This window comes from Adiantum capillus-veneris, chromosome 29 (assembly GCF_014529385.1).
Source record: "Adiantum capillus-veneris isolate H3 chromosome 29, ASM1452938v2, whole genome shotgun sequence".
In the NCBI taxonomy this organism is placed as follows: Eukaryota; Viridiplantae; Streptophyta; class Polypodiopsida; order Polypodiales; family Pteridaceae; genus Adiantum; species Adiantum capillus-veneris.
Genome location: NC_140959.1, coordinates 18228320 through 18372498, shown reverse-complemented (window position 1 = coordinate 18372498; position 144179 = coordinate 18228320). Strand labels below are relative to the sequence as shown.

General features: G+C 42.9%; 1 protein-coding gene across 1 annotated transcript; it reads left to right on the top strand.

The window, feature by feature from the left end:
* The first annotated feature begins 72057 nt into the window (after window positions 1–72057).
* MC1 (metacaspase 1) lies at window positions 72058–125387 on the top strand. Its single transcript, XM_086505375.1, has 5 exons — window positions 72058–72717; window positions 122734–123064; window positions 124192–124312; window positions 124798–125004; window positions 125123–125387. The coding sequence occupies exons 1-5, from the start codon at window positions 72345–72347 to the stop codon at window positions 125177–125179; spliced, it is 1089 nt and encodes a 362-aa protein (XP_086361501.1). The 5' UTR covers window positions 72058–72344; the 3' UTR covers window positions 125180–125387.
* Window positions 125388–144179: the final 18792 nt, after the last annotated feature.

Below are 144179 nucleotides of genomic sequence, written 5' to 3'. Positions count from 1 at the left end.
CTATCAAAAATAGATTTCTCGTATTGCACATAGAAGCTCTGTTTGATAAGTTACAAGGCTCTACCTACTTCAGTAGGATCGACCTTAAAAGTGGCTATCATCAAATAATGATAGTGGATGAAGATATCATAAAGACCGCGTTCCGTACAACGTTTGGTCTTTATGAATATCTAGTCATGCCTTTTAGCTTGACTAATGCATCGGCCACATTTAATCGTCTAATGGAGAAAATCTTTAGAACCTACCGCAAATTCATTGGAGTGTTCTTTGATGATATAATTATCTACTCCAAGTCCTTGGAGGAACACAAGCAACACAAGCATTGAGGGAAATCAAGCTTTTTATCAATTAAAAGAAAAGTGAATTTTTCCTTCAAGAGATTCAAAACTTAGGTCATATTATCTCTCAAGATGGTATCCGTATGGATCCGTCAAAGTTGGAGGTAATAAAAGCATGGCCTAACCCAAGGAATCTACATGAGCTGTGAAGCTTTATTGGTATGTGTATATATTATAGATGCTTCATAGCAAAATTCTCTCAAATAGCAAGACCATTACATGACTTAACAAAGAAGAACGTTAAGTACTCATGGACTGCTAAAGAGAAAAATGCTTTTGACAAGCTCAAAGAGAAGCTTACCTTCTAACTCGTCCTTATGCTTCCGGATCTCTCGAAGCCATTTGAGGTCCAATGTGATGCTTGTGGTGACTACCTTAGAGCAGTCTTGCTTCAAGAAGGGCATGCCATAGCATATGAGAGACAAAGCCTTAATGTCGATGAAGGAGTCTTGGGCATATATGAAAAAGAGCTTTTAGTTGTTCTACATGCCCTAGACACATGGAAGCACTATCTATTGGGGACTCCATTTATTTTCAGAACAGACCACCAAAGTCTCAAGTACTTCATGACACAAACCAAGATTTCATACAAACAAATGATGTGGGTAAATTTTCTTTCGCAATATTATTTTCATATTGCTCACTTTGTTGGTAAGCACAATCAAGTGACCGATACACTTTCACGATGACCAAAAGTTAATGCGGTGTCTATAGCAACTCACAATAATCTATCTTCTATGATAGATGAGTATGCTACTGACCCTGACTTAATAGACATAATGTCAGCCCTTGCTTTGGGAAAGAAAGAGGAACCATTCACCTTGCACGATGGTTGTAACATTTAATGGTCTAAAAACTTATGTGTAGTGGAAATTAGCATGAACATAGTGGGCATTTCATTAGAATAGATTCCTAATGAGAATTACAAGAGTGCTAGGGTGGAGAGAGCAACAAAAAGCATAACACCTAGTTAGATAGCATCAACAATACTTTCAAAAGAGAGAGAAATTAAGCTATTGACAACAGCTGAGGACCGGATTTGCATGGAGCCGGTCCCCACTCCAAAGGGCTTTGTATTATGGTTTCTCCCATCAAGAGAGACATTGTACAATACAATTCTTTGTGTTCCTTCAAGACTAGCTAGTGCAATGAAGATGAAAGCTTCATGCACTAAGCAAAACACTTAGTAAACACAACTTTAATTATACCCGTTCTCAGACCCAAGACCTCACACACCTTCGAAGATGGTGAGAGCTAGCAGCGTATGAGAATAGATTGAGAGGAAGGAGTATCTTATGAGAAAGATGTGCATCTCCTCACATAATCACTCATATTTGCATAGCTTAAGCTTAGTAATTAGCTTGGTAGAGGAGATGAGCATGCATTGAAGCTTGGCTCTTGGTTGGATTTGCATCCACAAGCCAAGAGTGTGTCGATGTAGGCTTCTATCTCACAAGCTTGGAGTAGGTGATGAGCTCTCCATTAAAGCTTGGGGAGAGATAGTCTTCTCTTTCTTCACACATGAGATTGTGTGTGTGTGTGTGTGTGTGTGTGATAATGCCTTGCAAAAATCAGCCCCCTCTCTCTCTTGTACGAGCACTCTTGCTATTTGCTCATGCAGGCTCCCCATTGGACCTCCCCAAGTCAAGCCAATGGCTATTAAGCAGCATAAGTGATAGCCTTCTGACATGTGTCCCCCTTTCCCCTTTTGTGAGAGCTTTAGGTAATTTAATAATTAAACTAAACTCTCATTGAACCCCTTTGCCTCCTGGCCAATAGGAATCAGGCAAGCCATTGGGCTCCTGAATGCTCATTGGACCCCTTGGGAGACTGTTCAACAGTCTTCTAGGAGACTTAATTCTCATTGGTTCTTTTATTAAGTTTTTTTAAATTAATTAAACTAGATTTACTCTAGCCTAATTCTCATTGGTCCACCTCCAAGGCCATCCAATAGGAATTGGGCACACCTTGTGGACATCTGGGCTAGGGAGCTAACATGTGTCCCTAATTCCCTTTGTGCAAAGGGAGCCTGTGTGTGTGTGTGTGTGACTTTATCTCTCATCCCCTAGAAGAAGGGCTCTCCCCCTCCCATGTAGGGATATGTAAAGACTTTTTAGCTACACACAAAGCATCCAATTTCCCCTAGGGTTGACCTTTGGACACAACCTTTGAATTTTGGAACCTTAGCATTTTGGAAGTCTTAATGGGCTGAACCTTAGGGTCTTTTTAGCCCATTGTTGCACATGGCTCTTTTGCAGATGGCCCCCCATTTGGATCCCTATTTTCCCTCCTTTGAATCCCTATTGTGGCCGGTCTGCTAGCTTAACCAATATTCTAGCTTTTTCTCCCCTGGCACTTCCCCACATTAAATGATCAGTTTAATATGAGAAAATCATTTAGGAGAATTAGATATTGATTATTATGACATTACCTCTCTCTTGAAATCATAGTCGGCATATTCATGAGTCCTTTTCTTAGCGGGTAGAGGATCCCTATGTTACCCTACGACATCATTCCACAATGGATGACTAGTCCATTTGGCACTTGAGAGCCTGAGGCTGCCGCAAGCATGTCTGCACATTAGTCCTATCAGTCTTCCATAGTAGAGTGACAAGCTCTACTTGGTGTTTGGGAGACGTCGTCTCCGCAAACTTGATCTAAGCATGCATACTACTTCATTTTGTGCACAATAAAGAAAAAGAGAGTCTTATAAGACAAAAAAAACTTTGTTCATTTTCAACATTTTGTACATTTGCTTACTCTTGGTCCTCGATCTTCGGTGGGTCTTCAATAGTTGGTTCTTGAGGTGGATCTCCTTTGTAAGGCTTTAATAGGCTCACATGGAAATCATTGTGTATGAGCCAATGATTGGGAAATTTGAGTTGATAGGCCATCTCATTGATTGGCCTAAGAATCTGGAAGGGACCATAGTACCTTTTTGCTAGTTTAGAATAGTACTTTTGGTGGCCCGTAGGATTCTTGCCCGTCGTGTGCCTTAATCGAGCCTTGGGAAACTTTAACAAGACCCAATCATTTTCTTTAAAGGCTTGGGCTCTTCTGTGCTTTTCAGCAATAGCCTTCTGCCTTTGTTGTGAGATAGAGATAGCATCCTTAATCTTTTGAAAAGATTCTTGTAGGTCTCGGGCGCTATACTCATCTGCAGCGAAGATCTTCCCATGTACCTTAAGTAGCAAAGGACTTTTTGATCTTCCCTCAATTACCTCAAAAGGTGCTTTACCCGTGGAAGTATGTACAGTGTTATTGTAAGCATACTCCACTAAGGTTAAGTACTTCTCCCATTGGGATCTTTGATCTACTTCCGTTACATAGCCTTTTAGTAGATCGAGAATTGTTAGGTTAGCTATTTCACTTTGGCCATCCGTTTGTGGATGATAGGCCGAAGAGAAGTTTAGCCTTATTCCTAAATTCTCAAAGAGACTCTTCCAGAAATTACTGGTCATTCTAGGATCTCTATCCGACACTATAGACATTGGCAAGCCATGGTACTTGAAAATTTGTGAAATGAAGAGGGTTGCCATTTGATGGGCTTTGATAGTATTTTTGACAGGTATAAAATGAGCTTGTTTACTGAACCTGTCTACTATCGTCCATATTCCCGTATTCCCATGGATAGACTTAGGCAATCCAAAGAGAAAATACATGGATATGCTCTCCCATGGGGAATTGGCAAGGGTTGAAGCAATCCAAGTTGCTTCCCTCTATCAAACTTTGTCTTTTGGCAAACCACACATTTAGAAACATACTCTTGTATGTTCACTTTCATGGTAGGCCAATAGAAATATGTTTCAATTCCCTTTAAGGTAGACTGAATCCCTCTTTGCCCCGCATACGGTGGAGCATGAGATTCATACATTACTTTCTCACGTAGTGAGTTATTAACGCATAATCTATTGCCATAGAGAAGATAACCATCTTGTAAAGTAAATGGTTCTTCTTTCTTCCCTAATGCAAGGGCTGAAATCACATCTCTAAAATCGGGATCAATAGCGTACTCATCTATCATTGAAGATAGATCATTGTGAGTTGCTATGGAAACCGCCTTCACTCTCGGCCGTCTTGAGAGTGCATCAGCTACTTGATTATGCTTGCCAGCAATGTGAGCAATATGAATACGAAATTGCGAAAGGAAATTTTCCCACCTCATTTGTTTGTCGGAGAGCTATTTATTGACTTGTTGAAAGCTGGTGTATGTACAATGGCAATAGTGTTACCCATTTCCTTAGCATCTATATACATGTCTTTTTCCCTGAACTTAAAGGAGATTCTCCTTTCAAGAAATTTAACATCGGCAGCCAGGCGGTCAAACCATGGTGCCCCTAGGATTACATCCTCATGCTTGAGAGGAGAGATAAAGAAGTCCTCTTTGTCCACATAGCCTTGGACATGAAGCCTTAATTTCCCGATTAAGGGAGTGACTGAAGCTTCTTGCCCCTTGAAGGCACTGTCTGCAGGTAGGACATCTCCCATCTCATAGGATTGTATGCCTAGCTTGGTGGCCAACTCTATAGATATAAAATTGTGAGTAGAACCAGGGTCAAAGAGAATAAAAGCATCATGTTCTCTTACCTTTCCCCAAGCATGGCATAGAGGAGATCCTTTGTGATGAGTTTGGTGAGTCTCCTCCTCTTGGATTTCAACCAAGGAAGCTCTAGGAGGATCTTGGCGGTTGTTCTTTTGGGGACAAGCGCGGTACGCATGCCCTTGTTCGCCGCACTTGAAACACCGGTTATCCTTGCGATAACGCTCAAGCTCTTCAAGAGAGAGTTTGTTCTTACCTTTGTAAACTCCCTTCTCTTTAGCTTTGTTGGAGTTGCCCTTAGGAGACTTTTGGACATTGTCCTTCCCCTTAGGCTCATTGGAACCCTTGTTTTTCGGGGGCTTATTATTTCTTTTAGCCCCCGTTTGGAAATTGATTCGTGAGGCCACCATAGTATGGTGTATTACCACCAATATGGTACGTGGCCTTTGGGAGTTGACATACTCCGCCATTTCTTCAGTTAAGCCCGCACAAATTTGTTGCTTTTGCTCTCCAAAATCCAACTTTTTAAAGACAGTGGCTTTGAGTTGTAGGTCCCAAAACTTGTCTACATATTTGTGGATGGATTCATTGGGAGAGAGCTTTAAGCTTCGCCATTCGGTGAGTACTTTGTCTTTGGCATCGGTGGCCAAAAACTGCTTCATAATGGAAGCTCTTAAAGCTTTCCATGTTCGTGGAGCTTCACCGTTGGCTTGTAGGCTAGACCACCATTGCCTGGTGGACTTTTGAAAGTGCATAGCTACATGGCGTAGCTTAGAGGACTCCGTGAAGCCCTCATCTCCAAACGCCGCATCAAATTGCTGGATAAAGGCCAAGACTTTGTCCGTAGCACCAAAGGTGCCATCATAGGTAAGGAAAGAGATGCTCTTCCCTCCCTCTTTGAACTTCTTCAGCTTGGATGACCTCTTCCATGCGGCATAGGATTTCCTATGGCCTCTTCTTTTTGATGGTTCAAAGGTTGCACCATCACTTTCTTCAAAAGGTGAAGAATTTGAAGAAGGTGGAGAAGAGGGTGACCTCTTTCTCGCCTTTTTCTTGTCTTGATCTTCGCCATCTTTACCATCACTTTCATAAGAGGAAGAGGATGAAGAAGATGGAGAAGAGGGTGTCCTCTTTCTCGCCTTTTTCTTCTCTTGCTTTTTATCATCCCTCTTTGAATTATGGCGTGGAGAAGAGTATGATGGTCTTCTCCGCTTTGGTAGTGATGGAGAGCGTTTAGCCCGCCGTCTTCGTGGAGCCATCTCCGCCGAGGTGGCGGGAGACACTTCTTTCTCGTTCCTTATGTGGAGGCTCTTGAGTTCTCCTTTGGGAAGGAGATGCATCATCAAGAAGTAAATTCCTGAGCCCTTCGTATGGATTTTCTTCTTCTTTCCGAATCAGAGAGAGACCTCTTTTGGGAGTCTCACAAGGAGGCTTCCTAGGTGTTCTCTCGTCATGGTGATGAGCTTGGAGAATCCCGTGAGCACGGAGCTGCCGTTGCACTTCACTTTGGAGAGATGGATTGCCCATGGCTTGTTGAAGCCTAGAAACAAGATAGTTAACAAGCATTGAAGCATCATTAGTAGCTTGCTCAAGAGCAAAATCAAAGTTATCAACATTAATTTCACTCTCTTTACTATTGTCAGCCATTCTAACAACTTTTAGGTGTAAACTTTTTAGGTGTACTTTGGCACTTCAAGCCCTAGTTGCTACTCCTCTTTACCCCTTTAGAAAAAGCACTCAAGCTATTGTACCCGCGGCTCGAATACCATTAATTGCAAGGAATAGAAGAGAGGGTCTTTCGACACCAAAATAGCACCGGCTCCTGTCAAGCTTCTAATAGCTCAATAGTGGTTAAGCCATAGGCAAGCCCCGTAGGACTCCACTATTAAGACCATAGCTCTCGACGGTGATGCCCCGTTAACTGCACAAAGGCAGGCGCACTGCAAGGCTGAAAAATCCCTACTCTACTTACTCACAGGCAATTAATAATACCAACCATTTATAGCTAGCTTGAGGACCTCCCTTCTTGAGCAAGAAAAGAGAAACCTTGTGCTCTGATACCAATGTAACATTTAATGGTCTAAAAACTTATGTGTAGCGGAAATTAGCATGAACATAGTGGGCATTTCATTAGAATAGATTCCTAATGAGAATTACAAGAGTGCTTGGGTGGAGAGAGCAACAAAAAGCATAACACCTAGTTAGATAGCATCAACAATACTTTCAAAAGAGAGAGAAATTAAGCTATTGACAACAGCTGAGGACCGGATTTGCATGGAGCCGGTCCCCACTCCAAAAGGCTTTGTATTATGGTTTCTCCCATCAAAAGAGACATTGTACAATACAATTCTTTGTGTTCCTTCAAGACTACTAGTGCAATGAAGATGAAAGCTTCATGCACTAAGCAAAACACTTAGTAAACACAACTTTAATTATCCCCGTTCTCAGACCCAAGACCTCACACACCTTCGAAGATGGTGAGAGCTAGCAGGGTATGAGAGTAGATTGAGAGGAAGAAGGAGTATCTTACGAGAAAGATGTACATCTCCTCACATAATCACTCATATTAGCATAGCTTTAGCTTAGTAATTAGCTTGGTAGAGGAGATGAGCATGCATTGAAGCTTGGCTCTTGGTTGGATTTGCATCCACAAGCCAAGAGTGTGTCGATGTAGGCTTCTATCTCACAAGCTTGGAGTAGGTGATGAGCTCTCCATTAAAGCTTGGGAAGAGATAGTCTTCTCTTTCTTCACACATGAGATTGTGTGTGTGTGTGTGTGTGATAATTCCTTGCAAAAGTCGGCCCCCTCTCTCTCTTGGGCAAGCCCTCTTGCTATTTGCTCATGCAGGCTCCCCATTGGACCTCCCCAAGTCAAGCCAATGGCTATTAAGCAGAATAAGTGATAGCCTTCTGACATGTGTCCCCCTTTCCCCTTTTGTGAGAGCTTTAGGTAATTTAATAATTAAACTAAACTCTCATTGGACCCCTTTGCCTCTTGGCCAATAGGAATCAGGCAAGCCATTGGGCTCCTGAATGCTCATTGGACCCCTTGGGAGACTGTCCAATAGTCTTCTAGGAGACTTAATTCTCATTGGTTCTTTTATTAAGTGTTTTTAAATTAATTAAACTAGATTTACTCTAGCCTAATTCTCATTGGTGCACCTCCAAGGCCATCCAATAGGAATTGGGCACACCTTGTGGGCATCTGAGCTAGGGAGCTGACATGTGTCCCTAATTCCCTTTGTGTAAAGGGAGCCTGTGTCTGTGTGTGTGTGTGTGTGTGTGTGTGTGTGTGTGTGTGTGTGTGTGTGTGTGTGTGTGTGTGTGTGTGTGTGTGTGACTTTCTCTCTCATCCCCTAGAAGAAGGGCTCGCCCCCTCCCATGTAGGGATATGCAAAGACTTTTTAGTTACACACAAAGCATCCAATTTCCCCTAGGGTTGACCTTTGGACACAACCTTTGAATTTTGGAACCTTAGCATTTTGGAAGTCATAATGGGCTGAACCTTAGGGTCTTTTTAGCCCATTGTTGCACATGGCTCTTTTGCAAATGGCCCCCCCTTTGGATCCCTATTTTCCCTCCTTTGGATCCCTATTGTGGCCGGTCTGCTAGCTTAACCAATATTCTAGATTTTTTTCCCATGGAACTTCCCCACATTAAATGATCAGTTTAATATGATAAAATCATTTAGGAGAATTAGATATTGATTATTATGACAATGGTTATCTCCTCCATGGAAATAGGCTATGTGCTATCCACTTCCTTCGTGAGAAAGTTATGTATGAATCCCATGCTCCTTCCTATGTGGGGCATAGAGGTATTCAACCTACTCTTTGAGGAGTAGGGACATACTTCTATTGGCCTACCATGAAAGTGGACATACAAGCACTACAAGAGGCTCTTCACATTAGCGACGCTCACACAGCGACGCTCCAAAAAAAAATTCCCGGCGTCGCTATGAGCGTCGCTATAAGCGTCGCTATGAGCGTCGCAAATTTCTTTGTAAATTTGCGACGCTCATAGCGACGCTCATAGCGACGCCAGCTGGGGTAAAAAAAATAACCGAGCGCGCCCAAAAACTCAGATCTCAGATCTGAGTTTTTCGGCGCCCTCAAGCAAAGAGCAGGTAACGCTCTCCCTCACTCTCTCTCTCTCTCTCTCTCTTTTTCTTTTACACACACACACACACACGCACGAGGAGAGGAAGGAGAGACAGGTATGCTCCTTCCCTCTCCTCATTCTCATGTTCCCTTCCTTTCTTTCTCTCTCCCTCGCTCTCTCTCTCACACACACACACATACACACACACATATAGTGTTTTTGAGAGAGAGAGAGAGAGAGAGAGAGAGAGAGAGAGAGAGAGTGCAAAAACGCACACACATACATAAACAAAGAATGCACACACACATTGAGAGAGAAAAAGAGAGAGAGAGCATGCATAAACAAAAAACGCACGCATTGAGAGAGGAAAAGAGAGAGAGAACATGCATAAACAAAAAACGCACACATTGAGAGAGGAAAAGAGAAAGAAAACATGCATACGATCCAAAAAAACGCACACACATTGAAAGAGAAAGAAAGAGAAACTAAGGGAGCGTCGTAGGAAACTAATTAAAATTAAAAGACCTAAAGATCTAGCCGACGAGGAGTTGAACTGAAGACCTATTATTCAAGAGAGAAATGGCATAATCAATCTATCATACTTGGCATGGGTGATAGAAAGGTTATACCATTTATCTCTTTTTATTGGCACACACATCCACACACGCGCACACACACAGGAAGAAGAGAGTTATAACGTCGTAGGAAACTATTTTAAAAGACGTTAAAGATTAGGTTATATGTAGACTTACATTAAATTAGATTTAGGTTTATTTTTAACTAGATTTACATTTATTTAAGCTAGATTTAGATTTATGTTATATTAGATTAGATGCGGGTCTCCATAGACTGCGATGCCTGCATGAAGCGGGTGAAGAAAGCCCTCAATGGAATATAGGGTATTGCTGCCTTCTCTCATAGTGGGCTCCGTCGATCCAAAAGTACTGGTGAAATGTCTTCAGAAGATAGGGAAGAAGGTGGATCTTCAGGGCGGCAAGAGTCACTACATCCCCGACACAATGACCATCTAGACAACCTCTAGTCATTAGACTTACGTTAAATTAGATTTAGCTTTATTTTTAGTTAGATTTACGTTTATTTAGATTTACGCTTATTTACGTTAGATCGAGTCCACGCAAAAATTACTTACGGTTTAGGGTTTAGAGTTAGACGAACAGTGAAAAGATCTACTGTGAAAAGATGTTAAGATGAAGTGAAGTGCTACAGCTAGAGAAGAGGCAAAGGGATTTTGTCCACTACATGCAGTATCATGTAGACGTGGGTGTCTAGATTTCTTGTACCCACAAATATAGGTATTGACCAATAAAGACGAGATTATAACCCGGTGGTTCTGATCTCCGTGCACCTCTAGACCGAGGTGTGCGGGGATTGGACATGACTAGAGAATGTGAGGTAAAGAGAGAGAGAGAGAGAGAGAGAGAGAGAGAGAGAGAGATAAGACGAAGAATGCCAATAGAATATTAAATTTGTTGTCTAGGTTATAAGTTTTTTATCCTCATTATGAGTAGCGACGAGATGTGGGACCGTCCAACCGAAACACCTATCTCTCAACGAGGGTCTTATGTCCTTGTAATCAATGCAAGCATGCTGTGCGACGGACAAGACGTGTTTCTTTGCAGCACGTTCGTGAATTTGGCGAGTTCGATCCATCTATTATAGATCGAGTTGTTGCCAATTATAACTCGTCGGACTCTGACGCTGGCCAACAAGCAGCAATCTTGCAACCCAATAGACGTATTCGCAGGCGCTTTGGTCAAGCAGCATATGTGAGGCCACAAGATGTAGCCTCTGACAGCTCGGGGGATGATCATGCAGAGCACATTCCCAACGAGGCAATGTTTGAGCCCGAGATTGATGAAATGATCGAGACGATCATGGATTCAGAAAGGCTTATCTATGATGATATGAAAAGTGAAGCCGATACATCATTGTATAATGGAGCACGTATGTCTAGATTGAAAGCACTCCTGGTTCTTCTCAACATGCAGGCAAAGTTTGGATGGAGTGACACTAGCGTCACAGCGCTTTTCAGGTGATCTATTACAATTAGTTTACTTTAATAGAACTCATGGTGTATAATGATCTGATAGATTTTTACACGACTGTATCATATTTTTATGTTGTGTAGATTGCTGAAAGAGCACATTCTACCAGCTGACAATGTGATGCCAGATTCCCGAGATGAAGCAAGAAAGATTTTGCGAAACTTGGGGATGGATTACAATTCTATCCACGCTTGTCCTAATGACTGCATTCTTTTCAGAGGGGAATACACAGACATGGAGAAGTGTCCGAAATGTGATTCCGAAAGATATCGAGTAGATCTCCACGGGACAAAAATTCCACAAAAGGTTTTGCGACATTTTCCTTTGCTTCCTCGCATCAAGCATTTCTTCGAATGTAAGTCCATGGCCGCCCTAGCATCATGGCATGAGGAGAATAAATCTTCGGATGGTGTGCTACGAATTCCTGCAGATTGCGCAGCCTGGAAACATATAGATGGAACATGGTCGGATTTTGCCAGGGAAGCTCGAAATTTGCGCTTAGGCCTGGCTATGGATGGCGTAAATCCATTTGGTCAAAGATCAACATCTTACAGTGTATGGCCCGTTGTCATCGTCAACTACAACATTCCCCCGTGGTTGACTACGAAGAAGGGGCACCTATGGCTAAGCTTGATTGTGCCAGGGCGATATAAAGTGGGGAATATGGATGTGTATCTTCGTCCACTATTGGAAGAGCTACAACAATTGTGGATTGGCATAGAGGTGGTGGATATGAGCCGACACACAGGACGACGGAATGCTTTGATCAGAGGTATTCTAATGTGGACCATGCATGACTATCCCGGGCTAACAGAATGCTCAGGTGATCTATTGACACTCCTCTCTCAGACACTGTAAATCTGGTTTTTCCCCATAGTTGATCTATTATCATGTGTATACATGCAGGGCTTCAAACAAGCGGATACAGAGCATGTGTCACATGTGGACCTAGACTGAATGCACGTAGGGCACCCTCACTGAAGAAGCAAATCTACGAAGGTCATCAAGCGTATCTTCCGGAGAATCATGTGTTACGCGACGGCTTTTTGGGAAGAGAGCCACCAAGGATGTCTGCACAAGCATGGTTAGAGCAGAAGGAGATGTGCGATGACGGATTGCCTCCAGGGATGAAGAGACTATCTCTATGGTACGAGTTACCATACTGGCCTCGACTCGTGATCAATCACTTGCTCGATCCAATGCACATATTCAAGAATGTGGGTAATCTACTATGGGACCATTTGACCGGCAAGAAAGATACTTTGGGAGCCAGAGTTGACCTTAGAAATGTGGATCGTATGGAGCAATATTGGCCGCAAACAGCGTCTGATGGATCGATAAAACTTCCTAAAGCACCATGGATTTTCACAGGAGCCCAAGAACGCAAAGTAAAAGAGGCCATTCGATCTTTGCGGACCCCCACTGGCGTAATGCACTCGCTCCGAACGTGTTTTACTAAAGAAGGAAAGCTTACCGGTTTGAAGTCACACGATTGGCATAAAATGTGTCAGGTACGTTCATAGTGGACTTTAATATCATTGCATAAAATGTGGACTTTAATATCATTGCTGCACATACTTTACAGTTTATTTTACCGGTTGCCATTGAGGGATGTTTGTCTCTCGACATCCGTAACACAATCTACAAACTTGCAAAGCTGGTGCAATGGATCTCACAAAAGGAGATCGACGTAGACTCCATACCATTCGCCAAACTAAATGCTGCGGAGCTTGTGTGCATGTTTGAGAAACATTTTCCTACTACAATGCTAACCATTCAGGTGCATCTTCTTATTCACATAGTTGATGAGGTGGAAATAGCTGGCACAGTTCATTCCAGATGGATGTTCTTCTTAGAGCGTTTCATGAAAACGCTTAAGGGATATGTGCGTCAAAAGGCACGTCCGGAGGGTAGCATGGCAGAAGGTTGGTTGGTATCAGAGTCCCTAGTGTACATTGGAGAGTGGCTAGACGGATTTGATAAACCCCGGGACACGCTATGGCGAACCATAGATGATGAGCGCATATCTGGGATTGTCATGTGCAATCTCGGTGTTGAGAAGAAGATGACGGAAGATCTAGAGGCTAAAATCAACCGATTTTGCATGCTTCACAATCCAGTGATGCAAAAGTGGATTTCACAATATGAGGATGCAAAGCAAGAGCGACAAAGGGCACGAATCGAGTGGAGACGGGGAAGACGACCACCGATGCACTATCCAGCGGTTCTGGAGAGCCTACCAACCTTCATGAGCTTAAGATGGTTGCACAACCAATTGAAAAGCGCACAACAATGCGGTGACGAAGTGACTGAAGAAGAGTGGGAGTACTCTCGGGGTTGCGCGACCAAGGTAAGTTTGCAATGTACGACTAGCAAGTGACTTTATTTATAAACGTTTGAACGGCCACTCATAATCTTTGTTCGTTGTAGTATAAGTCATACACAGCAGCATGGTGTAAAGGTCGACATTTTAGGGTGGAACGAATCGACAAAAAGCGTTTTACTCAAGATTGTGGAATCATGGCAAAATTTGAACAGTCTAGTCGACGACGTTCCTCTGATGCAGATCCCGTGGTGGCGGAACTCACTTACTTCGGCACGCTGCAAGAGATTTTGAGGATCGATTACAGAGGATTTTTTGTCGACTTGTTCGACGTGCAATGGTTCAAGATAATCATGGAGGGTCGAAACGCTACTGTGCGTAGAGGAGAGTCTGGTTTTCTTGAGGTGGATTCTACTAAGAAATGGACTGACCTAAGAGACACTTTCGTACTACCTGAGCATTGTGAACAAGTAAGTATATATAAATAGTTAACATCCCCCTTTTACAAGTTATGTGCTTGAAAGCTCTCATGTAAGTTATGTGGCATCAAACTGGCAGGTAGTATTTCATCCTACAAAGTCATAGAGTTAGCCCCTCGTAGTGCAAGGACGTATGAAGGCTACCATGTGCCAATCACAACGACATCAATGGAGGAGATCAGAGAAGATGCTCAATCAGAAGCCGCTGCGGTGGTGCCAGACGAGCATCAAGATGCTACTGCTCTATATGGGGTGCATGCAGAGGAGCTACAAAATGAAACAGAGGATATGTGTTTAAACGGAGAGCTCTATATAGATATAGGAAGTTATGCTGAGTTATGCGAGGATGAGAGAGAGATCTCTTAAAGCCACAAATATTGTATTTGAACAATTTTGCTCCGTGCTGTAAAAGCTCTAGCTCTCTAAGTAGCTTCCATGGTGTGTAACGCTCTTTTCTACTCGCGCTCACATCTTTTGATTGAAAATTCTGAGTTTTCGACTTGCCTCTTCTACCACTCGATTCATTGCGTCATTGTATTTATATGCGTCATTACGTCATTGTATTTAATGGTCTTTGCGTCATTGTCTACTCTATTCATTCAATATTAAGTTTAAATATTCGTGTGTTTAATGCAGGTATGGATGATGAGGAGTTTCTTTCTTCTTTGTCACCGCAGCAGAGACAGTGGTACGTGGAGCGTCATCGCTCTGGCGCATCATCGCGCGTTCCTACACCATCCGTATCTCCCTCTCTTTCGGAGCATTCGGCGCGCTCCGAAGCTTTGGCGTCGACGAGACGAGCGTCACACTCTTCTAGACACCGGCGCTCTAGTGGTGGCGGTGGCGGTTGTTGTGGGGATTCCGCCACCGATGCCTCCACACCGCCTCGTGTTCGACGAGGCTCTTTACCCTCCCCTTCTTTGCCCGCCCCCACACCAGCCACAGCATCGCCGTCTACGCCAGGTTTTGCACGGCTGACTGTTCCTAGAAGCTACACACCTCTACCTACTCCGCCAGGAGCCACCCCACTCGACACTCCTCGCTTCGGGGCCCAGACGCCGGTGGAGACACCTGACGTCCGTACCCCCATCGACACGCCGCTAGAGACCCCTGCCGGGACACCCAGGTTCACGCGTCACCGGCCAGAGGGCTTGCCTTACTCCGTCGACATCAGCGGCGGCATCATCATGGATGATGACGGCAAGAAGGTGATCTCGCGCATGCGTGGTCTTTGCTCTCAGCTGTTTAGACACTATATACTAAACAAATGGAGTGAAGTACCAAGTGATTTAAAAAACAGAGTCATCAGCATACTTCATGATGAGTTTCCCGTTCCAACACGGGATCAGCGCTTCAATGAAGACCTGATGAAGATTCGAATGCGCGAATACTGCAAACACAAGCGTTCCGAAGTGCAAAAAGCAATCAAGAATGGGTGGAATAGGCCAGATTGGCTGGCCAAAGAAGATTGGAAGAATGCGAAGAAAGCAGCGCGCGAGAATCCCGACAAGTGGAAGCAACAAAAGGATGCAGCCAGAGCGCGAGTAGAGGCAGGGAGCTCGCACCACTTGGGGAGCGGTGGATGGGCATCATTTGAGGCCGATTTTGTAAGTCTTTTCACATTGCTCTTTATGCATGTTCGATAGTTTAGGGTTTATGAGTTTTTTAGTTCTAACATAATGAAATCTTTGTATGTTTTGACAGTGGTCGATGACAGGACGTGATCCCACACCGTACGAGCGCGAGTACGCAGGCAGGAAGGGCTTAAACGCCCTGATGGACATTCTCAGTTCTCGCAGCGGCATGGTTAGTATTAGGGTTTACTCTTTTTTATTTTTTGTATTGTTTTATAAATGTCGTTATATGTTTATACTTACTGAAAACTGTCTTATTGTCTTTTTTTGCAGAATCCGACAGATACGCCGCTTGGACGCGATGAGACGTCTGATTAGACGACGTCAGTTTAGCCGTATCTAGATAGCATTAGTTTAGGGTTTCTCATAGCTTATGTATCATGAGACGGATTTTATACGTCTTTTTGAACCATGTATATTATTACATTTGTCACCGCAATTCCTTTTGCCAATCAATTCTTTATGCCTATGATGTTGTACAATTGTCATTATTACATTTGCCAATCAATTCAGTTTGTCTATGATGTGTACAATTGTCAATTTTGCAAACAATGCGTCTTGTGGGTGACTATTTTGGGTCTATTATTTACCTTTGCACTTTTTTTAAAAAGTGAATCAAGTACAATATGGTTGATGGGTGGCAGGCATTCAATGTCCTGCCACCAAAAAAATATTCTCTCAGGCGTCGCTATATGCGTCGCTATTTATGGCTCTGTAGCGTCGCTATATGCGTCGCTATACTCTTCTGTGAGAGCGTCGCTATAGGCGTCGCTATAGGCGTCGCTATGAGCGTCGCTATATAGCGACGTCTATAGCGACGCCTATAGCGACGCCTATAGCGACGCATATAGCGACGCTCTCGTAGCGACGCTTTTAGCGACGCTTATAGCGACGCCGGGGGTTATAAAAACCCAGTGTATTTCCGTCGCTAAGAGCGTCACAAGAACACATAACCTCTTGTAGTGAAGAGTATGTTTCAAAATGTGTGGTATGCCAAAACACCAAGTATGATAGAGGGAAGCAACTTTGATTACTCCAGCCATTTCCAATCCCAAATTCATCATGGGAAAGTATATTGATGGATTTTATCTTTGGATTACCCAAGTCTATCCATGGGAGTACGTGAATATGGACAATAGCTGACAGGTTTAGCAAACAAGCACACTTTATTCCTGTCGAAAAGACTATTAAGGCACACCAATGGCAACCCTCTTCATATCCCAGATTTTCAAGCACCATGGATTTCCAACATCCATCGTGTCAAATAGAGATCCTAGAATGACCATTAATTTTTGGAAAGGTCTCTTTCAAAATCTAGGTACAAGATTGAATTTTTCTTCGGCCTATCACCCACAAACGGATGGCCAAAGTGAGATAGCCAATCTTATGATTCTTGATCTACTAAAGACTTATGTTACAGAAGTAGATCAATGCTCACAATGGGAAAAGTACCTACCCCTTGTAGAGTATGCGTACAATAATAGTGTCCATACTTCTATGGGAAAAGCACCTTTTGAAATCATTGAGGGAAGACCTAAAAGTCCCTTGCTACTTAAAGTGCATGGAAAGGTCTTCGCTGCCGATGAGTATAGCCGTGACCTACAAGAATCTTTTCAAAAGATTAAGGAGGCTATATCCATTTCTCAACAAAGGCAAAAAAGGTTGCTGTTGACAAGCACAGAAGGGACTTAATGTTCAAAGAAAATGATTGGGTCTTACTTAAGTTTCCCAAGGCTCGATTGAGGCAAATGACGGGCAAAAATCCTATAAGCCATCAAAAGTATTATGCTAAAGTAGCAAAACGATACTATGGTCCTTTTCAAATCTTGAAGCCAATTAATGAGATGGCTTATCAACTCAAGTTGCCCAACCATTGGCTCATACACAATGCTTTTCATGTGAGCCTACTTAAGCCCTACAAAGGAGAGCCACCAAGTGAGCCAATTATTGAAGACCCTCCCCAAATCGAAGACCAAGAAGAGGTGCTACAACTTGAAGCTATCTTTCTGCATGAAGACAAGGTACTACGACATGATAATATTATCCGACAGTATCTTATTAAGTTCAAAAATTACCCTTTTGAAGATGCTAGATGGATGCAAGGAATACAGCTTAAGGATAGAATGAACCTTGTCAATGCTTACAATGCTACATTAGAGTAAGCAAATGTATATGTTTCTTTTAAATTATCAATGTTTTTATCTTATAAGACTAGTTCTCTTTTTATTGTGCACATATTTAAGTAGTATGCATACTTAGAATGATGTATGTGATGACGACGTCTCTCAAACACCAAGTAGAATTTGTCACTCTACTTGGGAGAATGAAATGGACTAAATAACAGACATGCACTCTCCCAAGCATCAAATGGATTAGTCATCCATCTTGGAATCATGTCATAGGATAGAAATGGATCCTCTACCCGCTAAGAAACATTGACTAATGACTAAGGCTTTATCTCTTCTACCTCATAGTCGAGGACAGGTATGATTTCAAGAGAGAGGTAATGTCATAAAATCTAATATCTAACCAGCCCAAATGATTTTCTCATTTGGGTTATTAAATTGATCATTTAATGTGGGAGAATAAACGGGAACAAGGGTTAGAGTATAGACATGTGCTTATAGGTCTATCTTAACACGGGGCCAATGGTAAAGGGGTCCAAATGAGAGATGGTCTGTCAAAGAGCAAGGCTAGCTACTGGAGCTTAAAGAAATTAGGGTTAGCTTCATTAAATACCTCCAAAGGTTAGTGTGAAAATTCCTTTGACCTTAGGTAAGCTAGGGCTATGCTTGAGGTGGGAACCTGGCCCAAGCTTGAGGTGTTTGTTGTGCTTGCTGACTAAGGTGCTTGAGGTTCTTGTTGTGCTTGCTGACTAAGGTGCTAAGGTGTTCAAAAAGTCAAAGCATATCCCTACTCATGAGGGGGCGAGCCCTCTTTGTAGGAGCTAGAGAGAGAACACACACACCCTCACACAAGGCAAGCTTGGTATAAAGAAAGCAATCAAGATGCTTGTCAAGCTCCTCTTCGTGCTGCCCTCATAGTGTGCCTAAATCCTATTGGTTGGCCTCCCAAGGAGTCCAATGATAATTTAATTAATTGTTTATATATTTATCAAGTCCTCTCTCTCAAAGGGGAAAGGGAGACACTTGTCCCAAGGCTACCCTTGTTGCTTGATATGCACTAAGTATGTGATTGGTCAAGCTTGAGGAGGTCCAATCAAGTGCAAGATAGTGCTAGAAGAGTGGGTCGACCAAAGCAAGGAGGGGGCTAGCTTGGGGGCTATACTCCCCCCCCCCCCCCCCCCCAAACACACACACACTCTCATTGTGTGAGTTGCAAAGTGAAAGAGCTCCATCTCCTTCTCCAAGCTTGTAGAGAAGTTGAGAGCCTACACCAACACTCTTGGCTATAGAATGCAAATCCAACCAAGAGCCATGCTCCAATGCTTAAGCTTGCCATCTTATTCCATCTTCATTACTATGCTATTATGTATGCTAAACAAGAAGAGTGATGATAAGTGAGAAACTATTTCTTTCTCCTATGAATATTTCTTCTTCCTCTTCCCTATCCTCATTCCCCGCTAGCTCTCTCCGCCTTTGAAGGTGTTTGAGGCCTTGGGACTGAGGCCGGGGATGGTTAATGCTTTTTACAAAGTCTATGTTATGCTCATGATGCATGAAGCTTTCCATCTTCATTGCATCACCTAGGTCACAAGGAACACAAAGATTGTATTGTACCAAGTCTCTCTTGAAGGGAGAATCTATAATACAAAAGCCTATTGGAGGGGGAACATGCTCCACATAAATCCGATCCTCAACTGTTTTCAAGTTCTCTAAACTCTCTCTCTCTTGCAAAAGTATTGTTCATGCCAAGTTAATTAAGTACTATGGTTATGTTGCTACCGCTAGTTAAGTTCACCCTCTATGTTCTCAAAGTAGTCTCACAAAAATGCTCACTCTAGTTCTCCTAATTCCGCTATTCTCAAAGTTCATACGCCAGTTCCATTACATGCCTTCAAGATGCAAGCGTAATTGATTGCATGTGGAGAGATGCCCTTGGTTTGCATCTGCTAAAAACACCCCAGAGCTTCGTGGCCTTCAAGATGCAAGCGCAAGTGATTGCATGTGGAGAGATCATTCCCTCACTTTGCATTCACTGAAAATAGCCCAGAGCTTCTTGGCCTTGCCCCCCATTGTTCAACATATCCTACAAGCATATCCTGCAATCAATGAATTCCAAGAGAACATCTGGGAAAGGTAGCTCCTCAAGCACTTTTTGTGCTTTTTGAAGTGCACTTGATTAATTGGCATACATGTCAAGCAAGGATTGTCAAGCATGATGTCTTCTAATTTCAACTACCCCTAACTAACAATATCACCATGAATTATTTTGTCCATATCGGTGTCTTGCATAGTGCCACATGCCTTCATAATGCAAGCATAGGTAATTGCATCCTGAGAGATGCCCTCACTTTGCATCCTTTGAAAACAACCCAAGGCATCCTAGCTGGCTCCTGTTGGGCATATCCCTCAGTCAGAATCTCCAAGAGAGGGCAATCCTTCAAGCACCTTTTACGCTTTCTAAATTAAGTAGATGACCCATGGCATACATCTCAACCAAGGCAGCATGATGTTTTCTTTTAACACCCCCTGACTAACAATATGATCGTGAATTCTTTTGCCGATATCAATGTTTTGTGTAGTGCCACATGCCTTTAAGACAAAAGCAAAGGTGATTTCGTTTATGTTTTCTTTTAACACCCCCTGACTAACAATATCATCGTGAATTCTTTTTCTCGGATCAACATCTTGAGTGGTGCCACACACCTTCAAGATGCAAACACAAGTTATTGCATTTGGAGAGATGGCCTCGTTTTGCATCTGCTTAAAGCAACCCAAAAATTCATGGCCTTGCCCCTATTTGAAATATCCTGCAAGCAATGAATTCCATAAGACAACATCTGGGACAAGTAGCTCTTCAAGCATTGTTTGTGCTTTATAAAGCGCACCACATTTGACATACATATCAACGAAGGCTTTGCCAAGCGTGACATTTTCTTTCAAACACCCCTAACTAACAATATCATCGTGAATTGTTTTCTCAATATCAGTATCTTGCATAGTGACACATGCCTTCAAAACGCAAGCGTAGGTAATTTCATATGGAGAGATGGTCTCACTTCGTATCCTTGAAATAGCCCCGAGCTTCCTAACACTGCCCCTTTTTGGCATATCCCACAATCAGAACACTCCAAGAGAGGGCATACGGGGCAGGTGACTCCTCAAGCACTTTTTGTGATTTTTAAAGTAGACGACATTCGACATATGCTTGGACTAGGGCATTGTCCAACACAAATTTTCCTTTCAAATAACTCTCACTAACAATATAATCGTGAGTTCTTTTGTGTCTCATGCTGTGGAATTGGAATGGTGATTATCTAGAATTTACACTTCCACAAATCTCTATTTCTTTCCTTGCATTGATGATTGCTACTTAGCATGAGGATGGATCCTTTTATTTCCCTGAAGAGAGGAAATGAGAGAGAGAGAGAGAGAGAGAGAGAGAGAGAGAGAGAGAGGGAAGGAGAATGACACCTGATGGGATCCCAACCCACCCTCTCAAGGGCCTCCACAGAGTTGCCGACGTGATATTTTCTTTTGATTGCATAAATGGAATGTACGCACATGCAATAGCTCAAGCGCAGACTCTATTGACTCAAATGGGGAATGTTTCCGCGATAACTCTTCAAAATGAAGCACCTCCGTGCTGATTTAATGCACTTTTGGATCCATATCAATGAGGGGTTGTTGATGGCCACCAAGGGGTATATGTGGGGCTAATTTTTGCTCCCAATGTGAGAGGAAAGAAGGGTATAATCTAATTGCAAAAACGTAGATCTAGCTACAAAAATGCAACCAATCTGTCGCATAAAGTAGGGCTAAAAACACAGATCTTGGTAAAGCAAATGATGGGCAGCAATAGGAGTACTCCTCGATGCAGTGATGAGTAAATGGCCGAGGAGAGGCTCAATGGGCTGCTGAAGGTTTGAGCTACAGCGGAAACATAGCGGTGACAGATCCGAGCCGATTTTCAGTGACGGAAAGGGTTGAAATCTGAAAATGTAGGGCTGAATTTTTTATCCGAGTTTTTGCTCATGGTGGAGTGCCAAAATTCCAGGCAATTGCTCCTCGAGCACATTCTGTGCTTTCAGAAGTACACCACATTTGGCATACATGTCAATGAAGGCATTGGCAAGCACGAGGTTTTCTCTCAAGAGCTTGAGGGTGACAATATTATTGTGAATATTTTTTCCCAAATTAGCATCTTGAGTGGTGCGACATGCCTTCAAGATGCAAGCGTAAGCGGTTGCATGTGGAGCGATGCCATCGCTTTGCATCTGCTAAAAACAACCATGGCCTTGGCCCCAATCGGCATATCCTGCAATGAATGAATTCCAAGAGACACTATTCTGGACAAGTAGCTCTTGAAGCACTTCTTGGGCTTGCCAAGCATGATGTTTTCTTTCAACAACCTCTAACTAAATATATCATCGTAAATTATATTGCCCATATCAGTGTCTTTCATAGTGCATCATGCCTTCAAAATGCAAGCATAGGTAATTGCATATGGAGAGATGGCCTCACTTTGCATCCTGTAAAAACAGCCCGACCAAGGCATTGCCAAGCACGATGTTCTCTTTTAACAGCCCCTAACTAAAAATATGATCGTGAATTCTTTTGTGCAACATGCCTTTAAGATGAAAGCGTAGTTGATTTCATGTATGTTTTCTTTTTGCAGCCCCTAACTAACAATATCATCGTGAATTCTTTTGCCTGGATCAGCATCTAGAGTGGTGTCACACACCTTCAAGATGCAAGCGTAAGTGATTGCATCTAAAGAGATGCCCTCACTTTGCATCCGCCAAAGATAGCCCAAAGCTTCCTGGTCTTACCCCCGTTGGGCATATCTTGCAATCAATGAATTCCAAGAGAGAACATCCCAAACAGGTAGCTCCTCAAGCACTGTCTTTGCTTTTTGAAGTACACCCCATTTGGCATACATATCGACCAAGGCATTGCCAAGCACGACGTTTTCATTCAATAGCCCCAAGCTAACAATATCATCGTCAATTATTCTCCCGATATCAGTGTCTTGCATACTACCACATGCCTTCAAAATGTAAGTGTAGGTAATGCCATCTGGAGAGATAGCATCACTTTGCATCCTTTGAAAACAGTCCAGATCTTCCTGACATTGCCCCTATTGGGCATATCCCACAATTAGAACACTCCAAGAGAGGGCATACGGGATAGGCAGCTCCTCAAGCACCTTTTGTGTAAAATACTTAATTTCCAAAGCTGAAAAAGAAAATTCTTCTTATTTGTAGGACCATTTGAATTTATGGATGAAATTTTGGGATAGTTGCTTCTCAAGTAGCCCGCCAACTTTCATTTTGAGCTTTATGTTGTATTGTGATGGGATTTATTGGCAATAAATAGAGCACTCGAAAACATCAAAAAGTATATATTATTGTCACTTTTTGGTGGGATTATGAATGGATGGAGTGAAAACTAAGCAACAAGTTCTATCGTCGTTGGTATGTGTAATGATTCGGACTTTTTTACAAGATTGTGAAAACATGAAGTTAATCTACTAAGAAATCAATGTCATTTTTGTAATGTGCACCTCATTTTTTATTTATTTTTGCAAGTCTCACAATATGTGATAGGTTATATTAATAGGAGAAAAACATTACATCAGCATCATGCTCTATACGAGCCATGGCCACTTACATTCAAAAAGGAGCCTCATCCCCACAAACATCACATTGACAAAGACTTGGCAATAAGAGCTACTCATTTCCACTTGTTAGAAGTCTTGATTTTTCCAATCCCAATAATAGTTTCCCTGATATCATGGATAATCTCTACATAGTTAGCTAGCAAGAGCTCCTAGTAGATGAACACTCAAGGATGGATTACTACTTAGAAGTTTTCTCTTGGCATGCCTCAAAATAATAATGTGGTATTATGGTTGTTGATTTTAAAACCCCCTATCTAGCCTCTTATTGGACAATGCTTAAAATATAGGATGCAAATGTATGATTTTTTATCAAGTTTGAACTTTTATAAACGCACATTAAAAAACAAACCCTTAACAACTTAAGGCATGCCATGTGGTAGAGTAAAACATTAAAAACGAGTGATAAAATCAAGAGGCCTACCAATACAAGATATATCCGAGCAAAAAGGCCAAGTGTTAAAGCCACAAAACATATATCTTGAAGTTGTAATGAGCATTAACCAATACAAGATTTCATTATAAGTAAGACTATGTATAATACAATCCTAATGAGGATTGAGATATTATGCGAAAGACTTTGTGGCACATACCAAAGGATTCACAGGTTTAGGGGTGGATATAAGCCGTGGCATGTATCTATAGTGATATAAGATCTAAAAGCTAGTGGATTGTCTTCTCCAATCTAGCTACCCCTCATGCCATGTGGGTGGTTGCTAACTTCCCCCTCCCCCTTGTTGTGTGGTCTTAGTGTTATTTTGTGTCCTACTTGCTACTGGACCGCGAGTCAAGCGTAAGAATACAACCAACAATACCATGGCTAGGGGTATACACTATTTAGACATATTTCTAAAGCCTGGTTGTCAGTAACTTCTTCCCCAAACATATGAAAGTAATCTTCAAGAGGACGGTGTATTTTCATTCGATGGCTCTGAAATCCGCACCTCATAGTGATATACTATTAACAACAAGGAACCACGTTGAGCCTCAAAAAGCATTACCTACATGTGTAACCTTCAAAAAATATATAATACAATATATAATCCATAAAACTGTCTATTTTTTGTCTATGCTCCTTAGAAATAAAGTTATTGCAAGTTATCGACTATGCTAGGCCAAGATAATCCTTCAACAATATTACACACGTGTGCAAAAATTAAGGTGTATTACATAATCAAGCAGTAGATGAGATCATTTAATTTTTACAATTGTTCCATTAAAATATATCAAAGGTATTGAGCATTTGAGCATCTTGTATAGCTCAAAGGTATTAGTTCCAGTAGCTCGCACATGTGAAGGGTTTTAAGTGGAGCAACTTGCATAGTTTAAAGGTTTAATATTTAAACAATTTATGACTAAGTGAAAGTTTTTAACCATTCATTAACTACTCGCTCAAGCTTGACGAGCCACCCTCCATCCCTAGCCTTTCTCCATTATGGTTGCCCAAGTTGTTGTTGCAAGGATCTTCTTTGCTATGGAATAGCTCCACTTTAAAGATATGCATTGCTCTGTCAGATGTGCTACTGCAAGAATCTATCAGGCGTGTTGGTGTTTTGTTTCGCTTGTAGCGACCAGAGCTGTGTGATCTTCTACTACTGGAGGTGCCAAGACATCCTACCTTGGGAGGTCTGATTGTGCTATTGGCGGTACTGTCAAAGCTTTGTCGAATTTGTGAAGGTGTCGATAGTGCCGAAATTGTGTCTACAGCCTTGCCACAGGTGCTGTCACCCCATGATTTCCAACATCGGAGGGTGGTCGGCAAGCAAAAGGTAGCCACTGAAGGGGTGGTGTCGATCGTGCCAAAACTCTGTCCACAGATTTTCCACAAATGTTGTTGCTGCTAGACAATCCCCAACGTAAGAAGGTGAATCGCAAGCAAAAGGTAGCAACCATTGAAGGCGTGGCATAGATCTCTTGTGCGCGGTGGGACAGTAGAACGAGAGATTTCCAATGCTCTCCTTTTTTCCATTGGTTGCTAAAATAGTCTTTGGAGAACATTGATGATAGATTTCGAGTAGGATAGGTGTCTTTAATTTTGAATTTGATGTTTATTGAAGGCAAGGGAAAATTACCAAAATACCCTTCTAATTTGTGGAGATTCCCAATATACCCCTAGAATTTCAAAACTTCCCAAAATACCCTTGTATATATTTTGGTTGGATTCTTCAACATTTTCTAGTTTTTATTCTTGTTTGGCAATTGAGATCCGTTTTTAAGTGCTTAGCAAGTAATCTGTCACAAAATATCTTGGAAAAAAATACAATTATGTCTAAAAATAATGATGCAATTCATCTCCAAAGCCTACATAACCAACTCAAATTTTAGTTTTAACATCTTGTATGTTTTGTATGTTAGACAAATCACTCTTCTTATGAAAAGCTACAAAACTTTTTATTTTTGGAGAAATTTACTCTCATAACCATGTATATATATCCATCACTTTAAAGCTAACTGGGAATTTTGGAAAATTTGAAGGGAATTTTGGGAATTTATGACAAAATATGGGTGGATTGGAAATTTCCACAAATTAGAGGGGTATTGTGGTAATTTTCCCTAGCTTTGTAAGAGAGAGCGAAAGAGAGAGGTCTTGGTTTCCATGTGTCAAGGCGAGGAGAGAGAGAGAGAGAGAGAGAGAGAGAGAGAGAGAGAGAACCTTTTTGTCGTGCTCCCACAATGCCATCGCCAAGCTGGATGAAACCAAGTGAAAGCATTGCCAAGAAATTAGAGAGAGAGAGAGAGAGAGAGAGAGAGAGAGGGGGGGGGGGGGAAGACAGACCTCTCTCTGGGTGCTACAACTTGGCATGGAGTGAGCTCGAGGGTCGCGAGGCAGTCTCTCTTGCGAGTCTCTTGCTCTCGCTCTCTCCCTCTCTCTCTTTCTGCCTACTACCCTATGTGATAGCGCCCTATTGGTGCATCAGCTATAGGATGCCATAGTTCTTTCAAAATTTAAGAAATAAATAATTGTTGATCAGATTCTATTAAAAAATGAACATATACAAAATAATTACAAAAGGGAATTACCTTTTAGGATTCGTTGTACAAATATTTCTCAAGGCTTGTAAGTAAATGTCACGAAACATGTTCTCAGACTTAAAGTCTGGTAAGCCCCTTTAGTTTAAACCTAGTGATTTGAAAATTAAATTTTAAACTTAGAACCAATGCACCCAATGCACGGTGACCTTGTGACCTTTACCGTGCCACATGGCCAAACATGAGCTATTGGGATTTTTTGAAGAATTGTATGCTATAAAAAGTCCCAACTTGGTAAAGATCATATTCTCGATGACAGGTCACATAAAGGGGTTTTAGTTCATGCCAGGTTATCAGATTATAGAATGGAAATGTGTTATATATGTTTAATCTAATGTAAACTTCTGTAAATTGGAACTAGCAAAGTTATACTCTACCACATGGAAAGCCTTATAATTCACTCACAATTGTGAGTTTTGCTATAAAAAAAAAACTTGTTAAGGGTTTTTTTTTTGGCCTGCTCCAAAGGGGTGAGGCAGGCCTTAATGATGCCTCACCTTTTTGCTAATGAAAATAGAGGGTTTTTTAAAATGCATAGTTTTATTTTTAAAATGCAGAGATTTTAATTGGTTGGAAGGTCGAAGGAGACAACAATAATCATTACCAATACAAGCAGAAAGTCATGATAAGAATGAGTATTTACTAAATCTAGTTGGGATGATGAGTGCAAATTCAAAAATTTGATCTCCTTCCGCATTGAAGTGAGAAGGTTTGCCTAGAAACACCCACCAAAGCTCATTAATTTTAGAGAGAAAAACCCTGCGGCGGTGCCATCACGCCCAACCTCTGCATCCCTCCCCCTCGCCTACGTTGACCTCCAACTCAGTACTCTACCACACCTTCTACGTTGCACCCACACTCAAGATTAGCTTCGCCATCCCCATTTTCTCACTGCCCATTGTGAATTGTCTCCTTAAACTTCTCATCATTCAAGAACTGTAGAATGAGGAAGACAAGCTTGCGACTTAATGAAGACATGGTTGCTGCAGAGTTGGTTGGCCATCACCTCCACAATCAGAAGAAAATGACGAGGACAAATGTTCTTCACATGCAAACAGAGCAATTATGTCATCCACTGGCAATGGGCAGCCAGTATTTGCAAAACACAATTTTGGGGACTATCGACCGAAAAACGATGACGGCTTCTATCTAGCAAAAAGAGAGTAACTCCTTCGTGCTCTACACAGAAATAACGCACAAGCAGGGTCTGGCAGCTATGGCCTATATACAAGGGAAAAGGCGGGGAAAACAAACATGAGACAGGAGAACAAAGGACTGTCTAAGGTAGGGAATTCAGAGGCTAAAAGCAAATGGGAAAGGCAAGGCTAGCTATGCAGACGATAGGTTGCTACAGAGATAGTGGAAGAGGTGGTTATTTTGGCTCCGTAGTCATTCCTCGGGACGTCTTGCCTTCATCTCCACACACATGTTGCCCTCCCCTCTCTTCTGCCTTACACTCCTCCCATCCACAAGTGTGCGTCCTTGCCCCCCTCTTCTCCTCGAGATCCCTCCACAACCCATGCGTGCCCAATGCGAACATCATCCTCCTTGCACCAGGCTAGAGAGAGAGAGAGAGAGAGAGATTTTATTTGAAAATACAGTACTCAATTGTGGTCACATGTCCAACTGCCAAGTTTAAGCCTCGAGAGATAGAGATAAGCAATTTTCCATTATGACCTGAAGTATAGGATCTCAGTCAATTCCCATAGATAAACCCTTTCCAAAAATTATATAGACGCTCGACATCTGTCGTTGCTGCCTACATGCAAACATACCTGCGTTTTTCTCTCTGCATGCCATCTCCTTCCCCATTACTGGGTGCTATATCCTTCTGCCCTATCGCACTCAAAATTCTCCTCAAATCTCTCACTATGCAAGGCAACTCTACCTGGCCCAACCTCGCCCTGCTTTCTTCAAGGGAAGCTAAGGAACTAGAGCGATACACTCCCTCACTCTCTCCCTTTTTCTCTCGCCATTGTGCTCCCCCCCTCCCCCCCCGCTATCCGCATATCTCTATAAGCATCTTTGCTCCTCTGCATGAAATACTTGAGTTATGACTATACTTATGTTGATTGAGATATACTTGACATATGGATTACTACCTAGAAATTTTCTATTGGCAAGCTGAAAAGCTAGCTAGAAATGCACTCCCTCTTTGTTTCTCTTGCTTGTTGTTGTTCTCACGCCTTCGCTCACTCGTATCATGATGACCCCCTCCCCCACCCCAAAAAAAAAAATCGTTCGAAGAACGGGTCCCACACTTTTTATCATAACTGACGATAGGAAATACAAAACTTGTATTTCACCTTTGCAAAGAAGTGTGCCATTGGTTGTGTTGGTCGTCTCATGGAGCCTAGATAAGTATACAAAGACTAGCCTACGTTTGAGGAAACAAGTGAAAGGGTCACGGTGGCTTTCTAAAACACTAAGAAGATGATAAAATCATTAGGTTGAGTTTAACTAGAATTATATGAGGTAAACCATTGTTTACGACTATCTCTTTTATTAAGGGATTGAGTTTCCTCCTTTCAAAGAAGCAAACCGGAAATAATAGTCAAATTTTTGAATTTGCAAGATTTTTGAACCAAGTTCTCACATATTTCACCATTTTTTCTTCCCTTTACCATGGTTTGCTCATATATGTGTGTGTGTGTGTGTGTGTGTGTGTGTGTGTGTGTGTGTGTGTGTGTGTGTGTGTGTGTGTGTGTGTGTGTGTGTGTGTGTATGTGTATGTGTAGAATAAATAAATATATGTATGTGTGCATGTATGCATCCATACTCTATACTACTCTATATTAGTATAAAGGTGGGAGGGATCCCCCCGCCCCCTTTGCCACATGGCAGCACTTGCTTGCTTTGGGCAACTTCAGGCTATCATAAAATCTAATATCTAACCAACCCAAATGATTTTCTCATATTAAATTGATCACTTAATGTGGGAGAATAAATGGGAACAAGTGTTAAGATATAGATATGTGCTTATAGATCTATCTCAACACGGGGCCAATAGTAAAGGGGCCCAAATGGGAGATGGTCTATCAAGAGCAAGGCTAACCAATGGAGCATAAGACCTTAGGGTAAGCTTCATTGAAGACCTCCAATAATGTGTGTAAAAGTCCTTTGACCTTAGGTAAGCTAGGGCTGAGCTTGAGCTGGGAACCCAACCCAAGCTCAAGGTGCTTGTCGTGCTTGAGGTGCTTGTCCTGCTTGAGGTGCTTGTCATGCTTGAGGTGCTTGATTAAGATGCTTGAGGTGCTTGATTGGCTCCATGCTTGAGGTGCTTGACTTGGTGCATGATTAAGGTGCTTGAGGTGCCTTGAGAAGCTTGCCTGAGATGCTTGTGGGAACACCCCCTACTTCAAGTTCTTACTCATGCTTGATGACTAAGGGGCTTGCTCATCCAAAGTCAAAAATATCCCTACAATGAGGGGGGCGATCCTACAGGGGGGGGGGGGGGGGGGGGATGAGAGAGAACACACACACACACAAGGGAAGCCCCAGCTTGAAGAGGCAGCAAGGACACTTGTCAAGTTCCTCCTCATGTTGCCCTCATGGTGTGCCTGGAACCTATTGGTTGGCCACCCAAGGGGTCCAATGATAATTTAGGATATTTAATTAATTGATTTTGCATTTATCAAGTCCTCTCTCTCAAAGGGGAAAGGGGGACACTTGTCCCAAGGCTACCCATGTTGCTTGTAATGGCTCCTGCTTGTGATTGGCTAGGCCTGGAGGGGTCCAATGAGCTTCAAGCATGAGCTACAAGGGGGGGTCGACCCAAGCAAGCTAGGGGGGTGCTTAGGGGGTATACTCACCCACACACACTCACAAACACTCTCATTGTGTACTATGCAAAGTGCAAGAGCTCCCTCTCTTTCTCCAAGCAAGTAGAGGTTGAGAGCCTACACCAACACTCTTGGCTATGGAGAGCAAATCCATCCAAGAGCCATGCTTCAATGCTTGAGCTTGCCATCTATTTCTTCTTCATTACTATGCTATTATGTATGCTAGCACAAGAGTTATGATAAGTGAGGAACTAGCTCTTTCTCGTATGAAATGTTTCTTCTTCCTCTTCCCTACCTTCATTCCCTGCTAGCTCTCTCCACCTTCGAAGGTGTTTGAGGTCTTGGGACTGAGGCTTGGTATAGTTAAAGCTTTCTTCAAGCTTAGGTTATGCTATGATGGTGATGCATGAAGCTTTCCATCTTCATTGCTACACCTAGGTCACAAGGAACACAAAGAATGTATTGTAACAAGTCTCTCTTTATGGGAGAAATCATAATACAAATGCCTATTGGAGGGGGGACCGGCTCCACATAAATCCGGTCCTCAACTGTTGTCATGTTCTCTAAATTCTCTCTCTTGCAAAAGTATTGTCCATGCCAAGTTAACTAATTGCTATAATTATGTTGCTATCTTCAATTATGTCTACCCTCTATGCTCACAAAATCATTTCTTGAAAGTACTCTCATTAAATTCCGCTACTCTCAAATTGAATAGGCAAATTCCATTACATTGGTATCAGAGCATTTGGTTTCTCTTTTCTTGCTTAAGAAGAGAGGTCCTTAAGTAGCTTATAAATGGTTGATGTTGTTAATTATAATAGAGTAAGTGGAACTGGGATCTAATATCGGTTTTGTTAAGCCCACTATGTGGGGGATGGTGCACACCTCGGGAGCTTTGGACTTAATAATGGAGTCATTTTAGACTTGCCTACGGCTTTACCATTATTGAGCCATAAGAAGTCCGAAAGGAGCTAGCCCTTGGCAACTCTGCTATGTTAGACCTACTCCTCTACTCTCTATAATTAACCACTTTGAGCCGTGGGTGTAGATACTTAAGAGCCGATTTTCAAAGGCTAAGAGGAGTGGCAACTAAGGTTTTGAACTGTCAAAGCATACACTAAGTATAAACATAAATTTTGTTAACATGGCTGACAATAATCAAGAGAGTAGAATGAACATTGATAGCTTTGATTTTGCACATGAAGGTGCTAATGATGATGCTCCCATGTTTGTGAATTATCTCGTCGCTAGGTTGCAGCAAGCTATGGGCAACCCTGCTTTGCAAGCCGAAGTTACTCAACAACTTCGTGCTTATGGAATTTCCCTTTCTCTCCCAGAGGAGAGAGAGCTTATGAGGCCTCTTGAAGAGACCCCCAAAAGAAGACTCTCTCCCATTCGAGAGGAGGAATCCAAAGAGAAAGAAAGCAATGAAAGTCTAAGTTCTTCTGAAGAGGTGGCTCCACGAAGACGGCGGTCTAGACGATCGCCTACTCCTCCCAAGAGGAAAAGAGCAACCTATAGTCCTTCTCCTCATCACTCTGAAAGGCAAGAGAGGAAACAAAGGAAGAAAAGGGCTAGGAAGAGGTCACCCTCTTCTCCTTCTTCTTCACCTTCCTCCTCTTTCGATGAAAGTTATGGCTATTCTCCTAGAGAATACAAGAGGGGAGGACATCGCAAATCATTTCCTACATGGCGAAGGTCACAAAAGCTAAAGAAGTTCAAGGAGGGAGGAAAGAGTATCTCTTTTCTCACCTACGATGGCACCTTTGGTGCTACCGACAAAGTGTTGGCCTTCATCCAGAAATTTGATGCGGCCTTTGGGGACGAGGGCTTCACAGAGTCCTCCAAGCTACGCCATGTAGCTATGCACTTCCAAAAATCAGCTCGTCAATGGTGGGCTAGCCTTCGTGGCAATGGAGAAGCCCCAAAGACATGGAAAACTCTACGAGTTTCCATCATGAAGCAATTTCTTCCAAGTGATACTAAAGATAAAGTTCTTACCGAATGGCGCGGCTTGAAGCTTCTCTCTCATGAGTCTATCAACAAGTATGTAGACAAGTTTTGGGATTTACATCTCAAAGCTACTGTCTTTCAAAGATAGACTTTGCCGAGCAAAGACAGCAATTCTGTGCGGGATTACCTGAAGAGATGGCCGAATACATCAACTCTCAATGGCCCGGTACTATTACCGAAGTAATCCACCACACCATGGTTGCTTCACGCATCAATTTCCATCAAGGGGCTAGACGTAATGTCAAGCCCATGGAAAACAAAGATAAAAATGATACAAAGGGGAAATCCAATGCTCAATTTAATTCCCAAGGCACTTCCAACAACGACAATCGGTCCAAGGAGAAGGAAGTTTACAAAGGTAAAAACAAACTCTCTCCTGAAGAGCTTGAAGCTTTTCGCAAGGACCATAAGTGTTTCAAGTGTGGGGAGCAAGGACATGGCTATCGTTCTTGCCCCAAGAAGAATACTCGCAATGAGACTCCTAGGGCTTCCACCATCGAAGCTCCAAAAGAGGATGCTCATTGCAAAGAATCATCACTTTCTTATGCGTGGGGAAAGGTAAGAGAGCATGATGCCTTCATCTTGTTTGACCCAGGCTCTACTCTCAACTTCATATCAATAGAGTTGGCCACCAAGTTGGGCATTCAAGCTTTTGAGATGGGAGATATAGTAACAGCTGATGCAGCTTTCAAGGGACAACAAGCCTCCGTTACTCCCTTGATTGGGAAGTTGAGGCTTCATGTCCAAAGCTATGTCGACAAAGAAGACTTCTTCATCTCTGTTAGAAGCTGGACACACCCCACGGCATCTAACTACTCGGCGGATTATTATTTTTTGTAATTAGTCATTCATTGAGGAAAACCCGGTTTTTCACCTTGTAAATATTGGGACTTACAGAAGTTTCCAGATTGTATCCCAGTTTTGATAGTTAGAAGGAGTAGATGGATGATTTTGGAACTTTAGGGTTTGAGAAGTTGTAAGGTATATATATCACTTTTTGACCTTAATGAAGGACCTTTTGTCATTTTAAACAAGTTTTAAGTTTGTGAGTGAGTGTACTATGTACGTGAGAGAGAGTGTGAGCTTTGTCTTGACGCTACATGTGTTACGGTGGTCGGAATCGAGTGCGGAGAAGTGCAGCGTTTTGCCCCCGACTAGAGCTACGAGCCGATACCAACATTGCGCGCATACGGTCCGGCTTCGGGAGCTTCTTCTACGAGCTTCATCGGTTGTTTGGGTGAGCATACGTTGTCCGATTTTGCATTGCAGCATATCCACACGTTCACATTGAGTAGAACCACACATTAGGCACTTCAGATTTTGGAAACGAAGACCTACAGATTTCGGCCAGACATCCTACGTGTTTCTGCACCGTGTTTTGGGTCGTGACTTTGGTTCACAGACCTTAGGGAGAGTGGCCTATAGGTATTCGTAGGATCTCCTTCAAGTTCTGTGGTGTTTCCGAAGTGTTTGATAGGTGTTCGGCTCTAGCAAGCGTTGTAGAAAGCATCCTCTTTTGTTCTCTTGAAGACTGTGACTTAGACAATTGGTAGGGGCCTCTGTAGGAACTAGTTAGGAGTTTGACACCTTATGCTTGCTTCCACGCGCCTGTGGGTCGAGCTTCGTCCTTAGCTGACATTACTTGTTAGGTGAGTTCTCGTTGTACTGACGTCTGTCGCGGCGTATCCGTCCAACATTGGCGCCGCTGCCGGGGATGAAAACCTTAGGTAGGTGACCGAGACTAATCCTTGAGGATTGGGATTTTTGGCTTGCCAAGAGTCTCGCTTTACATTTAGATAGGACCAGAGGGTGGAGGACTCTCTAGGTCTTAGAGGGAGTTTAGGAAGCGTGTGTCTGGCCTAGATCCTTCGACTGAGGTAGAGGAGGTACACTTAGGAAGTTTTTTAGGTAGTAGTCGAGTTCTAAAGTAGGAACAGGGAGTGGGAGAAGCGGTGTGAAGAGAGCTTGAGAGTCCGGAGAGGCCAAAAGGCAACCAAAAACACCAATTATCACCATTTCTTCATGGTAGGTAGGAGTAGAGTAAGTAGAACATCATGATTCAGATCTAGAGAATTTCATGCATGTATACTTGCTTGGTAGAATCATTACAAGTTTGTAAAAGACGCAAAAGTGTGGTTGAAAGCCTAATCGAAGTCCAAAGAATACTGTGAGTGTTTCTGATAGGCCTAAAGAGCATCAGCAGCATTCCTGTCAGGAAAAACTTTAATTTTAAGCCAGGAGACATCCTATGCGTAGTATGTCTACAGGCCAATCTGGGAGGAATTTTGGAATTTTGAGTTGACCAGTGTGTTCTGAAGGTAGGGTTTACTCTAATTTCAACTGCAAAGAGGAAATTTGGCCATGTCTTGACAGGATAAGGCCAGATAGACTGAAATTGCTAGACATCCTACCCAATTAGTGCAAAAGCATCAACTTGAAACCAAAACCTTAAGATGGCTGCATGAGTGTGCCTTGCATGATATATTGAGTAACTGAAAGGGTCTTCACCTCATTCGGGTAAGAAAATTGGGTTCAAAGTGGACTTTAGCACTTTTGACTGAAAGAAGAAAAACAGCAGAATTTTGAGACTTTTGACATCCAAACTGAGATCTAAGCATACCATTGGGATACTGACATCAGGGGGAAGCTGTGGAACAAATCTGGGGTCAAGCAGGCCAAAAAGACATTCTACGCTGTCGTGCTGCGACACGTACATAGTGGGAACGCATGCTACAAGAGTTATCTTGTAATTTTTTAGATACATAATTATCTTTCCTATAATGTACATATGCATATTTAAGTATAATAATAAGCCTTCTATCTCATCCTATTATTTTTCTCAAGGGTAACATATCCTTACTTTGCCATCAGAAAATACTATGGGAAAAGCATCAATAGCTCCGCCTCTTTAACTTGGGGCAAAAAGCATTGATTCTTTATTTCTAATATTTCATTATCATCTCACACCCTAGCTAGATCCTATATCTAGGGTAAACTCCAATATATATATATTCTATGTATTTTTTATACTTTTCTTATATTTCTTTTTAAATAGCTACTAGGAGAGAATCAAATCCTAGTGGGACACTAGGTGGCATGATTTCAAAGATACACTTATTTTAATGCATTATTGCAAGCATGATTACAAAACATTGTCAAGGAGCAATGTCATGCTTTCATATGGCATGAGGTGTCCTTTGGAATTAAATGAAAGTCTAGGCTAAGGAGACCACATGAAGACTTTTGCTGCCATAAATGGACCCTATTTTGATGAATTTTTTACACAAGGTTCCAATCCGAATTGGAAAACAATTTTAAAATGAAAATCATAGCTAATGAGCTGAAGTTTTTGCCCATATTTTTACTTTTTTATTTGGAGCCACGGTTGAGGAGATATTATCAAAATACTGGACCCCAGTCTGCCCACATCATGCAGGGGCAGCACATTTCCAACTTTTCCAATTCCTGTTCACACTGGCTCCTCTCTTCTTGTGTAAACCCTTGGGGGTTCCCTTCACCTATAAAAGGGGACCTCTTCTTCCTTGGAAGGAACTCAAGAATTCAAGCCATTGATGAGAGGAATTCTCGAGGGAGTGAGTAGTAATGCCTAATTGTACTTAGCCATTAACATAAGCCCAAGCCTACACTTTCTCCTAGAGGGAGACTAGCCATTCTTGGAACAAGCTAACCTTGGAAGATCAACTCTAATCAAAGAAGGTCTTGCACTTGGTGTATCAATCAAAGTGGAATTATCCACTCTTCTTCTCTCTCCCATCAATAATGGTGCCGAAGGGTTTCAAGTAAGATGTGTTCTACATTGATGTTTTCTTGATTTCTTATTGTTTTCATTTTCATCTCTAATCCAACATATATATATATATATATATATATATATATATATATATATATATATATATATATATATATATATATATATATATATATATATATGTATATATGTATATATATATATATATATATATATGTATCTAATCTCATCTCCTTAACCAAACCTATCTCTCTCATTCTTAGTAATTCATCCTCTCTAGGTTCTCTTGCTATAGGTACATCTCTCCCCGCAGTATCCTTATTGCCTACGGGCAAGAATAGGGCTTGGGAGGGAAACTTCTCATCTCTTCACTTCTCTCATATCTACATTTCTCACATACTATCTTAGATGAATAACCCACATGATGATCATTTCTATCGCTTTCACTCTGTACGATCTATTAGAATTAACGTATGGATTAGCCATAAAATACACTTTCAACAACGTATAGTGTTTCTCTTCGGCCCTGAAAGGCTCAATGAAATACTTCTATCACCGGATCCCATCATACTACCTCTCATAGAGTATAATTTTTCTTTTGATATAAGCGTAGTTATCTTGCTATGAACCAAGAGGATTTGTACACACAATTAATCCCAATCACTAGACAAAATATATATATTATGGTAAGCACAAAACTACAATTCCTAAGAACAATTCGTAGCCTATTTGGTCAGCCAAGATTGAATGCCATTAACTCATCCATTAACCCTTTCATATTACCCATGATACGATATGACCATAGCCTTGATGTTTTCATCTTCGTATTGTTTTGACATTCTCTTTTGCGTTCTTTCTTTGTGTGTGTGAGTGTAAGAGAGAAAGAGTGAGTCTTCTTTGATTGCACTTCTTTCCAAACCCTAGTCTTCATGGCATCTATGGTTTAACTCCTTCATATAGTTTTTGTTGAGTTCTCTCACAAACTCTCACAACCATAAGCCCGGTGCTTTCCTGGCAAGACCGCAAATTTCTCGACATATTTTTGGTGAACCCGACGCGAACAAGCCGGGGTAAGAGTACATAAAGATGGTTATCAAAGTGGAGCAGCTATATGCTGAAATGAAAGAGCTTGAAGACAGATGCAAATGGCTTGAAGAAGAAGACCGGATTCAAAAAGCGATTGAAAGCGCTATGCAATCCGTATATAATGAGCTTAATATATTCGAAGGCTATGATCCAGAAGGATATCTTGAGTGCTATGTGACAGAGATGAGGCTTCAAGCAATTCCAGAAGCTCGGATGATTTCAGCATTTGTTGAACTTGTGAGTGATGATTTCAAGCACCAAGTTCAAGACTATGCAAATGTATATGCAAGAAACTGGGGTGAGTTTTCTATAGCTATAACACAGGTATGCTTGGAACATCAAGACCAAGAGATGGAGCAGAGTGGAAGTGGATGTGACCAGCTAGAGTTGGTGTCTCCTATAAGCCATGCAAGTGTCAACACATCCATACAGGCTAATTTAGAAGCAGTAATAGATGCATATCTTTTGCAAGATGCAAATTTATTGTATGCAGATGAAGCAGACATAGTGGAAGCTATTTATGCACGTTTGGGTCTTGTAACCTTTGTATCTCAAGATAATGACTCTCATGATGCTATCCAAGCACTTGAAATGGCTCAAAGCGACTTAGAGGATGATGCAAACTCGTCGGCTATGATAGATGATTTGGACGCTCCTTTTGATTCGTTTGAAGATGCACATGAGTTTATATACAAGGATGAGGATGCTATGGTTTTGACAGAGGATGTGAAGGGAAAACAGGTGGAAGACGGCTATATTAGTGATGTGCTACAATCTACTTTTGAGCAGATCCAAGAACTTTTACCAAGTTTAGAAGAGCCGGATGCCTATGTTGAAGACATATACCAGAATGAAGAAGTCATTATCAATGATTTTCTATGCGAGTTTGATGCATGTGGTACTACCCAAATGGATATGCCTAGCTGCAAAAGTGCTAATTTAGAAGGGGTGACTGAAAATCTCTTCCTTTGTGAGTATAGCTCTGCTAGTAGCATTGCGGATTGTGAAGTACCTCAGTTAGATGAGGTGGAAGAAGAGGAGTGCATTGACAGAGTAATATGTATGTCTTGTATATATGGAGTAGCGGATGTGATGCAGATGACTCATGAAATTGTGCCTTATTTAGAGCTAGATGCAGCAAGCTTTCACAATTCCATGGTAGAGGAAGGAATGACAGATGCAGATTCTCTGCATGAGGATTGGGGTTCTGTAGATGAAGCTATGAATCTTCAAGATTCACAAATCAAAGATAGAAAAGTGTTTGGTTATGCTATACAGGTTGAAGTGACATTAGAGGATAGAGTAGAAGAGCAAGAAACCTCTTCGGATATGGTCTGTGATGGGGGTGATATTTCTTATCTGTGTGAAGATGCAAATAAAGATGCTTGCCATAAAGTGCCTACTATACAGGGTTCTAAGAAATTTGGTTGCCTGCAGGTATGCAAACAATATCTGAGGCATAAAAGGGATTTAGGTCTTGTGTCACAGGGTATAAATTGCAAGCAGGTTTGTGAGCATCTATCTGCTATGGATAGGAAGGGTATACATGGTGATTCCTTGAAGCAAGAAGAGGATGCTAGCTCTATGCTGACACCAGAGTCATGTAATGAAGAAGGGTTCTCCCTAGATGAGTGGAGACATGATTCAGTTGAAGATAATTTAGCGATGAGTCAAAAAGGAAGAAGGGGTGAAGATATTGTGTCAGAGACTAACTCCAAGGAGGTTTTTGAGCAGTCGGTTACAAGTGACCGGGAGCATACCTACCAGGATGATTTGGAAAGGGAATTAGACACCATATTTGAGAGGTATGCAAAGTTTTATGCTATAAAGCTGGAGAGGTATTTGGTAAAAGGTGAGAGAATTGATGAGATTTTTACCATGCACATTTCTGAGGTTTCTCTCGATGTTGAGAAAGGCTATCTAGAGGATTCTTTTGAGAATGAAGATGCAGATTCAGACTTCTATGCGAAAGAGGTACATATGGATTTACAGGTTGGTCAGAAGGTTGAAGTCCAGTTTCAAAAATCTTTCAAGTATATTACAGGAAGCCTCGAAGTGTTTTTTGAAGAGGAGGATGAGGAACTTATGTCTCTACGTCATGAAGATTTTGCGCATAATGGAGATTTGTTACAGATGTTTCGGAGACAGATGTATATAACAATTCCTTCTGATCTGAGAGCAGTTAAAAGATGCGGAGAATCTCAATGCTTAGTACAATACAAGTTTTTGAGTTACCCATATGATCCTGGAGGAGGTCATGGGATGACAGCGGATACAATTGCATTCACAAGTTACCATGAGGTTGGCACATGCCGGAGGATGTGCAGGTTTAGAGGGGGTGGATGTCGTGCTGTGACACGTACATAGTGGGAACGCATGCTACAAGAGTTATCTTGTAATTTTTTAGATATATAATTATCTTTCCTATAATGTACATATGCATATTTAAGTATAATAATAAGCCTTCTATCTCATCCTATTATTTTTCTCAAGGGTAACATATCCTTACTTTGCCATCAGAAAATACTATGGGAAAAGCATCAATAACTCCGCCTCTTTAACTTGGGGCAAAAAGCATTGATTCTTTATTTCTACTATTTCATTATCATCTCACACCCTAGCTAGATCCTATATCTAGGGTAAACTCCAATATATATATATTCTATGTATTTTTTATACTTTTCTTATATTTCTTTTTAAATAGCTACTAGGAGAGAATCAAATCCTAGTGGGACACTAGGTGGCATGATTTCAAAGATACACTTATTTTAATGCATTATTGCAAGCATGATTACAAAACTTTGTCAAGGAGCAATGTCATGCTTTCATATGGCATGAGGTGTCCTTTGGAATTAAATGAAAGTCTAGGTTAAGGAGACCACATGAAGACTTTTGCTGCCATAAATGGACCCTATTTTGATGAATTTTTTACACAAGGTTCCAATCCGAATTGGAAAACAATTTTAAAATGATAATCATAGCTAATGAGCTGAAGTTTTTGCCCATATTTTTACTTTTTTATTTGGAGCCACGGTTGAGGAGATATGATCAAAATACTGGACCCCAGTCTGCCCACATCATGCAGGGGCAGCTCATTTCCAACTTTTCCAATTCCTGTTCACACTGGCTCCTCTCTTCTTGTGTAAACCCTTGGGGGTTCCCTTCACCTATAAAAGGGGACCTCTTCTTCCTTGGAAGGAACTCAAGCATTCAAGCCATTGATGAGAGGAATTCTCGAGGGAGTGAGTAGTAATGCCTAATTGTACTTAGCCATTAACATAAGCCCAAGCCTACACTTTCTCCTAGAGGGAGACTAGCCATTCTTGCAACAAGCTAACCTTGGAAGATCAACTCTAATCAAAGAAGGTCTTGCACTTGGTGTATCAATCAAAGTGAAATTATCCACTCTTCTTCTCTCTCCCATCAATAATGGTGCCGAAGGGTTTCAAGTAAGATGTGTTCTACATTGATGTTTTCTTGATTTCTTGTTGTTTTCATTTTCATCTCTAATCCAACATATATATATATATATATATATATATATATATATATATATATATATATATATATATATATATGTATATATGTATATATATATATATATATATATATATGTATCTAATCTCATCTCCTTAACCAAACCTATCTCTCTCATTCTTAGTAATTCATCCTCTCTAGGTTCTCTTGCTATAGGTACATCTCTCCCCACAGTATCCTTATTGCCTACGGGCAAGAATAGGGCTTGGGAGGGAAACTTCTCATCTCTTCACTTCTCTCATATCTACATTTCTCACATACTATCCTAGATGAATAACCCACATGATGATCATTTCTATCGCTTTCACTCTGTACGATCTATTAGAATTAACGTATGGATTAGCCATAAAATACACTTTCAACAACGTATAGTGTTTCTCTTCGGCTCTGAAAGGCTCAATGAAATACTTCTATCACCGGATCCCATCATACTACCTCTCATAGACTATAATTTTTCTTTTGATATAAGCGTAGTTATCTTGCTATGAACCAAGAGGATTTGTACACACAATTAATCCCAATCACTAGACAAAATATATATATATTATGGTAAGCACAAAACTACAATTCCAAAGAACAATTCGTAGCCTATTTGGTCAGCCAAGATTGAATGCCATTAACTCATCCATTAACCCTTTCATATTACCCATGATACGATTTGACCATAGCTTTGATGTTTTCATTTTCGTATTGTTTTGGCATTCTCTTTTGCGTTCTTTCTTTGTGTGTGTGAGTGCAAGAGAGAAAGAGTGAGTCTTCTTTGATTGCACTTCTTTCCAAACCCTAGTCTTCATGGCATCTATGGTTTAACTCCTTCATATAGTTTTTGTTGAGTTCTCTCACAAACTCTCACAACCATAAGCCCGGTGCTTTCCTGGCAAGACCGCAAATTTCTCGACAACGTGTAGGATGTCTACTGAGTGATTTTGGACTCCAAACTGAAATCTGAGTATACTAAGACGATCAGCAGCTCAATAAGAGTTGAAGTCTTGAGTTTAAAGCCATTTTGAAGAAAAATACATCCTACGCGTAGTATGTCTAATGCAAGAAAGTGAAGCCATAATTGAACTTTGAGCATTGTTAGGGGTTATATAGCCTAAGGCAATCCTGCTAGTCAATTTTGGTCCAATTTGGAGTTGATTAGACTGATCAACACCATCATCAGGCCGTCGGAACAGATTTCTGACTCATTGACCAGCTTCTAGAAGTCCAAATCAAAAAGTAAAAACACCTGTAAGCTCAACACAACAAGGGGAAAATACAGTGCAGAAATCCAGGCTAAATGCAGCATTAGACATACTACGCGTAGGATGTCTATTAGGGCATTCAGGAGAGAAAATTTGACTTGGCCTAGACAGTGAGGTTCTATTTGGCTTAAGGGCTCTAGAACTTCTTTCAGAGGTAAAATTGGACCGTGATTTCCCTTTGACAAAGCAAATACTGAATTCAAGCTTTTTCACGTAAATTGGCCAACATCAAGGAAGGGTACTGTTTCAGATTAGCAACCTAATCAGGAACATCAACTGTATATAGAATACAGTAGTGGTTGGGATTAACTCTCCAGTTATACCAATCCTTACTAAGATCACCTCCAGCAGATAAATGCGTTGATCCAATTGCCGAAATTAAAACTCTTGTGTACAGGTATATTCAGCAACAAAGCAAGACGTTATGCAGAAACTGATCCATTGCCAGGTTAGTGGTTGAACTTGTGATAAGTTGCATAGATAAGTTTGATGAATTTAAGATCAGGAAGATACATTGTTAGAGACCAGAAAGTGGCAGGTGACCAAGTTAGGGTAGTGTCCACTGAAGAGAGTGTAACTCAGGCAAGGTTAGATCCGCTAGCACCGATTATTGAGGAAGGTAGTGATACTGACGCGTCGTCATACAAATCTTTCTTCATGATGGGAAGCCAACAGCCAGGAAGTTTCGCCTATGAGGGACCTATGCGAGGAGGAAGTACCTCCCAAAATCCTTCGAATGATTCCAGGCTTACTGTGATCTTCTTGGAGGGAACAAACTCAAGAGAAGCCCTAGTCTATTCTGACTGTCGAGGTCGCAAGTGCATTTGTATTGAAGAGAGGCCAGCACAAAGATTGGAGATAATCCACGTGTATGATGATGGAGATAGATTCCGAGACGAAAAGGGAAACCAATATTAAATAGTTAGCAACCCTGAAGATTACAATAGATATAGAGACAACGTGGCTAAAGGGAAAATGATTTCAGAGACTCAAGAGCCTCCACCAAACATTGATCGGCATGGAGCTATTTTCATGTACGATAAGAAAACAATCAGGGTTCCAACTTATAACGAGAATGTGGGAATCTACAAACACGAGAGCGAGGGTATTTTCTCTTACTTTCGCAGTAAAGAACCATACGTAGATGAACTAAGCAAAGACAAAGTTCTTTACTTATTCTCTTATGAAACTGCTACGGGAAAGGGCATAGTTTTTGTTGATAGATATGGACGAGAATACTAACGTATTCTCCCAGAGGAAGTAGAAAGAGCAACAGGTCCAGGAGCATTAGCATATGCCCCTCAGGAAATGCCGAGAGCCGTCCACACCCCAAGCAAGTCAACGAATCCATTCTCAGATGAGTATGACGTTACATCACATTCCCCCAGACCGCGAGCATTCAACAACCAAGACCAACCAGTAAACCAGCCATCATTGCAGGCATGGCTTAGAAAAAGTGCGACAATGGAACCAGACAGAAACCGAGAGGGTTATCCAGCGGCTCGAGGGCTTAAGGATTTGCAAGAACCACCACACTATTCAAGGTATCAAGCAGAGAGTAAGCCAAAGACACAAGGGTCGACCGAACTTGGAGGACCACCCATGGAACGAGTTCGAAGAGAAGGACCACCTCCGACGAAAACCTTTAGAAATTATGGCTTAGAAGCACCGTTGGGCGAGGAACCAGCCTATTACAGAAGGCCTGAGAAGGGGTATAGACTTGGAAGGGGTGATCCCATGATGAGGTTTGTAGACCATCGCAGAATTAGACCTTCTCAAGTGCAAAAATGGGTAAACAGGAAATACACAGGAAACAGAGACCCAAGAGATCATGTAGCAGCCTTTGTACGTGTGATTAGAGGTGAAGATGTGTTAGACTTTCCTACCCAATTCGCAGGGTTTGGACTAACCCTAGAGGATGATGCTGCAACTTGGTTTGACTCTGTAGAGCATAGAGACTTTGAGTCGATGGAGGAAGTATTTGACGAGTTTATTGAGGAATTCTCTCAAAGGAGAATAGCTCATAATACCGTCTCACAAATCCATAAATTCAAACAAAAAGATGGAGAATCTGTACAGAAGGCAGCCCTAAGACTAAAGAGATATGTTAAGTTCTGTCCTGTTGAAGAACTGCCAACTCAGTCCAGACTTATGCTGATACTCATCCAAGGACTAAGGAATGCAGATCTCCAAAAAGACTTACATATGAAGAGGAGCACTACGTTGAATGAGTTGACCAAGGAAGCCTTGTACCTTGTGGACAATTGTGCGGTTTACAAAGAAGGGGAGTTCAAGGACCTTGATGACGATTCATCTTCACAGCAAAGTGGGAGCAAGTCCTCCAAGACAAGACTGAAAGGAGAAATAGCGGTAAACCAAGAACTGCTTGTAGATGAAGTGCTAAAAAAGATCAACTTGTACGCCAAACCCTAGGCTAAACCGCCCAAGTGGTGTGCTATTGAACAAAAATGGACAAACCACGGGACCGAGGAATGTTACTATAACAAGGGATATGTGAGGGAGAGACCTTATACTCCCCAAGCTCCTGTAGCTTCCCCTCAAGTTCCACCTATGCCTAGATATCAAGCAGGCAACTTGCCAGGACCTGTAGGTGTAGAGAGACCACAACCGATGTTGGGGCAACAACCACCCCGACCAGGATTATGACCAGTTGGTGTAAGAGACACCCCAACGGTAACTGAACTAGAAGAAAAGGCTTTGGTGCCTAGGCATGCATACTATGAGGATCCCAATGGATATGTGGCGAACCCTATCTATTATCCACCGGAGGAACCCTTGACACCAGATCCATGGAGCATGATGGGGAATCAAGGACCTCCAACTGCTATACAGGCCGCAGGAGAAGGAAGATATAACTTGGATGAACGAACATTGTTGTTCATAGCCAATGGAGGCATGGGCGGACAGAGACAGACTTACCAGCAACGGGGAGCTCAAGGAGCACCTCAACAACCCAAGGGCCCCTGTTACAAGTGTGGCGGAGACCATTGGCTGAGAGACTGTCCCCATGATGAAATCATTAGAGTCAATGCGTATTGCCCAGAATGTGGAATTACTCATTTAATTCCCGATTGCCCTAAAAACCCGAGTAAAGGAGCAAAAACCACCTTGAACCTGTTGGAAACAGTACCTTCCAGTGGAGTATCAGAAAGTGAAACAGTCATACCTGTTCAGGTGGTGACACGGGCCCAAGCCCGAAGAAGGACGAATGAACCCATAATAGAAGAACCAAAGACGGATGCCCAAAGTTCAGAAACGAAAAATCCGAGAAGCACTTGGAAGGCAAGAAAGGCGCGTAGGAAAGCCAGGAAAGAACGAGAGCAAACCGCCCTATCCGATGAGTTGAAACATACAAAGAATAGGTTGGAGCGGTTAGAAGATCTAGCCAGCCTAAGCTCACACACCACAGCAGCCATAGCACCAAAGGAAATAGCTGAGCCCAAAAGTGCAGGATCAGGAGGATCTGTGCTAGCAGACAAAGTAAACGAGCAGTTGGATGCGCTTCTAAGAGCTTATGAAGCTCGGCTTAAAAAAAACCAGACCCAGGAGCAAAGATGGATGACATATCCATATGCGGAAATAGAAAAACAAAGGTTGGATATGTGTAAAAAGATGATCGAGACGGCTCAATCATTGATGGAAGACCCGTTGGGAAAACCGGCAAATTGCCATGATGTGTCAGTTCCAACCCCTATCCAACCAACAATAGAGAAACATGAGGAAACAAAGGAAAGACTCACTAATGAATATGAGTCCAGAGGAGAGCCTATCATAGTGCCCAATACCACCGAAGGGGCAAGTGACGGGGTCCGTCCTAGAGTATCGGCAGAGATGGGAAAGGACGGTAATGGTCTAGATGATCTGTGGAAGCAAATCAGAGAGGCCAACGAGGCAAATAGAATGAATGACCACATGAATAGCACGAGAAAAGGAAAGAATGTGATCCTACCTCCTATTGAAGAATTTGAGGCAAGATCACAAATAAACTTTGAGGTGCATTCACAAGGGGGAGACCAAGGATCTATTAGTTCGGGACACAGCCAACCAGACTCTTTGAGAACTTTACCCTCTTACCTAGGAGAATACGAAGCTAAGTCGGAAGTGAGGGCAATTCCATCTCAAAGATTTTCTTCTAACAAGGTGATGGACTCACAAGGATTGGTTGAGCTGTTAGCCACCCCGGTGGCATGCACAATCACGTTAGCAGAACTCCTAAAGCTAAGGCCAAACATGTGGACCACAGTAGGAAAATGCCTGGAAAAATTTGGAGTAAAAAACCCCACCTTAAAACTACAAGAAGGAATCAGGGAGTTGGACAGGACTAATCTAAACACTAGGCCGGTACCATTGAATAAGGTTGGAGAATATTGTGAGGGAGAAGATGGAAACACGATGCTACCTGTAGAATTCCAAGGAGTGGTTTCCAAAGCTATTCTTGACAGTGGAGCGGGAGTTGCTATCGCCACGAAGGAAGTCTGGAAAAAATGGGGAAAACCAACTCTGAGGGCTACCCGAATGAAGCTGCAGTTGGCAGATGGTTTCATGGAGAAGCCTCTCGGACTCTTGGAAAAGGTAATTGTCACTTCGTGCGGGATCGAGTATGAGCATACATTTGCAATAGCCGATTTCGACAAAAAGAACAATTATGAGATAATCTTGGGACGACCATTCATGCGACAACTGAAGATGGTCCAAGATTGGGGTTATGACCACATATACCTCAGACATGGCGAGACGACAACTAAAATACACTTGAAAGACCATAGTTACAAGGATGTAAACCAAACACCTGTGGAAGAGTTTGATTCGGCTACAATAGCAGGATCAGAACTACCAGCATGGTTGGGGCAACCAAAAGAGCTATGGATGTGCGGAGCTTCACATTGTGGAAGCTTAAGAAAAGAGGATTGCATCTTAGAAAGAGCAATTGAAGACAAAGAGTATATTCCGGAGCCATTCCCTGAAGATGCCTTGGAGCCTCTAGAATGGGAACACATACTGGCAACGTTAGATGTATGTACCATTACCGACAGTCCAACAATAAAATTTTGCGATAAGGATGGTTACGATGTGCTACCCTATTACATGGTAAGCATGATGCCAGAAAAAGAGACGGTAGCACCTCCAGAACAAGAAGAGTTTTACAACTCTTTTGAGCAAGTGGAAGTAAATGATGAGGCAGATAATGAGTGTTCGGACACCTCCAGTGAGCGTGGGAATGAAGCAGAGAATATCAAGTTTTATGATTTTGCTAATCAACACCCTAGACGCCAAGAACGCTATAGGAAGAAAAGAGCCGAAAATAAAGTGAGACAGAACCTGATGCCCAGGATAAAAAGAAAAACTCACTATTTGATGCTTGTAAAAGCAGAGGATTGTGTGAAAGATCAAATATGAGGAAAATTCTCAGAAAATCGAAAAGAACGAACGCGAGAACAAACGAATCGGGAAAGAAAAGCTCGGGCTCAAACAAAATCACAAAAATCTAAAAAAACAAAAAAAGAACCAACAAAATACCAAGAGTGGACCAAACTAGAGCGTAAACAGAAATACCAAGAACTGAAACGGTCTTTGAGGGAGATCTGGACCACTGAAGAGGATAGTGATGGTAAAGGGGGGTCAGAAAAGGGCAACATGAACGTACCACCTCACTATAGGAAATTTACTATCCAGGAAAGAAAAATCATCCTGACACCACCAATCAGAGAGAGAACCAACCAAGAATCTTACGACGGGCCTGAAAACGCAAAAAGAATAGACCTCGCAGAACCAGGTGAAAAGCCTCAGCCGGTCTATATAGCTAATGATTTAGAGCCTGAGGAGGAAGCACAGCTTACACAGCTTATACATATAATGACACATTTGCCAAACGAATCAAAGAAGAGATTGATAAGCTGATGGACGCAGAGTTCATCTATGAAATTGAACATACAGACTGGGTTTCACCCATTGTGGTCGTTCCCAAGAAGAATGGAAAACTGCGAGTGTGCGTAAACCTCAAAAAGGTGAATGCGGCAACCGTAAGGGATAATTATCCCTTGCCAATTATAGAACATGTCCTTGAGCGAGTGGCCGGGAAACGGGCTTATTCCTTTCTGGATGGGTTTTCAGGATACAACCAATTGGCAATAGCAAGGGAGGATCAACACAAAACAGCTTTTGCCACAGAATGGGGGATTTATGCATATCGAGTTATGCCATTTGGCCTAACAAATGCACCAGCCACTTTCCAAAGGTTAATGACTCACGCTTTCAAGGAATATCTAAGAATATTCTTAGAAATTTACATGGATGACCTCTGTGTACACTCTCTTCTGCGAGAAGAACATATTGACCATTTGCAAAAAGTCGTTGAAAAGTGTAGAACATATCGAATCTGTCTAAACTCGGAAAAGTGTGTATTTATGGTTAAGCAAGGACGAATCTTAGGGCACATTGTCTCAAGAAACGGCATAACCACAGACCTGGACAAAGTCAAAGTCATTGTAGACCTACCCAGGCCTACTAATGCAAAACAAGTGCAATCCTTCATGGGGCACTGTGGATATTATCGAAGATTCATATACATGTATGCGGTTATCGCACAACCATTGTATCGTTTGCTAGTCAATTTCGAATGGACCAATGAGTGTGAGACTTCATTCCAAAGGCTGAAAGAAAAGCTTATATCCGCACCTGTGCTAAAGGCACCAGATTGGGACAAGATATTCCATGTGCACATTGATGCTTCGGCATATGCCATTGGTAGCATTCTAGCTCAACCTGGAGACGGAACAATGGATTTTCCAGTTTGCTATGCGAGCCGACAGTTAAACAGTGCAGAAAAGAACTACACAACCACCGAAAGGGAAGGGTTAGGAATGATTTATGCTGTGAAGAAATTTCGGCATTATTTGCTTGCAAACAAATTTGTGTTCTTCACGGATCATCAAGCTCTTTTATACCTAGTAAATAAACCTTGCAATACAGGGAGAATCGTACGCTGTTTATTATATTGCTAGAATTTGACTTCACAGTGGTGGTCAAAAAGGGGAAAACTCATCTGCGAGCTGATCATCTTTCAAGAATACACAACGGGGAAGCCCCTCAAGGGGTAGATGATGACATACCAGATGCTTATCTTTTCAACATCGAAATGGTACCCAAATGGTCTCAGGAAATAGTTAGCATTCTATCCTTTGGAAGTGAGTTTGATAATACGGGATGTAGAAACAAACAGCGAACAATTCTACAAACAAAAAACTTCCAGTTGATAGCAGGACGGCTGTATCATCTTGAATCTGACCTAATCCTACGATTATGTATAAATCCGGAAGAATTCAAGTGCTACCTGGAAGAGTCTCATGTCCAAGGTTGTGCATTTCATTGTTCAACAGTGAAAACACACCAAAGACTGAAACAATTAGGAGTTTATTGGCCAACTATGTATGCGGATACACATTCTTACGTTACCAATTGTACAGTATGTAGTGCCAAGCGACCAGTGGATCACGCAACATTGTTTCGGGTGAACATAACACCTGCATGGAGTCAATATATCATTGACTTTCTAACCACCAGGACATTCCCTGAGAACACTACAAGAGCACGGGAGAAAGCTATAGAGCTGGAAGCTCGTGACTTTCAGTTAATTGGAAATCAACTCTATAAACGGGGCAAGGACAACTAACTCCAAATCTGTGCAAGTGAAAGCAAATACCTGCTGATTCTAGAACATGCACATAGCGGAGTAAGTGGAGGCCATTTTTCGGGCGATAAGACGGCGAAAATTGTCTTAACAGCAGGAATCTGGTGGCCTACATTGCACATGGATGCCGAAGAGTTTGTCAAACATTGTGATGCATGTCAACGCACCAAGGTACCAATCAAAAGACATGAGATGCCATTAAGGCCAATGATGGGGGCAAGGGCATTTGCAAAGTGGGGAATTGATTTTGTGGGACCTATATCACCCCCTGCATATCACACCCATACCCAATATATCATTGTGGCTACCGATTATCTCACAAAGTGGGTCGAAGCCAAAGCAACACAAAAAGCTGATGCACGCACCACGGCTCAATTTTTGTATGAGAATGTTTTTGTACGTTACGGGTTACCGATAGAAATTGTCAGTGACCGTGGAACACACTTCCTCAATGAAGTCATTGAATATCTACTAGAGGATTTCATGGTCATACATCGAAAATCAGCACCATACCATCCACAGGCCAATGGGCAAGCGGAGGCCACAAATAAAACACTATGCACGCTCCTCACTAAAATAGTGTCACATTCAAGGACCGACTAGGATCAGCAACTACACTCAACACTATGGGCATACAGGGTAGCTTACAAAACCTCAATAGGAACAACACCATACAACATGGTGTTTGGGCTAAACGCTATACTACCCATAGAGTTTTTAATCCCAACTCTACGCGTAGCAACAAACTTGGAATGGACAGAGCATGAACTCTCTTCAAGAATTAATGATCTTGAAAAGCTAGATGAACTCCGCTTACGAGCGGTCGCTTCGATCTATGCTAAAAAGAGAAGGCAAAAGGAGTTTTTTGATAAACATGTGCGTACCAAAGAGTTTAAAACAGGAGATTACGTACTTGTTTATACATTGAAGCAACATGCCAAGAAACTGAAAAAGCGAGGGATGGGACCATTTGTGATTCATGATCTATCACAAAGTGGGGCCGTCAAGCTTGCTACATTAGCAGGTGAAGAAATGCCAAACTGGATTAGTGGGTGTCGACTAAGGAGATATCACCTTCCACTCACACAGGAGATGCTCCAACAAATTCATCAAGGAAAGCAAAGAATGAAAGAAAAAGAGAGATTACGGGAGGAAGCTCAAACCGAAGCACAAGAACGCATTGCAAAAAGACAGCTTCTGCGACAAAGTAAACCACCATTGAGAATCAATGCCATTCGACTCATGAACTTGGAAGAAGACACAGTCGAGCCAATAATTACAGTCAAGGTGGGCAATGAACAAGTTGAATCACCAGCCTTGCTCGATTCGGGTGCTCAAGCAAATTTGATCTCTTACGGATTATACCAACAGCTCCAAGTCGCAGATCAACTTCATCCTACTCCCCAAGTGCTGGAAAGTAGCACATCACATCCATTGAAAACATTAGGGTGGATTATATTGCATATACAGTTACATCAATATATTTACCCACACAAATTCTATGTGGTGACAGATGAAAGCACACAACAACCAATGCTGCTAGGGCAACCTTGGCAAAAAGCATACAATGTCCAAAAAGACTAGAAAGCACAGGCGATCAAAATCCAGCACGAAAACGAACAACTGGTGGTAGCTTTTGCTCAAAAGGAACATCCGGATCAAATGCAAGCCATGCAATCAGTGGAAACAAATACCAAAGAACAAATACCCTCAATGATCAACACTTAACCTGAGACCAATTACCAGCTAACGGCCAACCATGCTCATCACAGACAGCTGAAATCACTGACTACACTGCAAAAATCTAGACTACCACAACAAGGTAAACAAGTATGGATGTGGAAGGATAGAAACGCCATGAGGGGGAAAACACAATGTGACAACCGAATTCTAACAAAGCAGATGGTGCAACCAAAAACCAAGGTAACCAAGCAGATATGGATTCCAAAAAAAATGCTTAGCCAAAACCCTCATGTCACTCACATTTGGATACCAAAGCAAATACCTACGGTACAAGCAACGATGGAAAGTAGACATCTACAGGTCAACCGGGCAAACAAATATAAGTGGGTGCCGATGAAAAACCAACAAGGGGGCAAAGTTGGCCGCACCACACTACCAATGGAAAGCCAAGGCCATACGGCCCATAGCTAACACATCCTCCGAAATAGCTACGACTCCATCAACAGTGTCGGCAACGCAGTTGCCTCTGACCAAAAAGACCATTAAACAAAGAGCAGTAGAGTTACAGCTGCTACTTGCCAAGAAAACAGGAAACCTCGATGGCGAATGCCAATAAGCATCTTGCTTATTCCCTTCTCTTACACAGCATTAATTTTTCCATGCATTGACCGAGTATGCATAAAATAGGGCCACATTAATAGGCCACGCATTAGCACGACTTTTTCAACCTATGCACGGCACATACTCCGAGGCGAAACCTTGTCGTCCAGGAGGACTCCGACTAGGAGGGGGGGAGGCATTCTCAATGTGGAACCAATAACAGAAATAGCAAATAAGGGCACAATTTTCGACTATTTTCAGGGTTGACGTTTGATTGCGAAATTTTCTGGAGTAACCCAAGTATATATGCCCTTATACAGCATGAAGCTACAGGAATATGGGGCCAAACGCCAAATTAAGCCCCTAGGTGTGTGTATATATGTAGAAATAGCCATTTTTCAGGCAAAATATTGGTAAAACGGAGAAATCTGGCCACAAAAATTGCATGAGAGTGTATATAATGTGTTGCGGTGATGTTTGTGATCTATTATGAATTATGGGGATTTTCTAGGTTTGATTTGCTATTTTCCTTTTAATTTTGCTAATTTTCAGCAGAAAAACTTCAAAATTACAAAAAGCAGGTGAAAAACAGTCGTAATGAAAAACAAAAAATATGGGGATGACCAGTGACTAAAGAACAACCTACGGTACAGTGGGGGTGCAATTATGAGACTGAAGCAGAAAGTGTGTTTTGGCCAGGTTTTAGCCGAAATAACAAATTTTTGGTAAACAGAGCAAATGGAGTCCAAATCAAGAATTTTTTGAGCCTAAACCGCATCTTGCAGAAAGATAGGATCACATGTCAAATTTCATGAAAAATGGTTCGGGGACCTCCATTATAAGAATTTTTCACCCCATTTTTAGCTCATTCTCACTATTGACCTTGTGGAGAGAGCTTCTGCCACCTAGAGCGGATCGACCTTCCAGCAGCTTCTACGACGCGCACGTCTACCCGACCAGCTCCAGACATGAGAGGTAGGCTCACCACCTTGAGCTTTTCCGCATGTTTGTCATTCTGTCGTGAAAACTAGCGTAGAGGTCACACACAAAGCGAGCGGTAGAGACCTACAAGTAGAAATGGCGGCCTAACGGCTAACCCGAAAGCAACAAGACTTCATCAGCAGCTTACCCTAGTCTAGGAGACCCTTCCTGGATAGCCAATGGCAGTGGGAAAACATCGGGAAAAACCCTAATTCCCAGAAACCCGCAAGAGGCCACCAAATGGGAAATTGGCGAAACGGCGATCAAATGCTACCAAAATTTACGGGTAGGAGCATATCGACATGCTCGACAAGTCCATATGACCCGCATGACCAAAAAGTGACCCGAAGCGGCACTAAACCTCAGAAACGACATCAGACAGACAAAGCGTCAAAATGCACTTGTAGCCAAACCGCAAGTCCGTTTGCCACCAAACTTCACGAGCGGCTTTCCTAGACCATCAACAACCAAGTCCTATGGTGGTGGACCACCACAAATCATCAAAGGTATGTAAACGCCTCCACGGGTGCTTCTAGAGCGACAAATTGCCAAATGAAGCTCCGGTGAAGCCAAAGTCGACAAAAATCATACGGCAAGGATCCCCAAAGGATTTGGAAGCTATGAAGACCAACATCGAGGAATTTCATCGCCAAAAAGCACTCCAAAAGTCAGAAAACGGCTCAGAGGCTCTGAAGTCCACACAGGGAGTTTTACTTACCCAATTGACTTTTTTGTTGAAATTAGGCTTAAAAGGGACTTAGGGGAGCAAAGGGCAAGCACTGGGAGCACTAACAAGAGAAAAATCACCAGGAGACATCCTACGCGTAGGATGTCTCAAGGGCAATTCTTGGCACAAAACCCAACAATTCTTGCCATGCACATGTTTTGAATGACATTCACAAGCCCTACATCAAATTTCATCACCTTTGGAAGAGATTGGACCTCATATGCATGGAAAAACATGAGATAGTGCATAAAGGCACTAGAGGGCCATTAACCTACCAAATCTTTTCCAAATCTCATGAAATTTGCACAACACATTCACATACACATCAGCTAACTTTCTGTGTGGTCTGGGAGCAAAAATGAAGAAAAAGACATCCTACGCGTAGGATGTCTAATGGACCTTTTGGACATGAAGGAGAAGTTTTGTCATTTCAGAAGTAATAACCTCATCAACAAGAGCCATATGTCAAGCTTGAAGCCCTTCTAATCACTTTTGACCCCCAACACCTTCAAGATACATTTTTTGAGCCCAAAAACACCTCATAGAGCCCTACAGGCATCAAATATTATCCAAATACAAATCCAAGAACATGGCTATGTTCCACAGGTCAAGGAAAACCCACTGATCAAGTTTCATGCAGTTCTGAAGAAAAAGACATCTTACGCGTAGGATGTCTTAAGCTTAGATTTAGACTTCTGTGCAAGAAATGACATCATAAGAGCTGATACCATGATGCATTGAGCCCATATACCAAGTTTCAACCCATTTGGACATCAATTGCTTCCTATGATGGACAATCTACCAAAATTGTGACTTAAAGCCTAAATCAGCCCAAAAATCCACTTTTTGACATGCATATTCAAATCCAAGCTTATAACCATGTTCCATGAGCCTTACACTACCTACAAGTCAAGTATGAACCAGTTCTGAAGAAAAAGACATCCTACGCGTAGGATGTCTAGATGGATTTTTTTTGTCAAATTTGCATTGTGAGCACATGCACAGCTTCACAAGTTCCTTTTGAGCTATGATTTCAATTTTCAAGTCATTAGGATAAGTTAAACTCAGTTTAGCAGCTGATATGAAAAAAAAAACGCTAAACTTTGGATTGTTGAGTATAACAGGGTCTATGGCAGCCTCGAAGTCACCGGCAAAGAAGAAGAGAATGACAATCAAAGACTATCTGGACGAGGTGGAACCATTTGTCATTCCACAGGGAACATTAAAGCCTACAAGCACCTGGATACAGGAAGATCTACTAGAGTCAAACGACCTAAAAATCTACCAAGGAGTATTCAAGGACAATGACGGAAATATAATAGAGCTGCCAATGCTGCCAAGGGAGCTCAATGAATTTGTCCGGAGCAAAATGGCTGGCTACTTGGAGAAAATTGACCTCCATAACTATTTTAAAGCAATCCCAGCAGGGGTGGACGTTAAAAGAGTATGGGAGTTTGTGACCAGCATTAGAGAAGATGGAGTGGCCAAGGTGACGGATTTGCACGGCAGACCCAACACAGAGATCATTATTACGGAAAGGGTTGTCGCCCATGCACTAGATCTCTCCAATCAGGGAGACAGTGTGACAAAGAGAAGGGATGAAGTAAAGGTGTACAAAGAGAAAAAGGCTAATTACACTTTTGAAGACATCGCCAACCCAAAGGTGGCGATCATGAGCCAATTGTACAACCAATACTTCCACATGTGCACAAAGAGGCCGCAGAAGTACAGGATGCCGCCAGGTGCAATTGCCACAACCTTTACTTGGGCAATGACGAAGGGCACCCCAAAGATAATCAATTATGCGGCATACATACAAGACAGCCTGGTAAAGATGGGAAACAAAAATCCAACCTACATAGTGCCAGGAGAGATGATAACCAAGGTAGTTTATGCAGCACTACATGCCAAGGGAAGGTGGCCTGACCCCCCATCTCAGAATGACTGGCTAAGGATAAAGGAAGACAAAGAAGACGAGCCACAACGAGCACCAAGGGTGGCTACAAGGTTGAAGAGACGATTGGAGCCAGTGGAAGAGGAGCAGCCTGAGCAGAAGAAAGGCAAAAAAGAATCTGCTCAAGTGCCAGCCAAAGAGACTCGATCACAAAAAGCGGCTAGACTCGAGAGGCTAATGGAGAGTTTCCGAGTAGAAAGAGCCCTCAAGGGCGATCTAAACGAATTATGGAATCCATCCCTTGAGTCGATGTCCGGATCCTCAAGAAGAGTGCAGAGGGACCGCTTCGAAGACTATATCAAGAATTTCGAGATTCTTGATGCTGCGGCGGAAAACATTCCACACATCCCTTTCACCGAGGAAGAAGTGGAGCAAATACGGCAAACATTGCTAGATGAAAAAGAAAACAAGGAAAGAGAAAGAAAGACGAAAGCAGATAGGGATTTCAAGGGCAAACCTACAGCTTTACCAAGTAGCCCTAAACCTAGCCCACCGCCATCACCACCTCCTAGCAGCCCTCCTCCAGAAGATCAGAAGGCCGAAGACAAGCAAGAAGAACACCAGGATGAAGAGCAAGAGCACAGGACAGAACCTGAACACAAAGAAGAAGCCAAGCCTGCATCTGAACAAAAAAAGCTCGAGGAAGCATACTATGCATTTTTGGACCTGCTAGCTACAGGCTATTCAAAGGAAGAAGCCGCCACGGTCGCATTCGACTTGGCAAGAACACGAAGTGAAGAACAGCTGCCAGGCATCCGGTTAGTTGAACTTAAGGAGATTGCTACCGACACGGCAGACCTGCACCCACCCTCGAATGATTGGGATGTGGTAATGACAATGCTAGCTGGAATAAGGGCACAATCTGTGGCATCAGACGAAGAGTTGATAACTCTAAGAGCCACTGAAGTAAAGACCAAAATGGAAAGAGATCTACTGCAGGCAAAAAGCCAAGGACACAAAGAAAGAGAAGCTGACCTCCAGGCCAGCCTAGCCACTGCTCTACAAAACTGCCAAACAAAGGAAGAAGCAAATGAGGCAGCGGCAAAGAAATTGCAAGCAGCTGAAGAGGAGTGCCTACAACTCAGCAAGTCATTGCGAGATGCAGAAAAAGAAAGGGATAATATGACACTCCAGCTAGCAGAAGAAACAAAAGAAGTAGAGGCCTTGAGGAATGCTAAGGAGAAGGCGGAAATAGAACAAGAAGCAAGCCTGGATGAAGTCCTTGAGCTCAAGGACCAATTAAAAGTCAAAGATCAAACCATCCAGAGGCTGAGAGCATCACCTGCGCGAGTTAGAGCTACAAGCTCAACTCAAATTATTTCGGAGAGTCAAATGTATCAAGAGCAAATGCAAGAACTCCAAAAGCAGTTGACTCTCGAGAAGAAGCAGAGGGTGATCATGGCTGAAGGTTCTATTGCAATGCAAACCAGATTGGAGGACAGCCAAAAGGCCCTACAAGAAGAATTGACGAGCATCAAGATAAAGCTCGAGGAGGCAGAAAAAGTAAATGCTGAACTCAATGACCTCCTCGTGACTATGGGCGGCGAAGTAGAAGCGGAGAAGCAGACACTCCTCACACAAATAGAGGAGTTGAAAAGCCGACAACAAGCAGAACCAGAGAGCTCAGGGCCAGCTGCCAATGAGGGGATCGACCTCGACAATGTGTCGGATCCTGTGGACACACCCATGCCAGAGGAAAGCATAGCAGGCTCCTCTCAAGAGCCCCAGGATCTAACACAAGAGGAAGAGGAAAAATTGCGAAAAGCAATAGAGGCAGAGCTCAGAGAGAGCACCAAAGAGGCCTTGGAATGGGAACAGAGGGTTTTCAAATCAATGACAATTCAGAAAATCGACGCCAACAATCTCAGGCGTGAATGGCTACAACCCTCTCTCCCATATCCATTGCTTAAATATGAAGCGGCAACAATAAACCAGCGGATCAAAGAAGAACCAACGGTCCCTCTCTACAACGCAGACACCTCGAGGCCAGAAGGAGTAAGGCTGATAGTAGATTCTCAGCCCAAGTGGAGGAAAGCTTGGCTTACCAAGTACCCGCAGTACCTAATACACTTGGTAGAGGCACCTAAACACATCAGGGACAATCTCAGCTTCTGCCCTCTACCAAGGGTTAGGACGTGGAAAGCACACGAAATCTTACAGAGAAGCCAACCCACTTGGCTGAACTACCCAAAGCTGCCAGGCGTGAAGGCAGGTGAGAGAATAAGTGTACAATACATGGTGAAAACCCTAACGGGCGCCATAAAGTTGTTCACTGGCTCACCTGACCTTACATGCATCATGATGAGAAAGATCTACAGGACCATCCTAGCAGTGTTTGAAACCTTCAAGCTAGGACAGGTGACCGACATCATATTCTTCTTCCAGGACACATACAGATGTGCGTATGAGATGTCACATCAACCTTCCAAGGAGGTGATACATGCATTATATCAAAGAATCATGTTTCTCCCATCTTATCACCTCCAGGCGTTTGAAGAAGCTTTCTACACGGGGTTCTTTACCATGCATACAGACATCTTTGGGCCAACAATGCTGAATCTACATGCACGGTACGAATCGCTGCTAAAGATGCGGGAGACCATAAGGTGAAGCAAAAAGTTCAAGGCCATGTCGGGGACGACATGAACAAGGAGGGGGGGGATGTTAGAAGCTGGACACACCCCACGGCATCTAACTACTCGGCGGATTATTATTTTTTGTAATTAGTCATTCATTGAGGAAAACCCGGTTTTTCACCTTGTAAATATTGGGACTTACAGAAGTTTTCAGATTGTATCCCAGTTTTGATAGTTAGAAGGAGTAGATGGATGATTTTGGAACTTTAGGGTTTGAGAAGTTGTAAGGTATATATATCACTTTTTGACCTTAATGAAGGACCTTTTGTCATTTTAAACAAGTTTTAAGTTTGTGAGTGAGCGTACTGTGTACGTGAGAGAGAGTGTGAGCTTTGTCTTGACGCTACATGTGTTACAGTGGTCGGAATAGAGTGCGGAGAAGTGCAGCGTGTTGCCCCCGACTAGAGCTACGAGCCGATACCAACATTGCGCGCATACAGTCCGGCTTCGAGAGCTTCTTCTACGAGCTTCATCGGTTGTTTGGGTGAGCATACGTTGTCCGATTTTGCATTGCAACATATCCACACGTTCACATTGAGTAGAACCACACATTAAGCACTTCAGATTTTGGAAACGAAGACCTATAGATTTCGGCCAGACATCCTACGTGTTTCTGCACCGGGTGTTTTGGGTCGTGACTTTGGTTCACAGACCTTAGGGAGAGTGGCCTATAGGTATTTGTAGGATCTCCTTCAAGTTTTGTGGTGTTTCCGAAGTGTTTGATAGGTGTTCGGCTCTAGCAAGCGTTGTAGAAAGCATCCTCTTTTGTTCTCTTGAAGACTGTGACTTAGACAATTCGTAGGGGCCTCTGTAGGAACTAGTTAGGAGTCGGTCGAGTGTAAGTTGACACCTTATGCTTGCTTCCACGCGCCTGCGGGTCGAGCTTCGTCCTTAGCTGACATTACTTGTTAGGTGAGTTCTCGCTGTGCTGACGTCCGTCGCGGCGTATCCGTCCAACAATCTCTCCTCTCCAACATCAGGATGTTATCCTAGGGGCACCATGGTTTGATCGCATGGCTGCCAACATGAAGTTCCCTAAAAGGAGAATTTACTTCACCTACAGGGGAAAGAACATGTATATAGATGCTAGTGAGCGTGGTCGCACTATTCCACTTGTAAATCCTCTTTCTTTTGATAAATCAATGAAGAGCTCAGTTTCTGCGTACATGATTTATGTCAAAGAGTCTCTAAAAGATAATAATGTTTCATCAAATGAAAATGATAGGAATCAAGAAGAGTTAGACTTGTCTACTTTTCTAAAAGGATTCCAAGATGTGTTCATTGATGATATCCCTATGGACCTACCTCCAAAACGAGGGGATGATGACCATCGTATTGAGCTCCTTCCAGGAAGCTCACCGCTTAACAAACCTCCTTATCAAGTCTCACAAGCTCAACAAGAGGAGATTATGAGGCAAGTACAGGAATTGGTAGACAAAGGGATGGTGAGGCCTAGTTCCTCTCCCTTTTGTTCTCCAGTCCTTTTAGTGCAAAAGAAAGATGGTACATACCGTATGTGTGTGGACTATCGAGCACTAAACCATATCACTATCAAAAACAGATTTCCCGTGCCTCGGGTAGAAGATCTGTTTGATAAGCTACAAGGCTCTACCTACTTCAGTAGGATTGACCTTAAGAGTGGCTATCATCAAATAAGGACAGTGGATGAAGATATCCTAAAGACCGCGTTTCGCACAACATTTGGTCTTTATGAATATCTAGTCATGCCTTTTGGCTTGACTAATGCACCAGCTACTTTCAATCGTCTCATGGAGAAAATTTTTAGACCATATCGTAAATTCACTGGAGTGTTCTTTGATGATATCATCATCTACTCCAAATCTTTGGAGGAACATAAGCAACATCTCCAAGTGATTTTTCAAGCCTTGAGGGAAAACAAACTTTTTCTCAACCAAAAGAAAAGTGAATTCTTCCTTCAAGAGATTCAATATCTAGGTCATATTATCTCTCACGATGGTATTCGTATGGATCCATCAAAGTTAGAGGTAATAAAATCATGGCCTAACCCAAGGAATCTACATGAGCTAAGAAGCTTTATTGGTATGTGTGCATACTATAGACGCTTCATAGCAAAATTCTCTCAAGTAGCAGGACCACTACACGACTTAACAAAGAAGAACGTTAAGTTTGTATGGACTGCTAAGGAGCAAAATGCTTTTGAAAAACTCAAAGAGAAGCTTACTTCCCAACCAGTCCTCGTGCTTCCGGATCTCTCAAAACCATTTGAGGTCCAATGTGATGCTTGTGGTGATTGCCTTGGAGCGGTTTTGCTTCAAGAAGGGCATGCCATAGCATATGAGAGCCGAAGGCTCAATAGTGATGAACGAGTCTTGGGCATTTATGAGAAAGAGCTTTTAGCTGTTCTACATGCCCTAGATACATGGAAGCACTACCTATTGGGGACTCCATTTATCCTACGGACCGACCACCAAAGTCTCAAGTATTTCATGACGCAAACCAAACTTTCCGACAAACAAATGAGGTGGGCAAATTTTCTTTCGCAATTTAATTTCCATATTGCTCACATAGCTGGTAAGCACAATCAAGTTGCCGATGCACTTTCACAACGACCAAAAGTTAATGCGGTGTCTATAGCTACTCACAATGATCTATCCTCTATGATAGATGAGTATGCTATTGACCCTGACTTTAGAGACATAATGTCAGCCCTTTCTTTGGGGAAGAAAGAGGAACCATTCACCTTGCAGGATGGTTATCTTCTCCACGGCAATAGGCTATGTGTTACCCATTCCCTTCGTGAGAAGGTTATGTATGAATCCCATGCTCCTCCATATGCAGGGCATAGAGGTATTCAACCTACTCTCCGAGGAGTAGAGACGTATTTCTATTGGCCTACCATGAAAGTGGACATACAAGAGTATGTTTCAAAATGTGTAGTATGCCAAAAGACCAAGTATGATAGAGGGAAGCAACCTGGATTACTCCAGCCATTGCCTATTCCAAATTCACCATGGGAAAGTATATCCATGGATTTCATCTTTGGATTACCCAAGTCTATCCATGGGAATACAGGAATATGGACAATAGTCGACAGGTTTAGCAAGCAAGTACATTTTATTCCTATCAAAAAGACTATTAAGGCACATCAAATGGCAACTCTCTTCATATCTCAGATTTTCAAGCACCATGGATTACCCACATCCATCGTGTCAGATAGAGATCTTAGAATGACCAGTAATTTTTGGAAAGGTCTCTTTGAAAATCTAGGAACAAGATTGAATTTCTCTTCGGCCTATCACCCACAAACGGATGGCCAAAGTGAGATAGCCAATCTTACGATACTCGATCTACTCAATACTTATGTTACCGAAGTAGATCAACGCTCACAATGGGAAAAGTATTTACCTCTAGTAGAGTATGCCTACAATAATACTGTCCATACTTCTACGCGAAAGCACCTTTCGAGATCATAGAGGGAAGACATAAAAGTACCTTGCTACTCAAAGTACATAGGAAGATCTTCGCCGCCGATGAGTATAGCCGTGACCTACAAGAATCTTTTCAAAAGATTAGGGAGGCTATAGCCATCTCTCAACAAAGGCAAAAAGCTGCTGCTGATAAGCACAGAAGAGCCTTAATGTTCAAAGAAAATGATTGGGTCTTACTCAAGTTTCCTAAGGCTCGATTAAGGCAAACGACGGGCAAAAATCCTACGGGCCATCAAAAGTATTATGCTAAACTAGCAAAAAGATACTATGGTCCTTTCCAAATCTTGAAGCCCATCAATGAGACGGCTTATCAACTCAAGTTGCCCAACCATTGGCTTATACACAATGCCTTTCATGTAAGCCTACTTAAGCCCTACAAAGGAGAGCCACCAACTGAACCAATTATTGAAGACCCTCCCGAAGTTGAAGACCAAGAAGAGGTGCTACAACCCGAAGCTATCCTTCGGCATGAAGACAAGGTACTACGACATGGTAAGATAATCCGACGGTATCTTATTAAGTTCAAAAATTATCCTTTTGAAGATGCTAAATGGATGCAAGGAGTACAACTTAAGGATAGTATTGAGGCGGTCCGGGGCGGGCAACAAGAGAGGCGACCTCTAAACACCCCTCAAGGCTCCCGTGCTGCTCAATTGGGGCTGGGGCAACCACAAGCACAACACAACAACAAACCCACAGCCAAACCCAAACAAGATAGGGGCACCACCTAGTTATGGTATGCGAACTAGGACGCAAGAGAGATTTTGGCACAACCAAGAAGATGCACCACACAAAACACACAAACAACCTCACACCAAGACACACACAAACTGGACCAGAGAGAGCTAGAGCAAAGGGAAGAGAGAGAGAAAAGGATCTTGGATAATACCTTATTTGTGACTTGCAAATGAAGATGGTTCGTTATGATGCTATCGTAGAACTTGTATAAAACTCACTCAATGCTTAGTGATTGCTAAACATTGCCAAAACACACACACTGTCTTAGGGTGTGGGAGACCTCTCACCACAATACCCTCTTACAATGGACAAAAAATGGCAATGAAAAAACACACTAAAACACTTTCTAAATCAAGATCAACCGATAAAAACTCAAAATACACAAGTCACCTTGAATTCACCGAACCGTATTGCACAAATGGAAGGATGAAGATTTGAACGTCGAATCACGCCTTTGATGCACCAAACCTCAATTTATTGATGATGAAGGAGCATATACAATAGTGGTTTTGAGATTTGTGGAACTCACGCTCTCTCACTTACAATGTGTAGCTTGAAGGCTTCTCTCACACCAAGAGTGAAGCTCACAAGTGGTTGCTACACCTAAGTCTCTCCTCACGCATAGAGTGTTGGGATGCTATGTGAGATATTGGAGGTTGTTTTACAAGAAGGAGAGGGGCCTATTTATAGGTTGGAGACCCCATATTAAGATTGTTGGAAATCCTAATTTACAAGCTAACAAATCAGGATTATGATTTTTTTGAATATCAAAACATTGCGGGCCTTCTTTGTCTGCTTGAGTCATGGGTGTGGGCTCAAAAGAGAGCATTATTGATGGTAGATAAGGTGAAAGTAAGTTTTAAGGAAGGGGAGAGAGAGAGAGAGAGAGAGAGAGAGAGTTACTATACATGTCTTGAGGTGAGGTGTCTTTTATGGTTAGGTCAATGCTATTTTGTGTTAGTATGTTAGTCGTTAGTAATCACTAGAAAGTTAATGTTACATTTACAATGGGTAGAGTGAGTTGATTTGATGAAGGAAGAGGGGTGAATTAAAAGAGAATCATTGAGATGGTGAAGCTTTGAAGAAGCTTGAACTCACCCTTGTGTAGATTGTGGAAAAAATGACCGCTGGTCTTCTTCTTCTTCTTCGCTTCTTTACGCCGCCGCCACGGTTGACCACCACGATGAAAAGAGGATTTGTTGATGAAAAATCCTCAATTTGCAGAAGTTATCATGGTTAAGATGCTGAATTTTAGATATTTTAGGAGAGGTAAATGAAATTGTAACATAGAAGCAATAGAGAGAGACATGGAGAGGGTGTATGTATGTAGAGGTTCATAAAAGAACTATAGGGATGAGAGAGAAGGGTAATGGTGAAGAGGGTGGGAGAAGCCATGGAAATTGCAGGTTTGAGTGAGGGAAGGAGAGGGAGGGATGTGTAAGAGTGAGTAGGTGTGTGGAAGGGTGAGAGAAGACTAAGGGCTACTTGTGAGAAAAGTGGGCAGACTGGGGTCCACTCAAAAAATCATAGCTCACCGCTGGTAGCTCCAAAAATCATGAAAAAATTTGAGGTGATTATTCAGAGCGTGGGCTACATTTTCTCTTTTGACCACCGCTCCAAATTCGGAGTGGAGATAGGTGCCAAAATTCTCACCAAAAAGCCTGTTTTTTATGCCTGCAAAAGTCTTTTAGTGGCCCCCTCCTTTGTTGAATTTGTACAATGCATCCAAGAGTGAGCCCCTCCTTTGTCATATTATAATACAAAGCATTCAAGTTGCCCTTGACCCATGCATGGAGGAGGATTATTGGTGAAATAAGAAATATATACATGGTGGGACTAGTGTATGGACTATTCATGGACTTTAGCTCAATGAGCACATGGTGTTAGAATAATGAGTAAAAATAATAATAAAAATATGGAGGAGTTATGGATATGGAAAGATATTGGAATCATATGATATGGTCCCTCCTTGAATTATTTTGGGTGAAAGAGGAAAAGGTATGCAAGTAAATAATATAATAAACGTAACTAATGAGTAGAAATCAATTTTTTGTTTTCACGAGGGTGAGGGTGAAAATGTGGGAGTGATTTGTATAAAGGAAAAAAATGAGGTTAGAATATGTACATATTGGCAAAAAATATACTTATAGTGTAAGAGGATGAAAGAAGGTGTACATAGGTTTAATAAAACACACACCTAAGTAGAAATATTTAAATAAAATACCAAAATAATTATAAAAAATCCCTATATTTAGGCCATATATACAATGAAATATTTACACACAAAGAGGCCATAATATACTTTTATTTTTTATTTTTTTTATTTTTTTTTGGCTCACCTAGCCCAGTGACTAGCTAGCTGAGGGTTTTTAAGAAGATATGGGAAAAGCCCCCTAACTCACACACGCCTATGTACAGTGAAATGGTAGGGATAGCCATAGCGTTTGGGTGAATTTGGTAGGGTGGAGTAATCTAGTATGGCAATTATGGAGAGCCGAAAAACGGCTATCAGTATGAACCTTGTCAATGCTTACAATGCTACATTAGTGTAAGCAAATGTACAATGCTACAATGCTTACATTAGTGTAAGCAAATGTACAACTCTCTTTTAAATGACTCATGTTTTTGTCTTATAAAACTAATCCTCTTTTTAATTGTGCACAAATTTAACTAGTATGCATGCTTAGAATCATATTTGTGATGACGACGTCTCTCAAACACCAAGTAGAATTTGTCACTCTACTTTGGGAGAATGAAATGGACTAAAGAGCAGACATGCTTGCAGCAGCTATGTCTCCCAAGCACCAAATGGATTAGTCATCCATCTTGGAAAGATGTCTTAGGGTAAAAAAGGGATCCTCTACCCGCTAAGTACGATTGACTAATGACTAAGGCTTTATCTCTTCTACCTCATAGTCGAGGACGACTATGATTTCAAGAGAGAGGTAATGTCATAAAATCTAATATCTAACCAACCCAAATGATTTTCTCATATTAAATTGATCACTTAATGTGGGAGAATAAATGGGAACAAGTGTTAAGATATAGATATGTGCTTATAGATCTATCTCAACACGGGGCCAATAGTAAAGGGGCCCAAATGGGAGATGGTCTATCAAGAGCAAGGCTAACCAATGGAGCATAAGACCTTAGGGTTAGCTTCATTGAGGACCTCCAATAATGTGTGTAAAAGTCCTTTGACCTTAGGTAAGCTAGGGCTGAGCTTGAGGTGGGAACCCGGCCCAAGCTCAAGGTGCTTGTCGTGCTTGAGGTGCTTGTCCTGCTTGAGGTGCTTGATTAAGATGCTTGAGGTGCTTGACTTGGTGCATGATTAAGGTGCTTGAGGTGCCTTGAGAAGCTTGCCTGAGATGCTTGTGGGAACACCCCCTACTTCAAGTGCTTAGTCATGCATGATGACTAAGGGGCTTGCTCATCCCAAGTCAAAAATATCCCTACAAGGAGGGGGCGAGCCTACAAGGGGGGGGGGGGGGGGGGGGGGGGGGGGGGGGAGGATGAGAGAGACACACACACACACACACACACACACATAAGGGAAGCCCCAGCTTGAAGAGGCGGCAAGGACACTTGTCAAGTTCCTCCTCATGTTGCCCTCATGGTGTGCCTGAAACCTATTGGTTGGCCACCCAAGGGGTCCAATGATAATTTAGGATGTTTAATTAATTGATTTTGCATTTATCAAGTCCTCTCTCTCAAAGGGGAAAGGGGGACACTTGTCCCAAGGCTACCCATGTTGCTTGTAATGGCTCCTGCTTGTGATTGGCTAGGCCTGGAGAGGTCCAATGAGCTTCAAGCATGAGCTACAAGGGAGGTTCGACCCAAGCAAGCTAGGGGGGTGCTTAGGGGGTATACTCACCCACACACACTCACAAACACTCTCATTCTGTACTATGCAAAGTGCAAGAGCTCCCTCTCTTTCTCCAAGCAAGTAGAGGTTGAGAGCCTACACCAACACTCTTGGCTATGGAGAGCAAATCCATCCAAGAGCCATGCTTCAATGCTTGAGCTTGCCATCTATTTCTTCTTCATTACTATGCTATTATGTATGCTAGCACAAGAGTTATGATAAGTGAGGAACTAGCTCTTTCTCGTATGAAATGTTTCTTCTTCCTCTTCCCTACCTTCATTCCCTGCTAGCTCTCTCCACCTTCGAAGGTGTTTGAGGTCTTGGGACTGAGGCTTGGTATAGTTAAAGCTTTCTTCAAGCTTAGGTTATCAAGCTTAGGTTATGCTATGATGGTGATGCATGAAGCTTTCCATCTTCATTGCTTCACCTAGGTCACAAGGAACACAAAGAATGTATTGTAACAAGTCTCTCTTTATGGGAGAAATCATAATACAAATGCCTATTGGAGGGGGGACCGGCTCCACATAAATCCGGTCCTCAACTGTTGCCATGTTCTCTAAATTCTCTCTCTTGCAAAAGTATTGTCCATGCCAAGTTAACTAATTGCTATAATTATGTTGCTATCTTCAATTATGTCTACCCGCTATGCTCACAAAATCATTTCTTGAAAGTACTCTCATTAAATTCCGCTACTCTCAAATTGAATAGGCAAATTCCATTACACAGGCAGTGTGGCCTGCATGAACAGTGAAAGTGAAAGAGAGGGAGAGAGACAGAGGCGCCACCTGAGTTAACTGTTTCAGTGAAGTCTAGAGAGAGAGAGAGAGAGGCAATCAAATGAGACGTTGGGAATTTGGTGGGGGGGGGGGGGGGGGGTGTAGAAGATCCCTTGCTATCGCGCACGAAAACCAGAATAGGGTAGCGTGATGCAGGTAGTGCAGAACTTGAATCTACACATAAGCTTTACACGAGCTACAGAACGGTTTTCAGAATGCTCGCAGTGACACTCAGAAATAAGGACTGAAGATTGAAAATGGTGTTCTTCATCTGAAGATGAGAGATCAACATGTCTATGCTCTGACGACTGCTCCATAGCAATATCTGCATCACAATGTGTGAGGTGTTGCTCTAAGATAGATTGTTTGTAATCTTGGCACTGACCTTGAATCGGTGTGGGGGTTGCCTGTGCCAAATACTGATGTTGCAGATCAGTTTCTCTTGGCCTTGGCAAGAGCTTCCAAAACGATTCGGGATTGAGGCAAGCCTGCCTTTCCTTTTTCAACATGGCATCGTTAGAGATCATGCGCGCAGGGGTGTTTGAGGAGCTATGCGTTTGAATTATGTAGTGCCACGCTTGCAAGCACTGAGCTTCGAGGGCTACTCTTTTTTTGAGCGTTACTATAAATATACAGTAGAGTAGGAAAGTTGGGATCGAATTGAGGTGCTAAAAGTGGAAAGGGGGGGCTCTTGAAGAGAAGAAGCGAGTGGCTAGAATTGAAGGGAATAAACGAAAATCAGAGGATCAACATGAGGCAGCCAATGGGAGGCGCTGCTTTTGTTGTTGCCTGGCTCCAGAAGGTGCAGAACTAAGGTGGGGGGAAAGCTGACATAGGTAAAAGATTAATGAGTAAATCGGTTTTACCCTAATTTGACACAATTCTTTTTGCAATGACTGCTTGCACGAATCGACTACTCGAACACCTACTATAACAAACCAGGGAAAGAAAGTCGTCGTGCCACATGAACCGCGGCTCGCACATACGCGGCTAATCTCTATAGAGCGAGCGCGGGATGGGCCTGCTGATGTGGGTGACGGTTGGGTTGGACGTCCACACATGACCAGGCAACAAAACATGAAACAACCCCTTGCTGCCTCCTCATCTTCAACTCCCTTCCAAGTTCCTTCCCCCATCCGCGTGTCAACAACAATTCATTCCGGCTGTGTGTGCCCTGGTGTTCGGCACAACGGACAAAGACTGCACAAAGAGAGAGAGTCTGAGAGAGTCACGAAGGGACGTGCCTGACTCCAGGGCGTTAAGTCAAATGCTGCATGCGTCGTGAATTGCACAAAGAGAGAGAGTCACGAATCCATGCCCACCTCCCAATCGGGCCATGCCCCTCTCACATTCTGTGTCTGCTCCACCTCGCATTCCCCCCCAACCCCTCCTCATGCTTGCCTGCCTGAGAGAGAGAGAGAGAGAGAGAGAGAGAGAGAGAGAGAGAGAGAGAGAGAGAGAGAGAGAGAGAGAGAGAGAGAGAGAGAGAGGGATTGTCTGGCTGTGCAGTGTTCATAAAAAATGTGTCTCAACTTAATATCGTGCCGGTTTCAATTTCAAAACTGCCGGTTGAGGGCAAGAGAAAAGGGAGAAATTTCGCCCAAAAATCGAGAAAAATAGTGTAAAAACTCGAGAAGACAACCTAATTTTAAAACATTTTCTCTCGATAAAATCAAGGAAAGGAAGTTTGTATGTTTGGAAAAATGAATTCTCCCGAAGACTGCTGGCATGCTTCCTCTCTTGGGTCACCGACGAGAGAGAGAGAGAGAGAGAGAGAGAGAGAGAGAGAGAGAGAGAGAGAGAGAGAGAGAGAGAGAGAGAGAGAGAGAGAGAGAGAGCACGTCACCTCAAGAATGGTGGTGATGGGTTGGAGTTTTCAATTTCAAAAATGCCAGTTGAGGACAAGGTGAAAAGGAGAAATTCCACCCCAAAATAGAGAAAAAATAGTGTAAAAGCCCCAAAAATAAACCTAATTTCCTAAAATTAGCCTCTCAAAAAATTCAAGGAAAGGAATTTTGGATGTTTGGAAAAATGTTTTTTCCCAAACAATACTCGAGGCAGTTTGAGAGAGAGAGAGAGAGAGAGAGAGAGAGAGAGAGAGAGAGAGAGACACTATGCTTGCATCTCAAAGGCACATGACATTATATGTACTTCTATACTGTTGTATAATGGCAAAGTGTGTCTTGCCAAGTGTTGAAAGTTGCATCTTAAAAGGCTATAGTCCAAAGAAATTTAAAGGTGTATAGCTACCAGCTCTTATTATCGAGGCACAGGGCGAGGCGGGGTGGGGCCATTCTTCTCCAGTAAAGGCAAGGGTTAATCTCTATGAATCTATAATATTTCTAGCCACTGATCCTCGCGGTGTCCTCCACTCTACTGGCCACATGCAGGTGATATGCTTACATGTAAACAAAGGTTATCCTCGCCCTATTCCCATGCTATATAAGCACCTCTTGCACTTTGTAGTTTTGCCCCTCATAGTCGAATGCCTACCTTTGAACTCAACCCCTCCAATAGCCTCAAATCTTGTAGCTCCATGCCATAGTTGCCTCTGCAAGGCCCTATAAACTGATTGCTTTGCCGTATCTCAATCATGTGGATAAGGCGATCACTCAAAGATGAGGCAAAGATAAGGCTCACCTCAAGCCATGTGTTGTTCATATGGATGTAAATTTCTTATCCTTCACCTCTGCTATCAAACCAAAAAGGTTTTGCTATAAGATACTCCCTGCTTACAACTTTGCAAGATTCAATTAATCTCTCCTCCTTAGCCCTTGCTGTCATGTCCAATAAATCTTTCATACAATACCGTATCGGTGTATTGGGCATGGATGTGCGATGAGAGTCCCTGGAGGTACTGTTTGCGTGTTGTCTTTGGAAAAGCTTGCAGAGATTCAATGGTTGCATCTTGTAGAGGACTACTTGCATCACATTTAGGGAGATGGGGGCATGAAGAGAAGACTGCATTCAAGACTTCTAAGCTAAGATGTGGTTTCTAGGACTATAGTAGAGATGAAAATAGAGTCAAAAGAGAGATAAATGTATGTATATTTTTTCACCTTCAACTTTATAAGAAAGGTGAATTGAAAGTTATCTAGGTGGGATTACTCTAAGTCTATGGCAAAAGGAGGAACGAGAGAGAGAGAGAGAGAGAGAGAGAGAGAGAGAGAGAGAGAGAGAGAGAGAATTTTTCTTGATCTTCTTTTATGAAATTTATCAAGAGCGATGGGTTTGAGAGTAAGAGGGGCCATGCCGCCGCCGAAGGCGGCGCTATTGTACTAGCATGTATAGAATTTACTAAAATTATGCAAGGTGAAGCTTCACTTTAGCATTCCAAAAGAATAGAATGCAAGTGAAATCAAACAGTGTAAGGATGTGAAATGAAAGGTGAAATAGAAAGATCCATTTAATATTTTAAAATGGTAATAACATTGAAGGTAAGTTTCCATCATGGCATGGCACTCAAAACAATGCAAGTGTGTCTAACCCAACTCAACACTAAGGCTTCTTTTAGAAAGCCAAAAATATATAGGCTAATTGTAGCATTGCTATTTGGTATGTTAGTATATCTATCTTTGTTGTTTTTTAATGGTTTAGCAAGGCCGTGGGAAACTTATTTGGACTTACCTCTCTAGTGTAAAATCCAACTTAAGGACATCAAAGCTAGGGGCTAAATATTCGATGTTGTAGTGGCTTGTTTCTTGTGTTCGATAGCTCTTGACATTGACAACTCGCGAAAATGGCACGACCCGTTTTAGCGAGGATGCAATGAGTGTGCAAGGGTCTTCAAAATGCTTTGTAACAAAAGTATACAGGTGTTGTAGGGCACACCCAAAGGGTGAAACGTGACATATTGATAGCAAGATTTGAACTTGAATAAGATGTTCGAAACTTCAAGATGGGCACATAGTGCTAACCAACACTCATGAGTCGGTGAACTATTTCCGGTGCATGCTTGTTCTTTATATTGGGATCCCGATAGTCATAAAAGGGGGGGTGTCTTGATATTGGGGGTTTTATCCCAGATCCTTTTAGGTCGTGAGGTGTACTATTTACTTGCATAAGAAACGCTCCTTAGAGTGAGCATACATACCTAGTCATAGATCAATTTTATTGGATCCACAAAGCCTCTTCTCCACGTTTGACTTGGACAACGACGATAAACTATTGAAGGAAACATGTTGACAAGTTGGCTTTTGGATTGATGTAAAAAGAATAAACCCCACCTAACACGAATGAAAATGATTTATAGTGCAAGTTGGTCGATCATTTTTTCAACCAAGCTATAGTTTAAGTTCACATGCCTAACCTACGCCCATCAAATGAGAATTGCTTAAGAAGCACATAACTTCTGTCGTCAAGGGGCATTGGCCTAGTGGTTAAGGCAAGGGGCTCTAAGCGTGCCCACTATGGTTCAACCCTTGCGACACGTGGATGTGGGTGTGTGGACGCAATCCCGTAAAACTAGTTTATGCGAAGCATCATAGAGCTAAAAAAAAAGGGAAGCACATAACTTTCATTGAAATGGATTTGGTGTCTTGGTTAAATGAGCTTGAATTCGAATCTTGAGAAGAAGAAGTCCTTGGTTGACATTGATCGATGAAAATAATGCTCCTTTACTCTTATCATGGTTTTTGTCTATTTGTGGAATCCCCCTTGGGGGTGGACGTTACACACAAGCAAAGGTTCTAATGGGTCCTCGAGAAGATCTAGAGAAAAATGAGAAGATGAAAATATGTGTTGCGTCCCTTCTCGAGTCAAGTCATAGTGATCAATTCATTTATGCTTCCTTATATTGCCTTCACCAGCCCACTCCTTAAAATAGCCAAATGTAACTGGAAGAGTCTTTGAAACCTGTTAAAAGATTCTTATAGAGGAACAACAATAAAGCCTCCTCGCCATGGCAATGGGCAAAGTGGGAAGTTATCGCTCGACCACGAGTCCAAGGTGGCATCAGAATTCGCAACCCTGCTGTTCATGTTGAGGCCCTGAGTGCCAAGTTTGTGGTCTCAATCGCAAAACAAGACCACTCTTGGGCTATCATGACCAATATAGACAAGTCAAAACTTTGCTCTAAACATGGTAAGTGGAAAGGGATCAAGGTGCACTACAAACTATTAGCCCCGAGGTGGTCTTGTTTCTTGACAACCTTGGTGTTTCTTTGCATGGCATGCCAAACTTTCAAGGCGGTGGTTCATTGCATCTTTGCTCGATGAAGACTTCAGCAGGAATCATACTTTTGCATGAAAAGACGCTAATTTTAGATCTTCAAACGTTCGACAATCAGATTATCTCCCTCCCTCCCTCCGTCGGCTTTTTGGCAATCAATCAACGAGAGGCTACAGTCGTGTCGGAAGATTCAACACGCGCGCGCGCGCACCGAGAGAGAGAGAGAGAGAGAGAGAGAGAGAGAGAGAGAGATCACACAGAGGATTGCGCGCGGTAGACAGAGATCAGGATGTATGGCTGGAATCCAAACCCTAACCCTTACACTAATCGCAGCCCTAATATGCTGGTGGACTGCTCGCATTGTCGCACATCGCTGATGTTGCCCCCAGGGGCAACTTCTATCCGATGTGCATTGTGTCATCAGGTGACCCAAATAGCTCCCCACAGCCGCACTCCTGCACCCAGCGTTCCTTCCCCAAACCCTCAACAGTATGCCCCTTCTCCCCCCAATCCCCATGGTTCCAAGAAAGCAGTTATCTGTGGCATCTCTTACAGGTACAGCCGATATGAGCTCAAGGGTTGTCTCAATGATGCCAAATGCATGAAATACCTCCTCATGAAGACTTATCAGTTTCCAGAGAGCTCGATCATCCTCCTTACAGGTACGCTTGTGTTTGGTATCATTTTCAGATACATGATTTTGGTGTCTATTGCATTTTGTCAGGTCTTTCTTCTTTTTTAGGCATGCAGAAATTTTAAATGTATCTATTATTCTTAAAGCAGGCTATTTTTGAATGAAATGTCTTGATTGTTGTGCTATTCATTCGCCCTTTTGTAAAAGCTAAATGGCTTTTATCATTGTTTCAACTCTAGAGCTTTGTGTGCTCAGAATTAACATGGGGTCGTTTTGGCCTCCGTTCCCACTACTGCAGGTACTATGCCGGCAATTTTGTCCTTTTGTACATAATTTTGTCCACTGCAAATTTCTGCATAACAGCAGTTGCCAGTGACCTTTGATTAAGTCACATTTTTCTGTGTTTTATGACATTGATGATTGGATGATAGTATGACTCTTGCAGCTTATGCACAATCGTAGATTTTGACTCGTGACATGTATGATGTGTCTTGTAAGTTGTAGTTTGGCTTGACACTATATAGTATGAAGATCTAGTTTGTGGTTTGAAAACAATCTACTATCTATGAAGGAGTAATTTTGAAATCATATCTTGTCGTGTTCCAATTATGAATACACTATTAGAGTTTAGGCATCTCTCTGGATTCGTTTGGTCTGTCGCAGTTTATCCCAGGGATAAATGTTAGGGAGTGAGGGCTGTTTTGTGGCTGAGCTTGGCTAGTGTGAGGTAGGTTTTTCATTGCGGGATTTTCCAGCCATATTTAACTCGGGTAGCCGCCTAAAGGCTTGGGATATTTTATCCAAGCCTCTACTATTTTTTCCCTCAAAGCCCTATGGGCACCTCTTACCCTTTTCTCATTTCCCTCTTATTTTTCCGTTTATTTAGGGTCGTGGAGCATGAGAGTTGGGTCGGGCAGCTGATGGTTTGCTCTATATACGGAGCAAGGGGGGTCACCTCTCTGGGCATGCAGTAGAGCCCGGGGGGAGGGCGCCCTTAGGGGTAGTCCTGAGGTGTAGATCTGGCAGTTTGGTAGTGAGGGCAGGTTCCTTGCCTAGTGTTTTTGGTTGGCAGTCTTGGCGTTTTTAGATTAGCCCCATCCTTTTTCATGGGCAGTAATTGCAGTGTTTGGAGGTCATCTTTATGGTGTAGTGCCTCCTCAGGGCAGCCGTAACATGGGCCTTGTGATCATGCAGTGGTAGGGTTTTTCATCCGAGATCCAGGTCGGGATCTAGATCTAGCCAGAAGGAGGTGCACCAGATCTATGCTTGCAGAGCATGTTCCCATGTGGAGAGGAAAGGCTTTCCCCAAAGCCTAGTATGCGATACTATGGGCCCCCATGTAAGTTCATAAGGACCCTTAGGGCCTCATTCTCAGAGAGCATCTGGAAGGCAGAGTCTCGGAGAAGAGAACTCTCGAGAGTTGTACTTTGCGAAGCATAATAATAAAGAAATATCGAAAGGGGGGCTAGTCGTTGGGGCCAATGCATCTTGGCTCAGAACTACGCCGTGCTGTGTCGACTGTGCTTTTCTCTCTCTCTCTCTCTCTCTCTCTCTCTCTCTCTCTCTTCAAGTTCAATGATTTTGCGGTTTCTGTTCACTTGTTGCTATTTATTCTCGCTTAGAGTGTCCAAGCCTGTAACAATGGTATTAGAGCTCAGAACGATTCTTTTTCTACGGAGGATCCTATCCTTTCTGCAACACACATGGGTTCTTGCGGAGAATCTGACAGAGAGGACACCCCTCTAACCTTTGATCTGCAGGGAGATGAAGAAAAGCCGAGTCCCAGAATGGAAACTGAAGAAACTAATGAGATTTGGGCAAATTTCCGATGGGGAATCTCGATAGAATGGAGTAGAAACGTCAATTGTAGGGTGATACATGTGTGAAAAGATTGATCAAGTACTCCAAAGACTCGAAATATGTGGATCACCAAAAGAATTACTCGATTGATGAGATCACTTGAGATGGCGAGAGGCCGTCGATTCTCCTCTCAAGATGGTACGGAAGCAGAAAGAAAAGCTGAGTGCAGAAAAGGGAAAGTCGTACTCTCAAAAAGAGTTTGACAAAAACTTTGGAAAAGAAGACACACCGATTGATGAAAAGCTTAAAGCACTCTCCGAAGAAGAAGAAATCAATGGATTTCTCCAATTATTTGGGCCAAAAGTTGACTTTCGAAGTGGTAAGCAGGTTCAAGAAGCGTGTTCGTTTTGACAATAACCCAAATTTCTCTTCGTCTTCAGAGAGCTGATAGTTCGTCGCCCTTTAACTCCAAAGAGGATGAGAAAAGGCGGAAGAAGTGGAGAAAAAGCGAGAAAAGCATGAAAAGCGCTCAAGCAGTCAAGCTTGACACGTTTTCAGGCTACGAGGATACCCATCGAGCCCTTGAATTCATACAGTAGGTTGACGCCGCCTTCTCGGGAGGTCGTTTCTCGGAACGCTCCAAGGTGCGAAGGGGGACATGCCAAGCAAGGTTTTGGTATCCTTGCTGGCTCATTGACCTATCCTACAGACAAGCTAGTGTCCACCTCCACAGTGCAAGAGTGTGGGGAAGAAAAAGAACCAAGGGAACCGGATTAAAGTTCATCAAAGAATTCTAAAGTAGTAAGGGAATCAATAGTTGATAGGGCATCCGAGGCTTCCAATGAAACAAGGGAATCTACTGATGCTTCATGAGAGGATTCCGACGATTTAGATTGAGGTGCCAACGGATAGGGGAGGCGAGTGTGGCTACCAACAGGTCACGGGACACATGAAAAGAAGAGAAAGGCAAGCTAGGTCCACTGGATAATTTGGTCAAGGGCACTTTTTTGGATAATTTGGATAATTTGGTCAAGGACACTTTTTTGGCTCTTGATGCAAAGTGGATGGAGGAGGAGAACAACGCAAATTCTCTTCAACATTGAGCTGTACCTTGAAACTTTTGGATTATTAGTAGTGTTCATGCCAAAAGCTATCGATGAATCAACAAATTGAATTTGGTGCAGTGCTGACTGCCCAAGAGGGGGGCCGCTTCACTCCTTTGTTACAGATTGCCTAGATTGAATAAAGTCACTAATTTCTCCGTGAGATTTTAGGGATACTGACAGGCTGACATTATTTTGCGGAATGAGTTTTTGAAAATATATACATTGAATTGAAAATTTCCTTGATTGAACTGAAGATATGTGCTCTTTCATGATTATTAGAGACATGTAGAGAAAGATGAAGGCTTATCCTGGATTTATCTAGGTATATATATATAACATTTTGTCTGATCAATGATTTGAACTTAGAGATCAGGGAGATCTGGATATGATGGCCAAGTGAATGAGAACTGAATGTGATTCTAGTGCATCAAGATTTCTATCTAGACGAGATGACTGGATATTGTTGTGAATGCTTCAAGAGTTCTGGAAGGATGAGATGGTTGCACAATGATCTAGGTGAATCAAGAGTTTTGGACCGGATGAGATGGCTAGATCGAATGATCGAAACACAATGTTCAGTGTGAACTTAGTGTGTGATTTTGTGAATTGCATGCTATGTGAATGTACTGTCTTGTGAAGATGGTCATGGGCATGGTTTGCTTGATTGAAATGTAAAAAGAAAGGTTATGAATTTGATAGTAACAAGATTTAGTAGATCAAGATATCCGTGAAAAGATGAGTGTGGTCTGGATGTGATTGCTAAATAGGTTACAAGGATCATGATTTGTATCTGAGACCCTCAACAGAAATGTGATTGATCAGTGAACTGATGTCTTTGTGAAGGTGTTGGATTTGTGGTGTCACGTGACACATCTAACCCTATGTGTACGTGGACAAGCTACTTCATAACAAGGGTTCAGTTCAAATCAGTTAGCCAGACACTTAGATTAGATGCATATCCTCTGGTTGCACACAACATGATCATCAGATTTCCATCAGATTCCATCAGGAGCATTTTTACAGTGCATAGACCTATTTTTCCTATTTTTGACATTTTTCACTTATTATTTTTAAGTGACTTTTTTTGCTGGCAACTAGGCAGGGCAAATTCCATAAGTTTGTATGTACTAGCGTTAGCACTTTCTGGCAGAAGAGGCAGCAGGAGCACTTGCTCAACAGGCACCTTCTCAGCAAGACCCCACAGACAACAGGCCTAGCGTTTTCTGCATCAGCATTAACCTAGCGTTTTGCTCCTAGATTAGCCAGCATTTTTGCATTGCAGCAACCTGGCGATAGTACGACCTCAGATCAGCCCTAGCATTAGCAGTTTCCCCCGCAGATAGTAGATCAGTCCGAGCGTCAGCAGATTCCACAGAGATAGCAGATTCCCAGCGTAGCAGATTTCCACCGCAGGAACCAAAATCAGCCCTAGCGTTTTTTGATTTGCAGATCAGCCTCGGCGTTTTGCAATTGCATCGCGACAGATTCAGCCCTAGAACCAGCGTTTTCAGTTTTCAGCAGTCAGTTACCACAGAAGAAGTCTGGAACCTCGCAGATCTCACCTTCCCGTAGCAGATCCTCGCTGCACGGTTAGATCCCGTGTAGTTTGCAGGTTCAGCCCGGAAAACGCAGATTTCAGCATCTGCGTTTTCAGCGCGTCGTCGTTGCATCGTCGTCATCGCCGTCGCCATAGAGTCAGAATTCAGCAGATAAAGATCTGCAGATTTCAGCCCTTAGCATTTTCAGATTTCAGCCCGTATCGTCGTCGTCCTCATCGTCGGCAAATCCAAAGCATTGTAGAGATTTGTGCAATCATAAGTAGACCGCTCCCGCCATAGAGAGTGGGGCCTTCGGAGGAGGATTTGACAACATTCTGGTGTCGTATTCTTCTCTCTCTATCTCTCAATCTCAGCACCTTCACGCACAGTGTTTATTCACTTTGTTTATGTCCATTACACTCTCTCACTAAAGGATCGAAAGCCTCTCCCTTCTGTAAGTAAAAGGAACCTTGATCACAATTCGGAGCACTCATCTTGAGCAAAGTTCAACATTCACTTCCGCTGCACCTTACATTGGTATCAGAGCTTTGGCAGTGTTCTGTATCACTCAAGGAAGAAACCACAAGAACCACAAATTTTTTTTTTTGCTTGTTGCGGTCACACGTAACCCAAGTCCTCTTTGTCGTGTCGATTGCTAATCGTGTTTTTGAAGAGTGACAGGAAACCCAAGAAAGAAGGGCTTGTCTAGCCTCCCCTTGTTTCTCTTTTCACTCATTGAGAGCGGACCATGTACTTAGCGGCCGGCCAATCGACATGAGGTGGGAATAAGCAGCCTTGGTGTGAGCGCAAGGCCGCCAAGGGGTGCGCCCGCGGAAAAGAGTAGAGCTCGGGTCAAGAGAAGATCCTTCTCTAACACAGCTTGCAAGCTAAAGAAGAACCTCAAGAACCTCAAGAACCTCAAGACCCGCAAGAACCTCAAGAACTCAAGAACCCCAAGAACCAAGACCCCCAAGAACCCAAGTTCCTTGTAAACTTAAGAACCCAAGACTTCAATGGATGGTCATCACTCGAAGCGGAATGGATACTTTGCTTGGAGGTAATGAGCATGAGAGAGGCGAAGAAGAATTTTCTCCACCAAGAGGTTTTTCCGACCCTCTCCCTTCCCCATCTATGCCAAGGATTGCACTAACTCCTATGGAGCTTTTCGACAAGATGATGATGGACTAAGCAGTTAGAACGCAAAGCAAGAGAAGCAAAAAGAAAGGCAAAACACATAGAAAGAATGGCAGCCATAGAGCATACATACAACGAAAGAATGACAGCCATAGCACGTGACCAAGAAGAGTTGTTGCGACTCTTTTCTAATGTGCAGGCACAGATTGCAAAGGATCGGGAGAAGGAGACTCTCAGTCTCATTCTTTTCCAAAGCATGATCAAGATAAGCATGATGAATTGAATGATACTGATAAGCATGAAGAATTGCATGACAATGACAAGCATGATGATTTGGATGACAATGACAAGCATGATGATTTGCATGATCAAGATGTGATTTCTCACATGCATGATGATTTGCAGGAAGATGATGTGATTATTCACGAGCATGATGATGTGATTGTTCACAAGGTTGATGGTTTAGTTGATACTTTCTCTAGTGAAGCTAACCTCGTTGCAGAGACGATCAATCACGAAGAACCGATCTTGGCTCTCGAGTCGAGGTCCAAAGAACTTGCATAGGACGATTTGACCAATCAGGAAGAACCGATCTTGGCTCTCAAGCCTAGGTCCAAAGAACCCCCTCAGGAAGAACCGATCTTGGCTCTCGAGCCTAGGTCCACAGAACCCCCCCCCCCCCCCCCCCCCCCCCCCCCCCCCCCCCCCCCCCCCCCCCCCCCCCCAGGAAGTATTATGTGTACGAATGATTAGTCAGCAGCGTTTCATTTGTGATTGTTTCTTGTATTTTAGTCAGCGTCTTTATGTGATCCCTTTTCCTAGGCATGACATATTGTACGTTGAGCACGATTCACCCATGAATGAGCACGGATGTATATGGATTTCTCATGAAAAGATGAAATGTTTGAACCCAACGAATTCACATTCCATGTCACTTCCTTGGCACGACACAGTTTCAGAAAGAGCACAAGAAAGATTGAGCATCAAGCATCGGCATTCCCATTGTGTTTTGCCACAGTTGATTGATTTAGATCAGAAAGTCAAGATTCGATCTCATTGTTTGCGTGTGTTTGATGAACAGTTTGGCACTCCGTCTATATGTTCATCTGCATTGCATGCACAGTTTTTTCGAAGGAATAGTATTTTTCCCGTCACTTTACATGGAATGGGTATATTCATGTTTTGGTGTTGGAAGTGGTTTCAGGAATTTTCATCCTCGAAGATTCTTGACGAAGGTAGACACATGACTATAGCCGAAGTTGAAGCATCGAAGGAGCCACAAAAGGCTGTCGCTTTCGCCGCGGCCCAAAGAAGCAAGCATGATGGAGCTGATGGTTATATTGTCTCGTGGGTGACTACCATGAGGCTATACCTTGCACTTTCCTTCAAGAGTGAATCTGGGTATATCCTGGATTCATCTAGGTATATTTTTTAGTCGTATAGCGGACATGCAGACCTCACATTGTGAAGTTTTTGTCCGAGTTACGACCAGTTGATATTGTGCTAATTCTTTCTATCTTTTGTGGTGCGTATGTCCTATCAACTACCTTTTCTTTTGTGCTAATTTTTCCAATTTAACGCTTCTCTTAGTGCTAGGCTTCATTATGGCTGAGTCTGCCCTTGATCTCCGGAGTCATGACAGAAACTCAGCACACTGAACTTTGTGTTGATGTATGCTCATGTGTGTGTGCGTGTGGTGTGTGTTGTGTTCGGGAGCATATGTTTGTACCTAGTTCTACACCCACTATTGGGCACTGACGACGTTAGTGGAGATGTTGTGGTATTTAGTCAATACTTTGCATGATGGAGCTGATGGTTATATTGTCTCGTGGGTGACTACCATGAGGCTATACCTTGCACTTTCCTTCAAGGGTGAATCTAGGTATATCTTGGATTCATCTAGGTATATTTTTTAGTCGTATAGCGGACATGCAGACCTCACATTGTGAAGTTTTCGTTAGAGTTACGACCAGTTGATATTGTGCTAATTCTTTTTATGTTTTGTGGTGTGTATGCCCTATCAACTACTGTCACCAGCGTGTGACTACTATCTATCCTTTTTGTTGATTTCTTTCTTATTATCTATTTACTTTCACTTTTTGGAAACACCCCTCGGGAAATCTAACTGCCCTTCATTGCATAGCTAGTGTGGAACTGTTCAGAGGGAGTCCAGGCCTGAGGGCAAGAGAGCACTAAGGTTGGACAAGAACTATGGTTAGCCAAGTGGGGTCATTGACTAGCCAAAGTGGAATCCTTTGCTACAGAGGCTACATTTCAGTTCTGGATGTGGCCGCAGTGTACAAAGAGGGTCGGATGACCTAGACAGATACAATGGCAGCATCTCCTAAAATTTAGGGAATTGCTATTTTGGGACCTGAAAATGTGTTTGTGTCATTACCTCGGGAATGACAAGGGGAACATTTTCTTACTCTGCCGTGAAGTCAACTGGGCAACCGGTTGGGAGATTTTTAGGCGGCAACCCCGAAACGGGAAAATGCTTGTAAATGTGCCAAGTGGCACCTACTGGTGCACTTTCCTCATGCAACAAGAAGTGGCGCTGAATTTGAAGGAGGGAGAGCCTCATTTTAGTTTTTGTCACAGGTTAAGAGCTATGGAGTGCTTGCTTTCCCTCTTATGCACAGTGCGGTGCCAGGAGTGATGCCCTGCACGCTACGCATTGCCCTCTCTCTCCCCTTTGGCAGTATGTTATGCCCCTCTAGTGGGCTCTTCATTTGACCAATGTACAGTTGTGTGGGTTCATGCGCGATTGCCGAGGCAAGAGCCTCTTGCACAAGTACTGGATTAGCTAGCGGCTAATCCCCCGCAGGTACAGGTGAATTCGGAGAGGTTTCACGCCAGAAATCTCGTCCGATTCAAAGGGCAAGTAGCCCTATAGGTGCGGGAGCTCGAGGACTTGCTAAGGATGCGACTGGCACGCGAAACAGAGCCCGAAACAGTAAATTACAGCTTGCTGTGTATTTTTGCAGGTTTAGGGTTTTGGCCCTAAACGGACCCTAATACCCCCAGGAGGTTCGGGGATGCGAGGGGACCGCTGTACAGGTGATCTGGCGCATTTTCGGGGCTGAAAACAGAGAATTCAGCGTGCTGCAGATTCTCGCCAGGTTTTGCAAAGTGCCCGTATGCGCGAGGAAAGTCATTCAATGCGTGGGAATACTGACTGTGAGGGGTCCTAGTACAGTTATGCTGCCGAAATCGGGCCGAAACAGTTGAAATTCAGCCGAGTTTGTGCGGGGCAGCTTGTAGGGATCCACAGCGTTTATTCCCTCTTTTGAACAATAAAGAAATACCGAAAGGGGCGCCTAAGTTAGGGGCCAATCTGGTGTCGGTCTACTCATACAGGTGCAATCTAGCAGCCTGTATCCCTCTCCCCTTTGTTGTGTCGTGGAAGTACAGGTACAATAGACGACTAATAATGTGTGAAAGCTAAATCAAGGTTTGAAGTAAAGTCTACCGCCCTTTTTGGATTGAACTGGCCGGTTTCATGGTTCCATCGACGAGATTAAATCACTTTTTCCTATAGAAGTGAGCCTTGGTCAGATTGGGCTTGAAGACACAGGGGATCATAGACCAGACACAGGGAATTGCAATTATGGCTGACAGACCAGATGATGTGACTGAAGAGGTTTCCTCTTCACAGGGTCAACAGACACATGAAGTGGGCGAGTCCTCAAGACCACCACAGACAGATGACGATATATTCAGGACCCAGTTGGCTACTGCTGTGGCTATGTTCACACAAGTAATGCAGAACCCGAGGTTTTTAGCCTTTCTGCAGCCTCCTGTTCCGTCTCAGGAAGTTGGGTCACTGGATCATATTCAAAAGCCTGTTAAGGCTCGAGCACAGGTGATTCATACTGCACAGTCAATGGAAACATCTGTACACTTGACGGAGAACATGCAGTCTCCACAACCTGTGCCTAAGGTGCAAGAACAGGTGGCTGAGATGCCAGTCTATCAAGCTGTACCAGTTCAGCCCGCCACCTTTCAGCAGCCTATAGCTGGTTCTAATGGGCAGGGAAGCAACCTAGAGGCTATGCAACAGGTCTTCCCACCACCTTCAGTACACCCTGGCTATTTTGGAGGTGGATCGGTATTCCAGAGCATGGCTGGTCATGCACCTGGAAATCAGTTTTACACGCCAGGAACAGTGTTTGGGGGTGCTCAAACGATGATGCCTAACCCCATGTATGGTGTCACGGACATGCTACCAGGGTTTCAAAGCACTCAGGGTCAATTTGGGATGCCACAGGCAAATTTTGGTATGGCTGGAATTACAAATCAGTAGCCAAATATTGCGTTTCCAGGTCAACTTAATTGCGGTCAGGGAACACAAATGAACCCTAATAGTGTTCCCATGTTTCAGTCACTTCAATATGACAATTTGACGTCGCTGGAGAGGCCAACTCCGTACAAAGAAGGTGGCAAAGGTGTGACATTCACGACCTTTACAGGGTTTGATGACAGGAAGAAGGCTCTCTCATTCCTCGAGCAGTTTGACAAGGCGTATGCAAGGGGAAACTTTACAGAGGCTTCAAAGGTCCGCAAGGCAGCCACTTTCTTGACAGGGAATGCGGGACAATGGTGGACAACTTTATTGCTTCAAGGGCAAGCTCCGTCCACATGGATTTACTTCAAGCAGATTTTTGCAGCAGCATGGTTATCTGATGATTTTGAAGTAGATGTCATGACAGAATGGCACCAGCTTAATGCTGCTACTTGCAAGAATCTGGATGACTACAATCGGAAGTTTTGGAAAGCTCTACTTCCAGTAACTTCCTACAGGTTTGTGCCATTGACAGAACAGATTGAAAAATACTGTTGTGGCCTACCCAAAGGATTGAGAAAATACTGCACGAAGACCAAAGTCACTACTTTGACGCAGCTCATCGAGGTAGCAAACACTGGCAATGGTTTGCTCAAGGGAGAAGATTGTGAATTCAATACTGGCGTCAAGGAAGGATCAGCCAAGAAAAATTCAGCGAAGAAGTATGTTTCCAAGGAGGTTCCTAAAGTGACTCAGGAGCCAGCCAACGCAGGGAAAGGCAAAGCTTCGGCTGAATCAGAAAAGGGACCAGCGAAGAAATGGAAAAGACGTTTTCCTTGCAAGTCTGAAGAGCAAAAGAAGGTCCTGAGGTCAGAGAACAAATGCTTTATTTGTGAGCAGCTTGGCCACATTGCTTACAATTGTCCTACAAAGAAAAGGCCAGCTGATTCCGAAGACAAGGAGGACAAGAAAGGAAAGAAGCCCATGGCTGGTCTAGTGCCAGATATGGTGGGCGACAAGCCAAATTCAGATGCAAGTGAGCTTTGCAGAGCATGGGGAAAGGTCAGGGATCAAACAGTGCTTATCTTCTTTGATCCAGGTGCCAAAGCCAACTTTATTTCCCCAGAATTGGCTTCAAAGTTGGGAATCAGACCTGAAGAGATGGGGTATACAACAGAGGCAGGTTTGGCATGTCCTGGCCATACAGAGGTTGTGACACCCATCATTGGAAAGTTGCGTCTACATATCCAGTCCTATGTAGATGCTGAAGAATTTTACATCATGCCACTGGACTTGTCACAAAGTGATGACGTGGCCGACAGCAGAAACCCTAATTTCTGCCAAAAACCCTAAAATTCCTGCAAACCCTAATTTTTGCCAAAAACCCTAAATTCCGGAAATCGCGGAGGCGGATTATTAAAAAAAATGTCACAAAGTGATGACGTGGCCGACAGCAAAAACCCTAATTTCTGCCAGAAACCCTAAAATTCCTGCAAACCCTAATTTTTGCCAAAAACCCTAAATTCTGGAAATTGCGGAGGCGGATTATTAAAAAAAATGTCACAAAGTGATGACGTGGCCGACAGCAGAAACCCTAATTTTTGCCAGAAACCCTAAAATTCCTGCAAACCCTAATTTTTGCCAAAAACCCTAAATTCCGGAAATCGCGGAGGCAGATTATTATTGTTATTATTATTATTTTTTTTTTTTGGGGAAAATGATGAGCGACGCAAATTTTGCTTTTGCTTTTTTAAAAAAAGAAAGAGAAAAGACTCTCAAGAGAGAGAGAGAACTGATGCTTTTGATTTTAAAAGCTTTTGGGGCTCTGCTTTTGGGCATCCCTTGTAACCTTTAAATTAGTGGTGAGGGCCTCACTTCTCAGAGCATCTGGACGCAGAGTCTGAGAGTGAAACCCTAACCGCTCTCTTGTACTTTGATGATTGATTAATACAAAAAGAAATACTGAAAGGGGCGCCAGTCTTTGGGGCCAATATCTCTAGGCACGGAACTCCGCCGGGCCAGTGCAAATCTATTGTGATCTGTGAATTGTTTTGAAGTGGTTATTTGGTGCTGTCGCGGTTGATTCTTGACTTGGAGTGTCCAAGTCCGTTACAGTGGTATCAGAGCACAGCCGATTTCTCTTCTACGGGAAATCCGATCCCCGAATATTTTTTTTCCGCGGCACCTATGGCTTCAGGCAATGATCAGTCGACTCCCTCTGCATCTGGAGATGCGGGCTGGGATCACAACGAAGATTCAGACAGAGAGTATGGCCCGCCTTGGCCTACTTAGGCGGAGCGGCGAGAGATAGAGCGTCGCCAGTTGATCAGCGATGCAACAATGATAATGCTCAATTTTGCCAAGGACCCGAAGATGGCAAAATATATGAACCAGACCTCTTTGAAAGAGCTACAGATGGAGTGGCAGAGAACCACAACACCACTCCCGAAACCCGCTCTCAAGAAACCTTCTGCCTCCAAGAAATATACGGAGAAGGAACTGGAGAACGTGGTTGATGCACGGATTGCTCAGCTTTTCGACGTGTAAAAGAAAGGCAAAAAGCACGGCAAAAAGCAGAACAAAGGTACTGACTTCCCGGGATATTTGGGTCGTCAGTCGACATTCGACAAAGCAAAGAAACGGAAGAAGCGTGTTCGATTTGAAGGAGTACCCAGTTCTTCTTCTTCTTCTTCTGACAGTTCTTCTAGCTCCTCGGATTAGAGCGAAGAAGACAGAAAAAAGCAAAAAGCGAAGCAAGACACAAAGCTTCGGAACGGGCAAGAAAAAGGCAAAGAAGGCTACATCTCGCCCAGAGATTGAAAGTTCTACTGAGGACTCGTCTACAGACAGCTCAGATTCCGATGACGGAAAGTTTTATGCGAACAAGAAGAATTTTTACAAAGCCAACCAGTATGACTTTCTCGAAGATAAAAGCAAGAAAGTCCGAGAGTTTAAGGAAGGTGGCCACTCGATCAAGTTTGATACTTTTCAGGATACTCAGATGCTCGAAGGCTTTGTCTTTTATACAGCAGTTTGACATCGCTTTCGCGGGAGGACGCTATTCAAAGCACTCCAAGATTCGGAGAGCTGCCTCTTACTTTAAGGGGAATGCTCGTACTTGGTGGTCCACGCTTCTATTAAGCAAGACTGTGCCAGTTACATGGCTGAAATTCAAGAGGCTTTTTATTTCTTCTTGGTTGACTCAAGAGTTTGAGCGAGATATACGAGCTGCTTGGAACCATCTCCGGATGACCAAGAGCGATACAGTGAATTCTTATTGTGAAAGATTCTGGAGCTCTTTTCTACCCGCCTCTTCATTCAGAGAACAGATTGAGCGGTTTACCTTGGGTCTACCTACAGAGATCCGAGATCACTGCTTGGAACAGAAGTCAGCTTCTATTCAGGAGTTGATGAGTCATGCGAAGCGGGGCTTTGCCATTCACTCTGGCAGTCTGACCTACCCCACAGATGAGACCATGACACAACGAGCCGAACAGACTTCTGGGAATGAAAGTAGAATGAAAAAGAGCAACCCAGAGAAAAAAAAAGGATGCACGACCCAAGCTTACTCCTGAGGAGAGAGCTCGCTTCATCAGAGAGGGGAAGTGCTTTGGATGCGGGGAACATGGACATATTTCCGCGAAGTGCCCTGATAAGGCACAGAAAGAACAGAATGATAAAGACGACGACAGGTCTGAGAGTTCGAGAGCAGCTGAGGAATGTGGCAGAAAAGGCAGATAGAAAAGCAGAACTGGTACCACATGGCGTGGGACTTGCACCGAATCAAATGAATGAAAGTACAAAATTTGCCGTTTTTTTTTGGGGCAAAGTGAAGGATCAGGAAGCTCTTTTGAAGGAGCCAAGGCCAACTTCTTTTCACTTGGAATTGGCGGCTCGATTTGGAACTGCGCACGACAGACTGACGCCACAGGCGGAGGTAGTTCGACTGGCACCCGGATGGGATGTTGCCATTACACCGAGCATTGGCAAACTTCGTTTGCAATGACAGGGGTGTTCAGGGCACGTGAGTGACGTTCTACTCGGGATCCCTTGGTACCACAAGAACTACGCCGTGGTTGACTACCGGGCCGAGAAAGCGACTTTGATAAATGAAGGGCTTAGAGATTGTACTTGATGAACTTCAGTTTTCTTACTCATTCTTTTGGGAGAACTGAACGATGGATAAAGGTTGAATATGTTTTGACCTGAAGAAAAGAACGCCAAGATTTTTTTCTCCACGCTCATGCCGATTGCTTTTGAGAGGGCCTGAAGATCATACCATTGATCTGATATCTGGAAGCACGCCACCGAATCGGCCACCTTATCGTGTGAGCCGAGTACAGAATGAAAAGATTATGAACTCAGTGAAAGACCTCTTGGAAAAGGGTCTTGTTCAACCTAGTACTTCACCGTATTGCTCTCCAGTGTTGTTGGTTTTGAAGAAAGACGGATCTTGGAGAATGTGCATCGATTATAGCACTCTCAACGAAATCACCATCAAGAACAGATTTCCGATTCCTAGGATCGATGATATACTCGACAGGTTACAGGGATCCTCGTGCTTTAGCAAGATTGACTTGAAGAGTGGATATCATCAGATTAGGATAGCACCAGGAGATGTCTACAAGACAGCTTTTCGGACGACTTTTGGGTTATTTGAGTTTTTGGTGATGCCTTTTGGCTTAACCAATGCTCCTGCGACATTTAACCGGATGATGGATAGGATTTTTCGAGAGTACAGGCTATTTGTTGGCACTTTCTTTGACGACATCATTGTTTTCTCCAAGAATGAGGCAGAACACAGAGATCATCTGTTTCAGGTCTTTCAGGCATTACGAGATCACAAGTTAGTGATTAATGCAAAGAAAAGTGAATTTTTCCTACCAGAGATACACTTTTTGGGACACATTGTGTCAGCAGCAGGAGTGCGAATGGACCCGGCCAAGATAGAGACTATCCGTGATTGGCCCGATTTGAGGAATGTCCATGAAGTTAGAAGCTTCTTGGGACTGTGTTCGTACTACAGGCGGTTCATACGAAACTTTGCAGAGGTTGCTTCCCCTTTGCATACCTTGACACAGAAAGGAGTACCTTTTTCGTGGGGACCCACAGAGGTGACTGCCTTTCGGACATTGAAAGAGAAATTGACTACGGGACCTATTTTGACTTTGCCGGACTTGCAGAAGTCATTTGAAGTATTTTGTGATACTTGTGGTCGTAGTCTGGGTACGGTCTTGATGCAAGAAGGCCATGTCATAGCTTACGAGAACCGTTTGTTCTCTAGGCCGGAGATGACAGCACAGATCTATGGGAAAGAGCTTTTGGCGGTTATCCATGCTCTTACTCAGTGGCGGCATTACCTACTCGGAGCGGATTTTACTGTCTTTACAAACCATCAGAGTTTGCGCTACTTCTTGTCACAGAAGCAGCTTTCGGAAAAGCAGATGCGGTGGGTGAACATCTTGTCACAGTTCCACTTCCAGATTGTCCATGTGCAGGGACAGAAGAATGTGGTGGCAGATGCTTTGTCTCGGAAATCGTTGGTTCTGGCTATTTCCGCGATACATCATAGGAGCTTCGAGGATATGGTCGATCAGTATGCCACAGATACAGGTTTTGCAGATATTTTCACACGGATACGGGATGGGGAGACAGTAGCTGGATACACCCTTCGGGAAGGCTACTTGATGAAAAAGACTATGTTGTGCGTTACACAGCCGTTGAGGGAAAAGGTTATGACTGATTGCCACTGTCCACCTTTTACGGGTCACCGCGGCATTGCTACCACCATGAAAGGGGTAGAGAGAGATTTCTTTTGGCGGAGACTGAAGAAGGATGTGGAAGAGTTTGTGCGCAGTTGCTTGGTATGCCAGAAGGTCAAGTTTGACAGGCATAAAGCACAGGGATTGTTACAGCCTTTACCCATACCCACCCGCCCCTGGGAAAGTATTGAAATGGATTTCATTTTTTTTGATCTCCCGAGAATACAGAATGATCACGATGATTTTCCGATTACATGGCACGCCTGAGACGATTGTCTCCGACAGAGACCCCAGATTTATGAGTTTGTTTTGGAAGGCAATTTGGGAGAACATTGGCACGCGGTTGCAGTTCTCGTCATCGTTCCACTTGCAGACTGACGGGCAATCTGAGATTGCCAATTCAGTTATTTTAGATTTATTGAAGTCTTGTATCTCGCATCAGAAGACTCAATGGGAAAAGAACTTACCTTTGGTGGAATTTGCCTACAATAACACGATACACTCTTCGACGGGGAAGACGCCATGAGAGATTGTTGAAACTGCTGCGAAGGCTCCATCCTTCCTGAGCACGAAAGATTAGAAATTTGAAGCGGATGAATATTCGCGAGATTTGGATACGGCTTTTGCCAAGGTTCGCGAGACTTTACAGAAGTCTCAAGAACGACAGAAAAAGGCAGCGGATCGCCATCGTCGCGACTGGAAACTGAAGGAGGATGATTGGGTGCTCTTACTTTTGAGAAGGCACGCCTAAGAAAGAAAAAGGGAAAGGAGAGGCTTTTTCCAAAGCTTAGTATGTGATACTACGGACCTTTCCAGATTACTGACAAGATAAATGATGTCTCCTTCCGATTGAAACTGCCAGATACTTGGAGGATTCATAATGCATTGCATGTGAGTCTCTTGAACCCTGTTAAGGGTGATGTGCCTGATGATGGGGAGGCTGATGAGCAACCCAAAGTGGAAGAAAACGAGGAGATCCTTGTTCCTGAACAGATTTTGGCACATAATGATACGAAGAAAGGTAAAGTCCGAAGGCGGTTCTTGGTTAAGTTCAAGAATTTTCCTGCATTTGATGCGAAGTGGATGGAGGAGGAGGACCTAGCAGATACTCCTCGGATTGTGAAACTTTACCTCGATGTTTTGGTTTAGCATTGTCTACTCCAAACGGAACCCAGAAACTCAGCTTGGCCGAAGATATGGTGCAGTGGGATGCACAAGAGGGGAGTTACTCCGCTTCCTTGTCATTAGATGCCTCGATTTTGATACTAAAGTCACTGATGTCTCTTTGAGCTTCAGGGATACTGAGAGCTGACAGTATTCTGTTGGATGACTTTATGAAATGGAATTCCTGATTATGATACTGATTTGTTCTTGACTTCTTGTGAGTGCAGGAACTGATAGCCGAAATGACTGCAGCATTTTGGTCTGATTGATCTCGAATAGACATGGTTGCAATAGGGGTTAGTCAATCGGACATCGTTGAGGTCCCGATTGGACCTAGATGTGATTGCTAGCTACATTGCCGATAAATCATGGTCTAAGATCCGAATGAATGTTGAATGTCATGTGATGTCTGGTGATGTCCTGTGATGTCGTGTGATGTGACTGTCGATTTTGTACATGTGCTAGATGTGTGTTCCTAGTACGTAGGTACTAACAGTCAGTGTCTGCTAAGACGGTTTATGGCTTTTGTCGGTTTTGCAGGCGTAATCGCGGTCGATTACAATGCTTTCAAGAGGGGGGTATGTCACAAAGTGATGACGTGGCCGACAGCAGAAACCCTAATTTCTGGCAGAAACCCTAAAATTCCTGCAAACCCTAATTTTTGCCAAAAACCCTAAATTCCGGAAATCGCGGAGGCGGATTATTAAAAATGTCACAAAGTGATGACGTGGCCGATAGCAGAAACCCTAATTTCTGCCAGAAACCCTAAAATTCCTGCAAACCCTAATTTTTGCCAAAAACCCTAAATTCCGTCTCCGTGATTTTCAGAATTTAGGGTTTTTGGCAAAAATTAGGGTTTGCAGGAATTTCAGGGTTTCTGGCAGAAATTAGGGTTTCTGCTATCGGCCACGTCATCTTTTTGTGACATTTTTTTTAATAATCCGCCTCCGCGATTTCCGGAATTTAGGGTTTTTGGCAAAAATTAGGGTTTGCAGGAATTTTAGGGTTTCTGGCAGAAATTAGGGTTTCTGCTGTCGGCCACGTCATCACTTTGTGACAGGACTGATGTGATGTGTTGCTAGGTATTCCTTGGTTGTTTCGTGTACAGGGAATCACGGATGCCTACAACAAAAAGATCACTGTACAGAGCAGGGGAAAGACTCACATTCTGGATGTAAAGCTTAAAGGGGAGTCTATTCCCACTGTATCAGCTTCTGCTATTACTTCTGTAATGAAAAAGCATCTTTCTGCGTACTTGGTTTTTGCATGTGAAGTGTCAGATTGTGATGAATCAAATTTATCTGTGCTAGATAAATAAGGTCAATGTTTTTACAACAGTATAGTGACTGTTTTTTCGATTCATTATTGTCTCAATTACTGCCAGAGAGACCCGAGGACCATGCGATAGATTTGGTGCCAGGGAGTAGCCCACCAAATAAGCCTCCGTACAGGGTTAGTGCGGCTCAGCAGAAAGAGATAATGGGCCAAGTACAGGAGCTGTTAGAAAAGGGGCTGGTTCAGCCCAGTTCATCTCCATTCTGCTCTCCAGTGTTGTTGGTGCAGAAAAAGGATTGCTCATGGCGTATGTGCATCGACTACCATGCACTGAACAAGAATACCATCAAGAATAGGTTCCTTATACCTAGAATTGATGATATTATGGACAAATTAGAAGGAGCAGCTATGTTTAGCAGGATAGATCTAAAGAGTGGGTACCATCAGATCCGCATTAGATCAGAGGATGTGCACAAGACTGCTTTTAGAACAACGTTTGGCCTTTACGAATTTTTAGTGATGCCCTTTGGTCTCACAAATGCTCCTGCTACATTCAATAGGATGATGGACAGAATTTTCCGTCCACACCAGCAGTTTGTTGGTACATTCTTTGATGACATGATAGTCTACTCAAAGAATGAAGAGGAGCATAGGCATCACTTGGCCATTGTGTTCAAAGAGTTACGCAGTCATAGGTTGCTCATCAATGCAAAGAAAAGTGAAATTTTTTCTGGAAGAGATCCACTTTTTGGGACACATTGTGTCAGAATGGATCCTGCAAAAGTTGAAGCGATCAAGTCATGGCCAGATTTGAAGACGGTGCATGATGTCCGAAGCTTCTTGGGACTATGCTCCTATTACAGAAGGTTTATCCGAAATTTCGTTGAGATTGCTTCACCTTTACATGCTCTTCAAAAGAAGGCAGTCACCTTTAGATGGACACAGAAAGAGATTTCAGCTTTTAATCTCTTAAAGGAAAAAATGACTTCAGATCCAGTCATTGTGTTGCCAGATCGTAGGAAGTCATTTGTGGTCCAATGTGATGCCTGCGGTAGTTGCATTGGTGCAGTGCTAATGCAAGATGGCAGGGTAGTAGCCTATGAGAGCAGAATTTTGCAAGGGCCAGAGATGACCATGCAGGTCTATGAGAAAGAGTTACTGGCTGTGATTCATGCGCTCTTAAGTTGGAAACACTACCTGCTAGGTGCAGATTTCGTTGTCCAAACGGACCATCAGACCTTGCGATACTTCTTGACATAGACAAAGTTATCTGAGAAGCATATGCGATGGGCAAATATCTTGTCCATGTTCCATTTTCAGATTGTGCATGTGGAAGGCAAGAAGAATGTTGTGGCTGATGCCTTGTCAAGGAAGCCACAAATTTCAGTTGTGTCAATTCCTTATCATCATGCACTTGATGATATGAGAGAACAATATGAAAATGATGAAGATTTTGCAAGGGTCTTCGAGCAGCTAATGCAAGGACAACGTCATGAACACTATCTTCTTAAAGACGGGTTCATGATGATGCATGGCAGATTGTGTCACAAAGCCATTGCGACGCAAAGTTATGGAAGAGAGTCATGTCCCACCGTATGCAGGGCATCGTGGTATCGATGCTACAGTTAAAGCGGTTGAGACATTCTTCTATTGGCCTACATTGAGAAGAGATGTGGATGCCTTTGTGCAAGAATGCCTAACATGCCAGAAGGTCAAGTTTGACAGGCAAAAGGCACCAGGGTTATTGCAACCACTACCTATTCCAGATAAACCATGGGAAAGTATTGCTATGGATTTTATCTTTGATCTTCCGAGAACGCAGACAGGAAACGATGGTATTTGGACCATTATTTGCAGATTCAGCAAACAGGCTCATTTTATTCCTGTCAGGAAGAAGATAAAGCCAGATCAGATGGCACGCTTGTTTATGAGCAATATTTTCAAGTATCATGGCATGCCACAATCGATTGTTAGCGACCGTGATCCACGCATGACAAGTTTGTTCTGGAGAGGCTTGTTCGAGAATATGGGCACTACGCTCAAATTCTCTTCGTCATTTCATCCTCAAACAGTGGGGCAGTCAGAAAAGGCAAATTCTACTGTCCTAGATCTGCTGAAGTGCTATGTGTCAGAGCATAAAGGAAAGTGGGAACAGTATTTGCCATTGGTGGAGTATGCATACAATAATACAGTGCATTCATCAACTAGCAAGGCACCCTTTGAGATAGTTGAAGGTGGCAAGAAAGTTCCTCCCATACTGCATACAAAGGACAAGATATTTGAAGCAGATAAGTATGTTCAGGACATGGATGAAATGTACAAGAAGGTCAAAGTGGCCTTAGAAAAGACTCAAGCAAAGCAAAAGAAAGAAGCTGATCGTCACCGTCGTGAAGTGGTATATTCACTTGGTGATTGGGTGCTTTTACGCTTTGAAAAGGCAAGGTTAAAGAAGATGAAGGGCAAGGAAAGACTGTTTCCAAAGCTTAGCATGCGTTACTATGGGCCTTTTCAAGTGTGCGACATAATCAGTGATGTTGCATATAGGCTGAAATTGCCTGACAGCTGGAAGATTCACAATGCGTTTCATGTGAGTCTTCTCAGACCCTATGTGGGTGATGTGCTAGAAGATATGCCAGTTGAAGATCAGCCGGAAGTCGAGGAACTTGACGAGATCTTGGTCCCTGAACAGATTTTGGCACACAAAGAAAGGAAAGTGAAAGGCAAGGTTGCTAGGCGTTACTTGGTAAAGTTCAGAAACTATCCACCAATGGATGCTAAGTGGATGGAAGAAGGTGAACTTGCAGAGTCACCAACTGTGTTATCACTTTACCTGGAAGCCTTCGGTTTGCAACCTACCTTGACCCCTTGAGTTTCAAAGCTACATGGATTGTCAGTGTGACAATGGCTTCTGAAACAAATGATGTACATGGTATTTAAAGTGAGCTCAAATGAAATACCTGTTACATGAATGTTAGAGCTGTACAGATTGTCAGTTTGGCAATTGCTCTTATGGAATGTCCAAAAGTTTGGTTAGTGCTATAGAAGTGAGTATTTCTTGTCAGTTTGTCAAGGATACAGTAATTGCTTCTATTAAAGAGTACATGTATAACTGCATTCTTAAACTGTCGGTTTGGGTATGCTCGAAAGTGTTACGGGATCCAATGTGTACTATAAGACAGTGGCAAAATGTGCAGCTACCATTTTGTCATTGGAAAGTTAGTGACTCAAAGCAATGGCAGAGTGCGCAGCTACCACTATGTCATTGGGACAGGGTTCACACGCAGGCAATACATGAGTCGACGAGGTGTTGAATACACTAGGGTTGACAATGAGCATGTATGTGTACATGTGTCGACAGGTGTTGAATACATCAGTGTTGACCGCGAGCATGTACGACAGATGCAAACGAGGACGTTTGAGATTTCAAGAGGGGGGTATGTCACCAGCGTGTGACTACTAGCAATCCTTTTTGTTGATTTCTTTCTTATTATCTATTTACTTTCACTTTTTGGAAACACCCCTCGGGAAATCTAACTGCCCTTCATTGCATAGCTAGTGTGGAACTGTTCAGAGGGAGTCCAGGCCTGAGGGCAAGAGAGCACTAAGATTGGACAAGAACTATGGTTAGCCAAGTGGGGTCATTGACTAGCCAAAGTGGAATCCTTTGCTACAGAGGCTACATTTCAGTTCTGGATGTGGCCGCAGTGTACAAAGAGGGTCGGATGACCTAGACAGATACAATGGCAGCATCTCCTAAAATTTAGGGAACTGCTATTTTGGGACCTGAAAATGTGTTTGCGTCATTACCTCGGGACTGGGCAACCGGTTGGGAGATTTTTAGGCGGCAACCCCGAAACGGGAAAATGCTTGTAAATGTGCCAAGTGGCACCTTCTGGTGCACTTTCCTCATGCAACAAGAAGTGGCGCTGAATTTGAAGGAGGGAGAGCCTCATTTCAGTTTTTGTCACAGGTTAAGAGCTATGGAGTGCTTGCTTTCCCTCTTATGCACAGTGCGGTGCCAGGAGTGATGCCCTGCACACTACGCACTGCCCTCTCTCTCCCCTTTGGCAGTATGTTATGCCCCTCTAGTGGGCTCTTCATTTGACCAATGTACAATTGTGTGGGTTCATGCGCGATTGCCGAGGCAAGAGCCTCTTGCACAGGTACTGGATTAGCTAGCGGCTAATCCCCCGCAGGTACAGGTGAATTCGGAGAGGTTTCACGCCAAAAATCTCGTCCGATTCAAAGGGCAAGTAGCCCTATAGGTGCGGGAGCTCGAGGACTTGCTAAGGATGCGACCGGCACGCGAAACGGAGCCCGAAACAGTAAATTACAGCCTGCTGTGTATTTTTGCAGGTTTAGGGTTTTGGCCCTAAACGGACCTTAATATCCCCAGAAGGTTCGGGGATGCGAGGGGACCGCTGTACAGGTGATCTGGCGCATTTTCGGGGCTGAAAACAGAGAATTCAGCGTGCTGCAGATTCTTGCCAGGTTTTGCAAAGTGCCTGTATGCGTGAGGAAAGTCATTCAATGCGTGGGAATACTGACTGTGAGGGGTCCTAGTACAGTTATGCTGCCGAAATCGGGCCGAAACAGTTGAAATTCAGCCGAGTTTGTGCGGGGCAGCTTGTAGGGATCCACAGCGTTTATTCCCTCTTTTGAACAATAAAGAAATACCGAAAGGGGCGCCTAAGTTAGGGGCCAATCTGGTGTCGGTCTACTCATACAGGTGCAATCTAGCAGCTTGTATCCCTCTCCCCTTTGTTGTGTCGTGGAAGTACAGGTACAATAGACGACTAATAATGTGTGAAAGCTAAATCAAGGTTTGAAGTAAAGTCTACCGCCCTTTTTGGATTGAACTGGCCGGTTTCAACTACCTTTTCTTTTGTGCTAATTTTTCCAATTTAACGCTTCTCTTAGTGCTAGGCTTCATTATGGCTGAGTTTGCCCTTGATCTCGGAGTCATGACAGAAACTCAGCACGCTGAACTTTGTGTTGATGTATGCTCGTGTGTGTGCGTGTGGTGTGTGTTGTGTTCGGGAGCATATGTTTGTACCTAGTTCTACACCCACTATTGGGCACTGACGACGTTAGTGGAGATGTCGTGGTATTTAGTCAATACTATGCATGATGGAGCTGATGGTTATATTGTCTCGTGGGTGACTACCATGAGGCTATACCTTGCACTTTCCTTCAAGAGTGAATCTTGGTATATCTTGGATTCATCTAGGTATATAAGCATTGCAGACCTTTATGAAGTTCAAGTATCGCATGACCCATGTATCAGAGTGGGCCGACGAAGAGTCCTTTCCAGGATTCCAGACCATGTTGGCGATCTCCCTTGATGCCATACAGTTCGGTACCAATACCTCACTTTGAAAAGGAGGGGATGTCACGTGACACATCTAACTCTATGTGTCCGTGGACAAGCTACATCATGATTAGGGTTCACTTTAGTCAAGTCAGTGTAGAATAGGAAGTGATCTGGCACTTTTGTGAGTCTGTTCGTAGACCGTGCATGTCCAGACACTTAGATTAGATGCATATCCGCTGGTTGCACACAGCATGATCATCAACATTCCCATCAGAATCCATCAGGGGAATTTTTCAGTACGTTAAACCTATTTTCCCTATTTTTGACATTTTTCACTTACTTATTAAGTGACTTTTGTTGGAAAGTAGGTAGGGCAATTTTGCTAAGTTTGTATATAAGCAAACTTGCGCTAGTAATAAGTCCGGTGTCGGGACACGAAGATTCTTTTGCACAAATCCGGGGTCGAGACCAAGATTCTTTCACACAAACCCGTGTGTGCTGCAAAAAGGATCGGATCCTCTGTAGATGAGAACCTTTCTAAGCTTTGATACCACTGTAACATGCTTGGACACTCCAAGCGAAAAATCAATAGCAACACACGAATATAAACTTCTAAATCACTGAACTTTTATAGGGGGAGAGAGAGAGAGAGTCGACACTGCATGGCGGAGTTCCGCGCTTAGAAGCATTGGCCTCAAAGACTGGCGCCCCTTTTGGTATTTCTTTATTTATTGATCACAACAAGGTACAATTCCTGAGGGTCCTCTGCTCTCAGACTCTGCGTCCAGGTGCTCTGCAGAGTGAGGCCCGAGGGGCTCTTTTATTCTCACAAGGGATGCCCCAAAAGCAATCAGTTCAAAAGCACTTTTTCCCAAAAGCATTTGCTCTCAAAAGCTAGGGCTGGGGACTCCCAAAAGTATCCAACGTAATATTCGAAAATCCGTACAGCCTGCCACGACAGTAGAACAACGCAAAATTCAAAAAATTCGTACAGTCTTGCCACATCACCATTCGTGCAGACTGCCACATCATCGCATTTTGCGGAAATCTCCTTCAGGGTTCAAGGTTTTGTCTTTCAAGGTTTCGGGCCCCACGGCCGATACTTCATCCATTCAATTTCTTTGGGGTTTGTCGGACCACATGCCATGTCATCACTATGTGACATACCCCCCCTCTCTCTCTCTCTCTCTCTATATATATATATATATATATATATATACACATACATATTTTCAGTTCAGTTTGTTGTAATTTTTGTTTCTGTGCTGCTATTGATTTCTCGCTTAGGTGTCCAAGCTTGTTACACAAATCACGGTGACCTTGCATCACTTTACCCGATCGCTCTTTCTCCCCGTTGTTCAAGTAGGGTCGTATTGCCATGTCATCACTTTTTGACAATTTCCTTCCTCCCCCCCCCCCCCCAAGGGAGTGACTGTAGGGGGTTCTTCAATGTGGCATTTTCCTCCCAACGACGATAACTGGGTGGGATGAAAACCTTCACTTTTGCCTTTCAACCAATGGTTTACTTCTGTTTGTTGCCGCCCCTCTGTCACGTGACACATCCAACCCTATGTGTTCGTGGACGAGCTACAGCATGACCAGGGTTCAGTCAGTCAAGTCAGTCTAGAATAGCAAGTGATCTGGCACTTTTGTGAGTCTGTTCGCCGACCGTGCATGACTAGTCACTTAGATTAGATGCATATCCTCCGGTTGCACACAACATAATCATCAGCATTCTCATCAGAGTCCATCAGGGGAATTTTCTAGTGCATTAAAATCTATTTTCCCTATTTTTGACATTTTTCACTTATTTATTAAGTGACTTTTGTTGGGAACTAGGTAGGGCAATTTTGCTAATGAAATATATAAGCCAGCCAGAGCTAGCACTTTCTGGCAGAAGAGGCAACAGGAGCACCTTGCTCAATAGGCAACTTCTCAGCAGAACCCCGCAGAGGCCTAGCGTTTTGCAAGAGACTGCCACACCTAGCATTTTTAGACCAGAGCAGCCAACGTTTTTGCTTCTGCATTGTCACGTGACACATCCAACCCTATGTGTCCGTGGACAAGCTACACCATAACAGGGTTTCCGTCAAGTCCAGTCAGTCTAGATTAGAAGTGATCTGGCACTTTTGTGAGTCTATTCGTAGACCGTGCATGCCCAGTCACTTAGTATAGATGCATATCCTTTGGTTGCACATAGCATGATCATCAGTATTCCCATCAAAATCCATTAGAATTAGTTAGGGGATTTTTCCAGTGCATTTAGCCCATTTTCCCTATTTTTGACATTTTTCACTTATTAATTTAAGTGACTTTCCAACAAAAGTAGGTAGGGCAATTTGGGTAAAAAAATATATTAGCAAACCAAGGTTAGCCCTAAACAGCAGATGAGCAAGGAGAACAGCAGGCTTCGGCAACAGGTTCACCCCTCTCTCAGCAGACTCCCCATCGCCTTGGCGTTTCCATCAACCACCAGCCCTAGCGTTTTGCATCATCGCTAGCACCTCCATCGCCTGGCGTTTTCAGTAAGTTTCTGGACCGCGTTGCTTCCCCTACAAATAGCGTTTTTCACCATCGCTACAGGCTGCAAATAACCAGCGTTTTTATCATCAACAGAGGCTGCATTTACCCAGCGTTTTCAGCCTTCATTCGCAGCAATACAGGCAGCGATTTCAGCCCTAAAGACAGCAGCATTTCAGTGTTTTTCCTCACAGCACTGCAGCATTTTCAGTAGCCCCAAAGCAGCCCCAAAATTCAGCAATCACCCGCAGCAGATTTTCAGCAGTTCGCGTTTTTTTGGACAGCAGTTAGAACCTTTCAAATTTCAGCCCTATTGTCATCATCGCCATCCCGGTCGTCATTGTCGACATAGCCTAGTTTTGCATCAGCCACCACTTTGTGCAATCAATCGTAGACCACTCTCGCCAACGAGAGGGGGGCCTTCGGAGGAGGGTTTTACGTCGTCTCTGGTGTCGTATCTCTCAGTCTCATTCACTTGCACGCATAGTGTCCACTCACTTTGTTTGTGATCACAGCAATCTCCATTAAGAACGGAAGGCTCAACTAAAAGGAACCTTGAGCAAATATGGATCACTCATCTTGAGAAAGAACAACATTCATTTCCATTGCACCTAACATTGGTATCGGAGCTTTGGCAGTGTTCTGTATCACTCAAGGAAACAACCACAAGAATCACAAGACTTTTTTTTGCTTGTTGCGGTCGCACGAACCCAAGTTCGCTTGGGCGTGTCGATTCCTAATCGTGTTTTTGAAGAGTGACAGGAATCCCAAGAAAGAAGGGCTTGTCCAGCCTCCCCTTGTGTCTCTTTTCACTCATTGAGAGCGGACCGTGCACTTAGCGGCCGGCCAATCGACATGAGGTGGGAAAAAGCAACCTTGGTGTGAGCGCAAGGCTGCCAAGGGGTGCGCCCGCGGAAAGGAGTAAAACTCGGGTGAAGAGAAGATCCTTCTCAAACACGGTTTGCAAGCGAAAGAAAACCTCAAGAACCTCAAGACCCTCCAGAACCCAAGTTCCTAAGAACCAAAGATCATAGTGCATGGTCGTCACCCGAAGCGGAATGGATACTTCGTATATAGGTGATGAGCATGAGAGAGGCGACGAAGAATTTTCCCCACCAAGAGATTTTTCCGACCCTCTGCCTTCACCATCTACACCACAAAGTGTACCAAACCCTATGGAGGCAATGGTCAAGCAGATGATGGACATGATGGCCAAACAAGAAGAGACCCGCATGAACATGATGGCCCAACAACAAGAAGCTAATCGAATTGCGTTGGCACAACAAGAAGCAAATCGCCTTGCTTTAGAACGTGAGCGTGACGAACGAAAAGAAAGAAAAGAACAAAGAAAGGAGGAAGCGGCAACACGAAGCGCGGCCTTGGAGTCAAAGAGTGGTCTTGGAGATCGAGCGTGAGGCTCAACGAGAACTACACACTCAAGAATTGATTCGACAAGTACTTGCCTCGAAGTCCGAACCAGCCAAAGATCGTGGGAGTTCATCTAGTGGCGCAAGCCACGATGCGGATTCCAACAACCCAGTCACAGAGAAGTTGACTTTCAGTAAGTATGATGGTAAGATGGATGCTACGGTTATTCATTCTTGGTTGCATCAATTTAATGCTTATTTTGCGACAACTAAGAAGACAGGAAATAGCAAGGTTTTGACGGTAGCTATGTACCTTGCCGGTGGTGCCATCAATTGGTACCACGCATGGCAAGAGACACAGCTAGCCGCGCACCTAGAGGAAGCCGACGAACTCACGTCCCTGTCCTTCAGTTGGGCTGATTTCCAAGAGAAGCTTAAGGCGTGGTTTATGTCACCTCAGTACCTCGCACGATTGAAGGACGATTGGTGCGCTCTCAAGCAAAATGGTATGCCGGTTATGTCTTATCTAATCGTGTTTTGCAACTCGGCACTCAATTACGCAAATCGGATGATGAACGCAAAGAGGCATTTCTTTACGGATTGGACGAGTATATCAAGTATGATGTCGAGGTACTTGATCCAATCGATCTCAACAAGGCGGTAGCGATTGCTCTCGCACACGAGATGAAGCACAACAAAGGAAAGCCTAAGGAAAACAAGACTTCTCAAGGAACCCTGCAGAATTCTCAGAACACGCAGAATGGTAAGAACGGTAAGAATGGAAATTCTTCTAGCCCTTCTTTCTCTAATTCCTCGGAAAAGAACTCTAACAATGAATCTAAGGGTAAAGCTAAAGCACTTGCAAAACCTAAGCTAACCCCAGATGAAAAAGCTGCACAAGGAATTGTAGGAGGATACATCACGGCTGAAGAACAAGAAAAAGCTGCACAAGGAATTGTAGGAGGATACATCACGGCTGAAGAACAAGTGATTTATGCTAAAGAAGGTAGATGTTTTCAATGTCATGTTAAGGGGCACATTAAGAAGGTCTGTCCTAAGACAGTCCCACGTAAAGAACAAAAGGCACCCACAGCAACCACAAGCACTATCACACACCAACCGGCATCTTCTCATGACTCTGACACACACATTGATGAGTCCTTCATGAAGTGTTATGGTCATGTAAAAGGTCAGTGTTTTATCATATTGTTTGATCCAGGCAATATGCATGATGTGATTAGTCTCCCTCTTGTTGAGAGAGCCCGCCTACTGGTTAGTCAGAAATCTCCTCTCGAGGTTTTTGGCTTCGCTCGTGGTATGGACTCTCTCATCATGAAGGAGTGCCTTGATGTGATGTTTACCGTTCAACAAGCTTCTTTCAGTGAGAAATTTCTTGTGTCTCCTCTCTCAGGATGTGATATGATTTTGGGCATAAGATGGTTTCGTGAACTCAACCCTCTCATTGATTGGGAGGCTAACACTCTCACTTTACATGCCAAAACTGATTCCCCCCTCATCATTTGTGCTGAGGAGGGCTTGCATTCTTTGCCTATCATCTCTCATGTGCAAGTAAAGCGTGAATTACGACGAGGAGCACAAGCAACATTCATCTACGCTGCTCCAGTTTCCCAGAGCATTCAGGCTCCAGTCAAGTATTCAGAGTTGTTTACGAAGTTTAAACATCTCTTTTTACAGGATGATCTTCCACCTCGTCTCCCACCCGAGCGGCCGGAGGATTATTGCATCAAGCTTATGGGGGGAGCCCAACGTGTCAGTAAGGCTCCTTATCGATTGAACAAGACACAGGAGGAGGGGTTAGAGCGACAACTCACGGAGTTGGTGGCTAGAGGATTCATACGTCTTAGTGTAAGTCCTTTTGCTGCTCCTATTTTGTTTGTTCGCAAGAAGGATGGTTCGTCTCGTTTGTGTATTGATTACAGGGCATTAAACAAGATGACCATCAACAACAAGTTTCTGATGCCTCGCATTGAGTATATCCTCGATAGGCTCAATGGGGCAAAGGTCTTCAGCAAGGTCGATCTCAAAAGTGGATACCATCAGGTACAGGTATTCAAAGGCGACATTTTCACGACTGCCTTTCGTACCGAGCGAGGGCAATGGGAGTATATTGTTATGCCTTTTGGATTGACAGGTGCCGTGGGTCCATTCAATCGTCTCATTGTAGGTCGTTTCGGCGATATGGTCGGTGTATGTGTGTTCATCTTTTTAGATGATATTCTCATTTTTTCTGCATCGTGGGAACAACATGAAAGAGATGTCGAAAGGGTACTAACTTGTTTGGATGAGTGTCAGTTGTACATTGCGGTTTTCTTACTGAAGTCACTTATCTGGGTTATATCATTTTTGCAGAAGGCGTCAAGCTAGATCCCGCGAAGGTGGAACATGTTCGTAATTGGGATTTGCCCAAAACTGCATAGATGTGCGTTCTTTTCTTGGTTTATGTCAAGCATATAGTTTACACATAGAGAATTTTGCACGCATTGCTGCACCTATGCCTGATGTTTTGAAAGGGGTAAAGACTCGCCGTCAGCGCGTAGACTTGCCCGAGGCAGCCATTGAGGCTTTCGCAGCTCTCAAGGTAGCGGTGACAGAAGCACCGTGTGTTATCCTTGCCGCTTGGGATGATCCCTTTGAGGTATGGACGGATGCGAGCAATGTCGCCATAGGCTCTGTGTTTCAATAGCATGGTCGTCCTGTAGCTTTTCTTAGCCGGAAGCTTAATAGTGCGGAAAAGACTTATTCAGTTTATGATAAAGAACTTTTGTCTGTCATCGACTCTCTTAAGCATTGGAAGCATTTTTTGTATGGTAGAGAGTTTACAGTGCATACAGATCATCAAGCCCTCAAGTGGCTCCAGTCTATGCCTAGTGTACATTGGAGTGATCGCCAAGCAAGGTGGTCATAATTTTTTGAGCAATTTGGAGGTTTGATTGAGTATGTGCTTGGAAAAGCTAACCTTGTTGCAAATGCGTTGAGTCGCAAAGGACAGATTTTGGCTCTCGAGCCAAGAACCTCATTTTCTATTTAGGGTGAGTCCTTTGATAGCATGAAGAATCAGTATGCGGATTCCGAGTTTGGTAAGCATTGGTTGTAGACTCTTGCTTCCCAAGGGCCGAGCAACTATCTCATTTGTGATGGATTGTTGTTTCTTCGTCAACGTTTATGTGTGTTGTCCTCTCTCAGGCCAACCATATTGCATGATGTACATGATTCTTTCACGGGTGGGCACGGGGGAATGAACAACACATTGGAGAAAATTGAAAGATTTTTTTATTGGCCTAAAATGCGAAAGGATGTGTTTCGTTATGTCACATAGTGCACTATATGTCAAAAAGTAAAAGCTTCTCGAGGTAAACAGCAAGGCCTCTTGCTTCCACTGCCTATTCCCGATGGACCTTTTCAGGATATTTCTATGGATTTTGTGACTAACCTACCACGAAGTTTGCATTCAAGGAACACTCGATGTTTAACAATTGTTGATCGATTCAGCAAATTCTGCATGTTGATTCCTTGTAAAGCCACAGCTATTGCACAAGATGTAGCACGGTTGTTCATTAAGCATTGGTACCCTCTCTGTGGTTTGCCAAAGTCAATTGTTTCAGATAGGGACGTTATGTTCACGTCCAATTTTTGGCGCGCACTCTTTGAAAATTTTGGCACTAAGTTCAATTTTTCATCGGCTTTTCATCCTCAGTCAGATGGTCAAACAAAAATTTACAATCAGTTTGCTTTTGATGTTTTAAAGTCACATGTGCATGATCAACAGTCTCAGTGGGAGCTCTATCTTCCATTGGTACAGGTTATTTTGAATGACTCTTTTTTCTGCGATTGGTCGAACTCCGTATGAGGCAGCTTTTGGCCGTCCGTTCCAGTCACTTTTGACTCGCTCGGTCAGTCAAATGCTTGATGCCAATGCTGAAAGTTAGTCATTGGATGAGATTTTTGAGAGTGTGAAGCTTCGGCTATAAGCAAGGCTGAGGAATCTTATTCATGGCAGGCTAATAAGCATCGTCAAGATGTTTCAATCAAGGAAGGAGATTGGGTGTATTTAAGAATCATGAAGCAACATCTTAAGCAAGTTGGAAAGAAGTGTCTCAAGTTGTCTTTTCGTATGTATGGTCCATTTCCAGTCATTAAAAAGATAAACTAGGTTTCAATGAAGTTGCAGTTGCCTAACTCATGGTCACTGCACAACATTTTCCATGTTTCTTGGTTGAAAGTGTTTCAGGGAATACCTCCAATGGACATTTCGGAAGAAGAAGAACCGTAGATCATCGACGAAGTTGAAGTCATGGAGCCGGAGCAAGTGTTGTTGCATCGGTTTCACCATGGTTCGAAGAAGCAAGTGCGACAATACTTTTTGAAGTTCAAGGATCGAGTAACCCACGAAGCGATGTGGATAGACGAAGAGTTCTTCAAGGATTATCCAAAGTTGTTGGCAGACTACAAGGAAGCTATGCAGCTCGGTACCAGTACCTCACTTTAAAAAGGAGGGGATGTCACGTGACACATTGAACTCTTATGTGTCCGTGGACAAGCTACACCATAACAGGGTTTCCGTCAAGTCCAGTCAGTCTAGATTAGAAGTGATCTGGCACTTTTGTGAGTCTATTCGTAGACCGTGCATGCACAATCACTCAGTATAGATGCATATCCTCTAGTTGCACACAACATGATCATCAGTATTCCATCAGAATCCATTAGAATCAGTTAGGGGATTTTTCCAGTGCATTTAGCCTATTTTCCCTATTTTTGACATTTTTCACTTATTAATTTAAGTGACTTACCAACAAAAGTAGGTAGGGCAATTTGGGTAAGAAAATATATAAGCAAACCAAGGTTAGCCCTAAACAGCAGATGAGCAAGGAGAACAGCAGGCTTCGGCAACAGGTTCACCCCTCTCTCAGCAGACTCCCCATCGCCTTGACGTTTCCATCAACCACCAGCCCTAGCATTTTGCATCATCGCTAGCACCTCCATCGCCTGGCTTTTTCAGCAAGTTTCTGGACCGCGTTGCTTCCCCTACACATAGCATTTTTCACCATCGCTACAGGCTGCAAATAACCAGCGTTTTTATCATCAAAAGAGGTTGCATTTACCCAGCGTTTTCAGCCTTCATTCGCAGCAATACAGGCAGCGATTTCAGCCCTAAAGACAGCAGCATTCCAGCGTTTTCCCACATAGCACAGCACCGTTTTCAGTAGCCCCAAAGCAGCCCCAAAATTCAGCAATCACCCGCAACAGATTTTCAGCAGTTAGCGTTTTTTTGGACAGCAGTTAGAACCTTTCAAATTTCAGCCCTATTGTCTTCAACGCCATCCCGGTTGTCGTTGTCGACATAGCCTAGTTTTGCATCAGCCACATGCATCAACTTTGTACCACTTTGTGCAATCAATCGTAGACCACTCTCGTGGGCCTTCGGAGGAGGGTTTTACAACGTCTCTGGTGTCGTATCTCTCTTCTCTCTATCTCTCAGTCTCATACACTTGCACGCATAGTGTCCACTCACTTTGTTCGTGATCACAACAATCTCCATTAAGAACGGAATTCCTTCTTTCTTGGGATTCCTGTCACTCTTCAACAAAACACGATTAGGAATCGCCACGCCCAAGTAAACTTGGGTTCGTGCGATCGTAAAGCAAAAAAATTCTTGTGGTTCTTTCCTTGAGTAATGCAGAACACTTCCAAAGCTCTGATACCAATGTTAGGTGCAGCGGAATGAATGTTGTATTTTCTCAAGATTAGTGATCTTTATTGCTCAAGGTTCCTTTTAGTTCTTTAGGGAAAGAGAGAGCTTTCCGTCTTGTAGAGTGTTGTAGTCACGAACAAAGTGAGTGGATTGTGCGTGCAAGTGAATGAGATTGTGCGTGCAAGTGTTGGGATGTGTCACGTGACATCCCCTCCTTTTCAAAGTGAGGTACCCGCAAGAACAACTTTCGCTTGCAAATCGCGTTGGAGAAGGATCTTCTCTTCACCCGAGTTCTACCCTTTTCTGCGGGCGCACCCCTTGGCGGCCTTGCGCTCACACCAAGGTTGCTTTTTCCCACCTCACGTCGATTGGCCGGCCGCTAAGTGCACGGTCCACTCTCAATGAGTGAAAAGAGACACAAGGGGAGGCTGGACAAGCCCTTCTTTCTTGGGATTCCTGTCACTCTTCAACAAAACACGATTAGGAATCGCCACGCCCAAGTAAACTTGGGTTCGTGCGATCGTAACAAGCAAAAAAAATAGTGGTTCTTGTGGTTCTTTCCTTGAGTAATGCAGAACACTTCCAAAGCTCTGATACCAATGTTAGGTGCAGCGGAATGAATGTTGTATTTTCTCAAGATTAGTGATCTTTACTGCTCAAGGTTCCTTTTAGTTCTTAGGGAAAGAGAGAGCTTTCCGTCTTATGGAGAGTGCTATGATCACGAACAAAGTGAGTGGATATTGTGCGTACAAGTGAATGAGACTGAGAGATGGAGAGAGAAGAGATACGACACCGAGAGGTTGTAAAACCCTCCTCCGAAGGCCCCACTCTTGTCGGCGAGAGTGGTCTATTCTTTGATTGCACAAAGGTGTACAATGCGTATGCAATGGACTGATGCAAGTTGGACTATGCCGATGACGACGACGACGACTTGGTGGCTGAAATCTGAGATCTTCTAATCGCCGAATTTCGGGACTGTTTCGGTGGCTGAAAATGACTTTTTTGGCTGCGTTTTCTTGGCTGAAAAATGAGGTTTCTTAGGGCTGAAAACTGATGGTCTTTACGGGCTGAATCTGCTACACTTTAGATGAATAATGCCGGTCTTAATTTGCTGTTGAAATCCAAAAACGCCAGGGGCTGAAATGGTACCGAACTGTATGGCGTCGAGGGAGATCGCCAACAGCATCCGGATTCCTGGAAGGGACTCTTCGCCGGCCCACTTTGATGTGTGGGTCGTGCGGTACTTGAACTTCATAAAGGTTTGCAACGCTTGCTTCTTTGGGCCGCGCCGAAAGCGACAAAGTCTTCTGAATCTCCTTTCTTGCTTCAACTTCGTCTAGGGTCCTGCTTCTTTCGTCTTCAAGAATCTCCATGGCTGAAAATTCCTGAAACAATCTCCAACACAAAACCATGAACATACCCATTCCATGTATAGTGAAGGAAAAAAAATCTTGTCTTCTCTAAAGACTGTGTATGCAATGTAGATGAACGTAGAGACGGAGTGATAAACCGTTCATTAAACACATGCAAACAATGAGATCGAATCTTTTCTGTTTGATCAAATTCAATCAACTGTGGCAAATCACAATGGAAATGCCCATGCTTGGTGCTTATACTATCATGTGCTCTTTCGGAAACTGTGTCATGCCAAGGAAGAGACATGGAACGTGACTTCCTGACATACAAACTTTTCAACTTTTCATGAACAATCCGCATACATTCGTGCTCATCCATGAGAGAAACGTGCTCAACATACAATATGTCATGCCTAGGAAAAGGGATCACATAACGATGCTGACTAAAATACAGGAAACCTTCACGAATGAAACACTCGAACAATGCGTGCGTACCAATCATGCGAACACATAATACTTCCTGTGATGGTTCTTTGGACCAAGGCTCGAGAGCCAAGATCGGTTCGTCCTGAATGATCGAATGGTCCTGTGGGGGTTCTTTGGACCTCATCTCGAAAGCCAAGATCGCTTTTTCGTGATTGATCGAATCTACAACGAGGTTAGCTTCGCTAGAAAAAGCATCAACTAACACATCATCCTTGTGAACAATCACATCATCTTGATGCAACTCATCATACTTGTGAGAAATCACATCTTGATCATCATGCAAATCATCATGCTCGTCTTTATCATTCAAATCATCATGGTTATCATTGGCATCCAAATCATCATGCTTATCATTGGCATCCAATTCATCATGCTTCTCATCATGCAAATCATTGTGCTTATCATTGTCAATTAAAACATCATGCAAGTCATTGTCAATGAAATCATCATCATGCTTCACACAATCATGCAAATCTTGTGTTTCATGCTTTGGAGAAGTAGAGATTGAGAGAGTCTCCTTTTCCTGATCTTGTGCGAACTGCGCTTGCACAATAAATAAGAGTCGCAAGAACTCTTTCATGTGTTGGTCGCTCTTTTCTTTTTGTGCTTTGATCTTGCGATCAAAATCTGCTTGTCTTGCTTTGCTCTCGCGCGCTATGGCTGCCATTCTTTCTTGGTACTTATGCTCGATGGCTGCCATGTCTTCTTCGTAGGCTTTTCTGTTTGCTTCTCTTTCTTGTTCCAACTCCTCCATAGGAGTTAGTGCAATCTTTGTCGTAGATGGTGAAGGGGAGGGTCGGAAAAACCTCCTGGTGTGGAAAATTCTTCTTCGCCTCTCTCATGCTCATCACCTCCAAGCGAAGTATCCATTCCGCTTCGAGTGATGACCATTTTGAAGTCGTGGGTTCTTGTGGGTTCTTGGGGGTCTTGGGTTCTTAAGTTCACGAGGAACTTGGGTTCTTGGGGGTCTTGGGTTCTTAAGTTCACGAGGAACTTGGGTTCTTGAGGTTCTTGAGGTCCTTGATTCGTGAGAATCTAGGGTTCTTGAGGTGTTCTTTCGCTTGCAAATCGCGTTGGAGAAGGATCTTCTCTTCACCCGAGTTCTACCCTTTTCTGCGGGCGCACCCCTTGGTGGCCTTGCGCTCACACCAAGGTTGCTTTTTCCCACCTCACGTCGATTGGCCGGCCGCTAAGTGCACGGTCCGCTCTCAATGAGTGAAAAGAGACACAAGGGGAGGCTGGACAAGCCCTTCTTTCTTGGGATTCCTGTCACTCTTCAACAAAACACGATTAGGAATCGCCACGCCCAAGTAAACTTGGGTTCGTGCGATCATAACAAGCAAAAAAAATATTGTGGTTCTTGTGGTTCTTTCCTTGAGTAATGCAGAACACTTCCAAAGCTCTGATACCAATGTTAGGTGCAGCGGAATGAATGTTGTATTTTCTCAAGATTAGTGATCTTTATTGCTCAAGGTTCCTTTTAGTTCTTTAGGGAAAGAGAGAGCTTTCCGTCTTGTAGAGTGTTGTGGTCACGAACAAAGTGAGTGGATTGTGCGTGCAAGTGAATGAGACTGAGAGGAGAGAGAAGAGATACGACACCCGAGAGGTTGTAAAACCCTCCTCCGAAGGCCCCACTCTCGTCGGTGAGAGTGGTCTATTCTTTGATTGCACAAAGGTGTACAATGCGTATGCAATGGACTATGCAACTTGGTCTATGCCGATGACGACAACGGTGACGACGACAATGATGACGATGACGACGACGACGACGACGACGACGACGACGATGGCTGAAATCTGAGATCTTCTAATCGCTGAATTTCGGGACTGTTTCGGTGGCTGAAAATGACTGTTTTGGCTGCGTTTTCTTGGTTGAAAAATGAGGTTTCTTAGGGCTGAAAACTGATGGTCTTTACGGGCTGAATCTGCTACACTTTAGGTGAATAATGCCGGTCTTAATTTGCCGTTGAAATCCAAAAACTCCAGGGGCTGAAATTGGTCCTTTTGTCGCCGGGGTTCTGCAAATGCAAAAATCTAGGCTGATCTACTGTGTCGTGATGACACTGGGGCTGATCTGCTGTGCACAAATTGCCAAGGCTGATCTGATGCAAAAACGCTAGGTCTTCTGTGGAGAAAACGCCAAGAGTAGTCGCAGGGGTTGGTCTTGCTGAGAAGTTGCCTGTTGAGCAAGGTGCTCCTGTTGCCTCTTTTGCCAGAAAGTGCTAACTTGGGTTTGCTTATATATTAACTTAGCAAAATTGCCCTACCTACTTTTGTTGGAAAGTCACTTAAAAATAATAAGTGAAAATACCAATAAATAGGAAAATAGGCTAAATGCACTGGAAAATTCCCCTAACTGATGCTAATGGATTCTGATGGGAATTCCCATGATCATGCTGTGTGCAACCGGAGGATATGCATCTAAGCTAAGTGACTGGGCATGCACGGTCTACGAATAGACTCACAAAAGTGCCAGATCACTGCTAATCTAACTTGATCGGACGGACTGAACCCTGCTGTGGTGTAGCTTGTCCACGGACACAGGGTTGGGATGTGTCACGTGACATTCCATAAGAACTAAAAGGAACCTTGAGCAAATATGGATCACTCATCTTGAGAAAGAACAACATTCATTTCCGTTGCATCTAACATGCATCATCTTGGCAACAGAACCCCATCAGATCAGCCTAGCATTTTGCATTGCAAACCACTTGCAGCAGCAGTAGACAAAGATCAGCCTTAGCGTTTTTGCATCTGCATCACACTTCAACGTTTTGTAGATTCATCGCGACGGAACCTCATTAAGCACCAGTGTTTTCGGTTTTCAGCAGTCATACTCTGCAGTAGAACCCCAGAACCTCGCAAATCTCACCGTCCCGCAACAGATCCTCACCGCACGGTCGGATCCCGCGAAATTTGCAGATTCATCCCGGAAAATGCAGATTTCAGCATCTGCGTTTTCAGCGCGTCGTCGTTGCATCGTCACCATCGACATCATCACCGACTTAGACATAGCGAAGACAGCAGCTCTTGCCAAGGAAACCCAAGAAAGAAGGACTTGTCCAGCCTCCCCTTGTGCCTCTTTTCACTCATTGAGAGTGGACCGTGCACTTAGCGGCCGGCCAATCGACGTGAGGTGGGAAAAAGCAACCTTGGTGTGAGCGCAAGGCCGCCAAGGGGTGCGCCCGCAGAAAAGAGAAGAACTCGGGTGAAGAGAAGATCCTTCTCTAACATAGATTGCAAGCTAAAGAAGAACCTCAAGAACCTCAAGAAGCTCAAGACCCTCAAGAACTCAAGAACCTCAAGAACCCAAGACCCAAAAGAAACCAAGTTCCTTGTGAACTAAGAAACCAAGATCTCAGTGTATGGTCATCACCCGAAGTGGATTGGATACTTTGCATGAAGGTGATGAGCATGAAGAAGGTGAAGAAGAATTTTCCCCACCAGGAGGTTTTTCTTACCCTCTCCCTTCCCCATCTACGCAAAGGATTGCACTAACTCCTATGGAGGCTTTAGAGAAGATGATGATGGACAGTAAGCTAGAAAGCGAGGAAAAAATGACAGCCATAGAACGGAAATACAAAGAACGAATGGCAACCATAGCACGTGAATGCGAAGAAAGATTGGCAGCCATCGAGCGTAAGTACGAGCAAGCCCGCTTGGAAGACAAAGCAAGAGAAGCAGAATTTGATCGCGAGAACAAAGCAAGAAAAGAGAAGAGCGACCAACACATAAAGAGTTCTTGCGACGCTTTTCAATTGTGCAAGCGCAATTTGAACAGAATCAAGAGAAGGAGAGACTCTCAATCTCTTCTTCTCCAAAGCATGACACACATAAAGATTTGCATGATGATAAGCATGATGATTTGAATGATAATGATGAGCATGATGATTTGGATGACATTGACAAGCATGATGATTTGCATGATGACCATGATGTGATTTCTCACATGCGTGATGATTTGTATGATCAAGACGTGATTGCTCACCAGGATGATGGTTTAGTTGATGCTTTTTCTAGCGAAGCTAACCTCGTTGCAAATTTGATCGATCACGAAGAATCGATCTTGGCTTTCGAGTCGAGGTCTACAGCAAACCCCCAGGTAGATTCGATCAAACATGACGAACCGATCTTGGCTCTCGAGCCTAGGTACAAAGAACCCTTACAGGAAGTATTATGTGTTTGAATGATTAGTCAGCACGCATTGTACGAGTGTTTCATTCGTGATCGTTTCTTGTGTTTTAGTCAGCGTCTTTATGTGATCCCTTTTTCTAGGCATGACATTGTACATTGAGCACGTTTCGCTCATGAATGAGCACGAATGTATGCGGATTATTCATGAAAAGCTGAAAAGTATGCATTCAAGGAAGTCACATTCCATGTCTCTTTCTTGGCACGACACAGTTGTAGAAAGAGCACAAGAAAGTATGAGCACCAAGCATGGGCATTTCCGTTGTGAATTACCATAGTTGATTGATTTAAATCAGAAGAGAAAGATTCGATCTCATTATTTTTGTGTGTGTGTGGTGAACGGTTTGACACTCCGTCTATTTGTTCATCTACATTGCATGCACAGTCTTTTCGGAAGCCGAGATTTTTTCCATTTACTTTACATGGAATGGGTATGTTCATGTTTTTGTGCTGGAAGTGGTTTCAGAACTTCTCAGCCATGGAGATTCTTGAAGAAGGAAGAAGCACGACTCTAGACGAACTTGAAGCATTGAAGGAGCCACAGAAGACTTTGTGTCACTTTCGACGCGGCCCAAAGAAGCAAGCGTTGCAGACCTTTATGAAGTTCAAGTACTGCACGACCCACACATCAGAGTGGATCGGCGAAGAGTCCTTTCGGGGATTCTGGATGTTATTGGCGATCTCCCTCGACGCCATACAGTTCGGTACCAGTACCTCACTTTTGAAAAGGAGGGGATGTCACGTGACACATCCAATCCTATGTGTCCGTGGACGAGCTACAACATGACTAGGGTTCAGTCAGTCAAGTCAGTCCAGATGTCACGTGACACATCCAACCCTATGTGTCCGTGGACAAGCTACAGCATGATCAAGGTTCAGTCAGTCCAGTCAAGTCTAGATTAGAAGTGATCTGGCACTTTTGTGAGTCTATTCGTAGACCGTGCATGCTCAGTCACTTAGTGTAGATGCATATCCTCTGGTTGCACAGAACATGATCATCAGTATTCCCTTCAGAATCCATCAAATTCAGTCAGGGGAATTTTCCAGTGTATTTACCTATTTTCCCTATTTTTGACATTTTTCACTTATTATTTTTAAGCGACTTTCCAACAAAAGTAGGTAGGGCAATTTTGCTAAGTTAATATATAAGCAAACCCAAGTTAGCACTAAATGGCAGAAGAGGCAGCAGGAGCTCCCCGCTCAACAGGCGTCTTCTCAGCAGAATCCATCAAGCACCATCAACTCTGGCGTTTTCACTTCCCATTGCCAGCGTTTTTGGTCTTCATCAAAAACCTCTACAGCCTTGGCGATTTCAGCCTTGCCGTCCTCGCCAGCAGTACCAGATCCCTAGTGTTTTCAGTTGCAGTCATGGCCAGAACTTCCCAGCTATCTAGCGTTTTTGCTAGCGTTTTTCAGATCTGCTAGCGTTTGCTATTTTCAGCCAAAAACGCAGCAGAAGAGGCAGTGTTTCCAGCCATCAGAGCAGCAGATCAGCGTTAGTGGTTTTCAGCCCCTCGCCGCATCGAAACCACAGCGTTTTCAGCATATGGGACAGCAGTAGAATAGGACCCCCATTTTCAGCCATGAAAACGCAGCCAAAACAGTCATTTTCAGCCACCGAAACAGTCCCGAAATTCAGCAGTTAGAAGATCTCAGATTTCAGCCATCAAGTCGTCGTCGTCATCACCGTCGTCGTCATCGGCATAGTCCAAGTTGCATCAGTCCATTGCATACGCATTGTACCACTTTGTGCAATCATAAGTAGACCACTGTAACACACTTGGACACTCCAAGTCAAGAATCAACCGCGACAGCACCAAATAACCACTTCAAAACAATTCACATATCACAATAGATTTTCGCTGGCCCGGCGGAGTTCCGTGCCTAGAGATATTGGCCCCAAAGACTGGTGCCCCTTTCGGTATTTCTTTTTGTATTAATCAATCATCAAAGTACAAGAGAGTGGTTAGGGTTTCACTCTCAGACTCTGCGTCTAGATGCTCTGAGAAGTGAGGCCCTCACGACTAATTTAAAGGTTACAAGGGATGCCCAAAAGCAGAGCCCCAAAAGCTTTTAAAATAAAAAGCATCAGTTCTCTCTCTCTCTCTTAGAGAGTCTTTTCGCTCATCATTTTCCCTTTTTATTATTATTATTATTATTATTATAAAAAGCCTCCGCGATTTTCAGAAATTAGGGTTTTTGGCAAAAATTAGGGTTTGCAGGAATTTTAGGGTTTCTGGCAGAAATTTTGGTTTTTGCTGTTCGCCACGTCATCACTTTGTGACATACCCCCCTCTTGAAAGCATTGTAATCGACCGCGATTACGCCTGCAAAACCGACAAAAGCCATAAACCGTCTTAGCAGACACTGACTGTTAGTACCTACGTACTAGGAACACACATCTAGCACATGTACAAAATCGACAGTCACATCACACGACATCACAGGACATCACCAGACATCATAGAACATCACATGACATTCAACATTCATTCGGATCTTAGACCATGATTTATCGGCAAGGTAGCTAGCAATCACATCTAGGTCCAATCGGGACCTCATCGATGTCCGATTGACTAACCCCTATTGCAACCATGTCTATTCGAGATCAATCAGACCAAAATGCTGCAGTCATTTCGTCTATCAGTTCCTGCACTCACAAGAAGTCAAGAACAAATCAGTATCATTATCAGGAATTCCATTTCATAAAGTCATCCAGCAGAATACTGTCAGCTCTCAGTATCCCTGAAGCTCAAAGAGTCATCAGTTACTTTAGTATCAAAATCAAGGCATCTGTTGACAAAGGAGTGGAGTAACTCCCCTCTTGTGCATCCCACTGCACCAGATCTCCGGCCAAGCTGAATTCTGGGTTCTGTTTGGAGTAGACTATGCTAAACCAAAACATCAAGGTAAAGTTTCACAATCCGAGGAGTATCTGCTAGGTCCTCCTCCTCCATCCACTTCGCATCAAATGCAGGAAAGTTCTTGAACTAAACCAAGAACCCGCCTTTGGACTTTACCTTTCTTCGTATCATTATGTGCCAAAATCTGTTCAAGAACAAGGGTCTCCTCGTTTTCTTCCACTGCGGGTTGCTCATCAGGCTCCCCATCATTAGGCACATCACCCTTAACAGGTTTCAAGAGACTCACATGCAATGCATTGTGAATCCTCCAAGTATCTGGCAGTTTCAATCGGAAGGAGACATCATTTATCTTGTCAGTGATCTGGAAAGGTCCGTAGTATCGCATACTAAGCTTTGGAAAAAAGCCTCTCCTTTCCCTTTTTCTTTCGTAGGCGTGCCTTCTCAAAAGTAAGAGCACCCAATCATCCTCCTTCAATTTCAAGTCGCGACGATGGCGATCTGCTGCCTTTTTCTGTCGTTCTTGAGACTCCTGCAAAGTCTCGCGAACCTTGGCAAAAGCCGTATCCAAATCTTGTGAATATTCATCCGCTTCAAATATCTAATCTTTCGTGCTCAGGAAGGATGGAACCTTCGTAGCACTTTCAACAATCTCACATGGCGTCTTCCCCGTCGAAGAGTGTATCGTGTTATTGTAGGCAAATTCCACCAAAGGTAAGTTCTTTTTCCATTGAGTCTGCTGATCCGAGATACAAGACTTCAAAAAATCTAAAATCACTGAATTGACAATCTCAAATTGCCCGTCAGTCTGCAAGTGGAACGATGACGAGAACTGCAATTGCATGCCAATGTTCTCCCAAATTGCCTTCCAAAACAAACTCATAAATCTAGGGTCTCTATGTGAGACAATCGTCTCAGATGTGCCATGTAATCGGAAAATCATCGTGATCTTTCTGTGTTCTCCGGAGATCAAAAATGAAATCCATTTCAATACTTTTCCAGGGGCGGGTGGGTATGGGTAAAGGCTGTAACAATCCCTGTGCCTATGCCTGTCAAACTTGACCTTCTGGCATACCAAGCAACTGCGCACAAACTCTTCCACATCCTTTTTGAGTCTCGGCCCAAAGAAGTATTTCTCTACCCCCTTCATGGTGGTAGCAATGCCGCGGTGACCCGTAAAAGGTGGACAGTGGCATTCAGTCATAACCTTTTCCCTCAACGACTGTGTAACGCACAACATAGTCTTTCTCATGAACTAGCCTTCCCGAAGGGAGTATCCCGCTACATTCTCCCCATCCCGTATCCGTGTGAAAATATCTGTAAAATCTGTATCTGTGGCATATTGATCGACCATATCCTCGAAGCTCCTATGATGTATCGCGGAAATAGCCAGAACCAACGGTTTTCGAGACAAAGCATTTGCCACCACATTCTTTTGTCCTTGCACATGGACAATCTGGAAGTGGAACTGTGACAAGATGTTCGCCCACCGCATCTGCTTTTCCGAAAGCTGCTTCTGTGACAAGAACTAGCGCAAACTTTGATGGTCTGTAAAGACAGTAAAATCCGCTCCGAGTAGGTAATGCCGCCACTGAGTAAGAGCGTGGATAACCCCCAAAAGCTCTTTCTCATAGATCTGTGCTGTCATCTCCGGCCTAGAGAACAAACGGCTCTCGTAAGCTATGACATGGCCTTCTTACATCAAGACCGCACCCAGACTACAACCACAAGCATCACAATATACTTCAAATGACTTCTGCAAGTCCGACAAAGTCAAAATAGGTCCCGTAGTCAATTTCTCTTTCAATGTCCAAAAGGCAGTCACCTTTCTGGGTCCCCACGAGAAAGGTACTCCTTTCTGAGTCAAGGTATGCAAAGGGGAAGCAACCTCTGAAAAACTTTCGTATGAACCGCCTGTAGTACGAACACTGTCCCAAGAAGCTTCTAACTTCATGGACATTCCTCAAGTCGGGCCAATCACGGATAGTCTCTATCTTGGCCGGGTCCATTTGCACTCCTGCTGTGCTGACACAATGTGTCCCAAAAAGTGTATCTCTGGTAGGAAAAATTCACTTTTCTTTGCATTAATCACTAACGTGTGATATCGTAATGCCTGAAAGACTTGAAGCAGATGATCTCTGTGTTCTGCCTCATTCTTGGAGAAAACAATGATGTCGTCAAAGAAAGTGCCAACAAATAGCCAGTACTCTCGAAAAATCCTGTCCATCATCCGGTTAAATGTCGCAGGAGCATTGGTTAAGCCAAAAGGCATCACCAAAAACTCAAATAACCCAAAAGTCGTCCGAAAAGCTGTCTTGTAGACATCTCTTGGTGCTATCCTGATCTGATGATATCCACTCTTCAAGTCAATCCTGCTGAAGCACGAGGATCCCTGTAACCTGTTGAGTATATCATCGATTCTAGGAATGGGAAATCTGTTCTTGATGGTGATTTCGTTGAGAGTGCTATAATCGATGCACATTCTCCAAGATCCATCTTTCTTTAAAACCAACAACACTGGAGAGCAATACAGTGAAGTACTAGGTTGGACAAGACCCTTTTCCAAGAGGTCTTTCACTTGGTCCATAATCTCTTCATTTTGTGTGCGGCTCACACGGTAGGGTGGCCGATTCGATGGCGTGCTTCCGGGTATCAGATCAATGGTCTGATCTTCAGGCCCTTTGAAAAGCAATCGGCATGAGTGTGGAGAAAAATCTTGGTGTTCTTTTGATCAGGTCAAAACATATTCAACCTTTATCCAGCGTTCAGTTCTCTCCCAAAAGAATGAGTAAGAAACTGAAGTTCATCAAGTACAATCTCTAAGCCCTTCATTTATCAAAGTCGCTTTCTCTGCCTGGTAGTCAACCACGGCGTAGTTCTTGTGGTACCAAGGGATCCCGAGTAGAACGTCACTCGCGTGCCCTGAACACCCCTGTCATTGCAAACGAAGTTTGCCAATGCTCAATGTAATGGCAACATCCCATCCGGGTGCCAGTCGAACTACCTCCGCCTGTGGCGTCAGTCTATCGGGCGTAATTCCAAATCGAGCTGCCAATTCCAAGTGAAAAGAATTTGGCCTTGGCTCCTTCAAAAGAGCTTACTGATCCTTCACTTTGCCCCAAAAGCGGCAAAGTTTGTACTTTCATTCATTAGATTCGGTGCAGGTCCCACGCCATGTGGTACCAGTTCTGCTTTTCTATCTGCCTTTTCTGCCACATTCCTCAGCTGCTCTCGAACTCTCAGGCCTGTCGTCGTCTTTATCATTTCGTTCTTTCTGTGCCTTTTTAGGGCACTTCGCGGAGATATGTCCATGTTCCCCGCATCCAAATCACTTCCCCTCTCTGATGAAGCGAGCTCTCTCCTCAGGAGTAAGCTTGGGTCGTGCATCTTTTTTTCTTTGGGTTGCTCTTTTTCTTTCTACTTTCATTCCCAGAAGTGTGTTCGGCTCGTTGTGTCATGGCCTCATCTGTGGGGTAGGTCAGACTGCCAGAGTGAATGGCAAAGCCCCGCTTTGCATGACTCATCAACTGCTAAATAGAAGCTGACTTCTATTCCAAGCAGTGATCTCGGATCTCTGTAGGTAGACCCAAGGTAAACCGTTCAATCTGTTCTCTGAACAAGATCTTCTTGAATGAAGAGGCGGGTAGAAAAGAGCTCGAGAATCTTTCACAATAAGCATTGATTGTGTCTTTCTTGGTCATCCGAAGATGGTTCCAAGCAGCTCGTATATCTCGTCCATATTCTTGCGTCAACCAAGAAGGAATAAAAAGCTTCTTAAAATTTAGCCATTTAACTGGCGCAGTCTTGTTTAAAAGAAGCGTGGACCACCAAGTACGAGCATTCCTCTTAAAGTAAGAGGCATCTCTCTGAATCTTGGAGTGCTCTGAAAAGCGTCCTCCCGCGAAAGCGATGTCAAACTGTTGTATAAAAGACAAAGCCTTCGAAGCATGTGAGTATCCTGAGAAAGTATCAAACTTGATCGAGTGGCCACCTTCCTTAAACTCTCGGACTTTCTTGCTTTTATCTTCGAGAAAGTCATACTGGTTAGCTTTGTAAAAATTCTTCTTGTTCGCATAAAACTTTCCGTCATCGGAATCTGAGCTATCTGTAGACGAGTCCTCAGTAGAATTGTCTCTGGGCGAGATGTAGCCTTCTTCGCCTTTTTCTTGCCCTTTCCGAAGCTTTGTTTCTTGCTTCGCTTTTTACCTTTTCTGTTTTCTTCGCTCGAATCCGAGGAGCTAGAAGAACTATTAGAAGAAGAAGAAGAAGAAGAACTGGGTAAGCCTTCAAACTTGACACGCTTCTTCTGTTTCTTTGCCTTGTCGAATGTCGACTGACGACCCAAATAACCTTGAAAGTCAGTGCTTTTCTTTTGCTTTTTGCCGTGCTTTTTGGCTTTCTTTTGCGCGTCAAAAAGCTGAGCAATCCGTGCATCAACCACGTTCTCCAATTCCTTCTCCGTACGTTTCTTGGAGGCAGAAGGTTTCTTGAGAGCGGGTTTCGGGAGTGGTGTTCTCTGCCACTCCGTCTGTACCTCTTCCAAAGAGGTCTGGTTCATATATTTTGCCATCTTCGGGTCCTTGGCAAAATTGAGCATCATCTTTGTTGCATCGCCGATCAACTGGCGACGCTCCATCTCTCACCGCTCCGCCTGAGTAGGCCGAGGCGGGCCATACTCTGTCTGAATCTTCGTTGTGATCCCAGCCCGCATCTCCAGATGCAGAGGGAGTCGATTGATCATTGCCTGAAGTCATAGGTGCCGCGGAAAAAAAATTCGGGGATCGGATTTCCTGTAGAAGAGAAATCGGCCGTGCTCTGATACCACTGTAACAGACTTGGACACTCCAAGTCAAGAATCAACCGCGACAGCACCAAATAACCACTTCAAAACAATTCACAGATCACAATAGATTTGCACTGGCCCAGCGGAGTTCCGTGCCTAGAGATATTGGCCCCAAAGACTGGCGCCCCTTTCGGTATTTCTTTTTGTATTAATCAATCATCAAAGTACAAGAGAGCGGTTAGGGTTTCACTCTCAGACTCTGCGTCCAGATGCTCTGAGAAGTGAGGCCCTCACCACTAATTTAAAGGTTACAAGGGATGCCCAAAAGCAGAGCCCCAAAAGCTTTTAAAATAAAAAGCATTAGTTCTCTCTCTCTCTCTCTTAGAGAGTCTTTTCTCTTTTTTTATTAGAAAAAAGTAAAATTCGCGTCGCTCATCATTTTCCCTTTTTTTTTTTAATAATTTTTTTAAAGCCTCCGCGATTTCCGGAAATTAGGGTTTCTGGCAGAAATTAGGGTTTCGGTTGTCCGCCACGTCATCACTTTGTGACAACCACTCTCGTCGACGAGAGTGGGGCCTTCGAAGGAGGGTTTTACAACGTCTCTGGTGTCGTATCTCTCTTCTCTCTCTATCTCTCAGTCTCATACACTTGCACGCACAGTGTCCATTCACTTTGTTTGTGATCATAGCATCTCTCATTAAGAACGGAAGGCTCTACCTTCCATAAGAACAAAAGGAACCTTGAGCACAGTTCGGAGCACTCATCTTGAGCAAGGCGCAAACAATCATTTCGCTGCACCTAACACTAGAATAGGAAGTGATTTGGCACTTTTGTGAGTCTGTTCGCAGACCGTGCATGACTAGTCACTTAGGTTATATGCATATCCTCCGGTTGCACACAACATAATTATTAGCATTCTCATCAAAATCCATCAGAATCTATCAGGGGAATTTTCCAGTGCATTAAACCTATTTTCCCTATTTTTGACATTTTTCACTCATTTATTATTTGTTGGGAACTAATGAAATATATAAGCAAACCACAACTAGCACTTTCTGGCAAAAGAGGCAGCAGGAGCACCTTGCTCAAGAGGCAACTTCTCAGCAGAACCCCGCAGAGGCCTAGCGTTTTGCAAGGGACTACAACACCTAGCATTTTTGGACCAGAGCAGCCAGCGTTTTTGCTTATGCATCGTCCTGGCGAACAGAACCCCATTAGGTCAACCTAGTGTTTTTTGCATTGCAAACCACCGGCAGCAGCAGAAGACAAAGATCAGCCCTAGCGTTTTTGCATCTGCATCACACTTCAGCGTTTTGGAGATTCATCGCGACGGAACCTCATTAAGCACCAGCATTTTCAGTTTTCAGCAGTCAGACTCCGCAGTAGAACCCCCGAACCTCGCAGATCTCACCTTCCCGCAACAGATCCTCGCCGCACGGTCAGATCCCGCAAAGTTTGCAGATTCAACTTGGAAAACACAGATTTCAGCATCTGCGTTTTCAGCGCGTTGTCGTTGCATCGTCACCATCGACATCGCCACCGACATAGAGTCTGAATTCAGCAGATAAAGATTTGCAGATTTGAGCCCTTAGCATTTTCAGATTTCAGCCCGTATTGTCGTCATCCTCATCGTTGTCGAGATCGTCGGCAAGTCCAAGCATTGTAGAGATTTGTGCAATCATAAGTAGACTGCTCTCGCCATAGAGAGTGGGGCCTTCGAAGGAGGGTTTGACAACATTCTGGTGTCGTATTCTTCTCTCTCTATCTCTCAGTCTCAGCACCTTCATCCACTTTGTTTTTGTCCATTGCACTCTTTCATCAAAGCAACGGAAGGCTCTCCCTTCCGTAAGTAAAAGGAACCTTGAGCACAGTTCGGAGCACTCATCTTGAGCAAAGTTCAACATTCATTCCGCTGCACCTTACATCCTCCTTGAGTCAATACTCGTTGTTCATACTTCTCTTTGCTGGTGATTGCTTTGATTGCTTTCGATGCCAACTTGCTGGCTCCCTCTCGCTGTTATGTCTCCAAACATCAGGATGAGGGCATGAGCTATGTTTGGCCAAGTGTGAACATTGCCCGATAGTTAGGGCGGTTAAGGAATTCTATAAATAGGACTTAATTCTCATTCATGAGATATCTTGTGTGATCACTCTAGGCCTTTAGCAGCTCTACCCGCACATATGTATCGATGTGGGCATGGTGGTATGGGACAGCAGCCCTTGTGGTGGAGGCTAGCCCGTTGGCTATAGGCTCCCGGTCTCAGGGATGAGCCCGTATTAGCTCTATGGCTGGGAGGTGAGCCTGATGTCCGCTCTCTATGCTCGTTTATGCGTGAGTATGGCTTGTGTCATGTTGGAGTGCAAGATGGATCTGGCGAGCAACTAACACTTGTGGTGGTGCTTATCATTGGCTACCCAGTGTTTGAATGGCAGTCTCCTTGGTTTCCTTCATGGCACTTTACTGGTGGTTTCTTTGCTTTGTTGGTGTTTGCTTTGTCAGCTTCGACACGACCTTGCTGGCTCCCTCTTGTGGTGGTGCTTCCCGTGGTCTTTTCGATATCCTTCATGGCCCTTCACTGGTGGTTTCTCTTCTTCAACCTGGATGGGCACCTTCTGTGGCAGTAGTCTTGGTTATCTTCTTCAGCCTCTTCTCTCCCATCCTTCACCCTCTTTAGAAATGGGCGCCTCTCAGTGCGGCTAGCGGTGCTCTAGTCAATTGGAGCAAGTCGCATGGGGGGTGCAAGATGCGAGTCAGTGGGGTTGACCAGATGGTTTTTCTTGGCTTGCACCGGGGCAGACGTGCTGATTTTTTATCTTTCACATCAAGACCTACCCTATATATCAAGGTTATAGAGATTAAAGCGTGTCATTATGTGACGGTTGCTGATGAACTCTACTAGAGAGAGAGAGAATCAATTGAGGTTCTGTGCCAGTAAGAGTGAGTAGTTGCCTATCTTGTTTCACGTAACCTGGTATAATCTATTCCATACCAGCTTATTACAACACACTCACCACACCTCCACCAAAAATAAGTTTTCCATTGATAACATTAGTTAGTTTGTTTGATTTGTACGGTTAGTTTCCTCTGCATTGGTGGAGTTGTGCTTAATAGAAAGGGATAGTTTGACTGTACTTAGGGATGAGTGCTCCTTGTTTGGACTGGACAAGTTCTTTGTGCAAGTTCAATAAAAGTTCGAGCATTTACGGATTATGAGCAGTCTAGTAATGAAACTCATGCTACATATACGAGCAGGGGCTCTTCATTTACCTGTTTTTTTTTTCAAAAATTCGAGCCAAGTAATTTGTGTACAAACTTATTATATATATAGACACTGGACTGTACATGGCACTCATAAAATCCTTTTGTTGTTTTCATTTTGGATTTTTGAACAGAGGATCAAACAGATCGGAACAAAATTCCTACAAAGCATAATATAAAAATGGCCATGTATTGGCTCGTAAAAGACTGCAAACTCGGGGACTCCCTGATATTTCACTACTCAGGCCATGGGTCTCAGCAAAGAAATCGTGATGGGGGGGAGGTTGATGGTTATGATGAGACAATCTTGCCCGTGGATTTCGAAACACAAGGCATGATTGTGGATGATGATATAAACATGTCACTTGTTAGACCATTGCCTCATGGTGTGCGATTACATGCAATCATCGATGCTTGCCATAGTGGAACAGTGCTGGATCTTCCGTTCCTTTGCAAAATGAATAGGTAAGCAGGCTGGACTGAATTTGTGTACGTCTGTATTTTTAATGCACACCGTACTGGCTCTATGAGATGGGTGGTTGTGTGTGTGTGCGTGCGCGTGCGCGTGCTTGCTTGTATGCGAGAGGTATTCAAGTTTCTCGTCATAACTCGAAGTCTTTTTAAAAGATGAATGTGCACACGTTCTTTGATTTTCTAGGTATATACCTTTTTATCTGGAATGTGGTGAACATGAGCTCATTAAAGAAGTCTAATATCATACACACAGTCGAACACATAACTCATGAATCTTTAGCAAGAGAAGTCAACCAAGTCCAAGAAGCAAGGATATACTAGTGAGAACATGGAAAATGGCACGTTGCGTGAAAGACGAACATAGAAAGTCATCAGGATCTTGTTGTGGGTTTTTTCATACTATACCATATGTATTTTCCATGGTGCTTGGTGTTTTGGGTGTAAAATGTGAATTAGCTCCATCCAAGCTTCCACCTATGGTTGGGTATTCAAGAACATGAAAAGGAAATTTGTGGTGATGATCTTTCACTTCTTGCTTGGACAAAGATTGAAGTTAAGCTTGACTACGTCAGCTTTTATTTTTTTTGGCTCTTCAGCTTATGAGTTATCATTTTTGGTTTACAGCTTATTACAAGAATCAAGATTATGCAATTTTGTCTAATGTTTTTGTGCTGCAATTGTTTGAAGTTCAGAAACCTACTCCTCGCAATTCTATTTTGTCGCCGGTGTCAATGACTTCAAAGTCTACTTTATTATAATAAGTAGATAAAGCTAGCCCTGCGCTGATGTTGCTGTTTCTTTGTTTCATTCATTTTTAAGAAATAGTTGTATGCTAGACATTACAAGTAAAGTGCAACCTTTAGCACACGTCCTTTACGTCCCATGCTTTTTACATGTGCGCCTGTAGAGTCGCTACTTTGGGCATTCTTGATGGTTCTGCCAGGCTTGTGCAGATACAGTATGAGTTTTGTTTGCCTGTGCGTGGTTGTGTATATGTGTGCATGGCCTGTTTCTGACTGTGTGTATTAGGTGTACGTGTGTTTTGCATTTTAGTGTGTGTGTGTGTGTGGATGTTTGGGTGTGCACCTCTAAATCTTCTTCTTATGTTTGTATGGCAGCCAAGGTCAATATGTCTGGGAGGATCATCGACCTCGTAATGGCATGTGGAAAGGAACCAATGGTGGAGAAGCCTATTGTTTTAGTGGGTGTGATGATCATCAAACGTCTGCAGATACGTCTGTAAGTTTTGAGAGTATGCTGAACAACTTCAAGTTGCGCATCATACCATGAGTGGTGTTAAAAAAGCCAGCTTGTGTTAGGGCGTTATATTTTCAGAGTAAGGTATGCTTAAAATATGAAGGATGAAGCTAGAGCTCTGCAAGCGCCCACACAACTTCAGTGGAGCTTTGAACTTCAATGCATCCTGTCCATATATTTTTCTGCTGAAGGCCGAAGGGCCTCTTGATGATTGTGTTCTGTTACTTGGTTGTTTTTTGCTGTTGCTTTTGGTTTATGACATGTAGTGTAAATTATACGGGCAACAATTACTTCCTACATTGAATGGTTTTTTTGCTCTGCAATTCTGACATATTTTAAGAGGGGACTCCTTGTGGTAGTTGACCCCACAACCTTTAATTCATGAATTACGAGCAGTGGCCTGTTCCTATATAATGCCAGCAAGTGGAGAGTATTGTAACATCAATTTTCTATCTGTATGTGTGCAGGCCCTTTCACAGGTCACGTACACCGGAGCCATGACATTTTGCTTTATTCAAGCTATTGAAAGAGGTCATGCAAGGACATACAGAGACCTATTAAATGCCATGCGTCATGGTATTCGCAACTCAGACATCGGCCAAAGCAATGGACCTATTTCGTCATTGATTGGAATGCTTTTAACTGGTGGGAGCTACAATGCAGATCATGTTCAGGTATTCTTTAAATCCATTAGCACATGTCGTGGAAGACCTACAGAGTTTTTTTTCCTTCTGGTTTCTGACATAATGAGTATTCGTAACAACACTAACAAAATGCTGTGTTAAATGATAGGAACCACAACTGACAGCTTCCTATATGTTCGACATCGGCGTGCCCTTTCGTCTATGAAGCCCATGAGCTTTTTGTATTTTTCATGGTCTACACCTTCTGGGTACAGATCACTTTTGTAGTTCAAAATAATATCTTAATAACATTTTTGTAAGATGAAGGGATCCTTTGCCGTAAGAAATATATTGTATGACTGCTAAGCAATGTACAGAACATTTATTTAGCTTTTATATGTTGCAATGCCAATTCTATTGCCTTTCTTTCGCCAGTCTGGTCTCTTCTCTGCCAACGCCCTCCTGAGTTATAATGTGCAATGTCTCATTACCTTTTGGGTATTCAAATTCATTGGTGAAATGCCTTGTAATAGGAGATTGTATTGTTTGGATATTGTCTAGATTATCCTTTCTTAAGAGCATTTGTGATAGGAGACCATTGTTTGAAACATTTTGAAATATAGTCTAGTTGCGTGCCACTGCTCTATGCAATGTGACAGCTCTAGAAGATGGAACCTTTCTAAGTTGTATTTTTGCTTTCGTCCTGTTGGCAACCTAACTCGTACTTGGGCATTTGACAAGCAGGAAGCATTCTATTTCTCTGTGGGCAGGGTGGTTGAGGTGTCCTCCCTTGTAGAAGGGTTCTGTGTGAAGCTCCAAGAGAACCTCAAATATAGCTAGTCCTCAAGCTACATGGACTATTCGCAATGATTAAAGCCATCTTGAAAATAGGAGTTTTATATGGCTCAATACATGAATACAATTTAAATGCAGTGTTTGTCTCCCTCTCACAGAGCAAACAAACATGGTCCTCTCCCATGTGCTTATCTTTATGCTTAATTGATGTGATGGGGTACATTACACGTGCGTAATCGATGTGCTGGTTGGGTAGTTTTGTAATTGGTCTGAAAAAAACAAGTCTATTAATTTGCATATTGACCAATCTAAGTGATCTTTTGCAGAAACTGATGGTGTTTCTCATACTTGCCTGCTAACTTTATGGACATCCGATGGAGGTGATGCGTTGTGGATGTTTATTTTGCGAGCTCTCCTGACAATATGCAAAACCAATTATGTTAAGTATACAAGCAAACTACTCCATTCTTTCCATTTCCTCTTTCTAAACTTTCAGCCTTAAACTATTGAGAGGCCAACACAAGCAGAATCATCCAATTCACTAAAAGCTGTGTTGTGTGGGTTAAATGAATCTTTCTTTGCAAACAGCCAAGCAAAGTCTTTGGAAATTTTTAGGAAAGAAACCATGTGGGATTACACCAGAATGGACTTCAAACAAAGCTTGCATAGTAAAGTAGGTTTCTACCAGTTTTTTACTAACGAAAAACGCTTCGGAGGGATGTCAAGACAAGATTGGTAGAACAAAGGCAAATATAAAGAGTAGCTGCTTTGACCAATATCCTCCAAAGCTTAGAAGCTTCTAGGTAAAATTTAGGAAGCTCATAACTCAAGTTATCCACCAAGCTGCTTTTTGGAAAGAAAATGTGTCGAAGGAGGCCCTTGACGATAGCACATTTGGTTCTCACGCAGCACTACCCAGATCTTTGGATTGTCCTTTTTACTTTCACAAAATTCTATACATCTTGTAAGCAGACTCTACATGCATTGCATGATTTGATATAGTAACATGTCTAGATGAGCTTTGTGAAGATGTCACTTTCTTTTATAATACATACAATATTTGACCTCTACTTTGATTGGTTTTGGTTGACATGGACATGACTCACCACTTCAAATGCGCTTATTAAGTTTTTTGTGAGATCACAATTGGATGGAAAAAATTAATTAACGTAGCCACATATAGAAACAATATTCAAAACATGGATACACTAATATGTTTGAAATATTTTCAGATTCCCTAGCATGTGTACAATGACAATAAAGGTTTCACAACAAGCTTGACAGAACCATAGATATACCTAAAAGGTAAAGAAGAACCAAGTCTAGGACTGAAACAAGAATATTACCTGTTTGTTAAAAAAATTCCCTTTTGGGAAGTTGCACATCCCTTCATTATAGGTGTTTAGAAAGTACACGGACATGGGATATAAAGCTAGTTCTAAATATGATCCAACTATAATATAAAATCTCACAATCCAAGATATGGGATTCTTAAATACGTAATATTTCATGCAAATTTAGGGCTTCCTATCCTTAGGAGGTATGCCATTTAAAGAGTACGCTTACCTAAAAGAAATAGCTTTTGAACTTTCTTGTCCCTTTTTCTGTACAAATTTATTCTTTCACTATACCAATCTTATTGCAATCACTATTGGTAGCAAGGTAGCCTATCTTCCCTGCAATTTCTTGCTATTAAAAGCATTAAAAGGAAGCTAATTTGAGAGGAGTTTTAACATGCAAAAGAAAACAATCCTGCCAATGACGCTAAGTGACACCAAATTGCACCCATCCCAAAATATTGAGGAACCATGGCCAAATGAGTTATGGGAAGTGATAAGGAGTGCTAAGGAAGGAAGTGCAACATATTAAGTCTTGAGATAAACATGGAGCATGAACATCTAAATCTTAATATCCGATCCCTTTACAATGATGTTGGATCTGTAGCATTGAAAGAGAGTAAATCACACTCGTTGAAGACTCTACCATCATACATGGGAAATCATGAAGCCAAATCTAACGTGAGAGTTTTACCTTCACAATGGAAACCAACACCAAGGATGATTGATTCAAGGAGTTTACAAGAGTTTTTGTCTACTCCTATTTAGTGCACAACAATAACGCTAGAAAAAACTGCTAAAGATTAGACCACATGTGGGCCAAAGTGGGCAAAAACTTGGAAAAAATAGAAACAAAGTGGGTGAACATTGTGAGTAAGAAGAAGGAAACACCACCATACCAATAGAATATGAGAACATCAAAACGATAACTATTCTAGATAGCGGAGCCATAGCTACAAAAGAAATAAGAAAGAAAGGGGTAGACTAACCCTTAAACAGATACACATGAAGCTACAATTTGTAGATATCTGGCTACATGGAAAGACCCATATAGATATTGGAGTAGATGACACATTTTCTATAGTGGATTTTGCAAGGACAGTTTTTTTTGACATTATTTTGGAATGTCTGCTAATGCAACAACCCAAAATGGTTCAAGATTGGGGTTATGACCACATCTACCGGAGGCATTACCAAACGCTAACCAAAATAAACTTAAAAGACCACTTTAATAGAGATGTCACGAAGACACCAATTGAGTAATTTGACTCGAGTACGAAGGGCGAATTGGAGGTTCTTGAATGGTTACAATCAAAGAAATCTATTTGAATGTGTGGTGCATCTGAGTATAGAGACCTACAAAAAGGGAAGTCTGTATGTTGGAGAGGATTGTAGAGGATGAAGTGTATGTCCCATAGCCTTTTTTTGAACACCTCTTTGAACATTTTGAATGGGATTAGATACTAGCCACATTGGCCATATGCGAATGAAGTAACTCTACCAGGGTTTGTGATCATGACATATATACGATATCGTTTTCCTCCAAATGGTTGGAGTAATTTGAGAGAATCCGATTGACCTTAAAGAAAGATGTATGGAAAATGAAACTTTACACATACAATTGAGAGATGAAATTTCCATAAGAGATCTCTCTAAGACGAAGTTTTGCAACAAAGAATGCTACGACTTAGTTCCCTATTTTATGCTGCGAGTTTTGAACAAAACTAATGAGAACTTTGAGTTTGAGCAGAAAGAAATTGGGACAAACAACCATGTCATGGATCATACTGCAAAAACACAAACCATGGGAGCAAATCAACAAAATGAATATGTCATCATTGACATACTTGAAGAATCAACAACAATTTTTTTGGGGGGACTGGGTCTAGATAATGTGGAACTGAAAGCACATGAAGAATCAATGCTGCCAAGTTCGACACAAGATGTTCAACAAAGTAAAGATCAAGAGAAGAACAATGAAAATGCAAAAGATCAATTATCTCCCACATTGATCAATTCAATTTATGCCAAAAAGCAGGACTCAAAGTCACATGTTCAGCTACAATAGATCCTTGTGCTACAAAAAATTTAATGTCTTATAACACTTGGATAATGATGAAAAAGCCACCACTCAAAGAACAGGAAGAAACGGTGTACACAGTTCTAAAACAAAAAGTAGCATGAAAAAAGCCATACTCAAGCTGAGTTTTGGGGCGTTCACAGACACATTCTACATCGTAGACTCCCATCACATCAAAGAGAGACTAGCTTAACAAAAAGCAAGATAAACGTCTCCTTTGTACAACAATAAAGAGCGTCAACAACAACAACAACAACAACAACAACAACAACAACAACAACAACAACAACAACAATAGTTTTGGAACCATCATAAGTCCATGCGACAAGGACACAACCATCTATAACTGATAGAGGTAAAGCTAAATCCAACACCAAAGCTGATCGACCTTGCAAGTCACCTTTACCTTCAACTCATGTGAAATCTCTACATCAAAAGCCAAATTTTTGACAATGCAATGGAAACATAAGCAAAACAATTCAACCAAAATTTCTATCGCAGGAAAACCCCCAATGAAAGCCAAAAAGAATCATTTAGGTGTTGTATCCAAAGAGCACAAGAAAATCAAAGATATTGACAAGATAACAAAATCCATAGTGTAGATAGAATTTGCAAAGGACGATACACAAAAAAAAGAGGACCAATGATAAGAGAAGACCAAGAAGAACGACTCAACACATCTAGCTCTCAACAGAAATCAAGTGATTTTTCTCATGCATGATGGCTTCTCCTCATTTCAGGGGCCTTACAAATGTACTTTTAGAATTACAAGGGTACATAAGGCTTTATATATAACACATTTCATGTCCATCTTTAAGGAAAAACTGTCAAATCATAGGAACTGTGTGTGAAGTGTGCAGAGTGAGAGGGACAAGAAGAGCAGACACAGAGTGTTGGTGGAGTTCTCAGCGAGGATTGGTGTACCCCACTACTCCTTATTGAACTATATTACCAATGAATAGAGATAATGTTAGTACGGCCCATAAGATGGGCGTCTAGCCAATTGGCCTAAACCCTAACAATCTTTCACTTGGAAGCCAACATGGCCCAAGTGGCCTATGTATGTACATCTATACAACCATGAAGCAATCATGTGGCTTCACCCTACACCCATCATCTCCATGCAATGTACAAACCGCTCAGAGGGTAGGCTCTTTGTGAGAGTATCTGCACGGTTGTCATCCTATGAACCTTGACTAACTTAATGTGCTTGCTAGCCAATATTTCCAGTATCACATGATAGCAAAATTCTATGTGTTTTAACCTCTGGGGCTCTTCGCCAATGCAATCGCACTCTGACTATCAAAATGCAACACTGGAGTCTGAGTAATGCTAAGATCTCCCACTAGGTGAGCTAACCACACAGCTTCCTTGCTAGCATAAAAAATTGCCACTCTACTCTACCTTTGTGGTGGAAGATGACATACAATTCTGGAGATATTGATCTCCATGACACGGCTGCTCTAGCAAATAGAAAAACATAACTAAACGTGGAACTTCCAATATTGACATAACCCGCATAATCTGCATTTGCATCATTATTCCCAAAGCATAAGCACTTGTTTGCAGTACCTTTTATATATTTCAAGATGTGATTCATTGCTTCCTAGTTTTTTTTGTCAAGATTTTCCATAAATATGCCAACCATTCCCACTACAAAAGCAATGTCCAGTCTCGTGGCTACCACGACATACATAAATAAGACTACCAACTATTGAAGAATATGGCACCTTGGGCATTTTTGCTTTCTCAGCATCAAACTTGGGAGCACAATTCTTTTTGAGTTTTGCATGTGAGTGCATTGGGGACTCAATGTAGCCTTCCCCCTTGCATAGTGAAATGTTGCAAGACTTTTTGGATATACATTTCTTGAGACAACTCTAATATTTCAAATTTTCTATCCCTCTTGATACACATACCAAGAAAGTGACTTGCATCTCCCAAATCCTGCAAAGCAAAGTGCATGCTAAGAGAATTCTTCAAGATGGCAATCTCATCTTTACAATTCCTGGAAATGTCCATATCATTGACATAAAGTATCAGGATGATAAGTGAACCATCGTTTAACTTTCGGGTAAACAAGCAGTGATCTTCTTGGCTCCGTTCATACCCTTGGGACTGCATGTACTTATCAACTTCATGTACCACTGCCTTGAGCCTTGTTTTAGGCCATATAATGCCTAATGCAATCTACACACCAATTTGTCCGGCATAGGCTTCTCAAGTTTGACTTCAAAACCCTCTGGCTATTTTATGTATACATCCTCCTCAATATCCCTGTAATGAAATGCTGTCTTCACATCCATATGGACGAATACTAGTCCAAGCACAAGATGCAATGTAGTCATCTCGACCACTGGAGAAAATATTTCATTGAAATCCATGCCTTTCTTTTGCTTGAAACCCTTAGCAACCAATCTAGCCTTATACTTAGGCTCATGATCCTTTGCCGTGTACTTCTTCTTGTACACCCATTGCAAGGCAAGGCTTATTTTCCCTCTAGAAAATATGTCAGTTCCCAAGTTTGATTAGCCATAATTGATTTATACTCAAATTGCATTGCTTGCTTCCACTTCATGCTACCTTCCATCTCAATAGCCTCTTGGTAGTAGTAGGTAGGCTCTCCCCACAGTCAATTACCAATATATAGTCTAATCCTGATTGAGATTTCTCAGGAACATGAGATACATGTGTAGATCTTCTCAGGGGTGCTGACTGCTATACTTTGCTCTCTTAGGAGCATCACTAACTCTCTCTGTAGCACTACTAGTGGTAAGTACATTGCTAGTAGACTAAGTTGTTTGTGTATCCATACTAGAGGCTACATCCTTGAATCTCACTTTGCAATAACCTCTTTCATTGGCTGCAAGTGCATCTTTGATTCAATAACAATCACTTGTGAGCTACGAATAACTCTTCTAGATTTTGGGCGCTAGAGACAATAACCCATCCCATAGCCAATGAAGATGCATTTGTGGAACTTGGGGTCGAGCTTCTTTCTAAGCTCTTTAGGCACATGTGAAAATTCCTCACACCCAAACACATGTAATATTTCATAATTGGGCTTCTTGCATGCTCACATCTCCAGCGGAATCTCCTAGTTCCATGATGTACTAGGCAACCTATGCAACACTGTCATAGTAGCCCATCCAAAAAACTCTGGAGGTAAATTTTCCATAGGTAGCATGGAAATGACCCTCTCTTGAATAGTCCTATTCGTGTGCTCAACAACTCCATTCTAAGAAAGTGTGTATGACATAGTAAACTCTCTCCTAATGCCTTGTTTGTTACAAATGTCAGTAAACGCAGTGGAGATGTACTCTCCCCTATTTTTAGTGTGCAAAGCCTTTAACTTCTTGCTTGACGGGTTCTCAACCATAGCTAAGAACTTCTTGAAGACACTACAGAATTTTCCTTTCCTCTTCAAGAGGTATTCTTGCACCTTTTGAGTAGAATTATCTATGAAATTCAAGAAATATAATGCCCCCTCCCCCCCCCCCCCAAGAGATTTATGCGGCATAGGTCCACATAGATCACTATGAACCAAAGCTAGAGGATTTCCTAGCTTCCTCTCCAATGGCAATGGGGTAAGCCTAGTCTGTTTTTTGTATATGCAACACACACACACACACACACACACACACACACACACACACACACACACACACACACACACACACACACACACACACACACACACACACACACAAACTAAAATTAGAATAATTTAAAACAAAGACATAAACAAAATGCTGTAACTGATTCATTCCCTTCTAACTCATATGACTAAGGCGACTATGCCACAACTCAGTAGAAGGTAGCTTGGCGACATAGATAGAGTTCTCTTTCACAGGTAAGACATATAGGGAATATAATGAGCCAAACTTTTGGCCTTTCAGCATGACTAATTTATCTATCTGATAATTTAGGAACCATTTTCAAACACTGTAGTGTACCCAAGATCATCAAAAGCTATCCTGCTATAACAAGGCTCTTAGTTCTCTTTGGCACCTGTCTAACACCTCGCAGCATGAACTTAGTACCATTGGACATACCCAACATCACATCTTCAATGACGCAAATCTCAAGCTGGTGAGAATCACCCAGCTTAACTAAACCATGGGTACAGGCATAACTGGAGAATCACTCCTTGTGAGGAGTAACATGAAAATGGATGCCCAAGTCAATAATCCAATTCTGAGGATAGCATTTTCCAAGAGATACAACGCCTCTAGACTCAAATTTGGACTCAAATAAATAGTGAAGACTAGTACATTTGATGGCTACAACATGCCAATAATACCATCAACATGTGCCGATTCAACAACATTGACTTCCTCTATCTTCACACTACTCTTAGGAGATGTAGAACTTACAATGATGACTTTTCCCTTCTCTGTTTGCAATAAACAAAAATCCTTTTTTATTTGTCCTTTCTTGTGAAAATGATAACATTAAATGTTCCTCGTGTCAAGTCCACAAATCTTGTTATGTACATTCTCGAGATCCTAAGAACAATCGCAACTGCGGCTCTCTACCTTTAATTGTTTCTCCAGCTACTAACCATATATATATATATATATATATATATGCATCACCATGTCCACTAGTGTGAAGAGACTTGCATCGAATCTCTTCCGTGTGCAAAGCACTAATAACATAATTGAAAAGAATCTTGCCCGTAGGGACGGAGTTACAAGGAAAGAACATAGAAAGAAAATGGATTTCATTTCACCCCCATCAAAATTAAGCCCCTTTGATGTCAATTGACTAAAAAAACAGTTAAACTCATTTAGGTGTGAATTGAGTAAACACAATGTTAAACTTGTTTTAGGCGTGAATTGACACTACTACCTTCTTTCATGTTAAGATGCATAAGTTTTTCATCGAAAACAATTTGTTTGATGCACTCTTACGGTCCCATGCTGAGCATAAAGGATCCCATAGTTCTTTAGCATTGATCTTGCCCATAATAGTGAAGAGTATAGACTCACCAAGATGCAACCTAATAGTTTCCATGGCACAATCATCAAGATCCTCCTCCACTGATAATCACTATACAAAATTTCTCTATTCTCTTTCAATGGTAATGCAAGTCCTTTGTTGATTAAGACATCAAGTATTCTCTGCTTCCATGTGGTGAAATTTGCGTCATCAAATTTTTTAATGTAGTAATCTTCTTTCTCAAAAGATCCAGCCATATTAACAAGAGATAATTGCAATAGAGTAATGCAAACTTATGATTTTTTTTTTTGCAAAAATTCCAATAGAGTCTACTTTGTTCACAGATGGAAATATCAATTAGAAACTCAACAAAATTTATTACAATGTCAATGCAAAAGAGTGCTATAAGAAAACTAGAGAACTCATGGGAAAAATCGGAAAGAGTCTATATAGAGATCAAAATCTCAAGAAAAACTAAGGCAAAACAATGCATAAACTAAATTGATAAGGCATAAACTAGCATATACTACTCAAAGAAACTGTCAAAAGATTGCCAAGACTGTCGACTTGATGTTAAAGCACCTATAACCCTCTATACATGTCCTATGACGAGGCTATGAATGGGGATCTCTAGCAACCTAATCCACCTCCCACTGGGTAACCCAGCCCCGAGTGCTCATCTTCAAAAGATCCTCAAAAAAGGTTATGAAGACATGAATAGCCACAATCTTAGACATGGATTTTTTGGATCAAGTCTTAGAAACCGCCAGAATTTCCAAAACAAGCCAAGGTCTGCTTCCTAACGAGGTACAATGGCAGTATCCCCAACACAATATATATCCAAAACGTGAAACTATCATTGCAAAATCGTAGGATGCATGCTCAAACAAGCACCATTGAGATACAACCAAGATTTGGACTCAAGTGAGGCCCTTGCGGGGATTGAAATACTCTCAACAAAGCACAAATACTCTCAAGTGCTTGTCACATATAAACCATATGCATCCAAACTCCCATTGGAACTATAATGGGTGTCACTGCCACAGATGCTCACATATCTACTGTTTCAAGATCAGTGTGTTTTCTATATCTAAGAGCTCTCTCTAAGAAGCCATCAATGGCTCTATATAGGCAATACCGCAGAGACCATACATCATGTCCAAATGCATATGGAAATCCAAAAAAAAAGTGCTCTTAGAAATGCATGAGACTATTGTTAATGACAATCTATTACCTGTCTCCCACTACTGACAAACTATAACTCAATGTCGCCAAAGAGCGTGTGAAAATCTTTAGTCTATGTCGCAGAAGTTGATGCCAATTCTAGATGTCACTCCTCTATGGAAGAACCATCTCCTAGAGCACATCGACGGAGGAGAAGCTGATTCCGCAAGGCGGGAAAACGAGTTGTTGATGCCAAGAAAATTGAGTTTTGATGTCAACTTACACCATTGGACGGAACTATCTTTCCTACTCAAAAGATGTCGGAGTCACTGAAGCCAAAAATCTGTGTGTGTGTGTGTGTGTGCGCGCGCGTGTGTGTGTATGACGATACTGATGTCATGCACGTAGATACAAAAAATATGATCAAAATTAGGTCAAATGGACACCACCATTGCATTTGAAACATGCCAAAATCCCCAAAACGACTCTTGGGTTGCATAGATATGAGTTCGTATGAGAAAATTATGGCCAAAATTGCATTTTTTTGGCACAAAAATGCACCTGCAAAAACTATCTCTACTAATTTGCCACACCATTGGTTGAACAAAAAAAAAAGTCCCAAATCTTAGCAAAATTAGCTTTTGAATGAGAAACACAAGCCGAAGATCTAAACTCCACAATCCCATATATAACTGTAATTTTTTTGCTTTCCAAATACTGTTGTAAGCAACCACCAATGCACTCCAATGTGTGTGAAATCAAAGGATAGCATGGGAATTTGAGTCACAATGGTCACAATATTCCAAGGCACTAGTAGCTTGGATGTCATTTAGGTAGTATTCACTCTTTGTATCCTCAGAAGGTGTATACATTGCACTTAACATATTCATTGGTGCAACTTGCGGTATTTTTCACCCCTCACGTGTTACCCAAGTTGTTCCTCTATTTCCCCAAGTGTCTATGGTTGATGCGAGGTGTACCCAATCAATATTCTTCACGACTTAGTCATTCTAGGTAGGACATCCATATAAGGAGAGTCTTCTTGAATATCCGTGTCCATTTTACATGTGTAACAATACTTCAATGGAGTTGAGTGAATTGTGGTGTCCGATCGATTGTCAATTATAAACATGTTCCCTAAAGGATGCGTCCGACCACTTACAAGATCAACTTGAATGATGGAGTCTTAAAACTGTAAGTAGACGTGGTTTTTGGACTAGTCATGCACCATTTTTGCTTCCCTCATGAAAGGACGTCCTAAGATCATCTCAAATAACCTAAGATGCTCGGAGAAATATATTATGATGAAGGTATGCTTTGTTGGGTTAAGGTGGATAGGTTAGTGTTCCATTCATGCTAATGGCACACTAACCTAGAACTGTAAGTAGACGTGGTTTTTGGACCAGTCATGCACCATTTTTGCGTCCCTTATGAAAGGACATCCTAAGATTATCTCAAATGACCTAAGATTTTTGGAGAAATCTATTACGATGAAGGTATGCCTTGTTGGGTTAAGGTGGATATGTTAGTGTGCCATTCATGCTAATGGCATGCTTGGAGAGCTTAGTGTAGAGCTTGAGAGAGAAACTATTGCACAATACAATATAGAGTATAATTGCAAATGATAGACTTGATTTTATTCAGCATAATGTGTATTTATATAGACATATGCAAAGAGACATCCTTTTGACACATGAGCATAAGATGTGGTTGTCTATGCACAAACACAAGTGGCTAGTCTTTACACTTGGGTTGTAAGAGGTTCTTTACATGGGTCTAGGTGGAAGAGGTTGTTCACACAAGAGATGCAACAAAAGCCCGCATCCCAATAATCCTCCCCTATGTGGGTTTTGGTTGCATATCCCTCACACAAGATTATCCTCCCCTCAAAACACACTAGGGTTAGGCACACAAAACACAAGCCTCCCCTTAAACAAAAATCTGCCTTCCCTAGAAACAAAGGGTGTAGGCATCATCACCAGGTCTCGCTGTGACTGCGTCTACTTTTTCTGAACCACCTTCACTAAAGACACCATATTCTTCATTGTCTCAATCTGCACGTTATTGGGCGCCACTAATCAACTACACTTTGCACTATCCTCATCTGCCGATTGCTCTGATACCAGTTGTTGGGTTAAGGTGGATAGGTTAGTGCGCCATTCATGCTAATGGCATGCTTGGAGAGGTTAGTGTAGAGCTTGAGAGAGAAACTATTGCACAAAGACCTTGATCTTGAGATCTTTTAGCATTCGGTTAGGAATAACAATAGATCCATTGGCCATTTTTACCACTACATTCATGACTTCAAGATGAGGTCTTCCCATAGATTCTCAAGAGCTTTTTGCTACAATGCTCACTCCTGCACAACCATCAAGGATTCCCTTCACAATTAATCCTTTAGTAGTGATTGGTAGGGTTGTGTTAGATTCATTGCCTTCAAAGTATATCGCCTTCAAAGTATTGCCCCAACTTGCTAACATGTATTTCCAATTGAGCTTTCATCTAGTTTGGGTTGTGGGTCCAAGAGTTCCTCCTCAATTGGGATCTTAGTGTGCCTATTCATTTGTGCATATTGTGGTAGGACAACTTTCAGTTCTCCATTGATAAATACACGAAGAGCTAGGAATAGCTCTGGATCTTCATACAATTTAGACATGATAGTGGTATATACTTCAGAAGCCATGAAATCTATTAATTTGGCAATATTCCAGGACACTTTTTGAGATTCTAGTCCGTGATGTAAGGCTGGTGAATATGGGATCTCCATTTCTTTGATGGGGTCAAGTATTCCCTCACTAAACATTCTTTCAATCAAGAAAGAAGTATACCCACTTTTTGATGTTTTGATCTCACTTTCTTCCTAGATGATACTAGGTATGGCCAGTGTGTTGGGATCTATTGGAGGTTGAGGTAGTGTGGGAACATTGTATCCGTAGTCCTAATCTGCCTAGGTTCTCGCTTAAGCGCTCTTTGGGTCTCCTCTACTAAATTACTTTAATGCTTAACTCGCTCGATCTCCTCTATAGGGTTTGGGCAAGTCCCAATTTTCTTCTTGGTTTTTGGGTTTTGGTCCTCGTGGCTTCTCTTGGAGGTCCTTGCCTGATTTGGTTAGCCTTGAAGACACTTGTTGCATCATCTGCGGTATGGGGGTGGTTTCTTTATGTCCTCCCCTAGCCGTGTCTTTGCTTGATTTCCTCTCATGGTAATCCTCATTAGTTTTCTCCCTTATGGTGGCAATTTTAGTCTCCATGGTTTCTATAAAATCAGAATGATCTCACGATAGTTCATATACACAGGGTCATCACCAATCCCTATGTTGGTCTTTGAACTAGGGTTTGAATTTGTAGATTTTAGCGATCTCTTCCTTCGTATTTTTCTTCTTCCTCACTTAGACAATTGCTACGACATCTCTCTCTCTCTCTCTCTCTCTCTCTCTCTCTCTCTCTCTCTCTCTCTCTCTCTCTCTCTCTCTCTGAGGATGTGATTTTGGTTTTAGAGCATTGATCGTGTGAGTATATTCATTGGTACTATGAGTGTAGTTTGTGGTGTCCCATCGGTAATCTCGATCAAGCTCTATGGTGTAATCTTTGGTGCATTTGGATTATTAGGACATTGGGCAATCAAATGATCTATGCCACAATGATTACAAGTGAGTATTGGCATTGCTGATGTGCTCCTTTGACTTGTTTGCACTGGTGCAACATTGGTTTGCATTCTAATAGGACACTCAACTACTTGATGTGGACCCCAGCATTTGTAGCATTGAAGAGGCAGTCTCCTGGGAATGGTATTGATGTTTTGGTTTCTTGCTGCAAGAGCATTAACTTGATATACATAATTTAATTGTCCCCAATGTTCCTCCATGTAGTACTAGGGACACTCCTTAAGCTTATCAACTCCATAGGTGTTACCAGAGTCTATCTCATCTTTGTAGTCCAAATAAGTACTAGATGGCTCACAACCTTCTTGGCTAATATGGGTAGCTCTTGGACGCGGAGGCTATGGTCCTAGCAATGGAGGGGGTAATGGTGTGATTTGGAAAACATTTTAGGTTCTAGGGACCATGTGCTGTGATGGTTGCTCCATAGATGGGACAGACATTAATGGAGGAACTCAAAGCAAGTTTGTCCAAGTTAAGGGTGGTCTATTTTTCATTATCCATTTAAGCACTAAGCAATCCTTAGCTTGATGGACATATCGCTCACACGCATTGAAAGTCCCATTAAACTTTACTCTAAAGTTAGGGAATTCATCGATTCTATGTGGGCCCAAGAAAACAGAGCCCCTTCTTGGATACATAAGATTGTTTTGTGGAGTACAATTACCCCTAAGGATTTCTTGGATAGCCTTGGTGAGATCGGCCAAAAGCATCTCAGATATCTTTTTCTCTTTTACGATTGGCTTTATTGTCATCAGCTCATGCTCAAATTCTTGTGAGCTAAAAGACTTGGGTTTAGAATATAACGTGGCTCCTGCAATCATTAAATTGTCTTCTAGTTGGATCGCATTGGCAGTGATTTCTTCCCAAGTAGTGATACCTCTAATGAATAGGCCATTATAGATATCCTCATGTTGCAATCCTCTAATTAATCTATTGAACATCTGGTTAATATTCAAATGCTCATTTGTGGCACAACGAGAATTCAAATGCTTCAAATGACTAATAGAATCTCTGACTCACTCCCCTTCCTCCCTTTTGGCCTTTTGGAGTTGAGATGCTATGCCCCAAAGTACACCCTCTTGTATGTAATCTTTCAAGAACAATCTCCCAAGAGTAGGGTAATGTGTGTGCTCTTCAACCCCTAAGGATCTATACCAATCTCTAGCCTTCCCACTTAGGGTCAAGCTCAAGAGGCTTACGCTTATGTAGCTCATTGTGCTCTTCCAAGGGACTGCACATGTTGGTGCAACCAAAGTTGGTCCGAGTAGGAAGTGTGCCATGCTAGGCTATGGGTGTCTATAGGTGCAAGACAAAGGGCTAAAGCAGGTACATAGATCCTGGGTAGGCAGGTGATTGCTAAAGTGTATGTCTGATGGGGGTTTTAAGGCCAAAAGGGCTCCAAAAGGGGTCGAACATGTTGACAGGTAAAGGTACCCGATTAAATGCTCTGGAATGTGGTCTTCAAGATGATTTACAAGCCAATCCAGATGGCTCATCAAATGGATCCACGATGTGTAAGATATGGATGTCTAAAGTTGGAATGCATAGCAAATTCCCAACGAATTGGGCAAAAATGAATAGGTGGCCAAAGCTAGAGTCAATGGATAGTATTGAAGTCCTCAAATTGTGGAGCATGCTGGTTTACTTAGATTGTCATTTGGAGCTCCAGAAAGAAAGTTACGATTGGATAAAGAATTACCGAGGGCCAATTGTTGGGCCTTTGGTCACATCAAAAGACGTGCCATCTGATGGTTTTTTGAGCTTTGACCATGTTCTAGAGGGTGGCCTATGTTACATGAAGCCGATAGGAATCAACAGCTCATCAATAAGGCATCAAGATACACCAAGCGAAAGTTGGATACAGTTGGTAGTGAGGAGGGTGCATATGATTTTCTCGTGTTTTGGAGGCCTTGATTGGAGGGCTCAAGAAGGTCAGGATATGGTGAGAGTGTTATGGATCCGACCCGACATGGTGGGGATCCAGTACAATTTTGTGGATGGGCAACGGAGCACTGAGCAGGGAGTAATAGTGCATTAAAGTTGGGGAGGAAAAGAGTTAAAAGCTCTATAATACTTTGAAGGTTTTTTCAACCCACCAAGGGGGAGTCAATATAGAGCTGCCACGTGTCACAAGAGATGTCCCATATGCACAGACAGGAGCTTGGTGGGTGGCATATATAACCAAAAACATGGCCCCTATGCATTGTGTGAAGTGGGAGAGGGAGAGGTCTCCTACCGTGGCCATGGAGCTTATGTGCCGGCCCTACAATGGGCGCTGCTCCCTCGTAGACGAGTGGACAATGGTGCTTTTTTGGTTGGCGTTGAGAGTTGCGACCAGCCAACGGGCAGCATGTGGTGGCAAAAAATGCATGTGAATGGTAGCGTCGGACAGAGTGGAGTCGGATGATGTGGTATACTTGCTATAGGGAAATGTCCCACGGCCTCTATTGGCCCCCCATTTTTTAGGATAGGGCAACCCCCCCCCCCCCCCCCCCCCCCCCCCCCCCCCCCCCCCCTTCCTCTCCCCCCCCCCCCAATTGGTGACCTTGCTAGTGCTTGGGGTGAGGGAAGGGAGTTCATGTACAAGGAGCAGAGAGAGTTCGGGGAACCATCAAGAAAAGTTAAAGGGGATGGCCAAAGGTGCATGAAAAGGGACTCCAAAGGGCCAATCAAAGGTTCAAATCAAAGGGCAGTCCAAGGCCAAATAAAGGCGGACAAAGATAAAGTTCCCAGATGGAAAAAAGAGGTAAGGAGATAAAAAACTGAAAAATGCTAGGGGCACAAGCGATGTCGCTAGTGCCCCCCCTACTCAAAGCACAAGCAAAGGGAGCTCTTGAAGAGGAGATAACAAGCGACCGCCCTTCCAAAGTTTCCCAAAGAAGATGCCAGGAGGTCCAATGAGGTTGCAGATGCCCAAAATGAGTAGAGGCCTCCTATAAAGGCCATTTTTCAATCACTTTTTATGATTTTTTCCAAGGGGCTTTTTGGCCTAGGCTTGTTGGGGAGCCGGCTGCAAAGAGAGAAAAGAGTGTGAGTGAGTTTTTTGGTGGATTCTTTGCGCAGAAGTGTGTGCTTGTAAAGCCCAAAGTGTGAGTTTTTTTGCCCGGTGACCATGTGGGTGCGTCGTTTGATGTAGTCAAGCTTCATATGGTGTTTTTTGAGCATGGTGAAGCTTCCATAGTAGTTTCTTGAGTGTCGTTTCCCCTGCACCCCTTCTCTACTTCTTCTGCTTTTGTGCGGTGCCGGTGTGGTTGTGTGTGCTCTCGGGCCTTTTTCGTGTGCAAAATGGAAGTGAGAGAGTGGTTTCTTGTGTGATAGTGGTGCGTGGCTTGAAACAAGCTGTGAAATGCATGGGTAGCCGATCTTGGCAAGCATGTTTATGCATCGGGATGTGTGCAAGAGGTGTCATGTTTGGTAGAGTGTGAGTTTTGAAGGTGTTTTTCAAGAGGATAAAGGTGCTGTGAATGCCTTGAGCTATAGATAAGCCTTGTGTTGTGTGCTAGGTGTGTTGCCCCATTCCCCCTCTCCAACGTGTTCAAATACCTCAACATGCTTTCGAACATCTCCACCACTACTAAATTTTTGCGTGAGCTTGGCCACTTGTACTAGCTTACTTCTAGGCTCTTTTTCAGGCATGCTACACATATTATCTGCAATAGGTCAACCGATAATTCGAGAAAATTCTGCCAGGTCTCTTGAATGAGTAGGTATAAAGGGTGTAGGTGCTCATGGGACTACATCTAGAATGAAGGTTGACCTTGGTCTTGGTATACAAACGGTCCTAGGGTCCCATGCTTCGTACGGTGTTGTACCACATAGTGGTCCAAAGTTTATAGGTGTGGTCCTAGGCATAATGGGTGCAGGATATGACATGTTATTGCTAACTGGAATGGCCCCACTTGAATAAGATCTTGGATAATGCCATTGTGGAGCATAAGCCCTTGGAATAATTGGGAGTGTAGGAGCTACATGGGCATGATGGGAAACATGTACATATGATTGATACACACTTGTAGGTATTGTTTTAGGCACTATGCTACTAGGTTGCAGTGCTTTATTGATGAATGAGGTCCAAGGTGTACTTTTTTCCATGCTCATCACTAGGGTAGACATGGTAGCCGTAGTGTCTTTGAGAAAGATGAGCTAAATTTGGAAAGGTAAAACTACTACTTGTGGGCTCATACTATACCGAGACTCCAAGTGAAACAACATATGAAGGATCCAGGGGACTTACTAATGGAGTCTCCATTTTTTATAGGGTTGGTTGTTTGGCCTTTCTCGTATCCAAGAATCCCATAAGACTCATCAACAAAGGAATGTTAATCCCCTTGTTTTTCCCCTTCAATTATACAACCTTATGGATGATATTATAGACCATCCGTTGTTGCTCCTTTAGACTTCTGGCCCTCGACATGGATTGTACAACATCTAACCAACCCACATGGTATGTGTAGCCCATGTAGAGGTGGGTCAAAGTATTGATTGTAGGTCATACTCCCACTTTTTATTGGGAAATACCCCCTCTAAGCTTGGCGTACTGCTAGAGGTGTCCCTTGAAGTGGAGGCATTGTAGCTCCCTATGGTCTGACCGTCAATGATTGCTAATTTGGAAGCACTTGATTGCTCAACTGGCATGACTGTGGTTAGAGGGGCGAAACCTAACATATAACAAAAAACAAAAATTAACTGACATTGATATACAAACGATTGTGAACAAAAATGAAGCAGAACCTAGATTAACAAAAATTAGCAGAACGACCGGCATTAATCTGCAACAATGCATACAGATCTACACACACAGACAACATACACACACTTTTTGACCTTTCAAACATACAAACATAACCTCAACACACATAATGAAGGGTGTGGTTGGATCTTGGTATAGAGCGGCTTCCCAGCAGCGGTGCCAAAAATGTCAACTAGAGGGACTTGCTCAACAGCATGTGGGGCTACAAGCACACAAAAAATCTCTACGACTACAGACAACATGTCACTCACCTCATGCATTGCTGTCACCACGAGAATCTCGTGCATGCTGAGAGGAAGAAGCCGTCGCCGCTGCCCGTTCTCCTCACTGTCCTAGTACTCACCACTGCTTGATTGCCTATGCCCTCTCTCTCTCTCTCTCTCTCTCTCTCTCTCTCTCTCTCTCTCTCTCTCTCTCTCTCTCTCTCTCTCTCTCTCTCTCTCTCTCTCTCTCTCGATTCCTTATTCATCAAGATAGGGTATAACTCTTAAGCAG

Excerpts from the sequence above, each read along its gene's own strand:
- MC1 (XM_086505375.1), top strand. The coding sequence starts at position 72,345 with ATGTATGGCTGGAATCCAAACCCTAACCCTTACACTAATCGCAGCCCT. Across the intron at positions 123,065-124,191 it reads TTCCTTTGCAAAATGAATAG|CCAAGGTCAATATGTCTGGG; the intron begins GTAAGCAGGCTG and ends TTTGTATGGCAG. Across the intron at positions 124,313-124,797 it reads AAACGTCTGCAGATACGTCT|GCCCTTTCACAGGTCACGTA; the intron begins GTAAGTTTTGAG and ends GTATGTGTGCAG.